This window comes from Salminus brasiliensis, chromosome 6 (genome assembly GCF_030463535.1).
Source record: "Salminus brasiliensis chromosome 6, fSalBra1.hap2, whole genome shotgun sequence".
NCBI classification, from domain to species: Eukaryota; Metazoa; Chordata; class Actinopteri; order Characiformes; family Bryconidae; genus Salminus; species Salminus brasiliensis.
The window spans coordinates 17801728-17915825 of record NC_132883.1 but is presented as its reverse complement, the minus strand read 5'-3'; the positions used below and the strand labels follow the sequence as shown (position 1 = coordinate 17915825).

Sequence of the window (114098 nt, the reverse complement as noted above, 5' to 3'; positions counted from 1 at the left end):
CGACTTCGTTCATGAGAGGCAGAACACTGTAGGCCAAACTGTAGAAGCTGGGCTCAGTTTGGCGTTTCTCCACCCTTTAAGCACAAGCTGGGCCTGCGTGCAGAGGGTCTGCGTCAAGCCATGAATAAGTCAGCGACTCTTCACCATATCGTTGTAATAGACAGTGACAGCTAGAGAGCTGGCCATTCGGAACGTCTTCAGGGAGTGGCGCGAAGTCTTCGTCGCAAATGGCGGAAAAAGACTCCTTGTGTGAGCTGAGGCACTGCATTATGCGAGAGATGTTTGCCGGTTTCTCCTGTTGCCCCTATGGGCTGGTCCGAACGCTTAGGTGTAGGTAAACCAGTGGATTTTAGTACCAACTATACAAAGCCCCTCTGTTGAATAAATAATTCCACCAGCGCCGGCACACGATAGTGCTTATTAATTTTTCAGCTCTTGCATTTCAGTTACTTCTTCCAGGGGTGCAAAAGTAGCCCATGTGCATGTGAAGCATTATCTACCTATTCAAAGCGTCCATTTTTCATGCTTCCAGCAGCACCGTTGAGTCATTCATCCTCTCCCCGCTGGGCCTTCCTTTCAAGAGACATCTTGTTGGCAGCTCGATGACCTCAAATCAGTGCACAGTGAATTCCATAACAAAAGTGAACAGTATGAACTCACTTTGTCTGACCTGCTGTAAGCGGTGACAGTGGCTTTGGGATACAGTGCTTCACAACCTAATGGCTTCATATCTCTTACAAATGGCAGGGCCTCTTAATAAGCTTGTGCTTTCCGGATGGGGCTGTTATGAACATAAGCTCACTCTTTTCTGATGTACCAAAGTACCAAAGGGTTCTTTGTCCCCCCTGCAGCCTTGAAATACATAGAGGAATGACCGCAAGATATAAAAATATCAGTGCGGAAGCATCTCACATTCATAACCATGAGAAAAGCAAGTGATGGTTCTCTACACATTTTCTTTGGATGGGTCTAAATGTTCACAGAGGTGGGCCAAAGAACACCAGAACTGGTTATGCTAAGATCCACCTAAACCTTTTCCGGATGTGTTTAATCCTGATACACCTGACAAAACTACTTGCCTTGCATTTCATTCTCTTGTTGTGATCCCAGCACTCATAAGCATCCAACCTCGTAAGCTGTTCAAACTGCCTTTGGGGCAAAAGGCTGAAAGGAAAGAAAAGCTGTGTTTGCTTCTCGTACCCAATTGAAATTCGACAGTGAACATAAAACATTAGCCTGGAACACTTTTAAATATGAGATAAAGCGCCCCCAATCTTTTACTGTGTAGACATTTCCCAAAGGACCGTTAACCCCTTTGACACTAAGGCCACAGCTTAAGAGGTTGTCTGCACCACCTCTAAAAGACACTGATTAATCAAAAAGCCACATGTTTCACTGTACGAGAAATACTACATGCCCCATAAGACTAAGGAAGCTAGAATTTCTCTCGACACCGATTTCCCAAGGAAACCCCCGCAGGGCTCTGAAAAAAGAGAGTGCTCAGCTAGGCAACTGGCAAAGGTACAAGAGGGAACATGTGTCCTTCCTCTTCCTAGGTAGAAAGTCGAGATAAGCAGATTTATTGTCTTGCCGCTTTTCTCCAAAGTCCTCTGGTCAGAAACTGTATTTCTTCTTGTCATTATAGGCTACTCCATCATTCGTTGGTTTGCGTGTCAGATGAAAGCAATTTGGGCCACTCTGGAAATAGCCTGGCGAGTCAATAAGTAATACAGAAGCCAGCTAATGCTATATCATTTTTGGATTAGAAGATCAATATGTCACCATTTCTTTAATGCATGTTATATAACCGGCTGAAATGTTTAATCAGAATTTAGAAACAGTCTACAAGTAGCCATATGTACATTTTGGTAGAAACGTCATATACATTTGCAGTGCTCATCATAGAACTGTTGCACTCCCTGGTCAGAAAGCAACAGAAATCTCTGCATCTGGAGGTTCTCAAATGTTTTATTCAAGCAGTGAGAGTCTCTTGTGACTGGTTGCTAAACGATTGACTGCAGCTCTGCTTGGTGGGCCAAACTATGCAAAAATATGCACCTTTCCTCATTAAACCTGCTCATCAGACTCAGTATGTGACGCTGTCATGGACAGGAGAACTGGCGCAAGGAAAGGATTTCACTCATTTAAAAGGCAGCACAGGCAGACATTTCAACATTTCAACAAAGAAGAAATAAATAAAACATACTGGCACGAGGTTGTACGCTTCACACTGTTACTGCTAATGTAAAAATATACAATAGGTAACTAATTAATACCTTTTACAATTAATACTTTGCCCTGAGTTAACATGTTGGTGTAATCAGAGGTGGAAAGTAACAAAGTACTTTATTACTGTACTTAATCTACTGTTTTCTCTCTGTACTGTTATATACTTAATGTACTCAAGGGCATCTAAACATAGCGAACAGTGCTTAATATTGATTAATATTTACAGATATTGTCAATCAGTTTTATCGCTTCAGAGTTAAACCAGTTAGTCCTGAGAGGTGGGAATTCTGGGGGTTTCAGTGGCCTGAGAAATGTCTCTTCTGTCTCTACACCACCATTTTAAACCAGTAAATAACTGGAAACCAACACAGTTAAACAGGATTGGGGGGGGGGGGGGGGGGTTGTTAATGGGTGTCAGATGGGTGGTGTCAGTTTTTGTTTTGCTTGTTTAAAACTTTTGATATAATTATGCAGCCAATGAAATACTAAAACAGTCCGTAAATATTTAAAAATCAGTAAATATTTACATCAAATATGAATATTAAGGTATATTAGTGTCAATCAACCATGCATTAACACATTTATCATTTGTGAGCTATATGTGAAACTGGTGAAGTCAGTATTTTACTTATGTTAGTTTTAGTTTTTCTGTACAGAATAGCAGAGATTAAAATGTCTTGTCTATAATGTTGCAGTTGTCGCTGCAATTCTAGCAGAAACCAAATCATTTACATTGCAAGGGTGAGAATGACCCACCATCCAAATAATACCTGCTCTGTGGGGGTCCTGACCATTGAACAGCAGAGTGAAAGGAGTCTAGCAAAGTATGCAGAGAAAGAGATCAACTACAGTCTGGTATTGTAGAACTACAGAGTGCTTCTAATGGGCAGAGTGCATTCCAAGACCGAGATGGTCATAATATTCTGATAGGACTGTGTAGTTTGCCAACTGCTATGTTGAAGATCCAGGATGTGGAAAAATAGCCCAGTATTAGTTCCACTCTAGCACACTCTGACGCTCAGAAACTATTGCACGTACAGGATACTGAATGTTTTCACTGATTTCTCTTTGATTTCTCTATTCCAGAGGCTCCCAACCCATATCCCGTAGCTCCCCTGAGTATTTTGTCATGTTCTCTGCTCTAACACACCTGATCCAACTAATAAGCTAATTAACAAGCCCTTCCTGAGCTGAAGTAGATGTGCTGGAGTATGGAAAACATGAAAAGGTGCAGGACAAGGGGTACTCCAGGACATGGGCCGGTCTACCCCATCGTCAGGCTCTATAGCTTTGCTCATTATAAGAAGCTTCACGGTGGTGAGAGTTTGAGCTTGCCTGAGCTCCTGACCGTCATGTCATGCGCACTTTGGCACAGGTGATGGCAGGATAATTGTCAGAGGGAAAAGGTGGTCTGACCTCCTCACCCTCTTCCTGGATGCTGCTGGAAAGCTCTTCAGGAAGAGGGCGCAGTTAATGTGATGGGATATCCTGATACAGCCACTCCCTTTCCCTCTAAGCCCTATTGTTCCCACAGTCCCAGGATGCTCCACGCTGGCTGAGCGTTTATGCAGATTCAGCCTCCTGACAGCATCGTGGTCATTGCCAGGTACTGATGGGAAGTTCGATTCAGTTTGTACTGAAGCGACTCGTTCAAATTGGTTCAATGAACCAAATGGCTGATTCAATGATTTGTTTATTCAAGAGTTCCATTGATTCTGATTCTCTTCTCTAGTGATGCCATTGAAGAATCACTTCAGCTTCCATAAATGACCATGTTTGTAAGAAGCGAGTGTGAAGTGAAAGCTAAGGCATTGCTCAAACACCATTTGCAACACCTTTATTTCACATGTCTAAAACCCAGACTACAATCTGCTGAGAGCAAGTTCTAAGAGTTTGTTCCTATTTTGTAAAATTGTGATTACATAATCTAATAATGCTAATACACATCTATTACATAATTAGTTTATGAAGGTACATGAAAAGCTGAAAGCTTATTATTTTAATTAAGGGCCAGTAAGAGAGACATAAATGCTGCATATTTGTGAATCACTGTGACAGGTTTAGTAGTGCTTATAGTCTAGCATTATGTGTTCCTCCCTGTACTCCAAGTCCACTTATAACGTTTCTTTGTTTCTATCATTAATAACCAGCCGGAATTCACTTGTATGTTGCTACATTTCAAACTCTCACATATTGTCCCATATGTTGTTTTTACATAAAAACAGCAGATAGCAAACTAGATGAGACATAGGCTAGACTTACATGTCATGAGTTGTGTGCAACATGACTTGGCAGTTATATAAAGCCATTAAAAAAACAAATTAAATCCACATGCAAAGCATTTGATTATTCCACTAGCCAAACCAGCAGCTCCTATTTTTTAAACATTGTATAATTGTTACTATATAAAGTAATATATAATGTTTACTTGCTTATTTGCTTGTTATTTTTTTGTGTATTGTAGAGGTGTAACAATGCACTCATTTTGCTGTTAGCACATTAGCTATTTCTACGTTAGCTCACGGTTAGCACATTAGTCAAGTCAAATTTATTTGTATAGTGCTTTTTGCAACTGTTGTTGTCACAAAGCAGCTTTACATAATTAGTAGTTAGTAAAAGACAGAGACAAAAAGAAGTGATGTAAGACATTAGTTTACAGTTAGTACATGAGTATGTGCTGATATATACATCTTTACCAAATGCTTTCTTTAGGCCTTTGAACATTTATGTTTAAATAGCACAATAGCACCTTTCTGAAATAATCTTTATCTTTTGGATTCCAAAGAATTTTTCAACTCTGTCACTTTGCTTTAAGGGAGAGGAAAATGAAAAACCATGATAACAGCAGGCTGCAGAACAGAATACATAGTGAAACAAGCTGTAATAATAGTAAGTAATAATGGCGCTAACCTTATATTTTCCTTGCCTGTGACAGAATGACATTGACCGCTTCAACCAGTAAAGCAATTGTAACTATGCCATGTCAAATGTTTCAAACAAACAATGCCAGTAGTTTCAAACTAAAATAACAGTATACATACACTAAAGTCTTTTAATCAAGAGAAAGATGGTTTTCTATTATATGGGCGCTTTAAAAAAAGGGTTCAAAATAACGCTTTGTTTGTGAGTGGGACTCAGTTATAGTAAACTGGCCTGGGAGGACACTAGCAGAGAAATTAGTGAAGAGAAAACAAAGGACAAGTATCTTCACAAATCCACAGCTAAGTCAGCAAGAGACAAAGGCAAAGGCAGTACAGTGCAGTGGGAGTCCATTGCGACTTTGGTGAATGGCCAGGATCATGCTGTGAAGCACAGCAACGACATCTCACTCAGTGAAGTAAAAAAAGAGTGCTGCATATTAAAGGATGCAGATGGCGTGTTAGCGCGAGACTTCAACTGAACGACACCGCGTTCTGCCCTGTGATGGTCTTTTTTTTCTGCACACTAGCGTTACCTCCCCTGAATATGATTTCTGTGTCATTATGTATCATTGCGGTTTGGTACAGAGTGCGTCTCTCACAAAGATTGTGTGGCTACAGCCTGTTTTTTTCCCCACCAAACATCACAGAGAGGGCCTCACTCGAGCTTCAATAGCTTTCTGGCACTGCCCTTCTACCTCCAATCCTGTAATTATGGCTTGCCAGAGACATTAACGTAATAAGTCACTGGAGCAGGATACAATAACATTGCAAGCACACTTCAAGGGGAGTCGAATGAATACAGATTTCAAATGTAACTGCATGAAAAATCGTTTTTTTTACTTCCAGTTAGAAATGGGGATTTAGATGATTTACATCTCACAGTGCAGCTCCATGGTCAGACGGCCTCTTTTTTTGGAGTGTATTTGCTTCCATGAGTCTATGACATTCAGCTTTTCCAACAACTCATTCAGCTACACTGGGAATATGTTTTTTTTTTAAGCCACCGGCAAGATGTCATTTGTCAGACTGAACCAGTGGTCTTAAATGTTTCAATACTGCCCCCTTGTGTAGACTCATGCCATTAATTAAGCCTTTCGTTTAAGGCCAACATCAGGTCACATAATCTGAAGATTCATTAACTGGTTTTGAGTTTGTGTCTTCGATACATAAACCTAATCAAAAGCTGGAAGTATTACATTTTGAGAGCAACAGGATAATTTGTAATGGGGATTTACAGCCATTTGTTGAATCAAGCCAGTTGAATCAAGTGTTAGTGTTAAACGCATGAAAATCAGCAATCTGTGCAGGAGTCCAGCTCTCCAGGAATGGAGCATGAAAAAAGCATTTTTCATGAATATGATAACAAAATTAGCCAGCCTATTTTGTTTAAACAAAATTTGTCCAGCCTAAAATACATTCACTGTCTTCTTACCACTTATTACAGGTATGTCACAAAGCTGGATGTTTCATACTTGATATTATTACATCTCTTAATAGCCACACATACCAACACATGAGAAGGCTACCAAGGCTTTATCATACGAGGCAGAGGTACACTGTCTTAGAGGCAGAGGTACACTAGCTTACACTATCTTAGTCTCTTAGAGTTTCAGTAGCCCATAAAAAGAAATAATACTGTGTATGCGTGGGCGCGAAAACAATGCAATATTTATTCTGGATCACAAACTACATCTTTAATAGCTCAGTGACCTACTTCTGACCAGACAACTGTTACACCAACTGCCACAGTGAAAATGTCCTTAAACCATCTTAATGTTGATGGCATGTCAGGCCCTTCATTATTCATAGGAAGGCTGTCTGTCCCACTTATTTCAGCACCTCTTAATTGAGCTTGAAATGCCCTTTCTGCACTTCCCCCTGTGTCAAAGCCTCACAACGGGTATGTGCACAATGTCAGACAGTATACAATATTTAATAAGCAGGATACTGACTGAAGGTTCCTTCAGGGTCATAACCAACACCAGAATTGCTGCAGGCTTATGCTAATTTTATTTAGAATACCCAGTGCAGAGTAATTTGCTATACACTGCTTAGGAAGTGGTGGCTTTAATTTAATGATGTAATGATGAGATGACATAGAGCATAATGAGGATATAGTGACTGAAGCATGTGTGATTACCATTCAATATTTAGTTTAAATCAATTAAATATGGGAAGAATGTTAATTTTACTGTCCACAACAACGGTTAAAGCAACAGTATGCAAGAATTGGTATTTTGCTCCCGGGCTCCTCTACAATAGGGGAGTGTAATTTTCTTTTACGCTGTTGCCATAAATACAAATTGCACTTTGAGCTCCCCCTCGTGGACAGCTGTAAAAATATGCTTTTGTTTACAAGCTGAAAAGGTACAGATCTGGCATGTGAAGTAACAAAACTATGTTTAACTGACAAGGTAGAATATTATTTAAAGGATGTTACACAAATGTGACAAATACGTTATGCAGTTCTTGTGCACTCCCCACCAAAGTTACATAGTGCTGTAGCTGGGGATCCAAGCCTGGAGTGACAATGACAGAGATGCCATTCTCCCTACCACAATGGTCAGTGGACCAATAAAATGCCTTTAAAGTATTTATAGTATGATTGCTACATATTGTTGCTTTAATTCTGCTGGTACAAGGCAGAACCAATTGATTTCTTCAGTCTTCTAGCTAGTTATACCTTCCAAGTACCACACCAAAAAAGTGCCGAAGTGCAAAGCACTGATACTGCTTATTTGTTTCTTTCCCCACAAATTATTTAAATATTATGTAATATTAAATGTATGCGTATTATGTAATACAGGTGTTGAATTGATAGAGCAGAAATGATCATGCAGAAGATCTCCAAGCATTTCTGATGACCAAATTCAAATGGATATTGTAAATCACTTGTCCTGCTTCATGCACAAAACCCCTGTAAGACATGTCACTCTTTCACTCTCTATACCGTAGCACCACACCAATTAACCTTCCAGTTGTGAAATGTCCTGCAGCACAATATACTATTTGGGTTAATTTGTCCTTGACTCCTGACAGTACGTCTCTACGGAAACACTAAAACCTTTAAAGACACCAGGAAAGTGACAAAAGTCTTTTATGGTAATTTAACATGTTTGTTTCCAAGCATTGAAATGTTTAAAATATTGGTCTACATTCCTGTACAAATGGTTGGCCAGTGATGGTCTGCTTGGAGTTTAAAAAATGGATATTTAAGTGGATTTTGAGAGTATTCTCCTCAAGCTATGAGTTAAGTTAAGCTCCTGCATATATCTGCTCTCTACCAAACCAGCGGGGCCTACTGCAGAATTATAGACATGCCTGTAGCCCAGTTCCAATGGGGACTATAATAAAATCAATTATTACAGTGAGGTCAGGTAAGTGTAGCTGAGCAATTTCTGACCTACTTTTTTGCTCTTACTCAAGTTGTTGAATAGAGCATTTATGCAACAGGGTTTGGGCTAGTTCACTGGCATCCTATAATGAATTATTAAGCTTGCAGGCGAAGAGAATGCCTCATGAACAGTGGTGGAGGACAAAAGTATATAGCATTTCATTCCTGTTCCACAAAGCTTGTTATTGTTGTTTTATGTTTAGATACAGTGCCTTTAAGTATCTACCCACTTGTTATCCTCTTTTATTGCTTTTATTAATGGAATCATGGTCAATCAATATAATTTGGCTTTTTTGTTTTACAAGAATTAACTCAAAAAAATGATGTCAACATGCAAACAAATATATATATATATAAACAGATTTCTATGACTGAATGTCAAATAAATTGATGCTGCTACATACATGTGAGGATGGTGTGTTTGTGGTGATGAGCAATGTCTGGTGTCCACCAACCATAAATAATAAAACATAAAACAACCTAAATGAGCATGTTATATTACTGTGGTTGTAATCTATATTAACGGATCCACTGTCGCCCCGGAAGTTCTAAGACAAAGTTGTTGTCATGTTGTCAGCTGATTATCAAAGCTTTCTTGAGCTGAATTAGTTAGAGAGGGGAAAACATAAAGCTACGCAGCGATATGGCAAGCTCCAGGATTGGAACTGGAAAAAGTTACATTGCATTTTAATGAACCTCAAAGATGGAATAAGAAGCAACAAACCATAATTTCATTGGTTTTGTGCATCTGTAAAGCACACTCATAAAAACTAAAGGGCATAGCATTAACTTTAGAAGCAGAAAATGTGTTTTAATAGGGTAGGGTGGTCCTTTCTCTTATGCAACATGGAAAGGGAGAGGAATAAACAGCCTAGGGTACCTCTTTAGTGATGGCTCTCTCATGATCTTCGACCTTCTGAAACAGATGTCATTTGATATTCACAATTTCAAAGCCGACCTCTGCTTTATTACTGAAAAAAAAGTTCACTCAAACCCAAGAAACCCAAGAAGAAAACTCTCTCATATCTATGAACTCTTCTCAAATCATGACAACACCACTTCACTACTAACAGACAAATCAGACTCAAACCAAAAATGACTGGCAAATTTGTCACAACACATTCACTATGCCATCCAATTTTAACATACAGCTAATTCAATCCAAAATATTACAAAGAACACAAATCACTACCTATAAAATGCACCTGATGGGTCTCAACGGCACCAACACCTGTACACACTGTCCAACTTCAACAGATAACCACTATCATGAATTCTGGAACTGGCCCCCTGTCAGACAGTTTTGGTCGGAGGTTATGCGAGAGCTATCCAAGAGCCTCAGCCTCAGCATCCCCCCACCACCATAGCCCTGTTTGGTGACCTTTCCTCCTTATCAACCCCAAAACATCTGCAAAAATTCATCCTCATGATCAAAACAAAATGATCAATAAAGCACTGGTACAACTGGCAACTTAAATATTCAATTGTGGAACGACTTACATTTACCATAAAATATCATATCAATAACTACAGCATCATCTGGTCCCCATTCTTGCAATTTATCCAGAGCTGATCCCTCCACTTAAACTCGATTATTTGTGTGTTTATTTATCTTTATTTACATATAAATATTCCTCCACAATTTTCCTCCTTCAACGTGCCTGCTCAATACTTTACCACAATGATACCCCCTGTCTGTTGTTCTGTCTTGTCGTACATTGTTCATTTTGTTTTATAACTGCATCTTTCCTCACATACTGTTCTGTATTTGTGATCATGTATGTGCGCACAAAAACAATTATTAAAGGGAAAAAGTGTATTTTATAGTTTTGTATAGTATAGTTTTGTGTAATGTGCAAGGTGTGACTTCAGACCTTTTAAATACATACAGGGTTATTATAGTACATAATATAGTATTCAAGAGGATTTTTTGTGACAATAGTGGGAAAACAATTGCCGCTAAATAGAACAATTCTCAAAAGGTTATCAACACCAATGCAAATAACCCTTTAACCAGGCAAGAACCCTTTAACTATACAAGAACCATTGGCTCTACTAAAGAAACCTTGGAGAACCTTTTTAAGAGTGTACATGGCAATGCCATTTTAACAAGGCATTTTCAAAAGCCTATTACAGGACTAGAAATCTTTATTATTACAGGACTAGAAATCTTTATTATTACAGGTCTAGAAATCTTTATTATTACAGGACTCGAAATCTTTACTATGTATTTTATGGTCTTACATTTCTTCCTGTGGTGTGCAAAACTCCAAACTGCATTATCATTGCTCTCCGGAAGTAAAGCTGCCACACCTTTCCTCATTCTAGAAGTGGTAACAGAATGCCTGGACCAAAGGCATCTTCTTACAAAGATGATTCTTAAATTGGATATTAAGCTCTTCAGGGGTTGAATAGGGCTTATTGGGGTAGGGAATAGATTCAACACTTAAGTATCATGCATGTCATAAATATTTCCTAAAAGAACATTGTCAAGTATACATGACATACAAGCAATTTTTAATCAGGTGTTTCATTATAACACAACTATTACAGTAGAGACACACCTTATCTGTGGCTTGTAAATGCTTGCAATGCTTGTAAATAGCAACCAATCTTTGTCCAAAAATGGCCAAAAAACAAAAAATGGTGAAAAACTGGCTGTTTTTTTTTTTTTTTTTTTTTTACATTTTTTTAGTGACATGGATGCATTGAGGGTTATATAGTAGTGTAATTGTCAAGCTAATCTAGTGCTAACATGCTCACTCTGCATAAATTAGCTAGCTAGCTAGATAGGTTAGATTACATCGCACGAGTTTGCTCGCACTAGCTAGCGCTAACTTAGCTAGCTACCTCTTCCATTATCTTGCTTGCTCTAAAACCACCCTTCTTTACACACTTTAAGCATCAGGTTTTATTTGACTACTAATATATGAAAGCTACTTAGAGTTCAATAAGTTAGCTAGCTAGCTGACTGGTTAACGTTAGCTAGCTAGCTAAATCGGCTACTGACTGGTCCCGAGAAATGAAAATAAGACAGACACACTGTTATATTAGCTAATAGATCTACATTTAAGAAAAACAGCACTAACTACACTAACTGACCGTTAGCTGTAGCGGCTGAACTGCCCCTGGATCCACCGCAGTTTGACCGGATGTTGAATTCTAAATGACAGTCGAAGGGGCTCGAGCTGAGCCGTTGAGTTTCCGTTGGATTTTGAATTTGGCGCGTTTTGCTCAGAAAGACACGTGACCTTCTTTCGATCTGCTGCCAAGTGGCTAACACCGAGCCTGTAGACACTGTAGACTGTCAATACAGAGGCAATGTAAGTTTGCCTTCACAATTTTGACTATTGCCTTTATCTACGTTTTTTTTAATGCCTTTTTATTTGAGTAATGGTGGCATTTTATTGTGAGTAAAAATGGCTATTTTATTTTATAACTAAATAAATATAAGTTATGTAGGTAAAGAATCATTTGAAGTAAACTGTCCTTTCTTAAACAGCACGTTTTACATATTACCATCAAATGTTTAAATGGTTGCTAGAATCCAGCTATTTAGTCACTAAAGCTCCATCCCAGTGTAGTGCAGAGTATTGTGGTCTACATACTGACTTCTGTGTTTAGTAGTATCTAAGCTTAGAGGAGATATGTTGGATCCTAGTCGATACAAACTAGCTAAAGATATTTTCTGAGTAAACAGTGAAGCACTATGGTAAATCGCTCTGGTTAAGGATGTCTGCTAAATGCCTTGTTTGTACATTTTAATTATTTAAGTAAAATAAAGTGTTAAACTGTTCAATTTCCTATTAGAAAGTATTTTTATCTTAGTAAATGTGGACAACAACAAAAAATATTAAGCAGTGTGCTATTCTTTGGTCAGTTTATATTAGGCACGATGGGTCTAAGCTGGATTTTAGAATGACGGAAATAAGATAATATAAGATAAGATAGTCCTTTATTAGTCCCACAGTGTGGAAATCAGTGAACATCCAGGGTATGAACATCGAGAGTGTGGACTACCTGGATGTTCATCTGAACAACAAACCAGACTGGTCAGTTAACACTGCTGCACTGCTGCAGGCCAGAGCAGACTCTACCTGCTGAGGAGACTGAGGTCCTTTGGGGTGCAGGGAGCACTCCTGAGGACGTTCTTCGACACAGTGGTGGCATCTGCCATGTTTTATGGAGTGGTCTGCTGGGTAGCAGTAGCATCTCGACGGCAGATAAGAAGAGACTGGACAAACTCATAAAGAGGGCCAGCTCTGTCCTGGGGTGCTTCTTAGACCCAGTGCAGGTGGTGGGAGACAGGAGGATGACAGCCAAGCTGGCATCCATGCTGGAGAACAGCTCCCACCCCATGCATGAGACTCTGGCAGCACTGGGCAGCTCCTTTAGTGACAGGCTGCTTCACCCCAAGTGTGTGAAGGAGCGGTATCGCAGGTCCTTCCTTCCTGCTGCCGTCAGACTGCACAACCAGCACTGCTCCCAGTGGACCACATACACACACATGTTCAGGGAACAGAGATCCCTCAATGTAAAAATACTATGTGCAATACCCCCCCCCCCCCCCCCCCCATTTGCAATTAAGAGTCATTTGCAATAACCTGTAAATAATATTGCTATTGCTTTTTAAATTCTTATTTATATTGTGTACATAGTGCAAATTATTTATCTACATTTTTTTTGTAACTGAGTGTCTTGCTATCCCTTTCTGCTGTGACACTGAGAATTTCCCCACTGTGGGACTAATAAAGGAAATGAATGGGAATTGCTGCTATTGCACACAGTGGTAAACATGGTAAACGTGGCCCTTTTCAATGTATTTGTTGGGATTATGTATTAAACTGGGATGTACTTTGAGCAGCATTTTTATGTGTGAAAGATGCTAAGTAAATAAAATTATAATTATAAATAGGGGTGTGTGGATTACTATAATAACAACAACAACAACAACAATAATAATAATAATAATAATGTCTCCTCTATTATTATGTTTTTTTCATTCATAATTGGTGAACATGTGTTGTTAAACTGATTAACTGTACAGTAATCAGGAAATGTGTGTTTCTGATGTGTGAACCTGCAGAAATGGCGACGTGTAACTCTGGCACGACACCGACTTGCATCATATGGACAAAAGTATTGGGACATTTGCTCATGCATTGTCTCTTCTGACTTCAAGAGTATTAAAACTTAAAAGTTTATTTTTTTGGTGTTGAAACATTGTTGTGAGGATTTGATTGCATTCTGATTTGCAACAAGGGCGTTAGGATGTTGTTAGGAGGTCAGGAGGTGGGACAGTTCCACTGCTCGACAGTTGAGTGTTGGGGGGGCTTTAAACTCCTCAAGCCCACGTCTGGCCTTAGACTTGGTGCCAATAGGCTCCTGGCAGTACTTCTCTACAGGGACGAGACAAGCGATGTGTGTGTGTGCGTGTATGTGTGTGTGTGGGCGCGCGCGCGCGCGCGCATTTATACATCTGGGTCAGCAATGGGTGCAACATTAGAAGAGGTGTCCACAAATGTTTGGACGTACAGTGTATTTACGCTGCTGATTTCCTATGTGTTTGCTAGCGCAGAAAGCTAAAAGTGGGTTATCAAACGAACTTCGCATAGTTAACACCCGAGAACTACAACAACCACAATGCACTGCGCTGGAAACACCTCACCAAACAGAGCCTGTACACATCAGCTCGCAGCGAGATGTTCTCTAAAATGCCAGCGAGCGATATGTGTGGCGCTTGTCTCCCCTAATGAAGAAGGGGGGTACACATTATTGACACACATAACCTGCGAACTTTGAGGTAAGACCCCTGTGGTTTAGCTGCAGTCCTTGCACTCGGTCGTGGTGCTCGCTAACGTTAGCCAAAGCAAGCCCAGAACAGTAGTGCTATCGGTGCAGTCTGCGACCTACCAGTGATGGGATTCAGGCAAGTAGCTCACAGGAGTGCTCCTGCTAGCTTGTCTGCCATCGCCCGCGTTCATAAATATCTGCATAAACTAAAGACAGCGGCGCAACACCAGAGGGTAACGTTATACTGTGCGGAAATTGGAGCGGTTTAGACCTGAAGTAATGCTGAATGTGGCGCTACTGCTAATGCTGATGTTGACAGTCACGGTTAATCCAGCTAGTTACTAACGTATGCAGGTGACTGTCACACCGGTGAACGACACCTAAGCAGCTGTGCTCTCTTGCCTCACTGATTAAAGAGCAGGTCATTTAGCTACAAGCTAGCTAGCTAGTTGTTGACGTACTTTGGCCAGCTAGCTGAGTAAAGTAGGGTCTGAATGAATTGAACACAGTGTTAGCTTAGATAGCTTGTAGCTCTGACAGCTAGCTTTCCTGACTGGGCAGCTCACTAGCCAGTTAGCCGGCTAGCTACTGTTGGCAAGTGAGTTGGACAAATTAGCTAGATCGCTAGCTAATAATTATGCAACGTTTAAATGCGTTGTAGCCTTTATATAACGACCACGAGGCTTGACCAGTACCGCGGGGTTGTGTTTTTATGGACTTGCTAGTTTAGCTAGTTTGTGTGTTAGCCTGCGTGCTAGTCCAGTTAGCTCGGTTACGCCAGCATGTTGCTGACCGTCACGTCATCACGTGAGATAACACACGGTACTGATCTGGAGACTTTCTGTACGGGACAGCTTCTCAGCTTCTCTCGACTGACTTTCACACACAGTGTACATTTTATAGTTTTACCTCCATGTTCACCCTCAATGTAAAGAATGACCTGTTTGTTGTTTATTTATTTATTAGTTGGTGAAGCTCAAAAGTGTTGTTGAGTGCAGATGCTCTGTGGACTACAGAAGTGGAAGTGGAAGTGGACTGTCATAAACTTGGTCTGTTAAAACCGAAGCTTGGTAACTTTGTTCACTGTATGATTGTGAAGGTTTTTTGGACTGTAAAATCAGCTTAGGCGGCCCTTAGGGTACCGAGTCCGATTAGCGTAGTAAAATATGTATTTTAGTATAGGAACGTAATAACCGAGCTCAAGAAATGGGAAGTCATCAAGGTCATCAGTTGTCTTTTTATGCCCTATGTTTGTTCTTATAGATTCTTTCACTTCATCTCTAAGGTGGATATCGTTGACACAGTTGTGGAAGACCATGACATTGCTTGGGTCTCTCTCGAATGTCAGTCGGCCTAAGGATGCCATTTGAAATTTGAAGGAGACAATGAATCTACACCAAGTTCTCACTGGGGCAGTCAACCCCGGGGACAACTGTTTCTCTGTGGGGAGCATAAACAACGTACCGTTCACGGTAAGGAAGCCGGACTAATTGTGTATGGCATCATTCCCACAAGCTGTTGCTCAGAGGGTTTCATTCTGCTGCATGGACGGAAATCAATATCCGTCTATATTCTGTGTCTTCGTCCTCCAGACCGTTGCCTAGGTGACTTTCTGCCAGTTCATGAAATGCTCTGCACAGTCATCCTTTCAAGTGCATTTTCTCATGTATTACTCAAAAGGAAGCTTTATCTGGACCTTACGTTTTCGTAATGGTCACTGCATTCAGGGTTGTCCTGCTGAGAGAGGGTGAACCCTCCACTCTTCTGAACAGCTTTTTTTTTTGTAATGACCTTCTTTTGTAATTTTCCCCATTTAATGAATATTCATGACTGTGAGGGTGGACTTGCATGTTCCAAATAAACATTCATGTGCTCCTACGACAGGCCTATGCCTCTGGCTGTGACATTGTGATCTTGGGGAGTGACTTTGAGAGGCTTCAGATCATCCCAGGTGCCAAACATGGGAACATCCAAGTCGGGTGTGTGGACTGCTCTCAGCAGGGGGGGCAGGTAAGAGTATTTGGCAAATCTTGTTTTATAACTGTGGCTCAATGATGTTCTTGAAAGAAAATGTACCTATAACGTTCAAAATTAGGGGTGTGTTCCAATTACAAACTAATTACTAACACTAACAAGTATCTAAAATAGATAAAAATGTTAAATACTCAAAATATCCATGATACATACTCAGAACTGGTCTGTAAAAATGAGGGGGGGAGGTGGATAACGATGCAAATGCAATGCTGGCAGAGATGTGTGTTGGCAGAGCAACACTTCATCACTTCCTGTTGGTATGAAACTGGTTAGTACATTAATATTTTGTGTACTAACCTGCCAAACCCGTACTACTAAGATTAGTATATTGTAAATACATTAGTCTATTTACGTATTAGTGTCTGGTACGCAATCGGGACACAGCTTAGGGTTAGTGGTCAGGCAGCCTAATTTTTAGCACAGTGAGAATGAATATCTAATATAATAATAAACTGAAATGCTTCTGCTTGTGCTGCCATGCTGCTTTCAATGTAGAATGCATATGTTAAAATAAATGGCCTCTGAATAATTCCAGAGAGTTTGTGAATAAACATTTTATAATAGACACAGCACAGCAGTGTTGGCATGAAATGATTACAGACCTGTAGGGGTATAATGATTCACAACATTCATAATTTGATTGGATATAGTGTTTTCTCAAGGTTATACGTTTTCAATAAAACATCATCAAAACCTAAGGAGTACCTGAAATGGTAAAAGTGCAGCGTTTACAAGCTCATATATGCTAACTAGCACTGTGGTTCTCCTCCATCCTCTTGATTTCAAGGTAAAGAGGAAATTACTCTTGACTGGGGCATGTAATGCCCAAGCAGTGGTCATGTGTAGGCTGATGTTGCCACTTTGAGTTGTGTAGCTCATTAAGAAACGAGCTAAGCTGTTTGTTGAACAGGCGTGGTTTAGATTAGACATAAGCCAAATGTGTCATTTTGTCCTACAGACGAATGGCTCAATATGACTCATTCCTGCATGACAGGATTGTGTCCTTTGTGGACGGAGGAAATGTCTAACGTTTTGTCTGTACTTGTATGTTCTGACTGCCATGTCCAGCAACAACACAGAGAAAGAAATGTAGTATGGAATTACATCATGTAATCAACAGGGGCGTTGGGATTAAAACCGGGAGAGCGAGTGCTATAGGACAGCCATTGTGACTAGCTGCAGAGCCCAAAATAAGCACCCATTTTTCTCTAAATAACATAAGCTGTCCATTATTTCAAGTGCAGGATTGCAATTGCAATGGCTGTACTTGTGTGCTTATGTTTATTATGCCAATTCTTGTGGAAAATGTGAAGATATACCCCCCCAGCCATGCTTTCCAAATTTCAGTCTTGCATATACCATATTGTGCATATTTTTGTGTTTTTGAATTTGTTTTACACCCCTTACCCAGCCCTCAAAGGGGCTTGTTTATTAGTCAGTGTGTTTAATCAAGGTTACTAGATGAGGGAAATCACAACATTGTGCATCCACTGTCTACAGGACTTACTTTGGGAGCCCCTTTTAGAATGTCAAGATGGTATACCGTTAAAGATATGTACTGAAATTTACTCTGGCTAGACTAGGCAAACCACCTTCTGATGGCAAGTGTGAGAATCCCTAGGACCCCCCCCCCCCCCCCCCCTTGCCATTGTCCATCCACTAGAACTAACCTTCTGATGGCTACCAGTGCTAGGAGTGTAAATGCTAACATTTACTTTGTCCAAGACATAGGAAGCTCTACGGAATCTTTTTGAGCTCAGCGTTGTTGAAAAGCTGGAGGAGATCGCTAACTTCTGTAAAGTTCTGTTACATTAGCTAGTGTTTACATTTCTGCCATTTTGCTGACACTATAAATGTAAATGTGCATACAGATACCTGTGTTGGCTAGCAGCGCATGTGTGATGTGGGAGAGAGGGAGGGCTATCGCTCCTAGCTAGAGTGAAGAAGACCAGTGCCCTCTTATGTGCCGTTACTGGAAACCAGTAAAACGGGAAAACCTACAAAAGCTTTTTGGGAGTTGTACAGGAACTGAAGGCTGTGTGCATGCACACCGGCTGCCTTTTGTGTTTGAGCTGTTTTTTTTTTTTTTTCATGTTTGTTTGTTTGCTTTGCTGGCTAGCAAATGCAGAATGAAGCTAGATAACGAATATTCTTGCGTGGAAGCTAGAAAACACCCTTTCAACAGCCTGCACAAAAAATGTCCACCCAAAGCTTTTGTATTTTTTTTTTTGCCTCCAAATATATTACTCCCACCTTCAAGCTAGGTCATCAAAGGGGGTCTTGTCGGAGTTTCCCTTAAAGTGTTTAAACCCCCTGAAAGACATTTGCTTCATCTTGTTTCCAACAGATAGCTGCATCCTACGGAAACATAATTTGCATATTTGAGCCTGTGCAGATCAGCCCAAAGGAAAAGAGACAGGTGAGCTTAATTGACTTATCTTAATAACCAGCTTCTCAATTATGCATCTTTTTGCACTTTTTGTGCCATACTGACACATTCTATATTTTAATCCTTGACAGAAACTGAACTACCACTGGCAAAAAACTGGCCAGTTCATTTTGCAGTCTATAGCACACAACCTTGCCTGGAGCCCCACAGGTACAATAATATCTGTGCATTTTACACTGACAAGTGTTTGCACTCAGTCTTTGAAACATTTGTCTCTCTTCTTTTTTCTTTATTTTTTTTGTCTCTTTCTTCTTTATGGGTTTATAGGCGCTACTCTCCTGACTGGGTCAAATTGCCTACAGTTATGGTCCAATGTGAATTTCTATTGTGGTGCTGAGGGGCAGACCAGTAGTGATCCTCCATGTTCTTGGAGGTGTATATGGCAGTGCAAGTAAGTTGTGCATGGAAGCTCTTGGAATTCTATATCTGCTCTTGATGTTTCACCTCCGGTCATGTTGCTAATAATCCCCCCCACTCCGATCTTCTTTTTAACATTGTAGGACTGCTTCACCTATTCACTTAATGAAGTTTTCTCCAGGTGGAGAATTTTTTGCCACTGCCGGGCAGGTCTGTATACAGCACACTTTTAAAAATAAGTGCTTCACATAAAGTGAAGGTTCTTTAGACCTTTAAAAGGTTTTTCACACTTCTACATCTCTGTGACAGCCAAAAGTGGTTCTTCTATAATTGCAACTTATATGCCGTCTTTCATCCAGGACGACTGTTTGGTCAAAGTGTGGTACAACACAAGCAAGTGGCAGACGGATGTTATGAAGCTTTTCACGCCCCCTGAGCTTGGCTCTCAAGGGGAGATCGACTTCTCCTTCATCTACTTGGCCCATCCTCGTGCCGTCACTGGCTTCTCATGGAGGAAGACCAGCAAGTACATGCCCAGGTGAGATACCGGACCAATAGGGGTGTGAAAATGCACCAGCTCATCGTAATGCGTTAATCTGATGCCATCAACGTAGCACTTATTTATAAAGTGTTGCTGTCATGCCGAAACCTTGTATCTCCAAAACCTTCTTAATTTTCAATGTCTGCGTTAGTGTAAAATGATTTAATTCAAAGTAATTTTAGAAAATGTATTGGTCCGTGAATCATGACATTTTTACACAGTGTAAAGAACAGCTGCCAGCAAAAATAGATACAAGATGACATTAGAAAAAGACTATAATGATGTAAGTTTTTAATATTCATGAACAAAAAATATGACCTCATTTAGGTCAAAATCTATCTATAAAATTAGTCTATTCCAGTGTTTTTATTTATTTAATCATGCGCACATCTGCAGTCATGCCAGCAAGCTAGTTAAGTATCATACCTTCTGTATCCAGGGGTGCCGTGTGTAACGTGTTACTGACGTGCTGCAAGGACAGTGTGTGTCGACTATGGGCAGAGACGCTGCTGCCTAGCGACTGCCTGCTGTCTGGACTAAGACACAATCACAGCGGCGGTAGCAGCAGTAACAACAGTGATGCACTGAAGTCAAATAACACAAAGCAGGCCTATTGTCATAACAAAGGTCAAAGTGGGACACCGCAGGAGGTGAGTCATAACAACTCTGTTTGATCAAAAGACATAAGTAAATATTGGATAATTTATATTGTTACTTATGTAGAGGATTGGGTCCGAACAGACTTGTCCTTTATGGCTGAACTGAGCATGTCAATTTATGCAGCGGACTTTCACAAGCACAGTGTAGTTTCTTTCATGTCCTTTCATGTCGGTAGCCTTCTACAGACAAGCTGGTTCATCACAAAGGCCTTGTGATGTGCTTTGTTTCTACCACTGCAGAGCTCTTACTTTTATGTTGGATGTCAAAAAAAAAAAAAGTCAGAGGGAACGCTTGTTTAAAATTTTCAGGAAAAGTACGAACGTAGACTCCGATGTAGTATCAAGGGTGAACTTGGACTTGGACTAGTTTGGCATTTGGACTTGACTACAACACATACCTGATTAATTTGACCTATCAAATCAACATCTTGATGATCGTGTAGAAACAACAATAATTAGACAAAACTTTTTACAACTACCTTTAAGCAGAGGCAGGCTGTTGTGTTTGTAGCAAAATTAGATCATACTGACCTGTTCTGCTTACATTGCTCAGCTGAACCTGACAGAATCGTGGCGAGGATCGGTCAGGTGCACAGCCCAGCCAGCACACACAGGGCTGCTACCTCATCAGCAGAACAAACATTACACCCACAGGGCCAGCATTCCTCATGCCAATGCTCTGTGTCACTTCCACATCGCTGCTAGCATCAACCCAGCCACAGGTAATTGCAGCATGAGTTACCGTTAACAGCACTGTCAGTTTTAGATCCCTTTACCACACACCTACCTGTACCTGCTTCCACAATTTTCAACAACATTGGCAGCGGCTGTTGTTTTCTGTCGTCTTCTGTCAGTGTGGTGTTAATGTATTGTGATGGTTTGTGAAAGGTAAAGAATAATAAGGCAGTGTTGTGAAATGGATGCCTCCTACAAGCAAGCTTCCTGTGGTACGCAGAGCTGAGGTTCAGCGTCTGAGTGAAATGTTTACTTTTGTGAGTGTGCTTTTAGTTCAAAGCTTGGAAGGTTATGCCAGAGTCTGGGAGGAAGTGACTTAATGGTGTTAAAGATGTGTCTTTGACCACACACAAAGTTTCACTTTCAGCTGATTGTCAGCAGCGATAAGTTGTTTGCTGTTTTCTGGAGAAGTGTTACAATTTATTTTGGTTTTTATATGCAGTAGAAAATTATATGAATTAAGCTTTTATGAATGTATTATAAATTAAATTAATAAATCCAATTATAAAAAAATAAATGTTAAATCATAAATATACTGCCATTATTGTGTTTTTGGTCAAGCTGTCTGCTTTGAGATTTGAACCCCCTTTTGAAATATCCCTCCACATTTATGAGACTTGGAGACACAGCACACCTTTTTTTTTTGTTAAGTTATTGTCTGTGGCCACCACCTTAAAAACCATCCCCTATGTGAAGGTTGTTTTTCTGGTGCCTCTACAGTGCACCTGTTGTCACTTTTTTTTGCACTCATTTGCACCAAAGCAGGTGAAATTAAATCTCAATCACGTATGCTTCCTAAATGGACAGCTTGATGTCCCTGGAGTTTTAATTGTGTTGGTGTTCTACTGTAATGATTAAATGTTTCCTTAATTTTTTGAGCAGTGTAAATATGTACAAACTAATAATCATATTTCTAAAGATACTCCACACTTATATTTAACTGTATCTGTTAGTTGAGTCAAATCCATTTACAAATCTAGTTATCTAGTAACAAATCTGCTGTGTTAATCCAGATATCCCGCTACTGCCCTCCATCTCGTCACTGAGTGGTTCAGATGAGGAGGAGCCTGGTAGCCTCTTTACAGTCCATTGGCTCAACAACAAAGAGCTGCACCTCACTCTCACCATGGAGGTGTTCCTTCAGCAGCTCAGAAGCAGCTTGGAACAGCAGAATCATTCCCAGGCCAGGCAGGCTGACGATGGTTTGTATTATTTCATACAAGCTCAGTGTATTGTATGATGACTGTGGCATTCGTTTGAATTGTGTGGAATTGGCCATGGGTGTGCTGCTAGTAGAGAATTGAGGGTGAAACCCTCCTCTCCCCCCCACACATGCACTATATTGCCAAAAGTAAAGTTCACTCACCCATCCAAATCATTGAATTCAAGTGTTCCAATCAGTTCAGTTGCCACAGGTGTATAAAACCAAGCACCTAGGCATGCAGAGAAGAATAGATCGCTCTGAGCTCAGGGTTGCACAGGTGGCATCCTATCACTTCCACCTGTGCAACAAGTCCAGTTGTGAAATGTCCTTGCCACTAAATATTCCACAGTCAACTGTCAGTGGTATTATAACAGAGTGGAAGCGTTTGGGAACAACTCTGCCATGAAGTGCTCGGCCACGTAAAATGACAGGGCAAGGTCAGTTGATACTGAGGCGCATTGTGCACAGAGGTCGCCAACGTTCTGCAGGGTCAGACCTCCAAACTTCATGTGGCCTGCAGATTAGCACAAGATCGGTGCATAGTGAGCTTAATGGAATGGGTTTCCATGGCCGAGCAGCTGCATCCAAGCCTTACATCGCCAAGCGCAATGCAAAGCATTGGACGCCGTGGTGTAAAGCACGCCGCCACTGGACTTGTGTTCTCATGGAGACGTGTTCTCTGGAGTGACAAATCACACTTCTCCATCTGGCAATCCGATGGACGAGTCTGGGTTTGGGGGTTGCCAGGAAAACGGTACTTGTATGACTGCATTGTGCCAAGTGTAAAGTTTGGTGGAGGGGGGAATATGGTGTGGGGTTGTTTTTCCGGAGTTGGGTTGCCCCCTTAAGGAACTCTTAATGCTTCAGCATACCAAAAGGATTTCATGCTCCCAACTTTGCGGGAACAGTTTGGAGATGGCCCCTTCCTGTTCTAACATGACTGCACACCAGTGCACAAAGCAATAACCTGGATGAGCAAGTTTGGTGTAGAAGAACGTGACTGGCCTTCACAGAGTCCTGACCTTGACCCGATAGAACTCCTTTGGGATGAATTTGAGCGGAGACTGCAAACCAGGCCATCTCGTCCAACATCAGCGTCTGACTCACAAATGTGCTTCTGGAAGAATGGTCAAAAATTCCCATAAAAACACCCCTAAACCTTGTGGAAAGCCTTCCCAGAAGAGCTGAAGCTGTTATAGCTGCAAAGGACGGCCTAAGATCATATTAAATCCTATAGATTAAGAATGGGATATCACTCAAGTTCATATGCGTGCAAAGGCAGGCGAGCGAATACTTTTAGCAATGTAGTATACACTTATTCCATAGGAAATATTGTTTATCTTTATGAGCCAGTCAGAACTAAAATATCATAAAGAATGCCATGTTTTATGTGCACTGATGTTGGTTTGGTTTTCTTCTGTTTGGATTTTTTTTTCTTCAATAATGTGATTTAAAAAAAAAAGTAAATTATTTTACTTGATACTTCTTAGCAAGACGGCCAGCTATCAACAATCAAGACCACTCTAATAACCAACAACCTTTAAATTGCATCTTAAGTGGTTTCTGGATCCTAATGATTGCTACTTTGTCATTATGGAGTCAGTAGAGCACAAAATGATAGGCAATGAATGTTTTTAGCTGGTTTCTTAGCTTATTTATAATAGATGTGGGTCTCATGGAGATTTTGCACATGACCTGAATTTACATAGTGGCTGAACAATGAAATGAATTAATTCCACAGCAATTCCCACATCTAGGCTGATGGCTGAGTTTTTGCTATCATCTTTTTTATTGTCTGATTGTAAGTTCTAGAATAACCTTCTATGTAATGTGGGGCATTCTCTATGGAGCATAACCACATGTAAGCCAACATTTCTGTACTGAACTAAGCAGTATAAATAGGGGGTTCATTATTCATGTTACAGAGTTTGATGAAGAGGACAGTGCTGTGAGCCCTGAAGGCAGAAAAGGCGAGATGAGCATGGATGCAGCCTCCATCCCTCTCCCAACAGCCACAGTGGAGCACAAGGTGGATGTGTTACTGGGTGACTGGAACAAGGGTGCAGACATGCTCTTCAGCATTCACCCTATGGACGGCTCTTTGCTGGTGTGGCACGTAGACTGGCTGGATGAATACCAGCCTGGAATGTTTCGTCAGGCACAGGTAAAGAGAGAAGACACTTATTTTCTTATGTACATTATGCCAGTCACACTCATGTAAAATGAGATTAAGATCATTTGTGGTTAAATTTGCCTGCATTTGTACTTGACTCCTGGCAAGAAACTGCAGGAGTTGTTGAGTTAAACACAGGTGACTGTATATGACCTTTCATACATGTAGCAGCTCAAAGTGCTTTAGAAAAAGACAATATTAGCAATTCACCTACAAACAGTACCTTTAAAAAATATTTACCCACTTGGGTGTTTTCTCCTTTTTTGTTTTTATAAATTGACTCATGGTCAATATAAATTATATGATGCAAATTTTTCAAATTAATGTTAAAGATTTCTACAAAGAAATTTTTAAGTAAATGAAACTATATAATGTAGCAGGTGTAGCAGCATAGGAGGTTCAGGCAGTTGGTGTCTGAGTGCAGTTAATGTGTCATAGGTGTCTTGGTGGCCTCCCTCACTAATCTCCTTCTTGCACTGCATACTACAGTCACTTCAGACCCATTGACTGCACTCAGGTGATCTCAATTTCACTAGTTGTATACATTAAAATTTTAATTGACATTACTTGTAGAACACTTTGAAATAGTTAGTTATTTTAATTTTTTTTTTTTGTAAGTTCTTGAGTAAGTTCAAATTACATTGATATTATGTCCTTTGGCTTAAATACTTTTTATAGACAAGTACACTGAAGGTGCCCTGAACTTTAAGGGGTAACGCATTCCATAGCTTAGAAGAATAATAAATAAAATACATTTCTCTTCTTTTACTAGACTGCAAACAGAGCATCTGTTGAATGTGGTTGTGTGGTCAGATTTTTCTACAAAAAACCTTTTGCAGTGTATATTTAATAGTTGTATGCAATCTTTAGTAAGATGTAACATTTAGATGGGAAAGAGAGACAATATCAGAGTTTAGTATTACACCCAGGTTACGTATTTGACATGCTAAAGTAACTAATTTCTCACAGATCAGATTTGCTGGGTGAATTGCTGGGTCAGTTCTGTGACCTCCACAGAGAGATATCTGACACACAGCTTATCAGTCTTATAGAGACTTGACGTTCAGGTAGAACGAAAATATATAGTTGTGTATCATCAGCATAGCTACGAATGTTAGTTTGTAATTAAAGAAAGAAGAAGTGGTCCTGAAATGGACAACAGGTTTTACTAGATATAGGTTTTCAGATGTGATTATATAAATATTTTTTTTCCCTGAGCAACATTTAAGGTTAAAGGTAGCTTTTGCCACAGTTTGTACATGCAAGTACAATTAGAAAGAGATTTGACAAGCTTTAATTTCATGGGAGGTGTGCAGGGAGGAAACACTTGCTGTAAATAATATAATTTATCATTTGCAGTTTTACTTTTGGCTGGTGATGTTAATAGTAAAACTTGTGTAAGAAAAATAATTGGTGTTGAACCGCTAGATTATTTTTGTAATTGATATTGTAAGCCAGTGCCTGGATTAATATAAATTTATCAAGTTATCAAATTTGGTCCACAAAAGGCTATGGAACAATGCCAATGGCAATGTTTTTTCTCTCTGTTTTCCCATCACAGGTGTCTTTTGTGTCCCGAATACCTGTTGCCTTTCCCACTGGTGATGCCAACTCCCTCAGCCGCAGCGTGGTGATGTACGCCTGCAATAAAAACGTGGACCTGGCCATCCAGCACGGACGACAACGGCCTCCAGGCCTGCCCCGCTCATCTTCCATTTTAATTGGTTTGGGGCAAAGCAAGCCGTGCTCCAACAGCCTGCGCCTGAGCATCTTCACCCCTAATGTGCTGATGATATCCAAGCATGCTGACGGATCTCTTAACCAGTGGGCGGTCAGCTTCGCTGAGGGCTCAGCCTTCTCCACCGTGCTTAGCGTCTCGCACAAGTCCCGCTACTGCGGCCACCGCTTTCATCTCAATGACCTGGCATGCCACTCTCTGTTGCCCCTGCTTCTCACCACCTCGCACCACAATGCCCTGCGCACGCCTGAGGCGGAAAACATACTGTCCCAATCGCTGTCTTGCCCCCCCTCCTCAGGCCGGAAGAGCCGGTCGTCCCTGAGCGCTGTGTCCCAGGATCCAAATGCCATTTACAGTGAGCTGATTCTGTGGCGGGTGGACCCAGTCGGTCCACTCTCATTTTCAGGAGGCGTCTCCGAGCTGGCCAGGATCAACTCACTCCATGCCTCAGCCTTCTCCAATGTGGCCTGGCTGCCGACTCTCATCCCTAGCAACTGCCTTGGTAAGAGCCTGTCCTGTTTTTGGATGCAAAGCATTAACCTGTTTTTTCAGCCATTTCCTGGTTACACGCTACGTCTGTCAGGTCCTAACTTATTCACACACACACATATATACTTACTACAGGTCAAAAGTTTAAAACACCCCCAATTTTTCCAGTTATTTATTGCAATTCAACTCCAGTGAATAGCTTGAAATGGTACAAAGGTAGGTGCTGAACTGCCAAAAACAGTGAGGTTACCCAAAACTGTAAAATGAATTTTACAAGAAGACATCTTTCAGGGAACACGCAGTGGGTTAACAATTTAAAGTTGTTCTGCATCAATGAAGGTTGAGCAACTTTTTTTGATTTCTTACAACCCTCTCTGTCTGCATAAAAGCAGTATTGGAACACTCTGTGGTACCATACCCTCGTGAGCATCAGTTGAACAGTGTTGTACTGCAGAAAATGGTGTGTTACAACAACAGTGATAAAAAAGCAATTAACAATGGAAGAGAGACAGACCATCATAACACTTGAAATGTAAGTCTTTCTTACATGGAAATTGCCTAGACAGTCAGTGAGTACAGAGGTGTTAGTGAGTACAGTTTTCTCACCATCAAAAGGCACTGAGGGAAACTCTGACAGGAAGAGGTCTGGCAGACCCAAAGCCACAACTGAATCGGAGGACAAATTTCTGAGAGTTAACAGCTTGCGTGATGGGTGCTTCACGGGATAACAGCTTCAAGCACACCTTAATAGTAGTCGTATTAAGTCTCAGTTTCAACTGTGAAGAGAAGACTTTGAGTTGCAGTCTTGACGAGTTACAACATGAAAGCCATTGCTAAGATGTGAGAATAAGAAAAAGACTTGCCTGGGCCATAAAACGCTGCCATTGGACTGCCGAAGACTGGAAGAAGGTATTATGGACTGATAAATCAAAATGTGAAATCTTCGGTTCATCACGCAGGATCTTCTTGCACCGACCAGTAGGCGAAAGGATGGTTCCACGGTGTGTAACATCAACTGTCAAACATGGAGGAGTGAGTGAGATGGGCAGGGGCTGTTTTGCTTTTGTATCCAGGGTCGGTGACTTGTACAGAGTGATGGGCACCCTGAACCAAAATTCCTCAGAGCCATGCAGTACCCTCTGGTATGCGCCTAGTTGGTCAGAGGTTCATGCTACAATAAGATAATGACCCCAAACATAAGTCCAAGCTATGTCAGAACAATTTCTTGTTTAACTCCAATTGCTTATTTGTACTACGCTCTTGTGTTTTTGTTTAAGATGTTAAAGTATGAATGTTTTAATGCCTAATTATTCTTTTTGTTTATGTTCCAAAGGAGTCTATGGCAACTCTCCAAGTGCCTGCTTTGTAGCAAGCGATGGCCAGTCCCTGCGATTGTATCAGGCAGTCATTGAGGCCAAGAAACTGCTGAGCGAACTTTCTAATCCAGAAATATCGGTAACAGGCCATTTATTTTGTAAATGTAGATAATGGAAAAAAAACACAAACGAACACTAAAGCATAACCTTTTGTATCCTATTCAGAAGTGTGTTGGAGAAGTGTTCAACATAATAAGCCAGCAATCTACTGCAAGACCAGGTTGCATCATCGAGCTTGATGCCATTACAGACTTTGTACGTATATTCTCTGACACAACAGATGTAAATATTAAAGTGACTTGTTCTTGTTCCAATAAATAATCAGAAAACCATATGCTAAAAATATGTCCTTGAGCCCATTTGCTACAGTGGTGGAGCTTTACATGCTTCTTAATGTCCTCACAGCAGGGAAAGGAGATCCAGCTGCTACATGTGTTTGAGGAGGACCTGATCCTGGGAAACGAGAAAAAAGAGGATTGCTCACAAGAGTCCCCGCCTGCCGAGACTGGTAGGGAGCCTCTCTAAATTTCTGTCTGATCTTTGCCAGCTTTTACTTTGTCCCTGTAAAATGTATCTCGCCCATGTCTTTCAATTAGCCTCCAGCCCGGCACTCTTCACGGCACGCTTCTTTCTGGTGGTGATAGAGTTTACCCAGAGCAGGCGATCACTATTGCATATGTGGCATCTGCAACTGGCAGCAGTTCCTGTTGCTATTGGTGTGTGCCTGTATTTTTTTTTTATTTGTTTTGTTTGGTTTATATATCTACTTTTGTTGACAGTTGACTTAATTTTTCGTGAATTTTATACTATTCTATATATTTATTCTAATTTCATATTTTTATTTATTTATGTTATTTTATTTCCAGAGGAGACTTCAACCCCTGCAGATAAGGACACTGTTGCTCCACCACTGAACAACTTTAACTTTGAGACTTTCAGCCCTCCTTCATCTCAGAGATCTAAGCTGAGCAGGTCCAATCTGCAAAGTGCATGTCGGCTCACTCTGACAAATGAAAGAGTTTTCAGTCAGGAGCTGAGCCTTCCAGAAGGAGTTGAAGTCATACATGTAACTCCTGCCGCAGGTGTGAATTGATGCTTATTGACTCTCAGTTAGCACATCACATATCTGTTAACCACAACTTTAATTAGCTAAACAACATGTTGCATTATTAATTATCCTAAAAATATATATTCAAAATCCCTCTTGCATCTTTTGCAGGCCACTTGAGCTCGTCATCTTTGCAGCCAGCTGGACGAGCGCCGTATCTTCTTGCCACATCCTGTTCAGATGGAACTGTGAGGTTCTTGAGTTGTAGCACAGCCTCTGCCAGTGATACTGCTGATGATACTGCACCTACCTACTTCTGGGAAGAATGGCCTTTGCTCGTGGAAGAAGGTCTGGCCAATAGCAGTGCAGTGAGCATTCCTGGCTGGCCAGTGGACGTCAGCTGCTGCCACACTAGCCGAATAGCTGTAGCCTACAGGGACTTGAAACCTCAGGGACTTAGTAAGGAGCCTCTTATTCGTGTGAGTGTATTTCAGTGCGAGTCCACAGGAGGGTCCCAGTGGATGTTGGAGCAGACTCTTAAATTGGATGGTTTGGGTAGTCTACCAAGCAATGGCTCTGATAAACACTTGACCGTGCCAGTCCTCCAAGAAGATTTGCTGCTTGCTGGGGACTGTTTAGGCACAGATGGTAAAACTCTTGTTCACCTGGACTGGGTTTCTAGAGAGGATGGTTCTCACATATTGACGGTAGGCCTTGGATCAAAACTGTACATGTATGGCCCACTCTTGGGAAAACCTCCAGAAGTGGGCCTGTCAGACAACAGCAGGGAGCGCTGCTCTTCTCGGCTCGTGCTCTTGCGGGCCGTGGACCTTGTCTCCTCGGTAGAGGGCTCATTACCCATCCCAGTCTCTTTGTCCTGGGTTAGAGACGGAATCTTGGTCGTGGGCATGGACTGCGAGATGCACGTTTATTCCCAGTGGCAACCACCAGCCCCACCCAAATCTGCACTGCCCATGTGTGATACGAATGTTGGCAGTGTGAGCTCGCTTATTGCAGCAGTGAAGCAAGAGGGCTTATATCTTCAGCCTCCTAAGAAGACTCTTACCAGGTCTATGACCAGTCTGGCACAGAAGCTAAGCGGTAAGAGGACAATGTATGACCTTCCAGCTGAGATGGAGGACTATGGCTTATTCGAGGCAGCCCACCACCTGTTCCCTACCCTCCCTCAATATCACCCAGTGCAGCTTTTAGAGCTGATGGACCTGGGAAAGGTGCGACGGGCCAAAGCCATCCTGTCCCATCTGGTCAAGTGCATAGCTGGAGAGATAGTGGCTCTGAAAGACACTGCCATCAACCAGGAGCGGCGTTTACGATCTCTCACAATCAGCGCGAGTGGCAGCACTGCCAGGGATCCTAGAATGTTTAACAAGGCCGAAAACCCAGACTACACAGAGATCGACTCCATCCCACCACTGCCTCTGTATGCTCTGCTTGCTGCGGATGAAGACGCAGCCCCCAAAGCCAAAGACAAACCAAGTAGCGTGAGTGGGGATAGTGGCCACGGCTCTAGTCGGACAGACGCCTATGATGAACTTTTCCAGGCCACCACTGTAAGCATGGATGATGTAGATCCTTTAGATGGTGACGAGGAGGATTCTAGCACCAAAGTCATTGATCTTTCCCAGTATAGTCCAACTTTCTTTGGCCTAGAGCATGCACAAGTTCTGTCCAGCCACCTGCTTCACTCCAGCCTGCCAGGCCTGACACGAATGGAGCAGATGTCTCTCATGGCCTTGGCCGACACCATCGCGTCCACCAGCACAGATATCGGCGAAAGTCAAGGAAAAACTCAAGGTCAGTACCTTTGTTTACTACAAGGCTGTCCAACTCCAGTTCAGAAGGGCCTTGGTGCACAGTTTGGGAATTTCTCTGCTCAGATGCACATGAGTCAACTGTGGATGGGTTTTACCTGGGCCTGATTTCTGTTGATTGGAGCTGGACACCCCTGGTTTTCTGCCCCTTTGACCAGCTACATAATGGTAAAGGTGCCTAACCAAATGTTATGTCGTAAATCAGCTGGAGAGACGCTGGATGAATGCGGTTTGAAGTTCTTGCTGGCTGTTCGTTTGCATACCTTCCTGCTGACCTCATTGCCCCCAGCACATCGTGGACAGCTTTTCTGTCAAGGTACACTTGCAAAGCAAACAGGTTACAAATGCGTATTTGTTCTAGTTTTTAAATCTGAGCATTGAAGTGCCAAGATAAACACTTAATAACTTTTTGTTTGTCCTGCTTTGATCACCTCCCTGGAGTCATCTTTGCTGTCACTTCAGATGATGTTTCACTGATGTTGTACTTTGAGCTAATTTGAGAACTCGAGGCTGCACATAGCAGTCAGGAATTCTCATTTTTGTCCTGCAGGTCTGTCTACTTGTCACTATGCCTGGGCGTTTCACTCTGAGGCTGAGGAGGAGCTGCTCAACATGCTTCCTGCCATGCAGAAAGGAGAGCCCACCTGGCCTGAGCTTAGAGCTATGGGTGTGGGCTGGTGGCTAAGGAGCACCAATAAGCTTCGCAGATGCATTGAAAAGGTTGGTATAGGCAAAATGGTTAGTTCGAGTTTGTACAGTATGTATAACGTCCCCTATAATGGACACAATTATTTCTGGTTGAGAAGCTTGTTTAAGGTTCCTTATTATTTGTAAAGCATATTTGTATGGGTAGGAATTTCTTTCCTTATCTTTTTATACCTTCTGTTCATTTAATCATGACTGCCATAACTCTTACCAGGTTGCAAAAGCGTCTTTTCAAAGGAACAATGATCCCTTGGATGCAGCCCTGTTCTATTTAGCTATGAAGAAAAAAGCTGTGGTTTGGGGACTATACAGGTACGCCTTAGCTGAGCTCTTTCATCTTACCTATCGTGAGATATAGAGTAAAAAGCTGCCTACTGTCGACATTATTTAAACTCACTGAGAACCTCTGTCTTGCGAAGGTCCCATAAGAATGTGAAGATGACAGCCTTCTTCAGTAACAACTTTAATGAGGACCGATGGAGGAAGGCTGCCTTGAAGAATGCGTTCTCTCTGCTTGGAAAGCAGCGGTTTCAGCACTCAGCAGCCTTCTTTCTGCTGGCAGGCTCCCTCAAGGATGCTGTAGAGGTAAAATGTCCTTAGGACTGTCATTATTTTATATAAAACCGCCCCCTTTTGAAGTGATGCAGTTACCCTCTTCTGAGTTCATACAAGAAACCAGATATTTCATTATTTACTCAAGTTGTATGGACAGCGTTCGTTTAAAACATTTGTGTTTTTGCCCGACACACTAGCACTTTTCAGGTCCCCTGCTATTGAGATGTTGTCGACAGTAGTTTCATCTCTTTTGAAAAGTGAAGGACTTTTAACATAGTTGTAACTGGAAAAAAAAACAAATGTCAAGTTCACCTTTTCCTCTCCATTTCTTAAGCTGTGCTTTGCCTGTATGGTTTGTCCCTACTACAGGAAAAGCTGCTGAAACATGACTGTGTATGAAGTTTCATTTCTGCTAGACTTATTTGTGTTCTCATATGTGTAAACACCAGCAAGAAAAAGGGTTTTAACTAAATAGCTGTGTCTTTTTTTGTTTTAATAAAAGGTTTGTCTGGAGAGGATGCAGGACCTGCAGTTGGCCTTGGTTATTAGCAGATTATATGAGTCAGAATTTGAGACATCCTCTACGTATAAGAAGATATTCCAAAGGTATGTGCTGGGTCAAGACCACCAGATCCCAATGCACCAGGATCCATTTCTACGCAGTATGGCATACTGGGTTCTAGATGATTACAGTAGAGCCTTGGATACTTTGCTTGAGCAGCCCAACCCAAATGCCAATGCTTCATACCAAGGTAAGAAATAATGCTTTATTGCCAAAAAAAGTTCCATTTCTATATTTATTGGCATTCAGTGGGACACAATATGCTTGTATGAAGAAAGATTTAGGAATAATTTATTACTCTCCAGTGTTTATAGATGTCTGTAGAATGTCTCCAGAAATACAAATGGGCAACCGCTTATTTTACTATTTGTGTCAAGTCAAGTCAAGTGGGTTTATTGTCATTTCAACTACATACAGAGTACACAGTGAAACGAAACAACGTTCCTCCAGGACCATGGTGCAACATAGACAGTACATACAAGACACAAGTGCAACACAAACAAACAAGTGCGGACAGACAACACAACACAGTACAGACAGAGGATAATAAATAATGACGGTAGTGTGCAAGTTGTGCAATGTGCAATAAATAGAGTCCAGTGAGGTAGTAAAGTTATTAGTGCAAATGCTTGTGCAAAAAATGCTTCCCATGTTATCTGAGGTAAATGGTTGGAAAGAGAGAGAGAGGGAGAGTGTACATGTACCAGAAAGATATCAGTTCAGAAGTTGAGTTGTGTTGAGGAGTCTGATGGCTTGGGGGAAGAAGCTGTTGCAGAGTCTGGTCGTGTTGGACCGGATGCTGCGGTACCTTCTTCCTGATGGCAGGAGGGAGAACAGTCTGTGTGAAGGGTGGGTGGAGTCATCCACAATGCTGGTTGCTTTGCGGATGCAGCGGGCAGTGTAAATGTCCATGACTGAGGGGAGAGAGACTCCGATGATCTTCTCAGCTGTCCTCACAATGCGTTGGAGGGACTTGCGGTCAGAGGCTGTGCAGGTCCCAAACCAGGCAGTGATGCAGCTGCTTAGGATGCTCTCTATGGTTCCCCTATAGAAGAGGGTGAGGATGGGTGGAGGGAGACGGGTGTATATATCACACACACACACACACATACATATATATGTTTCCAATTTTAGTCATTTCTGATTCCAACCCACTAACTAGGACTCATACAATGCTATCAGTGCTAGAAGCACAAAAGCATTTCTCCGAATCACATGAAGTCAACATTTATTTATTATTATTATTTATTTATTTATTTTTACTGTCACTAATGCAACATCATTGCATAGCTGAACATGCGTGAGGAGAATGCTAACTGCCAGTTCTGTTAACGTCAACAAACAGACGGCCACACTAGCTAACATCACACTGAGTGATAAAGGGTGATAAAGGATCATCCTACCCACCCAGTGTGAACGAGGTCAGTTATGCTATGTGGCATCAGTGGGTTTAAACCATTGACCTCCCAATAACTGGGCCAAACCCTAAATGGCTGCGTCACTCTGGATACTTTTGCTTAAGCTTGGCCTCACCAATCATAGCTGAAACTGTGCTTGCCTGATGTGTGTCTGTCTCTATAATATATGGATCTCTCTATCTGCATTATTATATATATATTTTTTCCAATTTAAACTGTCCTTTACCATTTGTGTCTAGATATTCTCTTTTGTCCTGGTAGTTACCTTAGTATCATTTGCAGGAACCACGGCCATGTCCCCTTGCAATCCAGAGGTTTTCAATTTCTACACCTACCTCAGAACTCACCCACTGCTGCTTCGTCGCCATTTTGGCTCCTCAGAGAAAGCTAAGGTAGCTCTGACAGCAGAAGGCCGTATGGCTGACTCCATTAGCCTCATAGAGAGAAGACTGTTCTTTACTGCTGCTAATGCTCACTTACAAGCCGGCTGCCCCATGCTAGCTTTAGAAGTTCTCTCCAAAATGCCCCAAGTTGTCAAGCAATCTAAGCTGCTGCTCAACCAAGAGAAGCCCTCACTTTCTTTGAGTGGCTCTGGCAACTCAGCTGGTGAGAAAAGTAAGGACCAGGCTTCTGCACTAGACTGGTCCCAACCTACGATTAATGGCTTTGAGTCGATTTCAGACACACTGTCCTCTCCCAGAGAGGACCACAGCCAATCAGACTCTGTGCTGAGCTTTGACTGGAGCCAGCCATCAGTAACCCTCCAGGACGAACCATTCGAGCTGAAGTGGGACAGTGACAAAGAGGACTCAGAAGATGAAGGTGCTGGGCTATCAATGAAAAACATCAAACCAGAAGACCCCACTGTCGTTCATGACAGTGCTGACTCTACCTCCGTTTCCACGGATGTGGCAGACAGCTCCCTCCTCCTCTCTGAAGACATCCTGGTAGCCCGGCTAAAGTTCAGCTCCTGCCTGAAGATCCTCACAGCCGAGCTGCGAACTCTCTCCACAGGTTACGAGCTGGACGGGGGCAAGCTGCGCCATCAGCTGTGCCACTGGCTGGAGCGGGAGGTGGTGGCCCTGCAGAGGTGTTGCGGCTACAACCCCTACCTCCAGCAGTTGGCTGGGGGCATCTCGGCTGACCTTAGCCAGGTCAGAGTTGGAGATGAGCAGGAGGCCCAAGGGGCAGCCGAGGAAGCAAGAGCAGTGCAGCGCAGACGCAGGCTCTGGTTGCAGAGGAACCAGCCTCTACTGCGCATCTTTCTCAGCTACTGCAGCCTGCACGGTTCCCATGGGGGAGGGCTGGCCTCTGTCAGGATGGAGCTCATTCTGCTGCTGCAGGAATCCCAGCAGGTGAGTTGCCTCAGCGCACCAAGTCAGTAGCACTCCCATCAAAATTAAAGAACAGATGAAAAGAATGGGTGTAAAAATGAGTTAAATCAGGTGTGCTAGCGACAAAATGGATTGAGAACCAGTGTCCTTGAAGGAACTGTTGGTCTGCAGTCCGCTAAAATTGCCAAAGCATTATTTTCAGTTGCTGTACGTTTTATTAATGTGAAAAATCTTTTAACATTTAAATCACGTAAAAAAACATTTAAATAACGTAAAAATAGCCTGTTAGATCAGTAGTCCATGTTAATTTAGTCAATTTAATCAGTATGTATTGTATAACAGGACATAGGGCTAGAAAATAATATTAATGGATTTTGGCTAATGAACATTATTATTATTATTATTATTATTATTATTATATCATAAAGTATAGCTCTGACTTTACAACATTAAATAAAACAATAAAAAAACTAAAATGTAAAAAATAAATAAAATAAAACCCCATTCTCATAAAATAAACAAAATTAACAAAATGTTTTGTTTTTTTTTTACATAATAGATAGATATTGTAAATAAGGCACAGTATATTTAAAATAATTAATTGTAATAAGTAATTGTTGCAAATAAAATGCTGAACAATTCAGTTCCCCTGCTGGCTGACAGATGGAGCTGAAGCACAAGGCTCCGAGGAGCTTGTCCTCCTTCCTGCAAAGCTTCAAACAAACAGCCAGACTTCGCCGTCTGAATACACGCAGCATCAGACCCGGCCGTCACAGAAATCGGCGGCCTCCTTTGACTAATCCTAATTGACTTTCTGTTTCTGTCTCCTGGCGCTGAGAGCAGAGCTTGTGAAAACTGTAGCTGTAGTGAAATTTATGGATGTTGTTGTCATCGGAATATGAATTATCCATGTGTGTTTGTGCATTCCCCAGCATTGTTTTTGTTTTGTTTAGTGTTTTTTTTTGTTTGTTTTTTGTTTGCTTTTTTAACAAATTGTACTTTCATTTATTTATTTTTGTCAGGATGAGAGTTCCCAGATTCCTGTTCAGCAGCAAGCCTCAGTTCCTCTACTGCTGGCATGCACAGCCAGTTCCAAAACAGTGGTGGCCAATCCTATTGTTCACCTGACCAACCTAACTCATGACATACTTCACATCATCAATGCCCTGGACTCTCCTCCCCACCCAGACGTCATTAACAACGAGGTAAGTTGGCGTTCTAGAAAATAAGACCCTGCTACTAATACATGTTTACAAGGCCTGAAGACAAATCCCTGTGCATTTACTAGGATATTCCTGTTTACTTCCTTCTGGCGTATTTAAGCGAACAGTTCTGTTTAAAGTGGGGGGGGGGAGCAGGGAGCACATCTAAAGTATGTTTCTGTTTTACTGAAGTCACCATGATCTTCCAAACGGAGCACAAAATGTTGTTTTGTTACTTTAGATATGTGTTTTTGTTGTTGCCGCTGCTGTTGTGATAGTGTGTTAAAAGCTCACTTCGAGACTACTCCAACTGCTAATCTATTTTGATCTGCTCTGCTCTCAGATCTACGTGATGCACACGCTGGCAGCCTCCCTGTCCGCCTGCATCTATCAGTGCCTCTGCGACGGCCACAATTACAGGTGGGTTGGACTCTGTGGCCCACTCTTATTGTTCGAGCACGGCACCCTGCTCTCAGCCACTAAATGGCCACTTGGAATCGAGCACACGGCGCACTGCAAAGAACTTGGAAAACGTTATCGGCGCTTTGAGTCAAGCCTGTTTTTCTTGACCCACTTTTTAGTCACACTCTTCTCGCTTTGAGTTTTCAGAATACACAGTATCACTCTTGTTGAAGTGCAGTTCGCAAACCTGTCAGTGAGACAGAGTAGAAATGTTTCAGACTTCTAAGTCGGTTTGCTGTGAGGCTTGTAGAGCGCAATTGACCTTAGAATGTTAGTCACACAATGGGCCCTTTGGCTGGCCGGTGACATTTTTCTAGGGAGCAGATTTTCTTTGACGCGTGAATGGAGGCTTTGTGTGGAGATCTACACATGCACATTCAGATGAAATGTTAAATCTGCCTTTGCGACTATAATGACTGTGCCTATTGTGTTCCTTGATAATGTTAAGATTTCTAAATATTGCTCTTTAGTGTATAGTATGAGGATATGACTAATCATGATATCCAAAAATATCCATATCCATATATATATCACTCAATAATTAAAAGTGAATTATGAATGGACCAATAGGACCAATGTGTGTGTGTGTGTGTGTGTGTGTGTGTGTGTGTGTGTATATATATATATATGTATATGTGTATATATGTGTATGTATATATATATATATATATATATGTATATATGTATATATATATATATATATATATATATATATATATATATATATATATATATATATATATGTGTGTATGTGTGTGTGTGTATATATATATATATATATATATATATATATATATATATATACATTTTTTTGTTGTTGTTTTTCTCTCCCAGTCATATCAACCAGTTCACTGGAACAGTGTACCAGAGCATCCTGCTTTCCCATCAGCACCCAGTACGGACCATCAGCATGGACGAGGCTGTCCTTCCCAACACTTCTCCATCACAGTGGCCGGGTAAATGTATTGCCATCTTTTTTTCTTTTTCTTTTTTTTTGTTTTTTGGAACAGTTCTAGTTAATGTTTAAAGTTCAATGTTTGTCCATCATAAAATAAGCTGTTGCTGCAGTTCAACCTGAGCAGCCCAACACACTGTCATGTTTCAGAATCTAATATCCAATAATCTAACCATTTCAGTTGTCCTTGCTGTCCCCTGCAGGTATCAGTGCTTTAGTCCGCCTCCTGAGCGCAGCAGGAGAGGAGAACCAACCTAGTCTGGGGGTGCTGCTTTGCGAGATCCTCTCTGCCGTCTACCTCAGCCTGTTTGTGCACGGCCTGGCCACCCACTCCAGCAACGAGCTCTTCCGCATCGTGGCCCACCCCCTCAACAGCAAGTTGTGGGTGGCTGTGTTCGGTGGGGGAGCTCGCATTCCTGTGGTGGAGAAGACCAGTCCGCCTCCAGGTTGGTCCAGAAAAGAGGATTTCTGTGCTGATATGATGAGTGTTGATACTAGGCTTCTGCTTGGTGCGAGCATTTCTTAAAGTAAATCTTTTAGAGACTTCTATTAGCTACATTAGCTTAATGGCTTCAGTGCAAAGTTAAAAGAAGCAGATTTCAGAGTTCAAAAACGTCCCTGCTGATCAACTACTTTTTGGGAAAGCAGAAATTGTGTAAACGAGTTTTTTCTACTTCCTGCAGCACAAGCAGAACTTTACCATTGAGTGGCTACAGAGGTTTTGGTTTCCCACCACTGGCCTCCTGTTTGTTTGTGTCTCTAACCCCCCTACATTATGAATGCACATTTTCAGAGTCTCAAAGCTCGTCCACCAAGCACACCACTATTGCCAGTGACAGTTTGTTTTCCGTGCGCGTGTGTGTGTGTGTGCTAGTGCCAGCCGTGGCAGAGGACCAAGAGCGGACGCAGAGGCGCTTCAGGCTTCGTTCTTCCAGAAGCAGCTCCAGGGAGGTGCCAGACAGCCCTGCCAGCCCAAGCCCCATAGTAGAGCAGGAAGTGTCAGTCTTTAAAGAACGCTTTGTGCCCCCAGAGCTCAGCATCTGGGACTACTTCATTGCAAAGGTACAGAACGCGTAATGTTTTAATGTTTTACCCCTATTTTTAGCATGACTAACTAAACATGGCGTGAAAAGCTCTGCTCTTTACTCGTCATCTCTCAAAGCCCTTCCTGCAGCCGTCCACAAGTCACGTTGAGTATGATTCAGAGGAAAGCCAGGAGAGTGAGGATGAGGAAGAGGATGATGAAGACAAGTTTGCAGATGCCTTTGACACCAGTTCTCCCCTGCAAGAACATTCCAACAACAATTCGTACAGGTCTGCAGGGCTACTTTCGTAACCTGATGAAGTCATCTAATTCTGACATGATTGATACAGTGCAGAAATTTGAGAGTTTTTATTTTCCTTTCTCCTCAGCTGGTGTTTGATGCGTTTGGCCATGGTGCAGTTGGTACTGGTCAACTTGAAGTCATTCTATCCCATGGCTGGCCATGACCTTATGGGTAAGACCTTTGATCATAATTCAAGATTCAAGAGTTAATAGTCATGTGCAGTTACACTGTACAATGAAATTCTTACTTTGCAGTTCCTCCACTGTTGCATGAGAGTTATGGTTCTCATGGGACCCTTCATTGGACAGGCTTTTCTCTAAAAAACCTGGTAGTCAGTAAATGTTAAGACCTCCAGGAATTTATGTTCTGCTGGATGATTATATATTTGTGTAGAATTTTATCATAGGATTTAAGCTGTTTAAAAAAAAAAAAAGTATAGTGAGGCTCTTTGGCAAAGTATCCTTCAGGTGTGTTCATTTGGTCAGAATTGTGTTTGTGCAAATGTCCATATCAACTGCACTGGCCATTACCTGGACTTTCCCCTGGACTTTGTACTGGAGGGCTGGCAGGATAATGTCCAGTTGTTTTAAGGAACTTTCCCTGTCTTTCAAAGGGTCTGTGTCACCTTGAGCTCTTATGGGTTAATTAACATTATTTTTAATCGAAACAAAACTTGTAAATAAGCAATAAACTTTCAGTACTTTGTGCAACTCCACTTGGGACATTGTTATTCAGTATCTACTCAACTATCTAAGTTGCATTGTTTGTTAATCTTGGGTCGAGGTTCAGTAGACTTACTTCTTAATCACACAGGAGTCTGACTGAGTTTATGTTTGACATTTTTGCTTTGTTACTTTCTGTCTTTTAGATCTGCCTGTGTGCTCTCCACTGTGCCACTCTGTACTGAAGACTCTGCAGCGCTGGGAACAGGTGTTACTAAAGAGACTGGAGATTTTTGGAGGCCCTCCATCAAAGTACATCTCCACACAACCCATGGATGAGACCGCAACATCCGGACCAGCTCTCCTCCGACACAAGGCCTTATTCGAGCCCTCTAACACACCTTTCAGGTCTGCTGTAATAACATGACCTGTCTTCTTTATCAAAGACATACACACACAGTTATGCTTCTGCATACACAAATATGTACTTGAACAAAATTAGACATTGGCATTGGCCCAAAATACCAATATCGGAGCATTTTTTAAAAATGTGTTCTAATGGCCTGTGTGCTTTAGCCAAGTGGTCCTAGAGTACTCCTGCCCTGTATAATTTGGTGTGTTCTCTGCTCTGGTACACTTGATCCAACTGATAATCTAATTACAAAGGCCCTTCCTGTGCTGAAGTGGATAGGAGTATGAAAAGCACTGAAATATGCAGTGTAGGGGGTACTTCAGGACTCCAGGATACACTGCTTAGGAGCTGCTACTTTTGTTGTACTTAAAAGGTTAGCGAAGATATAAAATATAAACTGCTAAAGCAAATTCATAAAATGTTTAAAGGAGGCAGGCAAAGTGTTCTAAAAACAGATTATTCTAGAAGCTTGATCTGAAGGATTTATCTTTGGTAAATTGTCTTTGCTGTGTCAATGTCACAGGTCCCGACATCATTCTGCTCTTCCTGTTAAGAGACTGTGGCAATACCTGGTCAAACAGGAGGAGGTGCAGGAGACTTTCATCCGCAACATTTTCACCAAGAAACGCAATCAAAACGAGGTGCCCAGCCATCTGCATGCTTTCCTTTATGTGTGGTTAAGAGTTATGGCATTATTTGAAGTAAGAAAAAAAAAAGCGTAAGCCGGTGTTACAGAAGTAGTATATAACTATACTATATCTCTTGACTTGTGTCCTAGAATGCAAACTTGTATTTACTTGGCAAATGATGCACCATGATTCTCATGGTTGAACACTGCCTTTTCGTTGAAAAGAAAATTACGCAAAACAGGAATGTAAAACTGTCCAATTACACTTTTTGTCTCTGATATTTACATCTCCAACACTTGCATACACCCTAGCGACGCAGCATCCACTTTGGGGGAAAATGTGGTGTTTTTGATGCGTTTAGTCAGCAGCAGATAACCTCCAGACTCAGCTTGTTTAAGGAAAATGTTTTTCTGTTGTGTTTGAATGTTTAAAGAAATAATTACAATATTCTAATCACGATACTAAAAGCAAAGCTATGCTATGCTATGCAACATTGCTCACGTGAGCTCATTTTCACAAACCCACCATAAGAGGAAAGTCAGCATGTCCTTCTGATTTCTGATGTGGCCAAGTAATAGAGCTGTAAATAAACTTGTGAAAATGGCATTGAATATTTATGATTTTTTTTTTATACATAGTCATACATCCAATAGATGCTTAAAAAAATAAATAATAATAATATGCATTGTGTGGCACCTTTAATACAATACAGGTGTTTTAACGTTTTTATCAATACATATTTGAAAGAAATCCAGGGAACCTTTTTTTTTTTTTTTTCCTTCTTTCTAGTGCCATCACTTTTGACTCTTCACTTGAGACTGTTCAGTTTGACTGTCGTGCAGTATGTGTGTTTGTCCTGAATAATGAACACCCTTGTAAATGGTTGCTACTTGTGTGTAGTTTGTTTAACCTGTTTTTAATAATTAACAGCCTAATACTACATTTTGATGTGTCCTATTCACTTGCATGTTTCACCACGTTTCTTCGTCTGATGTCTTGTGTTTTTTATTTTTTTGTTTGTTTGTTTTTTTTTTTTCTTTTGAACGATTAAGTCGATTGAGGACTGCACTGACAGTATGAAATATTCAGGGAAGGAGGAGCCGGGCCTCAATCAGGTACTGTTAGCCAAAACCTTAAATCATTAGACATTAGGTTTATTATTATTATTATTATTATTATTATTATTCTTTGCTGTGTTTACAAACATCAGAATTGTTTGGTTTTTGTGTTTCATGCAGGTTCATTTTAGGATCGAGTTGGGCTTTCTAAACATTTAATTCAGTGCCTAAATGTGCCCGTATGCATGAACCGTTACTGTGCATGTTATTTCTAGAGTACAGAATCTCTTGTGCATCTCCAGCGGCTGTGGTCATTGACAAGATTTTGATCTTGCATCATTGTGTTTATCTGGCCTCAGTTATTGATTAGCCTTTGCGGTTACATTAGCTAATGAAGCACTTCTTGGACTTGGGTCTTGCCATATCCGTGTCTGAAAGGGCAGCGTCTCTCACAAACCTAAAGCCAGCTAGATTGTTACACTTGCACCGATTGCAAGCCTCTGAAAAAAACAAAAGCTGGATAAACATTTTAAAAGCAAATGATTCTTTGCTGAATTTGAGGTGTTTTAAATTCTGTGTGATGGCGAATTGACCAAAGCACACTGGTACAAAGTTATAAAACCAAGAATCTCTGGATAATTACAATTTTTCTGCTCATCTTAGTCCTGTTGTTTGTCAGATCTTGCATGGCTTTTATATTCTCGGAGCTCTGTAGCGCCGTGCGAAGAGAGCCAACCACACTTCCCAGAAGCAAACAACGCTCCCAAAATAAACATCACTCTTAGCTCCTCTGACTTGCAAATGGTGTAACAGCTCTGATGTTTACTAAATGCTGGCACCATGCCAAAGGCCGATCAGGCTGCGTGTTGAGATGTGTATGTTTTAGTAATAAGAAAACATATTTTTGAATTTTGTTAGTTTGATCTCATCTCATATTTTCTACATAAATGTAGCGGAAAGGCCTTGTGTAGCTTGCTGAGGTAATGCTGTACAGAATTCCCAAAACACAGTAGACAAACCTCCATAAACCTGGCAGGTAAAACTCTGTATTTCCAGTTTAACCAAGTCCAAACACGAAGAATTATCTTAAATCTACTCAAAAGATTTAGCTTCTTTTTAGGTATTTGTTTTGATCGTTTATGTATTTTTATTAGGGATGCACCTTTCCGGCTTTTTCAGTTCCATAAACTTACATAACATGATACATAAACCTTGCCAATCGTTCGATTCCCGATACCAGTTCAGTACTATTGTTGAATTAATAAACCGTATACCTCACCATGTGGGAGAGACTTAAAGCATCAGGATGGACTTAAACATTACTTTACTAAATTAATCAACTTGTAAAACTAAATATAACAATTAACACATAGATAGAAATGTACTAAATTGCTATTTTTTTGTCACTAAAATTAACAATGGTGCAGGAACTGGACACAGCATTCAAATTCAAAATAAAAAGGAGTCAAACTTGTATTAAAATATATTAAAAAACATAAAATGTATCTGCCAAAACCGAAAATAAGTAGCTTCACTTTGTTAAACACACAAACAGTAATCTTATTTTAAAATATTTAGTGTAATTCAAAATAAAATCTAGCAGCTGAACCTAAGAATAAGTAACTTGCTCAAAAATGCAAACATTTAGTGCAGTCTCACACCAACAAATTAAAGTGAAAGTATCGGTTCCATGGATCGGCCTAATTATCCGATACCTGATCCAGCTAATTTTGTTAATATCGGGACAGATATCCGATCCTAATATCGGATTGGTGCATCTCTAGTGAAATATTGTCCTATTCCATTGGCAGACAGTGTTGTCCGTTTTAAGCACTATTTCCTGAAAGCAACGTTGATGTTTAAGCTAAAGATGCTTTCCTTTGCCAAGAGTGAAATGTACTTCAGTGTTCTAACATCACAGCTGTACTAAACTGTGATAACTATCATACTAATTCAGATAACTGTCCTTGTATCCTGCCTCCTTGAGCCACGCGCCGTGACGGTGGCTCTCATAACATCAGTTGTTCACTCTTACACAAATGTGAAGTCAGAAGTTAAACGTTAGTGCCCCAACCAGGCCTGAAGATGATGACTCTCTTTCCCGCAGATTGAGGCAGATCTGGGTTACCCTGGAGGAAAAGCGCGCATCATCCACAAGGAATCTGACATCATCACGGCCTTTGCCATCAACAAGGTGCAGGACAGAGGGGGAAAAGCGGTGGCATTTTCCAGCAAACGACTTCTTTTTTTTTTTCTCTCTCTCTCTGCTTGTTAGCTTGCCAGAGCTTGTGAAATCCTGACGAATCCCCTTTTTCACTTTCGCAGGCTAATCGTAACTGCTTAGTAATCGCTTCCACCCACGACATCCAGGAGCTAGATGTGTCCTCCATCCTCGCCACTCAGATACTGACGTGGATCGATGACGAGGCAGAGACAGAAGTGAAAGGGTAAGCCAGATCGATGTTTCATCAGTGTCTTTTGGTGAGAAAAACACTTCATGTTGCCGCCTGCTTTAAAAAACAGGGGGTGAGGGTGGATCATTTTGCCCAAGCAAATGGAACGTATAATGTGAGTCGGGGGTGGATGTGGTGCAGTAAGGAGTTCCACAACAGGAGCTAAAATGACCATCATCATGTTCTTAAGTAGGGCATGCATTATATGTTTTTTTTCAAATGGAGCTGAAACATAGTACCCATCTCTTTTTGCAGTAATTATTCCACAGCCCCGGTCTAAATGATGAATTTTAAAATGTTCAGAGGTATAAAAGGCAGCCTCTGTGTCGTTCCTGCTTTTCTCTAATCTGCACAGTCAGGAGAATTATGTCGGGATCTCACCACTACCTTGATTAAAAAGTGGTTGTTTTTTCATCATGATCCTGTTCAATGTGTGAGTCCATTTTTTCAGCAAATTCCAGCACTGTCTCACTGTCAGCTGTACTTGAGTGCTTGATGAGTGTATATTAAAAAAATTCTACAGAGCTCGCTATTTGCCTGGATTTATCTCTGTATATATTCTGGTTGAACTATTTTAAATATGGTTCTTCCTCAAAAAAAATATGATTATCTAAAGCAACAGTATGTAGTATTTCTACCTTTGTGATGCTCCACTGAGCTGTCAGGAAGAACAGTGTCTCTGTCATTGGTACTCCAGTGCTCACTGCACTACGTAACTTTGGTGAAGCTGGCAGTACAACACTGGGTAATATTTATGTACAATCCTGTAATATTACTCTACCGAGTCAGTTCACATGCTTCTTTTACTTTCTGGGATGATTCTGTATCTCCTAGCTTCTCCAGAAATGCATACGTAAAGCACATCCTTGAATTACACTTCCCAACTGTAGGGGGAGCCCGGGAGCAAGAAGTACCAATACTCGCATAATGCTGCTTTAAGCTTCTAAATAAGTTTTATACAAAACAAATGAATACACATCAAAATATATTTTCATGATATGAAACTTTTAACTGAGAGGATAGGCCAGTGAATTGCTGTCTATTCTAGTGTGCCTCATTTGGACCTGTTTTGTGTGTTGTGTTGTATTTCAGAAGCGACGAGTTCTTGGTGGTCCATGCCCGGGATGACTTCAGCACTTTGCACGGGACCACACCCTACACTCACAGCAGCCCTGGTACTCCCATTAACATGCCCTGGTTGGGCAGCCTCCAGACAGGCAGAGGAGCTGCCATGGTGAGTCTCCAACAACCTGCCTGTCTTTGAACCTCTCTGTCTCTCCTCTGCCAGCCCCATTCTCTACTGCCTGCAAGTGGGACTTGTTATAATCCTGCAGTTTTGTATTATAATACAGTTTGGCAAGTGACGTGCCTTATGGGTTGTCACCATTCCATTAATGTATTTGCCCTTACAGTCTTCCTTGATATGTCAAATGCAGTCTAATTTCATGAACCGTGTGTCTTCAAGCTATGGTTTCCTTTCGGAACTAACCTAGTCCTTTGGCCTCTCGCGCAGCTAATCAAGCGGAACATTAACAACGTGAGGAGGATGACGTCCCACCCTACCCTTCCGTACTGTAAGTGACACCAGGCCTTTCTTGCCGTAATAGGATGAGAGCGAACCCCGCCAATGAGTTCCCCTCATGTGCCATGTATGGGCTAATCTTTTTCCAGTGTGAAAGACAAATCCGCTTAAATAGTCTCATTATCCTCTATGTGTGCACACTCTGGGTTCTGGGATTTTTGGATGAAATTACATAGGCTGCTCAATAGGCAGTATTCTTCACTGTGATGGCTTGGACAGCGATGGCAGGATCTTCTCTTTGACTACAGACCTAACCGGAGCACAGGACGGCAGTGTGAGGATGTTCGAGTGGGGCCACTCGCAGCAGATCATCTGCTTCAGGAGCCCTGGCAACTCTAGAGTTACGAGGATTAGGTTTAACTATCAAGGAAATAAGGTGAGTATAAATCTTGCAAAGGTAAATATATAGCAGGTAGTGTTCACTACCAAATGGTGTCAGTTAGCCAAGACACTAGTGTCCAAAACTTGACATTTGGGTTTTGCATTGAAAATACATGGCTGATATGGTCAACCAATAGGAGAAGCTTATGACCCTCCAGTTAGCGTAATACCTAAACCCTAATATCAATATTAAGATAACTAGCCCAATATTGTGTGCTTTCTTTAGCATGAAAAGAATGAATTAAAATCTGCAGAAGGTTGTCCCAAAACTTTAGAGAAGAGATCGTTGCCCTGCACAAACAAGAAAGCAAAGGCCCTGAATGGAAGCACAGTTCATGACTTTAAAGTTAAAGGAACACTGGCTGGACGTGCAGAACCTGGATGCCTGTGGAGAGAGTTGGTCAAAAACCCTCAAGTGACTGCAAAAGACTCGCAGCAAGATTTGGTGGCAGCAGGCAATGAGGTTTCAGTCTGCACGTAAATGTGCGTAGTAAACACTGAAGGTCTTCATGCCCAAATTCCGTACAGACGTACACCTCTGCTTACCCAAAAACACAAGGAAAGTCAGATCCAATCTGCTCAAAGCCATAGAAATAAGCCACAGACGTTTTGGGATTCTGTTCTATGGAGCGATGAAACAAACCTGGGCTTTTTTGGGGGGCCTATGGGTCAGGTGTTATGTCTGAAGGTGGAAAAATAAAGCATATGCTGCTTACAGTGGAGCACAGCGTTGGCTCAGTGATGCTCTGTGATGCTCACTGGAAACCTGGAGTGTGTGCAGGGCAAGGTGGATTCAATCAAGTATCAGGAATTCCTAGAAGAAAACATCATACCTTTTGTTAGAAAGCTGAAGTCTGGGTGTCGTAGGACCTTCTAGCAGGACAATTACCCCAAGCATACCTCAAGGCTCGGTTTCAGGAGAAGTCCTGGAAGATTCCGGAGTGGCCAAGTCGTCTGACTTAAATCCTATGAAATCTTTGGCTGGATTTGAAGAAGGCGGTTGCAGCAGCAAACCCAAGAATATCAGTGAATTAGAGGCCATTTGACTAAGCTGGTGTCTGGCCATAACAGTAAAATTATGCCCTGTTAAGTACTAAAGACACTGGTCATGAAGGGGTTGTATAATTCTGAGACTGCGGTAGTTCATTCACCTAATTTTGCTAATAAACCTAATTTGGGGGGAGGGGGGTAATTTAGCCATATCTTCCATATTAAAGAGGTGCTCTTGGATTCATGTATAGATGCTTGTGGGAATCAAAAAATTATACTGTGAAAACAATCTGACACTTAAGCTGTGGAAAATGCTTTGATCTTTTTGACGGTTCATACCTCAGAGACAGTCAGAAATTTACTCTACCCCTTACATCTTATTAATGCCCATAATAATTAACTGTTGCGAGTAATTAGCAGTAAAACATTAACAGTAAAAGAGGGCAAAATGTTACACACACATCTTATTGAATCATATAGCAAGGCTTTATGATTCAGGCTTTTTCGGTTCTGCAATTACTTCTCTTTACCTCTGAAGCAACATCAACTGGTTATGTGTCTAAGCCAATACTACATGCACTACATACTACAAACACTTCCCCTAAATCACAGTTATTTAGTTATTTAGTAAAAACACTTATTTATATGGTTTCAGAGATGTATGACTGCTGTATGATGCTGTAATCTTTACAGTTACCATCAATTAAGTCCATTTAGTTGGATGCTGTCATTGTGTTCATTTAGACAGTTTGCAGACTTTCTAATATCTACATTTTCAGTGTTCTGTACCTCTGTTATCAGTAACATCTCTCCCCCCTAAACCCCCCCCCCCTCTACCCCAGTTTGGTATTGTGGATGCAGATGGAGCACTTAGTCTCTGGCAGACAAATACATCTGGAAACACACCTAAACCATACCTGGTAAACCAAGTGCCATAATTTCCATTACTTTTCAGTGATCGATTGATTGACTTATTTTTGGTTTTGCTGTAATATTGTTTGTATTTTCCTTTACAGACTTTGCAGTGCCATAATAAAACCGCTCACGACTTTGTGTTTGTGGGCTCCTCTTCTCTCATCGCCACTGCTGGCCTCTCCACTGACAACAGGTAGACCATGCATGACAGGCACAGCCACTTTTCACCCACAGGCCAGAAGATCACACCTTTGCACCGCTGTTTTCCTTTACATGCCGACCAGCTGAAAAGATTTCCTTCAACACCTTGTTACTTTTCAGTCCAGCAGAGGAACAAAGAAAAAACTGTCTCTCTCCATCTCTCTCTCTCTATCTCTGTCCACAGAAATGTGTGCTTGTGGGATACTCTTGTGGCTCCAACCAACAGCTTGGTTCACGGTGAGTTAAGAGCTGCAGCTTCTCCGTTATACAAACAACACCCACTTTTATATGCACAAACACACAGAGTCCCATCTGTCTGAATAAATCAAACTCTGAAACCTCACTGACACACGTCTGCATGATTACAGGCTTCAGCTGCCATGAGTCCGGCGCCACCGTGCTGGCTCTGGCCCCCAAGCAGCAGCTCCTGATCAGTGGCGGGAGAAAGGGCTGGATCAGTGTGCTGGATATCACCCAGAAGCTCCAGCGCCAGAGCTTCCAGGCCCACGACTCGCCCGTCAAAGCCCTGGCCGTAGACTCCACCGAAGGCTGCTTTATCAGCGGCTCGTCCGAAGGCAACATTAAGGTAGGAAGGAAAGCTTTTGTGGTCTGTTGAGTTGGGATCGAGGCTGTTATTTTGATTTGTTTTTTTTTTTGTGAGATTGTCTGTGTGCAGGCACAGGCTGTACTTTCTGTTTTTCTGTACTTTTTGTTATTAAATCAAATGATCAGAGATGTACTGTGCTTGTTGTACTTCTGTAGACTATTTGTAGACTATAACTAGATCTGGGTGAGAAAAATGTTTCATGTTAATGCATGCTTGAAGGATCTATTATGCAAGTTTGTCTCTCTTTCTGGTATTAGCAGAAAATGCATGCACTTTGAACAGCTGCAACCTCCATGTACTACACACAATGTATGCCTTTTACCCACTAGATGGGAATCCCAGCCTTTCAGTCTAGCAATTCTACAAGGCTCAAAAAAGTCTTCAGAACGATATTGGCTGATTTAAACCCCATTCTTCCAACCCCCCAATTTATAATAATAATTTAATAATCATTTTAGCATCCGATCCTGATGCAAGTCCTGTAATTTGTGTGGTGGAGCCACAGGAGATCAGACTTCTTGTTTGATTGCATCCCACAGAAAAACAGCTCACAAGATACCCAGCCGTATTCCATTGCTCCAAGGTCTAGTTGAGATGCTCACACATCTTTAGCAGGAGCTTTCAATGGCGGACCAGGGTTAGCATTTCAGAGATTCCCCGACCCAGTCATATGGTCAAAGTCACTGGTCTTCACCCCCACAATTTCTCCCACATCCAACACAAGAGAACTATGAGAACCGACTGTTAAGCGATCATCTAACGCATGTCCCCGACCTTGACCCGTGGAGTTGCTCTGAGATGGTCAGCATTACCCCCCTCATCTGTGAATAGTTACTATGTTTTGGCTCATCGGTGTATACATAATTCCAAATCATCTTTTCAGTTGGAAACACATATTAATTAATATCAGTATCAATCAATAGTTATCAATTTTGGAAATTGTGATCTTGTGATGTTCGGCTCTGTCGCCCAGCTGTAATGTAATCGCTGGCTCTGTGTTTTCTTTGGTTTATGGAAAAGGTATGGAGCATGTCCACCCAATCCCTATTGCACACCTTCCCGAACGAGCACGCCCGGCAGTCTCTCTTCCGGAACCTTGGCACGGGCGTCATGCAGATCGAGACGGCGCCGGGCAATCACGTCTTCTCTTGCGGGGCAGACGGCACCATGAAAATGAGGGTTCTCCCTGACTGCTTCAGCACATACAGCAACAATATGAAGAACGATGTAAAGTTCATCATGTAGCACATTCTCAAGTATGGAGCCACTTTTGCACATGGTAAGATGAGCAATATGAAGCACTGGTGTGAAGGAGTTGGGATTTGAAGACATAGCAAGCTCAACTCTTGCAACACTGAGCAATCATTGTTTTGGAAATCTCAAAGACTGAATTATTGATGATGAACTTCAGAAAAAAAAACAATAATAAAACTTCTGTATCCGTTGAATCCGGATAAAAGCTAGAATTCTTATATTTAAGCACAGTATAGGAAACATTCCCCTCTTCCCCCTTTTTAAGTATATTACATTAACCGCCAAATCTCACAAATCATACAACCGTATATAACAGAAGTAAGCCTTAAATAATCACTATTGCTAAGCAGTGTTGTGATTGTGGTCTAGACTAAATTAGTGATAAGTGTCCTTATATTTATACCTAAAACACATCAGACTTGGACCTCGGTGACACCAGAGACTTATTGGTTCAAGTGAGATTTGTGAACTCCTTTTCATTCTGTGGCTTAAAACTTTGTGACCCTCCTCACATTTAACTGTGCTAGTTTCTAGCTGTATCCCTTATAGTGGTATGAGCAAGGTATTGTGTATTACTAAGATAAACAGTATTTAGTTAGCTGTGGCCTCTGTGTCACTGCACCTTCTGAGCTTTATGGATTTCAGCATAGGCAATCATATGGTTTGAGGTTTTCAAACATTTCCACGAAAAGCAGAGATATGATTAAACACTTTATTTGTAGTCTGCATTAGTCAAGGTGCAGCATTTTCTAATCTTGCTCCTGCGGTGGCCCAATACTGCATATTCTCTGTGTTTTCACACTGCTCCAAAGCGTTTGTTTTAACCTACTGAAGGGTTGCGTTGTGCGCTAGGAGCTGGGAACTCACTGAAGTGTGCAGCACAGAGGTGCTCAAGGGCCAGGATTGCGAAACACTGCTCTGATGAGAAGGTTGAAGTTCAAAGCACTTTGTTTCAGTCGAGTTAAACCACAAATATATCTATATCTGCATCTGCTTTTACAAGCGTGCTAAACTGGAAACATCATTCCATTGTAATAAAAGCTGTTGCCTCCAACAACTATATTTTGCAGATTTTGGTCCATTAGTGTCTTAGCTGACAACTAACTGTCTTTAAACTTGCTTGGAGAAAGGTTCTTCATTGCCAGTCCTAGAGAACCACAGCAGTGCACAGTGATAGTTTTCTCTGTTTCAACACCTCCGCTAATCATCAAGCCCTCAGTAAGCTGAAACAGGAGTGTTTGATCAGGGAGAACGTCAAACTGTGCCGTGTTGCGGCTCTCTTAAACTCTGAATGAGCCCCAGTGGGCTGTGCATTTGCTCTAGGGGTCCGTAACAGGAGTAAGTAATGTCCTGTCTCTGTCGTGCTGCCAAAGTCAGATGCGCATCACTTCTATGCCTTTTAGTTTATCGTTCTGCAACTTTGTTCTCTGAAGTGAAGGTAACGGGGCACCTATTGTTGGCCCATGGTGAAGTAGTTAGACTGATACTATGTCAGCCTTATGGTTTATGAGGACTGATTTGCTGTCAGCCTTCTTGCACAGGAATCAAACTTAATAGTTGTTTAAAAAATGTATATTAGCTTTATTTTGGGGGAGTAAGTGATGGAGAAAGTGGGATAAATTATTTTATTGCCTATGTAATATAGTATCAGAGTATCTTAAGTACCTAATTAACTGCAATCCATACACAAACCTTTACCACAAGGAATATTTATATCATATCATATCCACATTTAGCCCTTTCAAATAATTACAGGTTGGCTTACTCTAAAAATAAGAGTCTTAAACAAAGTTAAATCAGTTCATTTGGTTAGACCTGGTTGTGGTAGGTTTCCCCCCCCCCCCTTTTTTTATTTCTTTTTTTTTTTTAGCCATTGCCATGAGATTGAACCCATGCACAAACTTTGCACACCTGGTGTCATTCATGTTTAGGTACATTTTAAACTCCTACAAATAGTAATATTTACATTGGGGTTTTTTGTTTGTTTAATTGATGGGGAAACCACTTACCAAACTAGGGTATTTGTCATTTCCTTAACAAGGTGGAAATAAGGAATCAACAGTAGTTGTATTGTGTAGCTACTTAAGCATTCTCTCTAATCTCTGAAATGTGAATTATACACAAGCAAATCTAATTTTATAATGAGTATAAAGATTATTGTAAATTGGACAATGTAATATACATCTAATGTAATGGTATAATAAATCAACTTGATGCAACAGTTAGTGTGTGTGTATCTATATTTTTTTATGAACAGTTGAATTCATTAAGTAATTTCTTATAAAAAGTTGTTACACAACTGATTTTATTACAAATTAATAGCACATATTAAACATATGCAGGACTTTAGTAGTATTTGTTTTTATCATAAAGAGTAAGGTCATGGTGAGTAGATGACGAAGAATAACTCAATTATTATTAATAATTATAAAAGGTGTCAAACATTAGGCCTACATCAGAACCTTCAGTTGTCTCCTTATTTACTGCTTCCAATTACAATACGAAAATGCATTAGTGACATTACTGAACCACAAGCGGCCAACAAAGAAACCATTCACATCTTCAACTGATAAAACTGCATGATTATGTGGTTGCGCACAGGTTGAGGTTAAAATCAAATCTCTCAACGGTCCCATATTAAACAATCTTGTTGTACAATGTGACATTGTAACACATGAAATATATAAAGCTTTGAAATGTTTAGTTTGACTGAACAGACTTGACTGCAATGGAAAAAGAATCAAGGCGTAATGAACCAAACCATGAGCCAAAAAAAAAAAAAAAAAAAAAAATCATTGGAACACCTCCCCTCCCCTCCCCTCATTTAATTCATTCTCTTAGCTTGATGAAAAGACTCTTATTGCTGTATTTGATTTTAGTTCTCATTGCACACATATTAGAAGTTATACTATCACTGTTACACCCTCTATAAAAGGGAGAGCGTCAGGAAGTCTGCATTCGCATCGCTCTCAGGCACTGGATGGTTGGAGACTCACAGCTTGGCGTAATCCTTCAGTATTATCTCCAGCTTCTGGCTCATCATGATATTCCCCTTGACCTTCAATTTTCCAGCAAAAAATGCCTATAGGGGAAACAAACAAAAACCCCATTGGTATCTGAACACCAGGATTAATACAGTGGGCAAATGGAGGCGTTTGCACTTTTGGATGAAATCAAACTTCATTCGTCTGTTCTGAAAGGGACAGAAACGAAAGCGGAGATTGGTCAGTACCTTCTGTGGGTTAAGCTTTCCCGTCACCACTTCCATGAAGTCCTCGTCAGATACGGTAAAAGTGACATCAGCTTTGCCAGTGTATGGACCCTCGTGGAGGGCACCGCTTCCAGTCTTCAGATCAATGGCTGTATAAACAGGAGATATTCTCAGGCATGGGGTGAAATATGATATTTATATATTTTTTTGGAAATCTACCTTCCACCAACCAGAACAATCAACCCTCATCTAGCTAATTAATGTGCTTGATTAGTGGACTGTCAGACTCCAACTTACTCCACTGTGCAGCAGTTTTTCCTCCTTTAGTGATTTCCCATCCAAAAATGGCATTAACTTTCTTCACAAGTTCAGCACCCAGGTCTTTGATCCGCCGGCCAATCTCCGCAAACACTAAATCGCTCTGGAGGCCACCAGTCTATCACAAAGCCAAAACCATTCATTCATCTTTACAAAACTATTATGTTTTTTTTTCTTCAATTATTCAAACAATTTTATGAAACAAAAACAAAACAAAGTGCTTATTGTTACAAGGTCTTTACCTGTGCTGGAGCAGTGCTGACAGAAGCATCCGGTGCTGCATGTAAATCTATATATGCCCCAGACAGTACAACAGCTCCGCTCTCCTTGACCTAGACAGCCAGTGCAAATCAGTAAATGATTTTGACAGCAAGAATAACACGTACACTGGAATAAGAGCAGCAGTCTTTGTAGGCAGTTTTACACCCTCAGGGATCACACATTTTCAAAACTAAATGGGTTCTTTGATAAATGGGTTCTTTGCTTAATCTCTGTGCTTATTACACAGTTCCAAAATCCCAGACTTAAGACTTGTAACACCATTTTCAGGGACTTCTAAAGTACACTATATGGACAAAAGTACTGGGACACCTGCTCATTATTTCTTCCAAAATCAAGGGTTTAATAAAAGAAATAAACCAATGCCCTAGCTAGAGCTTTATACCCCTCTAGCCCACACCTGCCATTATGCGTGGTGTCAATGGGTTCATATTTATCTGCTCCAGTAAGTCCTATTCTATTGGCAGTACTTCTCTACAAGGACACAGTGTGTGTGTGGGTGTGCATGCATTTGCACATCTGTGTCAGCAATGGGTGCATCCTAAAGTAACTGAATGCATTCATTAGAAGGGGTGTCCACAAATATTTGGACATATAAAAAGCAAAATTCATAGACACGGTCTATGAAAAAAAAAAAAAAAAGGCCATTACCCACTAACCTTACCATTAAGTTTATACATCATACTGCAGCAGTATTGGACTATTAGATTGTACAGCATATCCTATGGTTTTTAACTCACAATGGAAAATAATATTTTGGTGTCACCAATAAACAAGGAAAAGGCTTGTTCAGCACCTTTGTTAGCCTACAGCCAGGCACACACTGAGATTTCAGCCCACTTTTAAGCCTGAGACTGAATTTGAGGTCAGAATTTTAGCCTAATCGAAGTTGTTGAATTTGGGTCACTTTTCTCACAGTTTGAGCAGTCTTCTTAAAGGCATGACCTGTTTTTCTGAAAGCTGCATGCTGCAGATTGCATTGGTTACACAAAGTTACAGGATCGTTACATACTGATACTGAAGCGGACAATTCATCTGTGACACTCAAAATATACAGAGCGAGTTTTTCGACACATAACAACAAGCAATTGTTCTCACCTTAGACAGTAGATGAATTCTGTTTCCCTCTTTCCACATCTCTGTCTGAAGAGACTGTCCTGGAAACACTGGTTTCACAAACCGCACCTACCCAAAAAACGTGGACAGATATTGGAAAATAATATAGATAAATGACAATTTATTAAGACACTATGAATCAACAAAGACCACCACCATGACAGACAATGTTATGGAAGCCAAATAAGCACTAGGGCCTGATATTTAAAAGTATACCGAAACGTTAAGGAGGGACAACTATAAATATAAAAATTTTATAAGGAGGTGCTGTTAGTTAAAGGACTAATTACAATCTCTGTAATGAAATGTGATGGTCAGTGTTCTTTAAGGACTAATATAGTGTATCATGATAAACACTGGGTATAAAAATATTACCCACCATTTAACTACTATCCAGATACATTCCTATACTAAGTACATATCAACAATATACTCAAAATCAGTGTATCACAATAAAATAGTCATAATGCCCTACTTTAGTATCTATTAATTAGCTTTTACTTCCAGCTTACTTTGTTTTTGTGTTGCATCATATCTTCATTCCTAAGCTTATAAGCATTTTATATGTTTGAAACACACACTGTGTGTATTGGCTAAAGCTTACCAGTTCAGAAGTGAGCAGGTGTTGAATGAAAGCCTAGTAATCTCTATAGAAGACACTCAATAGGACAATAAAACCACTCAAACCTCAGAAATGAGCAGTTTGCCTCCCGTCAGAAGTGTCTGCATAACTGTATAAAACCGCTGACTAATTCCGCACATTGTTATAGGCCAACCAAAACTGCTGCTGAGCCCTAATGAACCTTCAACAGTGTCCATGAATGACTTGGAAGTGAACTGTGGGTCGTTTATGAAGGCGTCATAATGATCTTAAGCAGGAGCTTAAACTAAAGTGTTTTTCAATATACTGTGCTGCTGTCTCACCATCTGTTTACCGTACCTTGATGGACTTGAATCTGGAAACGTCATTGTCGGCATACTGCTTCAGGACATGGCGGGCAGCAAATCCAAAGGAACACAGTCCATGCAGAATGGGGGATTTGAAGCCTAGAATTTTTAGAGAGTTTCGTGACCACTAGGCATTTTAGTACAAATGTTATTATATCACAACACAAACCTGTCAGAAATGTCCTACCTCCCATTGCCGCAAAGCTCGGATCTATGTGAAGTGGGTTCCAATCACCACTTAACCTGTACAAAGCAGCCTGAGGTGCAGAAAAGGAGCAGAAATGTTTATATTGGCCTTGAATTGAACTTTTATGGTCAAAATTACTCAAAAATTTGATTGATTTTGTTTTTTTCGATTCAATCTGAAGTAGTGAATATTACTGAAACTTCAGCTTCAGACAACCAAGGGTGCCTTACATTGCCCTATGCAACACATAAATATGAATACCATCCATTCAGCGGCTACCTTTATGAGCTTGTGTCATGTGCCACCATCTTCCTTCTAATTAAACACTCACCTGATCTCTACCTGTCTCGTCAACCACCACTACATCTGGAGCTCTATTTGGAGCTGCAACTGTGGGCTGAGGAAAAACATGAACAACCGTTTCTAACAACAAACCTACGACAAGGACACACAGTACCACTGCTGCAGAGCACCAAATTCTATACGTACTAATAGCGCTCCCTTGTGGAGCGACAGTCTAATAGTTAGTCAAATTAGTTAGCCACAAGTCAGGTCTATGGGGTGCTTTGCATCAGTGTTAACACTGTTAGACACAATACAAAATGTATATTACCACAGCTTTATCTGATGCCCGCTTTCCTCCGAACCCCCCAGAACCAACTATGAATACCGAGAACTGACTGTAGCACACCAGCTCTTGCTTGCTGTAAGTGTGCACTGCAGGAAAGAACAGAATCTCAGTGTTTGTTTGTGGTATTAATTTAGTGTCATTTTTGCTACTATTCATATCCTTTCTTGAATAAAGGCTGTCTCAACAGAGTAGTTTCTCATGTTCACACAAGATTAAATGCAGTAACGTGCAAAGATTTCCTCTTTGACAACAACAAAGGAAATTCACCATCCAAGAGTATGACTGCGCCAGACCCCTTGTCGAGGATATCTGCTATCGACGCCTTTGAAGTCAGTGTTCCTAGAAAGTAGACATTAGTTATTCTGCCAGTTAAAAGCAACATCAACTGATCATAAATGTCTGGGAAAAACAGATGTACCTGAGGTGGGCAATGGTTTGTACAACTCCAAGTACTGCTCTCCATGCAGAAGCTGTAAAAGAAAACAGAGGGGACGCCGCTTAAGGATGAATATTCTTCTACTGCATTATTTACTCCCTTTAAAAGAATGGTGTCAATTGTGCTTCTGTGGTTGTGCACTAGAGCTATGAGGCTAACACTAGAAGTAGTCACCAAAATATTTTCCATATTAGTCTCCACACAGTTCTCTCAGACTGCTTAAACCACATTCAGGTCTGTCAGAATCAGACCTGTGCTTGCACATCATGCAGGGATATGGACTTTTTTTTGGTTTATTTCATTGCTAATTCAAGATTAACACCTGCTTAGAATTAGTAACAAAAACTGTCTGTCGAAGCCGCATGCCAATGTGACGTGCATGCATATGAAGGTGAAGAAAAGAAAACCCACGGTTTTCACTGGGGTGTCTGAGAAGTTACGTGCATTTTTATAGATAACAGCAAGTTTTGCTACGCTTTACCCCAGTGGCTTCCAACCCTGGTCCTGGAGGACACCCTGCCCTGCACATTTTAGCGCTTACCCTGCTCTACAACACACCTGATCCAGCTGATCAGCTAATTAACAAGCTGGATTGATGGGAGTGTGTTAGAGCAGAGAACTGATCAAATGTGAGGGGCAGAGGGGTTGAGAACTGGCTAGTCTACTGCAGTTACGTGGTAAAACTGTGTTTTGCTGAACCTTACACTTACAGCACATGTAGCTATAATTCATATAAGACTTCCCAATGTAGCTATATGTAAATACTGGGCTTTCATCTCATAATCACTGTTTAATTTCAAATTCAGCATGTTGAGGTACAGAGCCAAAAACTAAAACTGTATCATCAACTGAATAAGGGAGGGGCAAGGCTGTGCAAGAATGATGAAATAACCCCAGTGAGTCCCGGTGCTCATCAGCTCAAGCAAAAGTCTTAATGAGATAGATTGTAGCTGCATGCATATTACAAATCACACAGCTGGGAGGAATGTCAAACAGCCTGCTGTCACTTACCCTGGTGGGGTCGAAACTGAGTCCTGGAACAGTGCTGAGACCTCCTTCCATCATGGAGGCCTGTGCAGCGATGACAGCAAAGGTGGGCAGGCAACTGAAGTCCTCATGGCCTTCGTAGAGGAACTTGAGGTGATCCGGTTCCTTAGTGGACATGCCCACTCCCAAAGCATAGAGGATACATTGCATGTGGGTGTAGTTGAAGGTCGTTTCTGGAAGCACCGTTCCCACAGCCTGTGCCTGCAAAAACAGAAAGATGAAGCTCAACATTTTCAGCATAAAAACAGCATGAATGATCCAATGACCCTGGACCCACAACCTGTACAAACAAAGGCTGGTTAACAGTGTGAGTAGGCAATGTATCCAGACCCAGGTTAACCCTAGACTAAATATATATATATATATATATATATATATATATATATATATATATATATATATATATATATATATATATATATATATATATATGTTTTTTTTTTGTTTTGTTTTTTTTAAGTTATTAAAGCCACTGGCATTGTAAGGACTGGGTTTAATATGTTCACACAACTGGTCCTAAATGCATTTAACCTGGATGTAATAAGGCCTGTAAAATGGACTTACAGGGCTGATGTCAGAAGCTGCAGAGTTTAAAGCACTTGTTGGACTGGCTCTTATTGCACCCCCAGTATCCACTTCTGACAGCACCTCCACCAGCGTTTGCAATGACTCTGAATGGCAGAGCGGAAAAGGACAGGATGTTAATTAACTCCTCCATGCCTCTCATAAAGACAAAGAAAGCTACATGTTTCTTCCAATAAGACGTAAACAGTGAGCACTACAAAGCCATGCTAATGAGCCTTTTCCCAACTCTGCCGCCTCCATGCAACACACCCTGAGGGCAGCTACTGTGAGTAGAAGCGAAGAGCAGGATGTTGCAGCCTTCTTGACTTTGTCCTTTTTCTGACCTTCATAGTTTTGTTTTGTTTGTTTTGTTGTTCACTTGCTTTAAGATCCCTTTCAGCCAGAAAACACTATGAAGTTGTATTTTGTTTCTAGGTGTTTGTAACAACTTTATGTTTCATACCCTGAATTCAGAAACAGCATGCACAGTGTTTACCTTGAATAGTAGCTGGCTTAGTTGCATTGGTAAAGTCACATATCTTGTCCCACTTGTCCCGAACCTCCTCTGGGGTCATGGTCTGGTTCTTATGCCGGATAATACTGCCTATAGTCCTCTCCCACCGCACTTGAAAACATGAAATTAAAAGTCTGTAATTAGAGACTTGCACTTGAAAATATGCATTCCAAATTAGAGCAAAAATATAGATCAAAAACCATTTCACGTACATTTGCCAATCCAGCCAGCACCGACCTAAAGATACCAATGACAAAAAAATTGATAGGAGTTGATAAACCAGTTACAGTGTATAAAAAAAAAATGTAAAAAAACCCCAACAATTTACCAACATACAAACCTCAAAAAGACCCCCATTCTCCTGACACTCCTCATGGCACAGCCAAAGAACAAGAGGGGCCACGTATTCTGCTTTCAAGGACTCCAAGAGATCTGACGAAGGAACAAGCACCATCTACTGTCACTTACAATTAGAAGAGCACAGTAAGACACATCATGCTGCTGGATATCAAGATTCGTAAGCCTATGGTCTTTTCAGCCACAGGCAATAAGAAGGTTATTTGACACTTAGAATAAGCACACAGAGCTTTCCTTTGTTCCAAAGGACAGCACGTGGTAGCTTCCACTTCAAATTTTATACGAAAAGCTGAGCAAAGAAAAGCAAAAAGGATGCTGTATCACTTACAAAGCCTCATCAACCTTTCCACTACAAAAACACACACACTAACTGAACTCTGAAAGAAAGAACAATTTAGCCTCAGCACTTGCTTTAATATTTGATCAAACACCTTTTAGCCATCCTACAGAGTAAGCAAACAGATATAAACCAGATATAAAAAAAATGCACATCACAACCACCTTTTTCTCATTATGACAGTTTAACATGGACGCAGAGAGCAGCTACAGCTTACACTACAACACTGTTTGCACAACAAAGCCTCGACCAGTACCATGGCATTGTTTAGAAAGACCGAATACCTAACGATCTAAGATCTAACCTGGTGGCATGACTGTCTGCGTAAGACGTGAGCCTGCTGTGGGAGCGATGGTATTGCAGTGGATGTTGTACTTTCCGCCTTCGATGGCCAAAGTATTGGCCAGTCCCAGGAGGCCCAGCTTGGCAGCACTGTAGTTTGCCTGACCAAAATTGCCATAGATCCCAGCAGCTGATGAGGTCATGATGATTCTGGATGCATCGATTAGCAGCGCCACGACACAAAGAAAGAGACGTCAGAATTATCACAATCACAACACACAAGCCATTTCTTTCACATAGATAGCAATTCTAACTTTATGCACTGTTTTATGATATTACCTCCCAAACTTTTGGTTCTTCATATGATTCCATGCTGCCCGGGTGACGAGAAAAGAGCCTCTCAAATGCACTCTATGAATGAGGTCTGAGAAGAATACAAAACCATTAGAATAGTGGCACTCAGCCACTCAGAGTCTGCATTTTAACAAAATTGTTTGAGCAGCTGTTAAAGTCAGTACATACCCCAGTCTAGGTCACTGGTTCTAGCAAAAGATCGATCACGCAGGATCCTTTGGAATTAGCACAGAAAAAAAGGTCCAAAGGATGAATTATATAAGTAATCATTAGGGTCATGTTTACAGAAAAGATTAATTATAAGGTAATCTGCCTGGATAAGGAATGACAAAGTTAAAGGGGGGAAAAAGTGAAACAGAAAAGCCTTAAAAAAAATAAATGAATAAATAAATAAAAATAACAATAAAAAAGGAGGGGGGGTTCTAATAACTGTGCAAGACCTGTTAGACCTTAAAAAAGCCCCATCAGGTAAAAAGGAAATAGATTAAAATATCAAACAGATAAAAACTGCTGATTGCCATTTCAATATATCTGCATTTCTGAGTATACTGTGGATATCATCAGTACATAAAACACACTGCATACTTTATTCAAAGATAACATAAGTAATCTTGTGAAACTGGATTTACTGAAAAATAAATAAAATGTTATTACCAACCTTTTAAAATGGTAATTTCTTAAAATATTGTGATACTACATGTATGGACCTCACTGATTGTGCTCAAAACTACTGGAACATCTGACACTGCATTTAAACCGGTAGCAACACATTGCTGGTCGCTCATCGCCTGTAGGCATTTTCAGAACTTACTGACAGATAAACTAGGAAAATGCCATTAAAGTACGCCACCTTTCACTTGCTACAGAGTTTATACAAAATCAAACCACAAATCACAAACCTTCCTGCGAATAAAAACCCTGAAAGGAAATCGCTCGTCTATAAATCCTAGCCCAGCGTAGCGCATTACTGTCTGTGCAGTCGGTATGAGATGAACACCGTGTTTGTTGTTTGTGATTGCTGACGCCTGTTTACGGTAAAAGCACAGCTTAAACTTCTCTTACATCTCTAGGAACACACAACTGGAAACAAAAAAGGCCAGCGTTTCACAGTGGGGGAGATATAGCACATACCATCCTGCTCATCGTTTCACTCTTAATTTGCATAGCGTTAAACTCTACACCACCTTGCATTGCCTTTTTTTTTGGTTATTACACAAGGATATTACCAATTTCTGCCAGAAATAGCCAGCTCTTACTTAAATTAATGAGTTTTGGTCACGTTGCAGTCAGTGTGAAAGCAGGGTAGAAAAACTCAACTCAAGTCAACTGCAATAAATACTAAAACACCTAGTGAGGTTTCTGTGTAGTGTGTAAATGTACATTTTCTACTGTATTCCTTAAGTGTGAAGCAGATATGAAATAAATGAGTCTCGGTTTCACCACAGTGAATAACTTACCCAGCATTATTTACCAAGATATCTGAAAAGCAAAAGCAACATGTAAAGACACAGTGAGTGACAGAAATATACCAAACATGGGTAAATTGTTCAAACTGAATGAGTTCCGTTTACATTCATGACATTCACAACAGGTATGAGTGCAATTCTGACCTTAGTCGTTCTTAAAGGTAATCAATAATAAATCAAATCAGTAAAAATATAAGCAATATGTTTACTTCCGGCAAAGACAACTGCACAACCAAAACACCTAACTGAATTAGCAACTTTAACTGAAATCACTACAATTAAGAATACATGCTTTTTGTTAGGGGTAGCACTAACACACACCAAAATGTGGTAGCCAGTTTATAATCAGATTACAAATCACAAACACGAGAAATTAACAGAAAACACACCTATTCGTCCAAACGTGTCCAAAGCTGTCTGTATTAGCTTCTCACCATCTTCTACTGAATCTGTGAAAAAAGATTACACACAAAACAATTAGACAAATAATGTATATCAGGGCACATACTTGTTTAAACAAACAACCCTACAACACACCATTTTTCACCAAAAACCCATGACATTTTGGGTTACACCAATTATATTTGGGATTTTAGACAAATATTGTTTAAAGGGTGTTTATTTAAATAAATTTGACCAACATACATTTAAATAAAAATTGCCAGTTGCACTCTGGCCGCCACCTTATTTCCCAGCTACATATCAGCACTGCTGGATATTACACAAGGTATTCAGATTACCAGGTAAATGTGTATGAGAGTGAAGGAAGTGATAACCATCATTAGCCTTAACAGTAAAAATCACCTGTGACCTGCAGAGCTAAGGGTACCCACCATAATTTGCCACAGCTTTGCCACCTTTAGCTTTTATCTCCTCGACCACTTTATCAGCAGCTGCTGAACTCTTCCCACCTCCTTTTATATCTCCCCCAAGGTCATTCACTGCGTGTGAAACAGATGAAATTGTCAGGCAAATGTCTATGAATAAATGATCTGGCTGTAATAAAACTAAGCAAACGGACTTGAAATGCAACCTACCGACCACAGAAGCTCCTCTCTCACCGAATGCCAATGCATACTCTCTCCCAAGACCTAAAAAGAAACACATTTTATTACATGTGTAATACACATTTAATATAATAGATTAGGCACCTTATATAATTACACATAATTACTCAAAACTGTGCTACACTTCATATGAACTCCATATGATCAATAGCTGTTGCTAAACATTAATAACAACTATAGCCCAAATCAACAGCCAGTGTAATATCATCGATGTCTTACAGAAATGACTTATTCCCTAAATGCAAAAGTCATTACATTAAAACAGGGTAAAGAACAAAACTCAAATTATGGACATTTCTGTGATGGTCATGTTATTTTATTTGTCTTTAAATGTGTATTTCTCCATTGTGTATCACTAAAAAACAGACATGGATACAGCTTTGCTCATTGTAGCACACTAACCCATCACCTACTTCAGTTCTGCACTTTGTTCTGGACACCTCATTTACAGCCGCCTCTGATGCAACTTTGAGAATACAACCTGCAGGGAAATGTCCTAATGTGTAATAAAGGCTGACCGCACTAATTGAGGGTTACTTGTGAGATAAAATAATTACGACGGCCCAAAATAGTTGTCTTAAGGCCCATCGTAATTATGTTATCATCTGGATTTCAAACACAAGTGTAGCACATAAATGATATCATCAAACACACAGGAGTTCAGCCTTTATTCCACAGTTGATCTAGGATTCTGTGGGAATACCAGTCCACTGTATGCCCCATCTTTCAGCAGCAATGCCAGTACAGTAGAAGGAAACCTGTTTAAATGCTCTAAGGCAGTGAAGTGAACCCGACCTCAGAATAGTTGGAGTTGGAATGATTAAACTGATCAAATGTTAATAAAGCTGTACAAAGATGAATACCTTTCTGTGTTCAAACCAATAAACTTTGAGACTGATGAGACAGACCCTCTTAAAAGGTGATACACCTTTTACAGTGTGTAGTGTTTAATGATCAAGCATTGGGAAACTCGGCATTGGTATAAATATAAAGAAATCTAATATTGACACAACCCTGAACCTGTTTAGGACTTTGTGATGAATCTATTGTATGTGAAGCCATGATTGCATGAGCCATGATTGGGCTCAGGTCAGCACACAGCTTAATGAGGCAGAATATCTCATAAGGCTGCATCAGTTATGGCAAATATGAACATACACAACAGACACGTGCCTCATACGTCCTCATCTGACAGGCTTGACTTTGAACGTGCTGTTATCTGGCTACGTTTATGAAACAGCCCCAGTGTGTGTGTGTATATGTGTGTGTGTGTGTGAGAGAGAGAGAGAGAGAGAGAGAGAGAGAGAGAGAGAGAAAGAGAGAGACCTCTATCTAACTAACCTTAATTCGTTTTTTTTGCAGATTTCTTTTGTAGATTTAGTGCTAGCTGCTGCAGTTTTGCAGATTTCTGCGTTTGTTTTGAAGATGAGCTCGCAGGTGTAAACATTTCCTCCAGTGCTGAAGCAAATGCTAGCCAGCTCCCTTGTCAGCTTAGCCCGCTAGCTAACGTTAGCAGCTGGGAGCTCGTAGCGAACTTCCACGACATAAAAAGTCTCTAGGGGTTCAAATGCAGCCACCGACTCACCTCCACCAGCTCCCGTGACGAGAACCACTTTTCCAGCGTACGACAGAGGCGCGGACATGGCGAGCAGCTGAGGGTGAGCGGACGGACGGGTAGTTTACTGTGACTCTTCACCTACTGCTCGAGGTGGACGTCACCGCGTCACGTTACGGCCTCAGCCAATCAGATGCTGTCTGTGCTGCTTCGGCCTCAGCTGACCGAGTTGTAGAGAATATATGGCAGGTTGTGTCAAGCAGCTGTAGCAACAGCTGGATGCCATGGAGCAAAACAGTGTAACCTGACCTAAATTCATTCATTACACACATACTGATATATTTGTCATTAGTTAGTCAGTTATAACCATCAAAATTAAAAGAAATAAACACTTGAAATATATCAGACTGTGTGTAATGAATGAATATAATATACAAGTTTCAGAGTGGAATTACTAAAATAAATCAACTTTTTCATGATATTCTAATTTTATAAACAGCACCTGTATACCTGATATACTACACCACAAATACAACACCTTCAATACGACGCCAAAAATGCCGCACCTCATATACTACACCACAAATACTATACCTGAAATAATACGCCACAAAAACTGCACTTCAAATACAACACTTTAAATACCATACCTGAAATACTACATCTCAAATACTTCACCACATATACTATAACTAAAATAATACGCCTCAAATAGTATACCTGATATACTACACCACAAATATAACACCTTCAATACGATGCCACAAATGGTGCACCTCAAATACTATACTTAAAATAATATGCCACAAATATTGCGCCTCATATACTACACTGCAAATACTATACCTGAAATACTATGCCACAAATAGTACACCTTAAACACTATACATGAAATACTACACCACACATACTATACCTGAAATAATATGCTACAAAAATTACACCTCAAATACAACACTTTAAATACCATACCTGAAATACTACACCTCAAATACTACACCGCATATACAATAACTGAAATAATATGCCACAAATACTGCACCTCATATACTACACTGCAAATACTGCACCTCATATACTACACTGCAAATACTATACCTAAAATACTACACCACAAAAACTACACCTCGAATTCAACACCTTAAATACTATACCCGAAATACTATGCCACAAATACTACACCTCAAATACTATACCTGAAATACTATGGCACAATTACTGCACCTCAAAGACTACTTGAAATACTACACCACAAATACTACACCTAAAATTCAACACCTTAAATACTATAGCAAAAATACTACACCTTGAATACTATACCTAAAATACTACACCTCAAATGCAAAGCCTCAAATACTATACCTCAAATACTGTTCCTCAAATCATACACCTCAAATACTAAATCTTAAATGCTGTTTCTCAAATACTACACCTTAAATATTGTTCCTTAAATACTGTTCTTTCAAATACCATATCTTAAATACTAAACATCAAATACTACACCTCAAATATGGTTCCTCAAACACTACACCTCAAACTCTGCTCCTCAAACACTACACATGACATACTTGTTATAAATACAACTTTCTAATAGAACTGCAGTGGAACCTATAACCTACAGCATATCAGCAGAGAGACTTACAAAATTATTTTAATTTATTAAATTAGAGAGGGAGAGGTATGAGTAAAGCCAAAGCAACAGAATACAGAAGACAAAAAAATTAAACACCAAAAAGAACTTTAAAACTGAGAAAATCTGATTTATTTTTTCATAAATATATTCTGGTATAAGAGTTGTCATGTGAAAAAATCTTCAGAAATGTCTTCACTACACAGTTGTTCAAATAAATATGCAAATAAAGACAAGTGACAAGTTTCAAATGATCAGCACATAACATCCCTCAGCAGGAGTGTGTGCTGTTTCAGGATAGATTTGTTAGAGGACTGGATTGGATCTAATCTTTTTTTTTTTTTTTTTTTTTTGCTTTGCAGTGAAAGACTCTCTGCTCTGCCAACTGCAGGCCGAGAGTAGAATACCAAACCGTCACTCTGAGTGACACTGCATGTTACATCACTGAGGCTATATCTTTTCATGCTACACCACAAGGGTTCCTTCTTCTCTTCTCACTTTCAGACCGATAAAGTCAGCCCATGACCTCACAGCTTTGCTTATTCCATCCTTATGGGTTCTTTTCCCCATCGTTTTACGACTGGCTTCAACTGCAACCCTGCATATTCAACGCCTGGTAGCACTGCCTGCTAACTGGCTGCCCTCACCTCATCTGGATTTACATCTACTGCAACCTGGGCGTTTTCCCACCCTCTGTGTTTGCTTTTTGGTAACCGGTTGCCCTCATCCCTTCTTTCCAGAAACTTCTAGCTGTGACTTTTTTCTGGATCTAACGGCTGTTTCTCCTGGAACCTGAGTGCTCTACAACTTGTCATATGCCCATTAGCACATGGTAGCAGAGCTTGCTAACTCGCAGCTTTTGTATAGGTCTCACCGAGTTTTTCACTGCAACCCAATCACTTTCTGGCTCAGCATTAGTGCTTGGTGGCACTGCCAGCTAATTGGTCGCCCCCGCAAGGATTATTCAAAGGGCTTAATTGTGCCTCCCATTATAGTTGCACTCAATGCCCCAATGCCCTCAAGCAATACAATGGCCATGACTTATGTATGTTATGCTTCAGCTTGGACCATCTTCACAAAGTTTGGCTGGCACAGTTTAATGCTCTGCCCCTGGAACCTAGACATGTATCTGTGCTGGCGACCAAGGAAGCTTTGGACCACTGTTTGTCCCTGGCAGAATTATGCAGTTACCCCCTACTGGAGTCCCCACCGGGGCCTGCCATTGCCCCATGCAACCCGAGAATAGCAGAATTGCCTTGGCAGCACGATCCGCAGCAAAAAGACCAAGACCAAGAGTGCCCACTGCCGATTGGGCTCCTCTCAGCTCTACAGCTGCCCTACTGGTGAAACACTATTGCAGATCAGTGGGTCATTCGTACCTTGTAGCAAGGATACAAACTGTAGTTTTTGGTACAGCCTCTCCTCAGATTTTGGCTGAGAGTTCAAGCATTTAGCCTCTCTTGGAAAGTCAGTGGAGCTATAGAGGAGATAAAACTCAATGTACATATCCAAGGAAGCCAGAAGTCTTCGATTTTAGACTTTCAGCATATTAGGCTTTTCCACATGTTGCACTCCACTGTATTTGCAGTGAGTAGTGATTCCCGTCAGCGGATCTAAAGGATGTGTATTTCCCATTGGCATCAAGGTTTTTTACAAGATGCATGGAAACTGCCCTGCCCTGGACATTCCATCATATCTGGACAATTGACGGCTCTGTCCTCACTCTAGAAAACAGGCACTTAGAGACTTAGAGACCAGGTTGTTGGACTCTTCATTGGCTTCAGATATGCGAGTGAATTGGTACAAAAGCCATAGGCATAGGCATATCCTTGGACTCCCAGTCCATGGTGCCCTTGTTGCCCCTGAAGTGCACTCAGACCACACTGTTCCTCATTTGCTGGCTCAAGCTAGGCATTAAAGTGTTGTATGAGCTAGCAGGGTAATGTGCTGGGATCCCTTTCAAATGTGGCTAAAGGACCTATGTCTGCATGCATCAGAGGCGTTCAGCAGTGCCCATCATCCTCAATGTCTGTCCACTTTCTATGGTGATCGATCACTTTTCTGCAGATGGATTCAGGGCAGATAGCCTCCGGAGAATGCCCAGGAGCATATAAAAATCTCCTCGAGTTCCGAGCAAGGACATTCAGACAATGTGTCTACAGTCATCAGGTCCTGAATCTCACCCACCTTGCTGGCTTTGTCAACAGCATGGCGGACCCCCTTCCCACAGCCCCAGTCAGCTGGGCCATTGGACACTCCACTTATACGTGATCAGCAACAGCTTGATGGGCCAGGAGGAGACCAGGTGTTGCACCTATGCCTTTGATCTAGCATCATGTCCATCTGAGGCCTGAAATACTATCCTGAATGCCACGTGTGTTGTACAAGGGCAGATATCCGACTACACACAGGCTTGTTGTAGCAGTGTTACTAAGCCCGATGAAAACAATGAAAAGTCCATATCCCCTCTATATCAATTTCAAACCAGTTCATTTATTAACCTTTTATCCATAGACTAGTCAGAAACCTACACCACTGCCTACTAGAGGTGGGCGATATGGTACAAATATTATATCACGATATTTATATCAGATTATTTTCATAATACACCATATTTATCGCGATACACATGACTGCAGACAAAATACCTCAGTAGCGACAGATTCTGAAAAGCTACTATTCAAATCTTCTTGTAATTAATACAGTGATTTTTATTAAAGCTTAATTAGCAGACTAATACCACAGTTTTTCAGTGTTCTTTAAGCACTGACGATATCCTCGATACGCTTAGATAAGCATATAGTGTATCCCAATACCCAAATTTATCACATGATAAAGTATCGTCCTACTGCCCACCCTTAATTGATACGATAGAAATTCTAGTTAGCTCTTCCACATTACGTTCAAGGTACATTTGCTACACCTTTCCACTAATAATTAGTATTTTGACACATAAAATCGCATGTATTTGGATAGGAAAGTTTGTATTTTGCTTTAAATACATAAAACTGTGATGAAATAAAATGTAAGTTTGGCCTCAGACTTTTTAAGCCCCTGTAATACACCTTTGTTACAATATCCTCCCACTTTCTGAACACAACATTGTTCAGAAATGACCAGAGCTGGAAAAAGTGCCAGTGTCCTCCTTTGCCCTATGTGCCCTGTCTAGCGGTTGATCCAGAGGCTGGATCTGGTGTCCCTTACTGCCCCCAACCACACACGCACGCATACATACACACACACACACACACACACAACACTGGAGTGCAGTAGTACAGCATAAATGCATGCATTACTACTCAGTCTACCGTTCATGCCTCATGTGCATCCCGATTATGTGACAACTGTGCTCGTTCGCCCAGAACGCAGGAGAGGACGGTGCAGCGACCACAGCATGTGATCCAGTCCTTTACACCAAGACGTCCTCACTGCCTTGCAAAAGAGCATCATTATTTTAGTCGATCAACTGTTCCTCTCGTGTCGTCTAGTCCTCTAGGAAGCAGAGTGCAGCCTAGCAGGACCAGCACCAGCACCAGCCTAGGAAGATACTGTCCTAGTGCTAGTTAGGGTCCTTTGATACGTTTTGGCTCGTGAACGCCACTCATTCACAGTGTCGGCCGACGTAAATCCCCGAATCGAGGGCGACAAGGACTCGTTTGGAGGACCACGGTTCCGGTGAATCATCTGTGAATACATTACCCCCCCCCCTCACACACACACACACACACACACACGAACGAACGACACACTTATTCACAAGACTTTAAAACGAGCCGCTTGTTCGAACCGGGCGACGGGGCCTCGCAAAATGAATCGAAATGGGCTCGTTTCGGAGAAAGTAACGTAGAAAGGCGAGCTCTTAGTTGCCGTAAGTCGACATATATATATTTATTTATTTTTTTATGATTTTTTTTTCTTTTTTTTCGGTGAACAAAATTCAACATCACTGCTCCTTCAAAAAATGCATCGCCGCGACTGCGCATGCGCGAGTGTCGGGACGCTTTCCTCCCCCCTCTTCAGATTCTCCTGCAATGTGTGTGAAGGAGGGAAGCGGAGAGGAAAACACGGCGTTAAAATGCACGGAGAAAGTGCGCCGAGGGCGATGAGAGGATAACGTCCGCGCTCCTCCTCGATTCCGGGGGGCTCTTGTCGAAGCATGTCAGGGACGGCACAGGGGGAGTCGGAGGGAGTCTCCAAAGTTCAGGTGAAACGGCAGATCAAGACCATCGTGGAGGATTTGGAATGCATCTTGGGCGACTTGAAGGATGTGGCCAAAGAACTCAAAGAGGTCGGTGTCTCAGACCTGAGAGTGCTGAGGAGGAGGAGGAGGAGGAGGAGCGGGGGAGTGGGGGAATGGGGGAATGGGGGGGGGGTATCTGTGTTAAGATTTCTCTCTGATACCTGTGTGTTAGATCTTCGACCAGCAGGGCTCGTAATGAGGTTTATCAGATCGAAGGCACGTTTGGAGATCTTGCACTTCTGTCCGCTAACGGAGGCCTTCAGTCAACCCGTTATAACAAACAAACCCTGCTTGTTGAAGATGTTGTGCCTGAACTCCCTTCACGGCTGCTGAGTGAAACACGCCGTGGCTTTGCTTTGGGCTGAACTGTCATTACACGGGCTGTGTGTTAATGAAACTCTACGAAGCCCCCCCCCCCCCCCCCCTCCCCTCCCCTCATTCAGTTCTATGGGGGTCTGTCAGACGCGATAAGGAAGTGCTCTCCATGTTGACAGCTGTCCGTCTGGAGAGCCATCGTCCGTGGCGTTACGCAGGGTTTTGGGATGCGCTGCTATTTCCCCTTCAGCTGGACGTGTTTTTGTGTTCATTCAATGCATGGCGAGTGTATATTGCTGTTGACGTGTCGTCATCATTTGTTGTGGGTTTAGTTATATCATAACCTTGTTATGAGGCCAGTGACTCAAAACGAGCTGCAACACTGGGCCTGCTGTGCTCCTGCCACTCTGAGTTAGGATGTGACACTCACTGTATCCTGTATAATATAGCATAGATCAAATTTACTGTAGGTAGTGAGAGAGGGAGACACCTCGTTGGTTGACGAATCTATATTAAGCTCTACGCATTCGTAAGCTTACCTATCTTGTGACAGGGATGGGTCAAATGGACTGTACGGACTGTCATGGCCAGCAACGTGGACAGTGTTCCAGGATGTGCAGCCTTCCTATTGCTTTGCTGGCAAAGCTTATGTTTAATCGCACTGTAGAGCCACATTTGCAATGCAAATGCCGCTTGCCCACTTCATTCTCAGTGAGTGTAGGAAGACGTTGTGTGCAGGACGTTGTAGAAGGAGGGCCGAAGAGACTGGACGTGAGGAGGTGCAAATCCTACATGCTGCTCAAACCCCAGCCTTATTGTTATACGCACGCAGGTCGTATGTATTTGGAACGAATCGAAGGGACCTTTTGTGACTGTGCTTTGGCTCTTGCTAAACTTGGAGGTATTCATAATAAATGTCTCGTTCTGAGCTAATGTCTTGCTTGCAGATGCCCCAGTGTGGGGTGTTTAATATTTAGCTGTATGCGAGATAAGACGAGAACAGCCAAAAACCCAACACCCCAAAACTGTGTTTGACTTCATTCAGACAAATCAAAAGTGCCAAGAAAAGTAGGGAGCAGGGCTGGGCGATATGGTGAAAAGACTTTTTTCGATACACAATATTTATCATGAAGGCATCTAAAAACATCAGCAGCGGCAGATTCTTATAAACTACTATTCAGATACTCTCCTGTACTGAGTACAGTTTTTTTTTCTAATTAAACCAGTATATTTACAGTGTTGGTAACAAAACCTGCAGCTGATCAGTGTTTATTAAGCACTAACAGTATCCTCAATATGCTTAGAATGTATCACGATATGATAAAATATCGCTGTATTGCCCAGCTGTACTTTGGAGTGATGACACAGAAGAACCACCATCAGCATCGATCATCAGTTTGGATGTCAGCACGAAACGAACTCCAAAAAACGAATCCGATCCAGTCCTGTAACAAATCTTGCCTGGAATATCCCGCTGTCACTGTGTGATGTGATGTTAGCTCTGCATTAAAGCTTAAAGAAATGGGTATTAATATTGGTATTAGTATAGAAAAACTAATTCCCATGCAATGTCAAGTTTATGAACCTGTTCAAAGGCTTTCCAAGAACTGTACATCCAAGCCAATAAGCATTCATGAACCTTTACTTATAAGATTTAAGCTCCTGTCTTTCCTGTGTCGTTTTTTTCTTAAGGTTGTCCATGAGATAGACTCCCTGACGTCAGACTTACAGCTGGAGGAGGAGATGGCTGACAGCTCCAAGACAGACACGCTGAACAGCAGCTCCAGCAGTACCACCACCACCACCACAGCCTCCAGCATAGAGAAAATCAAGATCTACCCCGAAGACACCTTGCTCCGACCTCCGTCCGTTAACCCTGGTGTGCTCACGGTCCTGAGGAGGCCGCACCCTCCCCTTCCGCCTCCGCGCCTCACACCACTTAGGGCCGAGGACCATGGCAAGAGCCTGTCCTCAGGGAACTTAGCCAAGGCTAACGGGGCGCTCATGCGGAATGGCGTCTTCCCCACCAAGCCCATAAACATACCCAGCAGAGACTTGGCTTGCGGGCCCAAAGGTGTGACGGAGAAAGGGCTGACGCCGATGCCCCTTCTGAGGCACGAGAAAAGCCGGTGTCCCCAGGTGACACGGGAGCGCGTGCGATTCAGCGAAAAGGTCCAGTACCACGGCTACTGCCCGGACTGCGACCTGCAGTACGACATGAACAACACGGATATGCACTTACACACGGAATTGATCGACATCAAGCTCAGCCCTGTCCATCAGTGCTCCTCCTTGGCGCCGGCCCACGTCCTGATGGAAAATGGCGGCTTGAGCCTCAGTCATAGCTTTCCCCCTTCAACGCCACCTTTTGTGCCTCATCACCCTACTCAGAAACCACAGAAGACCATTCTACGCAAGTCCACCACGACAACAGTTTGATATATGAATCACCCCAAAAGTGACATTTTTATAATCTTTCTATTTTTTATTTGATGTCATGAGCACTTTCAACTCCAGCGAAAATGGATTACCTGAGGATTGATAAAAGATGAAGAGGACGAGGGAAGAGGATGAAAGCGGCGTCTGGCTTCCTTCACCGGAACCCCAAACAGAGTAAGTGAACGGTGAGTGCTTTTGAATAGACTCATGTGAGCCTCGAAGAGAGTCCATTCTATTAAGTCCCTGAAACATCCATTAATGCCCACTCCAACTGTGGAAGTAATAGGGAGAGAGCGAAAGGGGAAAAAGTGGGAGAAGATGCACGTGGTCCGTACGCGAGAGCGAGAGAGGGAGAGCGAGGAATATTAAGGGATTGAAACACGCTGCCAAACCAGTGAAGCCGAATGCATGAAACATAAACACGTACAGCGGTCCATTCTGCTGCGCTGCCACTGTAGTTTTGCTTTGTTTACTCCTCCTGTAGTATGGGACAAATATTGGCCAGCGGGTAGCGCGGCAGGGCAGAGTAATGTGGCGAATTGGTCTGAAGGGGAAATCGTCTCCGAATCAAATCATAGCTTAATCAAATCACGCCTTAATCTTTCCTCCTGCCTCTCTTTTCACAAACGCAGCCATTTTGTGCCTCGTGTTTGGAATTATGTCAGTAGTTGTGAATTATATATAAAGTTTCGGATGATGTCATAGATGATGCATACACATGCAGGATACTGAATACTCAGGATGATACTGACCTCGAGCCAGACGCTACAGTCATAAAATATTTATGTCATCTCATAACAATCCAGCTTGCCTATGAAAACGGGACATTTTCTGAGGGTGGTATTCTCCAGGACAAATCTACCCTAGGTGTCCCGTTGAAGCTTTGACATCTTAGGCAGGTGTCCAAGGGACTTCATTAAAAGGATGTGTAGCGTTGTCCAAGTCTCTGGACTGTGGCCATTTTTGTCAGCCCTCTGTTTCAGTTAGACAAGACACTCACATTTGGGAAAGGGGGTATTCAGCTTTGACACCAGTGCTTATACTTACCAGACATATGACTGCTTCATACATTTTGCATATCGCCGCTGTCTTCACTACAAAAATTATTATATATATATATATATATATATATATATATATATAAAACCCACCTGTTCATAGCTCCCCCTAGTACTACTAATGCCTGCAACACTAGGTGGCTAGGACTTCACACGCATCTCCTCCATACATGCAAAGCCAGCCACTGCCTCTTTTCAAACTGTCACCAGTGCTGCATTGCTGGACTGCCTGCCCCTTCGGAGTAAGGCACCAGGTCCCCAGATCCACTCCACCAGCTAACAAGACGACTGTGCCAGCCAACATCGCTTTAAATGATGAGTGATGAGGCGAGGGAGCGCCACCTACCCACTCAAAGAAAGAACGGCCAATTGTGCTCTTTTGGACTCTGGCTGCTGATGGCAAATTGGCACGACTTGGGATTCGAACTTGCAGCCCCCGGGCAGCGCATTAGCCCTCGATACTGTGTTTTTTGGAATCGATACAGTATTCCAAAACACAATATTGTCATACTTCACTTTCACTTCCCTAATTGAACGTTAAGCAGGTTTTTTTTCGTCTCTGTTTTCATTTTTTGCATGACCGCGACTATATGTAAATACATAGTTTTTGACACAGTGCAGTCAAAACAGGCTTTATTTTGTATTTTAATGGGGGCTGGGGGTCATTTGCAAATTTTATAATTTTTTTTATTTCAAGTTTTCTAAATTATCATTGAGTAATTACAGGGAAAGTGATTCAAACTGGCTTTAGTTATTCTTAAGCTAAAGGCTAAAGTAATGCAAGTCTGGAACAAACAATGGATCTTATTTTAAGAGATTAACTAAATTAAATGTAGCTAGTTGATTTTGAACTGATATAAGAAATCTGCAAAGAAAAAAAAATATGGAGTTACAGCGTATTCATACTACAGGGACAATATATGTCTCTGCTTTGTTTTTAGAATGATCACTGAAGCTGTTTGTCATATCATTTTGTTTTCATATGTATTTTTTCAGCCATTCTGACCTTATGTGGGTTTTTTAAGCGTGTCTAGTATAGTAATGTTTACATAGAGAAGCTGCGCATGGCCAGCTGTATGTAAATGTATGTGATACTAACACTACATTCTAATGATGCAGGATGTTTATCAAGTCAAGTAACGCGAAGACACCCCGCCCCCCCGCTTTAACGCTGAGGAAAAACGAAGGAGGGGAGAGGAGAGGAGAGAGTGTTCTAGTGCTGGGGGTTCAGGAAAGCAGGCATGCCCTGGAGGGAGATGAAAATAGCAGCCTTCACTAATTAGAGAAATTAAGCAAATACTGATTACAGAATTTCAGTCTGGCTTTGCATCAACCCAAATATCAACTCAAGTATTAGTTCATTCAATTCAGCATAGTGCGTAAAAAGGCCTTTAACACGTTGTGAATTGTCAGTGCCACTTTACATTCCTCAAGATTTGCCATTTTGGCCCAGTGCTTTATGTCTCTTTCTCTCCTTTCTTTCCTGTGATAGGGATGGGTGTTGTCCATCTCTCTCACTACTAACACATTCCTCCCCTCCCTTCTTCTCCGTATAAGCTCTAGTGTTATTTGACTGACGGAACGATTGAGAGCAGGTCTGACGTCTAGTAATAACTGAATCGGCCTCACAAGGCAGACTCTGCTACAAGAAACTGTGCTGTGTAAAACTTTAAAAGCTCTACTGGCTCACTTGAGAAACAGCTCTCAGAATGCTTGTTCTGATCTTCACCATAAAAACTAATAGGCTCAAATTGGTCTGTGTAGGCTACTGTTTTAGACTTTTAACCACACATTGGCCTTTATTGAGTTTATTTCTCTTACTGAAATGCCTGTACATGTACTGATCCAAAATTTCTCCTTTAAAACCTACTGGGCTTCAACCCCTTAAAAAAGTCTAAGGCCCGCCAATGGGCTACAATGTGTTATTACAAGCTTCTATTACCAAAAAATAGTCCCATCAGTTTGTACAGAAGTCCCTGTAGTTACTGAGTAATACACCTTAGTGTGTAATAAGGGGTTAAAACAAGCTTTTTTTTAAATTGGCGGTCTTCACTGAAGATGATCTTCGAATAGTAGGCTATTATGCTCACACCACTCAAACACTCGATAGAAAGAAATACATAGCTAAGCTCATCACACAGTGTGAGTGTGTGTTATGCCAGACTAGATTTGTGTTAGGATCAGATTCATTCGACTTCATTCTCTGAGATCCTAATATAGGCCTAATACTGACACCCTTTATAAAGCTATGTCGTGTCAAAATAACATGCTGTATGAAGTGTATTTTATCCTAATATAAGAGCATTTCACCCCATTTTTAACAAATTTCAGAGAGTATTTAACCTCTCAACACTCTACGGCTTATTAAACACTAAGACACTTTACTCAGTAACTACAGGGACTTCTGTACAAATTGGTGTGGCTCTTTTGCCCCAGTTCGGTCTGATCTGAGTACCTTAATGCTGAGTATAAGTCAATACCAATCTGTGACTGTGTTCCTATAACTAATACAGCCACGCCGTTTGGGTAAGATACTGCAGTAGAATTACTTTGGTAGAAATGCATTATGCAAAGGGACATTTTGGACTAATTCGTTACCGTTTTTTAATCTCCAAGACAGGACAAGACTTCACCATTTGTGTTGGACACATATGGAATCTGGCCTCTGTCTTTAACCCATCCTTGCAGTGAACACACGCATATACACTAGCAAGCAAACACACACAGTGACAGTGAGCACACGTGCCTGGAGCGGTGGGTAGCCATCGCTGCACCACCCGGGAAGCAGGGATGGATACAGGCCTGGCTCAAGGGCCCAACAGTGGCAGCCCACAACCCTGTCATCAACAAGAGCCCAGTGCTCTTACTGCTGAGATACCACTGTTCCATCCCTACACTACCACTGCACCATTTTATAGTGTGTTTAATAGCTGACAATACAGTCTGACAAACCTCCCTGATCATTCAGCTCTGCACTGTTCAGTACTGTACAGCCATAATCCAAGAATAAAGCCATGGTGGGAGTGCATTTCCCCGTATTATAACTTATGTATATAATAGAATGAACTAGGACAGTGCAGAATAGCGCTGTCGTTGCGTAAGTATACATTGAAACGGGTTGGTTTGGTGGCTTGTGCCAAAACGGCAGAAAATAGACAAACATCTGGATGAAGAACAACTTGAGCGCAGTCAAAGCTCCTGAACCTCAGATATTCCATTAAGTTTTCATGTTTTGTTACCCTCATTGCTGCGGGCTGTGAATAATGTCTGTTAATGGCATCTAGAGGACGCCAGAGTTAATTCTGCTAGAACGGTAAAGACAAGAAATAGAGTTCAATTTCCATATGACCAAAATAACCTTCCCCACCCCCCCATAGTACACTCAACAGGTGTGACTGAGACATGTAGAAAACACTATATTATTATTATTATTATCATTATTATTATTAATTATATATATATAATAATAATGCAGACTAAGGCATCACTATAATCTGGGGATTCTAATTCCAGGTCAGACCTGTCATGATGGCTGCTATCAGACCTGGGTACCCAGCACTTTCCTCCAAGTGCATTAATTGCTATTGCAGACAGTTCGTAAAAAGGCGGTGGCTGGTTGTGTAGGTGTCAGTCCTCACCCTCCCAGTGTCAGTTGCATTACACGTGATGGGGGAGAGCACAGACAAATCTGGGGGAGGTAAATTGGGTAAAATAAAATAAATTAAAATTAAAAAAATGATAGTTATGATGATTATGATGATGACAAACACATGCTAGGTTTTCCGCTGGCTGAATGACACAGCATCTCTAAAAAATGGAGATGGAACATTAAGAGCACAGATAATGTCAATACATAAAGGGCTTACAAAGCAGAATGTCAGGGTTGGTTTGTATTTGTTCTTGCGCCCTGCCATCTGGAACAGTGATGAAAACTAAACACAGGAGTCTTTGCTGAGTTCACTGCTGACATTTACAGCCTTCTGACATTTGGGCAAATAGCCCCATGTTTCACTATTGTTTGACATGTTATAAATACATTAAGACCCTTTAGGGGTCCCCGGTTATTTAAACCGTAATGGACGCCAAGAACAACCGAAGTGCATAGAGACGTGGGAAATAATCTCTGTGGAAACGCATATATCCATCAGTGTGCAGTCTGGTATTCACATCATGCAGTCTATCCTTTTTTTCTCCTCTGTTTTTCTTTTTGTTTAACTGCCTGCCTTTATGCCTTGCGTGCAGATAAGCAGATCAGTTTTGGCAGTTCGTGGTTAATGGCGAGATAAAGATTTGTGTGAGGGAGCTGGTCTTACATGAGCGATAAGGAGCTATAGAAGCTTGTGCTGCAATTGTCAGAACAACTTATTGTCATTTTAGAGAATACTCTGAAGTTATTCCATAAAAGCCCTGGCTGTATGCACAACATAATGGTCCCCTTCTTATTGTATGCTTCTTTTGTGAATGTGTAAAAGCGTTTCCTACTTTTCAACTGGGGGAGAGAAAAAAAACTAAACAAGCAGAAGTTTCTAATAGTGATGCACTTAAAAGCAACACCTGCAGGGAGCATAGGGTTGTTCGCTCCCATGAAGGTAAAGAAGTGCGGGTACGGCCTTGCACCAAGCATCAGAAAACCCATGATAGGGAAACTGCTAGGATATTCTGAAAACAGCAGTGATTCTGAAACTGTATTCAACAGTTGGGCAACAGAAGGTAAGCTGAGGGGTGTATGTAGAACCACTATGTAGAACCACTTTGTTAATGCAGGAGAAGAGAGGCAAAAATGTTTTAAACTTTGAATGGAAGTCAAATCTGTTTATTCCAAGTAATTTGAAGCATTTCTATTGATCTACTAATCCAGAATTACTTATATATGTATGTATGTATTATATATGTATATATATATATATATATATATATATATATATATGCTATAAATATATATATATATATATATATATATATATATTAAAGGCTTTGGTTCTTTTAGGATGCACTGTGTTTTCCCCCCGTCGTGCACACATACTTATTCTAAGAGCGCAGATTTATTTATTTATTTATTTATTTATGTATTTATATTTATAGTATAAATAAAATATAAATATATAATTAAATCACAGCCTCGGGCATCCCACTATTCGTTTTGAGGTCAAAGCACAACAACGTCCCCGTGTGAAAGACTTCACATTTTTAGCAAAACCTCTGGTTTTGACCCCCTCTGACCCCCTCCTTCCTATACTGCTGTTTTACAGACAGTCCTCTTTAGTAAAAGTGTTGCATATCTCCCCTCAGTAGTGTCCACGGCATTGTGTGGCAAGCAGGGAAAACATGAGATTATCTTTTCAAATTGCACAGTTGTCTGACATTCAATAGGCAGCCTTAGTTAAATCAGTGCAGTGTGTGCTGGTGGGAGGGCTAATGTCAGCATATCAAGAATGAATCAGAGCAGTTTTATTCAACAGTACAGAAAGGTCGCAGCCAATGACTTTCTCTGCAGACGTGACAGCACGCCGTACTTTGTCCTTGGAGCAGGCGACCCTGGTGCCAAAGCAGACAGTGATGGAAAATGGGATGACACTTGCGAGGACACAGTCACATGCAGAAGTTTGGGCATCCTCGGTCAGAATTTCCGCTGGTGGGATAAGTACAGTGAGTAGAGGATGAACCGAACTTGGGAAGGCATAAAGTCTAAGATTCTTTCGAGCATTTCAAGCTTGTTTTGAGCACTGTATAACATGTAGGTTTGCATGCATGGAAATGGAAATTCATGGAATTTCCAGGCCAATAACAGTACTGTGGGAAAGGCATCAGAAAAATTATGTAAAGCTACTTATTTATCTAAACTGTTAGAAGTTATTCATTCAAAATATGAATAATGAAATCAGAGTCAATAAATACAAATGTATTTACAGCTACCATCCAGTACCTTGATTATCTGATCAATCCTTCCCGTTGAGCTGCTGGTGGAGCTACTTAAGAATGAGGGTTGGGAGATACGAAGGTAAGGAATAAGGTATTGGTGGGAAGGTAGGCATATTACTGTATTTAAATTAATATAGCTGTGTGAAATGTCTGTCTGGTAAATCACCAAATGAATATCTCATTATATTTTATGGGCGGAGGGATTGTGCTCACTGATTGTGCTGTGGCAGCTCATTGATTGGAAGGGGGCGGCTCATAGACTTTCAGCTATTTTCTCGGATGTCTTTTTCGCAGTGCTGTATCTGTCAGTGCCAGCATACACACATTTGTAATAATGTAGAAAGCAATCGTCCCAGATTAACATCACACAATGTTTCTTTGTATTGGTAGGTACATACAAAAGCACTGAAATGAATAACTCGGTAACTCTGCTTTCCCAGAATACAATAAATGGAAGTAAGGGTCAAAAGATTTCAAATATGTGCTGTTATCAACAGAAACAGTCACGACATACTCTTCATACCAAGGAGGACCAGTTATAGTTATAATACCAATATAGTTATAATAGAGGTCATTCTTACTTCATTCAAATGTGACAACAAGAAAGGTATACATTTTGAAACGGCATCTAAAGATTAAAAGGCCGCCCTCGGTTTCTGGCAGTTTGTTGAGCAGTTGCTGGAATATGATGACATTGAACACTGTGTCAAAGAATGATTGGCTACGTTTACAAATTGGTAAGTTGGCGACAGTAAGAAGCTGTTAGTACATACCCTCTTCTCATGCCTTCATTTCTCAGGTGAAGCAATAGTGACACACACTGTAATAGAAAGTATTTGTTACGTTTCTGTGGAAGGAAAAGCACGGCGGACAAATGATGTTGTGAGGACGCAGAGCCGTGTTTCTCTCCAGTGTTGACAGCTCCATTCATATCCCTTTCTCGGGCTTCAGATAGCTGGAACTCTTTTCGGAGCTGACGTCAGGTCAGGGCCTCGCAAGTTCCCAAAAACAAAACTGCTAAGAGTTTAGAGGTGTTAAATAGCACTCAGGAGTGCTACATGGAGCCTCACTACATTAGCATAGCATAGTTTAACAAGGTATCTTGTTTGATGCTCCTATTAAAAGGGCAGGATTTGACAAGAGTCTGGTGAATGTAGTGAGTGTAGTGCGGCAGTATTGCTGTAGCTGTCATCGTTGTCATCGTTGGCCCGACACTTAATGGTAACATTGGCCTTTACAGGCACTCCATGAACACTGCCTGGCAGTGCTGCGTTGCTTATGAAGACAGCTTCAGGACAGCATCCGAAAGCTGTATGACATTATCATGTAGCAGTCGTGAATAAGGTCATGTGGAGAAGAGGCCTCAGCTGTTCCTCCAGAGGTAAATGGAAGAAGAACAGGAGCTCTTTGCTAGCACAGCTGTAAAAGCTCTATTTAGGGAAAGATTTGGTCAGATAGAAGAAATTGCTCAGGACGTTATGATAGGCATAAGTGACGCAGCACTGTAAGCAATGGCTTGCATCTGGAAACATCAAATGAAGACAACCCGTTCAAGTGGTCCAGAAGCGTGATGTGCAGATGAGCATCTTGGTGCCTATTGCATATGCATGTCAAGCTTGCAGAATATTCCATTTGTTTTTTCTTATGTTGTACTTGAATGGCCTGTTGTTGTGCCTTTAAGACGATGCGATGTAATTGCAAACAAGCCCTGTTCAGACTGGCTGCAGTGTGTCATGCCGTATTCAAAAAAAGCTGTCCAGGCTAAAACACTATCTTCAACTTTGGTGTGAATGGGCAAACCTAAACCACTGTTGGCAATGTGTAAATTCTTTCATTTTTGTGACCTCACAAAAACAAAAGAAATCAAAACAGCTATGTAGGTTACATATGTGGGCTGAATGGATTGGGAAGTGACTGGTGTGTCGCATTTATCAAAATCTTAATTTATATAATATATATATATTAAAAATTCCATGATACAGTGCCTTTAAATTACAGTGTCTTTAAGAACTTAGCATGTCTACAAAACTGTCACATTGAGTTAGTGTAGTCTTTTAGCCTTAATCGATAGCGCTAATAGATGGTGGCAGATAAAAGCAGCATGTCATTTGGGCCGACCACAGTTTTATTTTGCACCATAACTTGTTTTGTCAGATAAACGTCAATACATCAGTACAGGCTTATGAACATCAGCAATCCAAGCTATTTTTGTGTAATGACGCAAGTAAGTGGACACAAGATAAAATCTTAGTTACAAAGCATATCAAAAGGTCAAAAATACAAGAGATATTAAAAAAGGAACCGGCCAGAAGTTTGAGGCACACAAGAGACTTTGAGGTGAAGCCCAGGGCTTTCACTTCATTAATAGTTCACTACGTAATCTCCAATGGCTGTGTCCAAGGTGTTGGGCCAGCACAGTCCAGACGGGTCAGTGAAGGCTAAATTAAACTCCCTTTACATAAGAAAAAGAACATGTCCATTTCAAAAGTTCCACGCCAGACGTTTCGGACTATAACAAACACAGCAGCGTTTGAGGAGGTTGTGATGATGTACATGCCCCCACAATTTCCAGTGGTACCTCACCATTCCGTCCATAAGCTTATACAAAGCCGTTAGTAGTACCGTTAGACTGGCGGCGGAGCCTGATAGAGGCGTTGACGTAGGCCTTACACTTCAGCCTTCCACCTGGATAAGACCACTACAAATATTTAATGTAAATATATTTATTAATCTAGGATTTTGACAGCTATTAAAAGACGACTAACCGCTAATTCAATAAAGAGCCGTTTGTGCTTGTCAGATATGGACACGGTTGAGGTTGTACCCATGGTAAAAACATCATAGTGGAGTGTTGAGGCTCAGGCTATGTGAACAATAGATGTAGGATTTGAGTGTTCTTTCCTGGCTAAACATCTCTAGTATGATTTGGCGCAAGCTTCAGAGGATAAGTAAACGGACACGATTTCACAGTTTCATCATGATAGCTTGAAATAAATGTCACACTGCTGGAGTGGCATGACTCTCATCTCGTTGCGATAACAGATTTAATCTTTCTTTGCTTCGACATGCCTCCTTAGAGACAGCTTGCTTCTCTCGATGCACTTTTCCCCAGTGTGGGTGGGAAAAAAAAATCAATGTCCTTCACCACTCTCATCCCACACACGACCGTCTTATTTTTACCCAGAAAGCCCACTGTACTCACAGACAAAGACAGATGCATCTAGATCTGATTATTTACAAATGGCAAGCTAGCGTTATACGATCACTGACTTGAACAAAGGATAAAAACGTGCAAATGCTCGTTTGTTTCTGAGTCCTTGGGCGGACCCAAGAGAGTAGGACATAATGGGAGAGTATGACAGAGAGTAGGACATAATGAGAGAGTAGGACATAATGGGAGAGTAGGACAGAGAGTAGGACAATAATGGGAGAGTATGACAGAGAGTATGACAATAATGAGAGAGTATGACAGAAAGTAGGACAATAATGGGAGAGTATGACAGAGAGTAGGACATAATGAGAGAGTAGGACATAATGGGAGAGTATGACAGAGAGTAGGACATAATGGGAGAGTATGACAATAATGGGAGAGTATGACAGAAAGTAGGACAATAATGGGAGAGTATGACAGAGAGTAGGACATAATGAGAGAGTAGGACATAATGGGAGAGTATGACAGAGAGTAGGACATAATGGGAGAGTATGACAGAGAGTAAGACAATGGGAGAGTAGGACAGAGAGTAGGACATAATGGGAGAGTAGGACAGAGAGTAGGACATAATGGGAGAGTATGACAGAGAGTAGGACATAATGGGAGAGTAGGACAGAGAGTAGGACATAATGGGAGAGTAGGACAGAGAGTAGGACGTAATGGGAGAGTATGACAGAGAGTAGGACATAATGAGAGAGTACGACAGAGAGTAGGACATCATGAGAGAGTATGACAGAGAGTAGGACATAATGGGAGAGTATGACAGAGAGTAGGACATAATGAGAGAGTAGGACATAATGGGGAGTATGACAGATAGTAGGACATAATCAGAGAGTAGGACATAATGGGAGAGTAGGACATAATGAGAGAGTATGACAGAGAGTAGGACAACAATGGGAGAGTATGACAGAGAGTAGGACATAATGAGAGAGTAGGACATAATGGGAGAGTATGAGAGAGAGTAGGACATAATGGGAGAGTAGGACAGAGAGTAGGACATAATGGGAGAGTATGACAGAGAGTAGGACGTAATGGGAGAGTATGACAGAGAGTAGGACATAATGAGAGAGTACGACAGAGAGTAGGACATAATGAGAGAGTAGGGAATAATGGGAGAGTATGACAGAGAGTAGGACATAATGGGAGAGTATGACAGAGAGTAAGACATAATGGGAGAGTAGGACATAATGGGAGAGTATGACAGAGAGTAGGACATAATTGGACAGTATGACAGAGAGTAGGACATAATGGGAGAGTATGACAGAGAGTAGGACGTAATGGGAGAGTATGACAGAGAGTAGGACATAATGAGAGAGTACGACAGAGAGTAGGACATCATGAGAGAGTATGACAGGGAGTAGGACATAATGGGAGAGTATGACAGAGAGTAGGACAATAATGGGAGAGTATGACAGAGAGTAGGACAATAATGGGAGAGTATGACAGAGAGTAGGACATAATGGGAAAGTAGGACAGAGAGTAGGACATAATGGAGAGTATGACAGAGAGTAGGACGTAATGGGAGAGTATGACAGAGAGTAGGACATAATGAGAGAGTACGACAGAAAGTAGGACATCATGAGAGAGTATGACAGGGAGTAGGACATAATGGGAGAGTATGACAGAGAGTAGGACAATAATGGGAGAGTATGACAGAGAGTAGGACAATAATGGGAGAGTATGACAGAGAGTAGGACATAATGGGAAAGTAGGACAGAGAGTAGGACATAATGGAGAGTATGACAGAGAGTAGGACATAATGGGAGAGTATGACAGATAGTAGGACATAATGGGAGAGTATGACAGAGAGTAGGACAATGAGAGAGTAGGACAGAGAGTAGGACATAATGAGAGAGTAGGACATAATGAGAGAGTATGACAGAGAGTAGGACAATAATGGGAGAGTAGGACAGAGAGTAGGACATAATGAGAGAGTAGGACATAATGAGAGAGTATGACAGAGAGTAGGACATACTGGGAGAGTATGACAGAGAGTATGACATAATGAGAGAGTATGACAGAGTAGGACAATAATGGGAGAGTATGACAGAGAGTAGGACATAATAGGAAAGTAGGACAGAGAGTAGGACATAATGGGAGAGTATGACAGAGAGTAGGACAATAATGGGAGAGTATGACAGAGAGTAGGACATAATGAGAGAGTATGACATAATGAGAAAGTAGGACATAATGGGAGAGTATGACAGAGAGTAGGACAATAATGGGAGAGTATGACAGAGAGTAGGACATAATGGGAGAGTAGGACAGAGAGTATGACAATAATGGGAGAGTATGACAGAGAGTAGGACATAATGAGAGAGTAGGACATAATGGGAGAGTATGACAGAGAGTAGGACATAATGAGAGAGTATGACAGAGAGTATGACATAATGGGAGAGTAGGACAGAGAGTAGGACATAATGGGAGAGTAGGACAGAGAGTAGGACATAATGAGAGAGTATGACAGAGAGTAGGACAATAATGGGAGAGTATGACAGAGAGTAGGACTTAATGAGAGAGTATGACATAATGAGAAAGTAGGACATAATGGGAGAGTAGGACATAATGGAAGAGTAGGACAGAGAGTAGGACAATAATGGGAGAGTATGACAGAGAGTAGGACATAATGAGAGAGTAGGACATAATGAGAAAGTAGGACATAATGGGAGAGTAGGACATAATGGAAGAGTATGACAGAGAGTATGACAATAATGGGAGAGTATGACAGAGAGTAGGACATAATGAGAGAGTAGGACATAATGGGAGAGTATGACAGAGAGTAGGACATAATGAGAGAGTATGACAGAGAGTAGGACATAATGAGAGAGTATTACAGAGAGTAGGACATAATGAGAGAGTATGACAGAGAGTAGGACAATAATGGGAGAGTATGACAGAGAGTAGGACATAATGGGAGAGTAGGACAGAGAGTAGGACATAATGGGAGAGTATGACAGAGAGTAGGACAATAATGGGAGAGTATGACAGAGAGTAGGACAATAATGGGAGAGTATGACAGAGAGTAGGACATAATGAGAAAATAGGACATAATGGAAGAGTATGACAGAGTATGACAATAATGAGAGAGTATGACAGAGAGTAGGACATAATGAGAGAGTAGGACATAATGGGAGAGTATGACAGAGAGTAGCACATAATGAGAGAGTATGACAGAGAGTAGGACAATAATGGGAGAGTATGACAGAGAGTAGGACATAATGGGAGAGTAGGACAGAGAGTAGGACATAATGGGAGAGTAGGACATAATGGGAGAGTAGGACAGAGAGTAGGACATAATGAGAGAGTAGGACATAATGGGAGAGTAGGACAGAGAGTAGGACATAATGAGAGAGTAGGACATAATGGGAGAGTATGACAGAGAGTAGGACATAATGAGAGAGTAGGACATAATGGGGGAGTATGACAGAGAGTAGGACATAATGGGAGAGTATGACAGAGAGTAGGACATAATGGGAGAGTAGGACAGAGAGTAGGACATAATGGGAGAGTATGACAGAGAGTAGGACATAATGGGAGAGTAGGACAGAGAGTAGGACATAATGGGAGAGTAGGACAGAGAGTAGGACATAATGAGAGAGTATGACAGAGAGTAGGACAATAATGGGAGAGTATGAGAGAGAGTAGGACTTAATGAGAGTATGACATAATGAGAAAGTAGGACATAATGGGAGAGTAGGACATAATGGAAGAGTATGACAGAGAGTAGGACAATAATGGGAGAGTATGACAGAGAGTATGACATAATGAGAGAGTATGACAGAGAGTAGGACATAATGGGAGAGTAGGACAGAGAGTAGGACATAATGGGAGAGTATGACAGAGAGTAGGACAATAATGGGAGAGTATGACAGAGAGTAGGACAATAATGGGAGAGTATGACAGAGAGTAGGACATAATGAGAGAGTAGGACATAATGAGAAAGTAGGACATAATGGAAGAGTATGACAGAGTATGACAATAATGAGAGAGTATGACAGAGAGTAGGACATAATGAGAGAGTATGACAGAGAGTAGGACATAATGAGAGAGTATGACAGAGAGTAGGACAATAATGGGAGAGTATGACAGAGAGTAGGACATAATGGGAGAGTAGGACAGAGAGTAGGACATAATGGGAGAGTAGGACATAATGGGAGAGTAGGACATAATGAGAGAGTAGGACATAATGGGAGAGTAGGACAGAGAGTAGGACATAATGAGAGAGTAGGACATAATGGGAGAGTATGACAGAGAGTAGGACATAATGAGAGAGTAGGACATAATGGGGGAGTATGACAGAGAGTAGGACATAATGGGAGAGTATGACAGAGAGTAGGACATAATGGGAGAGTAGGACAGAGAGTAGGACATAATGGGAGAGTATGACAGAGAGTAGGACATAATGGGAGAGTAGGACAGAGAGTAGGACATAATGGGAGAGTATGACAGAGAGTAGGACAATAATGGGAGAGTATGACAGAGAGTAGGACATAATGAGAAAGTAGGACATAATGGGAGAGTAGGACATAATGGAAGAGTATGACAGAGAGTAGGACAATAATGGGAGAGTATGACAGAGAGTAGGAAATAATGAGAGAGTAGGACATAATGAGAAAGTAGGACATAATGGGAGAGTATGACATAATGGAAGAGTATGACAGAGAGTATGACAATAATGGGAGAGTATGACAGAGAGTAGGACATAATGAGAGAGTAGGACATAATGGGAGAGTATGACAGAGAGTAGGACAATAATGGGAGAGTATGACAGAGAGTAGGACATAATGAGAGAGTAGGACATAATGGGAGAGTATGACAGAGAGTAGGACATAATGAGAGAGTAGGACAGAGAGTAGGACATAATGAGAGAGTAGGACATAATGGGAGAGTATTACAGAGAGTAGGACATAATGAGAGAGTATGACAGAGAGTAGGACAATAATGGGAGAGTATGACAGAGAGTAGGACATAATGGGAGAGTAGGACAGAGAGTAGGACATAATGGGAGAGTATGACAGAGAGTAGGACATAATGGGAGAGTATGACAGAGAGTAGGACATAATGGGAGAGTAGGACAGAGAGTAGGACATAATGGGAGAGTATGACAGAGAGTAGGACATAATGGGAGAGTAGGACATAATGGGACGTCTTTAAATGTTTTTTTTTTGAGCGTTGGCATTGAAAACCCGCATTTGGTTCCATGAAGAACAAGGTTCTTTACCAGTTTAAAGGTTCTTCAGATTCACTAATATTCATTATAAAAATAGTTCTTTTATGCCGTCACTCAAAGAACCTCCATTTTTTACGAGTGTAGAGCTTTTTTAATTGAAAATATAGGCCACAACCAGGCTTAATCCATGTTCAGGAAACAGGCCTTATATGTTTTACTGTATTCAGTGAGCGTCCTGACCAATCACAGATGTTTATTTTTTGGGGGAGGGGGCTGAATGTAAAAAACAATCCAGGCTTATCTTTAAGTACATCACACGAAGGGTTCACCAGTGTGTGTTTTTTTATATACTGCAAGGAGTATCAGTCACTGTGCACAGCGAAATAATCGCAATATGGTATTTTGTCCATACCAGGCAGTGCTGAATGCTAAGCCTGCTCCGTATAGCCCAGTTTTTATAGTCAGTGTTAATCTCATATTCACTTCTATTTTGCCAGTTCAGTCTTATTTTCCCTCGGTCGTGATGCTCATGCTAATGTGCTTCTCGTGTTTCCCCTGCAGGTCCCTTTATACGGCGGAAGAGACACCATTCGCGGACAACCTACTGATCACCTCAATTTCGTCATGTGATGCTCAGCGAGGGCTCACCGCATCTGACAGAAAGCCCTCAGAACCACTACCGAATAATTTACAGCCATCGGCCCCAAAGGCACTGTCTTAGGCGTAGGGGAAAAAGTATGACAAAAGTACAGATCTTGCCGAAAGAGCCGGCAACTCACGGCTACACAGCTGAATCATCTACAATTAGAGGCTGTGTTTAATCACACTGTACGCAAGGACGCCGAAAATGGTTTTCTTTGCGTCCTTGTGATTCTACCAGAAGGCGAGGGATGCCCTTAGAATCGCAAATACGAAGTCGCTTTCGAATGACAAAAAAAATTAAAAACCAAGCCTACAACTGTCCTTCAGAATATTATATTTTTTCACTCCATATCTGTGTCCGTGAAGGCATTCCACTTCATTTCGGCAGCAGAAATGATCGTTCTACAGCGACCCTAAGACTTCCATCGTTTGATGTAGCTTAAGTCACTTGTATTTGAGAAAGAGTCATATGTTCTTGCTGCTAAAAAAGGTCAAACATGTCTGAAGGATCCACTTTAGCATGACGCCTACACAGTCTGATCTAGCTGTTGGAATTAGTATCAGTAACCAAGAATAGCAAGTTCCTATCAGATATTAGCTTTGTACAGTATGGTTCACCTCTGAAAGATATGGATGAGACTGGGAACGGGAATTTAAGTGTCCAAACACAGTATATGTTTTATAAAGAGGATTTTGAGAAATATATATATATATCTATATATAAAAGAGCATATTTTTGATATTTCTTGAGATGATTTTAATAACGATTGCTTTCCTTTTTCGCTGGACTGTAATCTCTGCAGGGCATATATTTACATAATTTATTTATGTACCATTCAAAGATATAGAAGATGTCTGGAGATTTTCTTACATTATGGAGGTGTGCTTGTGTGTGGTCGTGTTTCTAAAACCAAAAATGTTATTTTATGTACATTCCCTGACAAAAAAAGCACTAGGAAGGCCTGCCAGGCATTATGGGAACATGCACTTGCACTGTGCACTTGGAAATTGGAAACACCTACCTTGGGTCTCCACTCGCTGCCCACTTCATGAACTCCACCTATCTTATAGATCCACTATATAAGTGTACAATTACAGACTGTATGCCAGGGGAGCTCAGTCCTGGTCCTAAAGGTTTATCAGTCTGTAGATTTTAGCTCTAAACGCACAAGATCCAGGTAATTAAAGCTTTACACAAAAAAAATGTTAGGCTGTGTTCAGACTGCAGGCAAATCAGATTCATTTGAGATGTCTGTCCGCACTGTAATTTGCAAAGTGATCAGATCAGATTTGTCTGTCTGGACATCACTAACCTAGCTGCATAGGTTGCTGCGTTAACTATGTAGTTCTCAGTAACTAGTAACCAGTAACCTGTGGCGCTGTTCTTGGATCCCTGCCCTTCCGTCACTCTGGATTTGACGTAGTCGCGTCCAGACTGAGGCCCCGTTCACACAAGTGATTGCCAAAACGCATAGCCGTTCACACCTGCCATTTTTAAATGCGTCTCCTGGGAGCGCTTGTGATTGGTTGATGGGGCATGATGGACACTAATAATTTATTAATCTATGGCGGCACCTAGTTTCGCTTGCACAGCAGTCGCGAGTATCGCCTTTATCCATTAGTTAGTGTGTTATTGTAGCGTGCCCAGCTAACTCCTGCGGACAAAGGAGAGTGTAGTCTTGCGGTTATTATGTATTTTCTGACTGGGCCAGTGGCCTGATTGGTGCAGGTGGTGTTTTGCTGTCAGGGATGCATCAAGACCTTTTGGCATGATTTTGATTATTATGATTGGACCCAGCATGCATGTTAATGCCAGGTGTGAACAGGGCCTGAGACACAATGTGGCTTGGATCCGATTGAATCTGATCCGATTTCAGCCCAGACTATCACAAATCAGCCTGGATGCAGTCTAATTATGCCTGAAATCGGATTTGGGCTGGCAGTCTGAAGGGCTAGGTCTTTGGTTGAGATTTGATAGAAGGAGTTGAGGAGCAGTCTCAGAGACATTATAGAAGTGCATCCCACTAAATGCCCTGCCACCCACTGAGGAGAGCCTAGTGTGAGGTACTGTGAGCTGATTTCTGTCAGAGGATCTGAGAGCGCGTGAGAGGATGTAAAGATGGAGAGGTTTTGAAAGATAAGAAGATCATGAAGGACTTTGAACATAAGAAAGAGAATTTTGTATTTGATTCTGGAAGAGACAAGCATCCAGTGCAGCTGATGAAGAATGGGAGTGATGTGTGCCGACTGCTTAGTGTGTGTTAGAACCCTTGCAGTGGAGTTTTGAACGTGCTGAAATCTTCAGATATTGAGCAGGAAGACAGATAAACGGGGCACTGCAATAATTGATACAGGAGCTGATGAAGGCATGGACTGGAGTTTCAGCATCATTAATATTCAGAAAAGGGCGATGGCGGGCGATGTTGTGGAAGAGAAAGAAAGCAGATTTAGTGAGAGATTCGAGTGGAGGTATATACCTAGGATTCTATCAGCTTGAGTGGATTTAGCAGACACACCATCAATGACGAGACAATCTTGAACAGTCTGAGATTTGGGATTTGGGGCCTACAAGCAATTCTTATTCATCCAGATCTTGAGATCAGAGATACATGTTGTCAGCACTTAGAAAGTATTATTAGAAAAGGCCTCTGCAACTAGCACTTGGGTATAACCCGATGTGACCGCATAGGGTTGCAAAATTCCCGGGAATTTTTAAAGTTGTGAAATGTAACATGGGAATTAACAGGTAATTATGGGAATTAATGGGAATATTTGAAGCTAAAGGTGAGAAACTTACAGGTTTCTAGAAATCATCTAGACATATGCTGTATATGTGATGGAGGAATGAACAGTGAATGCAGGGGGTGCAGGGGAGCAGCTTTGCTGATCTAATTATTTTAGCCAGGATTATGCTTCAGTATATATTTTTTACCAACTATATGTAGGTTTTTCACCTTTAGCTTCCCATTTTATTCCCATTAATTTCCATGATTACCACGTTTATTCCCATGGTAAATTCATTTGTATTGTTAGGCCTTCATGTCTGCTGTTGACATAAAAAAACAGTACATTGGTGATAGTGTATGATAAAGTTTTTCCTACTAATTATAATAAAATCCTATACATTCCCTATACGTTCCCAAAAGTTCCATGGAAAGTCTACATTTACTGGACATTGTTAGTCCAACACGTAGCAAGTAAATCATAAACGGAAGGGGGGCGAATACTGAGCTTTCGGGAGCGCCTGGATATTAGATGTAGTTGTGTTGTATTCAAACTCCCCAGGGTGATAGCTCTTTAGGACTAGGATTGAACAACCCTGCTGCAGACCATTTATAGTTTCTCAGCCACCCTCTACTCCAGTCATCACTGGTCAGTTTCTGGTGGGCGGTTTTCAAAACAGCAGGGACACTGACAAGGTAGTGTGCATCATGCTAGCACGAGTGTATCAAGCACAGCAGTGTTCCTGGGCTTTTAAACATGTTAGTGTCTCTGCTACCTTCAGAGTGTTCCACCACCCAAAACCACTCAGCCAGGAGCAGCTCTGTGGTGGAAAACTGACATACAGCAGACAGGCTAAAATCCATAACTGTGCACCGGCAAGGCGGTCTTTGGTAGGTGTTTCTAATGAAGTGGCTAGTGAGTGCAGAAGTGTGCTACGTTTGAAAATACATGCAAATGCATCTAATGCCTGATACCACTGTTCTGTTCTGGTTCTAAAAAAGCTGTTATGCTGATGGTGTGCAATAGTGGCAAGTCATTTACCCCAATTACAACGATACTTGGTAACTCCTCTGAGAACCTGACTGCAAAGCTCAAGTATGTAAAAACGTGATTATCACGCTGTGTTTTTTTCTTCAATGTTCTCTGGAGCTGGTGAAAGTATTGGTTGGCGGTCATCCTCTTGGCTTCTTTCCTTTACATCTGTATTCATTCTCTTCTGAGCCAAGTGCCAGGTGTAAAGATGAACATGATCAACTCCAATTAGACAACCATCCAAAAAAAAATACCGAACCATTAGTGGGTTTTTAAAGACGTCATCAATCTTTGCACTTTGCACTGTAAAAGTCTTTATACAGTGGGAGATGAGTCCACTTTACTATGTGAAATACAGAGTGATTTCAAACATATTTGGCCTTGTTTTTGTGTGTTTGTATGCGTATGTGTGTATGTGCTCCTTTGCCAATGTGGGCATATATAAAGCTGATAGAGGTGTAATGATACACACAATTGTGAATTCAGCATAATACAATATGGAGGTGCTTTTAATATAACAAAAAAAAAGTAGTGCCTCAAAATCTGCCTATATCCTTTCTGCCATTTCTTTTGTCCCTTGACGTCCACTTAATATACACAATGTTCACATGGCTGTTTTCTAGTCTTGTTACTGTGCCTTTAAGAGTGATTTATGTATATTATCTTTGTTCTGACTGGCTGCCCTGTGTTTCCCCCTATTCAAAAAGCAGGCCGGGCTAAACCCCTTCTCTTTAAATGGCAACATAATTGGGCGAAGATCTAGGCTGAATAGATGGATGCACAGTAAAGTATGCTGGGGTTTTTTGTTGTTGTCGTTTTTTTACAAAACACCACAAAAATTATGAATTCAGAACATCCTGTCCTTGCAGTTTCATTTTCATGGGAGGACTGAGGATTGGAACGTGAACAGTATGTTTTGAACCTTTTGAAAAAGTTCACATTCTACTTCAAGCCGTTTTATTCCAGAAGGCAAATTCAGTTTTCTATGAGATGCCCTTTAAGGAATCTGATACTGTGGAGGTACAAAAGACAGCTGTCTTGTCTGCAGTAGGTCAAGCAAGAGAACACACTACGTTAACCTGTGCAATTAGAGAACATGGCACAAGATGGCAACCTACACAGCTGCACCCGGCTTCTAAAGCATTACATAAGCCATGTCTGCCAATGCAAATCAGAGACAAGGGAAGTCCGAGCTCTTGCAGGTATTCTGACTCAAGCCAGGAAGGTGTCCAGGAGTTACCTTGCCTGAACCCAAACCTGACCTGACCTGCATCAATCAAACCTAGAGGACTGGCCATGTCCCTGAATAAGATTATAATGAGGTACAATGAACTGACAATTTCCCAGGAATTGGTGCAACAGCTCAGTCAGCAATTCTGCCCGTATACAGCAGGGAAACAAGTGAAGGCCACTAAGACAGCTATGACAGACTTAAGAGTCCCAGTTTCAGTTGCCTTGGACACCATTATTAACAACCGAACAGTTGTTAGCTACAGAATGGCACAACAGAAATGCTCACACAGGCTGTTTCCACTTACAGGGGCTTGGCATAAAGGCCAGAGTGAAATGTAAGCAAAAGAGTGCCCTAGTCTCGGCCTTTCAGGTTGCGGCCACATAGACTACAGCTGCAAAGTTCGAGGCCTCTTGCGGATCTTCTCGAAGGCCCACAGCAGTATTTGATTCTTTTGAGGAAGGTGATAACCAGCACATACAGAACATACACTACTCAATTGAATAAGAATCATTGGGCACAAGTCCATTGCAGGGTACCACAAACACATTCAATCACACATATGGGGCAATTAAGCATAGTGTAATTCACCTACTATGTGCACAGCAGCACACTGTTGTTTGTCTTTTAGCCTTTTTAGACATTCTTCAACGTGATCCCCCAGTGTCCACATGCAGTGGTGCTCCCCTGGCTACCCTGCAATGCATTGCGCTCTGTGGATACCCATAGCAGTGCAGGCACAGGTCAGTCATTCTGCCTGCTCTGGTGACTTTAGCCTTTTTTAGCATTTTAGCCTCCTGAAGTAGATGTTGCATTCAGTCACAGAAGGCTTTGGCTAGTGGACTGGATGTATGGCAGTTTTAGGGGTGTAAATAAAATCAGCCAGGACTATTAGGTAACAGTTTGGGGATTTTGGAATTGACCTGTTTTCAAGCTCTCTTTAGGTTTTGTCAGACGGCCTGTGAAAGTCATGAGATCCATCTGGATTACAAATACTTTGACATTTGGTGCTATCATATTTTATTTGTTAATTAATATACAAATAAAATGTAAATATACAAGAAATGTAACTAAATATTAAGACAAAAAAAGGAATATCTGAAAAATGCTGTTTGCATATGTACATGCTGTGAAAGCCCAAGATTTACATCTTATGAGAGCACAGTTGGCGTCTACCTGTAAATCGTTTCTGGATAAAGGATCCTCTGATTTAAATACCACTGGTCCGACCATGGACCTGTAGGAAAGCTGTGGAAATGACTAAAGAGTGTTCTACAGATGAAGCTACAAAATAATATCTGGACACTGGACATTCCAAACACTACTGGGTGAATTGTGAGAAAATGGAAGTTGCATCTTACCTCCAAGGCACTACCTGGACAGTCCCATCCTTCAAAAGCCAATGCTTTGCAAGAAAGCATCACAATGACCCAGCTAAAATATGGAATATGTTCAGATATTTAAAAAAAAAAAAAAAGCTTTATGTGTGGTGCAAACCTTACACTACCCTTTCAGTGAAGTATAGAGGTGGCAGCATCATGCTGTTTGGGGGCTTTTCCTGAGCAAGAACAATTGAAGGATGATGCACAAATAGATACTGCAGGATAACCTGCTTTAGTTTCATAAATTCTGGAATTTTGGGGATAGTTGGGAAATGTAACATGGGAATTAACAGGTAATTATGGGAATTAATGGGAATATTTGAAGCTAAAGGTGAGAAACTTACAGGTTTCTAGAAATCATCTAGACATATGCTGTATATGTGATGGAGGAATGAACAGTGAATGCAGGGGTGTAGGGGGTCTCAATAGCCCTTCAGTGTGTAATTAAGGAGCATCTTTGCTGATCTAATTATTTTAGCCAGGATTATGCTTCAGTATATATTTTTTACCAACTGTATGTAGGTTTTTCACCTTTAGCTTCCCATTTTATTCCCATTAATTCCCATTAATTCCCATGATTACCTGTTTATTCCCATGGTAATTTTGTATTCCCATGGTAAATTTTGTATTGTCTGCTGTTAAAATAAAAAAAAACAGTACATTGGTGAGAAGTGTATAATAAAGTTCATTTAAATTATCCAATTTTTGATAAAAGCTGGGAAAAAAGTTCACCTGTCAGCCAACCTGTGGTCCCAAGTACACGGCCAAATCAATGTAAACAAAAATGTAAATGTTCTACAATGGCCAAGTCAAAGTAAAAAAATCTCGATCAGATCAAACTGCTCTTTGTCCTCCAACCACTCTGAACAACCTAGAGTTTGTTTCCACAGAAATTCTGCTGGAACAATATTTTTATACATTTTTAGATGATTACTTTTCATTTCCAATTATTACAGATTCAAAATAACAACAAAGGAAAATGGCCAAAGCCCAAATTCAGGCACTCTTTGTGGTCAGTACTTAGTAACAGTCAGGGTTTTTTCATTCTTGTTTCTTGTTTTCAGTTTCTTCCTTGCTTCTAGTTCTGTAAAATTCCTAGGTTGTCTTGCATGCACTGTTCTGTTGAGGTCTATCCACAGATTTTTGATGATGTTTTGGTCAGGTGTCTGTGTAGGCAAGGTCAAAACCATTAGCTTGCTCCTCCTGACGTAGTTCCATTGTGGATTTGTGTTTAGGATCGTTATTATACTCTTGCAGATTCTGCACCTTTTTTTACCCAATTATACCTTTTCTCGTGGGGGCCTAAACGTTCTCTTTCAACTTCTTCAGTCCACAAGACCTGAGTTTTTTTATTAAGATCATATCTGGGGAGCCCAAAGCAAACCTGTACAAAGCAAAACATCAACACTAATCTTGCAGTTGAAAAATGTTGAAAAGAACATCTTTACCTTGTTTTTACTCACTTTTACTCTCTTAACTATGCACACTAACACAGCTTTGGCTGCGTTTGCTTGATGATGTCATAAGATTGGGCATATTTCTCTCTTCTTTCCATTTTCTCGAATAAAACCACACCTTTTAAGTGGTTAATTGCTGCAGCAAGGAATGACTGGTCTTATAGGCTTACATTTGGTGACTCGACCCGAGTCAATACTACCAAGTGCTCGACTATGATTGTACTCTTGCACAAGACATGGAGTTTCTTGTCAGACAGAGGCCTACATAGCATTCACTGTGTGTTTGATTGCAGCTGTCTAGAGTAAATGGAACAGCCCTATGTGAGCATGTTTTTCCTCATCTGTCTACAAGTCCCCTCGTAAATAAGGCAGGCTATTGAGTTGTCACAGTGTCTGGTCTGATTTTGCTTTGTTAAACGTGATTAAAGTCTGCCTGTCACTCAGATTAAGTTGGATAGGAGAGGTAAGCTCTTTTCATGCGCTCCTCCCATTCTGTTGTGTCAACAATGCTCTTTTCAGTAGCGCTGGAAACTAGGTCTGTGCATGCTGAGTGCCACGTTGCTTTACACACACTGTAAGCGGAACCAGCTGAGAAGCTGCTGTCAAACTGTCAGTGTGAAGTGGTTGCCACATACAGCGAGATTGCGTTCAACAAGTGAAATCTCTTTCATTAGGGTTTTTGGTCTGTGTTGGTTGCCCCTGCTGCAAAAGTGCCGTTCAAAGAGAACAATGCTAAGCTGTCTTCGATTTGAAAAAGATATGAAGGGATAGCAGCATACTGAAATCCAACTCCTCAAAACGCAGAAAACTCCTCAAAACTGGTTTCCCAACAACCTCCTCACGGAAAGCAAGACGCGTAGGCCACGTTTCCCGTGTGTTTTTATAGTCAGTAATAATAGATGGAACGATCTTATGGTGTCTTAGTTTCCATGTATTTTATATGTCCTGTGGGAGTTCCGAGTACTCCGTGTCCCTGTGGAGAGCCACCTCATTATTATGGAGATTAAAGTGCTGGGGTCAACGTCACACACCTGCAACTAATTGTAACGCAACGTGCCCACCTTTATATTCAGTAGGAAATTCCTTCAGTGTGGTAAACTGCTTCAGCTTTGATCTTTACGTGGCATATAAAACGTGTCTTGTTCAGTAGATTCCCTCCTCCTTCCCTATGTGGAGAGCCATTAAAGCAGTTGAACGTGTTGGCCTTGTGCACGTGAGCTAGTGGCTAATTCCAATGGAGCAGAAGGGATCAGGCCGACTGCAGCATATATGGCCAATACTGCCCAAAGCCAGTCACATAACGAAGTTCCCTAAGCCAACTGCTGTTGTCTTGTCAGATGATGGGAGAAAGAGCATAATGATAGACCTACTTTGCAAAAAGCAGCATGGAGGGGGTGGGGGGGGGGGGGGGGTGGAGAGAAGGTACACATTTGAGAAGAATAGGAAAGCAGAAAGAGAAAACGGCCCCAAAGAAGTACTCCATGGACCAATGCACATGAAATCAGGAGCGAGGCAATATTCTCATATTCTCATTTACATGAACACAGTCACTTCATTAGGAAACAATGTCCTCTGGTGTGACAGCAACAAAATTAAAACTACCTGAAGCAATGTACCCCATTAGCGTTGCTTATAATTAACACTCGTCACCATTTATCTGAGTTCCTAATTATCATAATTGAAACATTATCTGTTGTAAACACGGCGCACAGGTTGTCGAAGCTTTCGCCCTTCCTTCCAAAACACAGACGTCCAAAAATGAAGGAGGGTTCCTTCCTTTTGCACGTCGTGTGCAATGTCACTGGAAATTAAGGTCCACTTACGTTAAACAGTAAACACTGAATGGGAATTCCTCCCTGTGTACCGTTAAAAGCAATTCCTTGTGATGCACACACACACACATTTAGCCCCTTAGCTAATATGAAACACACCACAGCTTCAAATAAGTGTAAATTATTACTAATCATCTACAGATATTTTGTAAGATGCAATTTCTCCGCAGTGTGATGGTCGGCATTCACTGCAGCACAGTCAAACAGAAGTCTGCAGTAGTGCCTGGTACGCTTGGGCCTTTTATTTGGTTTTAATGGGGGAAGGCCGTCCTGCGAGGGTCTTAATTTTGCATATGACACCACTTAAAAACCCTTAAACTTTCCTAAGCGGGCAGCTGGGCAGCAGATTTAGAGTTTTAAACAAAGACAAAGTGTCGACATTGCTTAACACACCCAAGGTTACAAAACGATTTGAAACCTAGCTGGCTCCATGATGTGTTTCTAACCAAGATGTGCTTTTCTGACGGGAGTTCAGGAGTCCTGAGGTTACAATGAGCCTCTCACCACAATAATAGGGCGGCCATCCAGAAGGGTTTGAGAAAAATACATGCAGCAAAACCAACACAGGCTTAAGAATTCCAGATTGCTCTAGAGTGTGTATCAGCAAGCGAGGGTAGCTTGCAGTCTAAAACAGGTGGGCATAACAAATGCGACATTACTGTCAATGATTTGCAGTTAGAGATGGAGTGTTGGGATCAGGCTCACATCAGATGGGGGGTGGGGGGTGTAAAGGTGCTCTGAATGGTTCTTTGTGTTCTTTGCTTGTGTATAAGGAACCTTGTAACCCTTTAAACCCTCAATTCCTCATCCTCAAATGGCATTAGTTGCATATTGTTTCATAGCAGTTACTAAACTAGCAGCTGCAATTATTTATAATACAGAATAATTATCCTAAAATTAAAACTATATAAAAAAGTCCAGGGTTCAACAGGTCAACAGAATCTTCACTTGATCTACAGGCTCTCCCTCAATGTAAAGGTTCTTCATACATCTCTATTAAAACTCATGATGGCAATTATTCTAGATGTTCACCTTAAGTATTATTTGTATTAACTTGGGTATTTAATTTTTTTATTTTTGATCAATTTCTTTAATTATTCTTGGTATTAATGTTATTATTACTAATTTAATTTAAAGCGAGGCTAGATTTTAAAGCTTAATAGTTTTACACGCTTAAAATATAGCTTACGATTAGCAGCTTAATAGCTTGTCAGATTGGAATCGGAGGATAGAATGTTTTGATATTGGTATCGAACTCCTGTCAGATCTCTTGAAATGCAATATACAGAAATGTCATATGGGTGTTATGTCGATTCTAAGGGCCTTTGACCGACAGGGGCCCAAAAAGATGTATTCATTCAATATTTTGTCAGAATTGTTAGAGTTGTGGGTCCCAGTGTAACTTTTAATGGGGCCCAAAATCCCTGGTAGCACCACTGGTGATATATATGTATATATGTTACACACTGCAGAAGCTCAACAGACCCCAGAATGCTGTTTAATGACATTCGAGCAGATACTGCAAGCCTGTAGATGGTCTTGTCAAGGCTGGAAATTGCAATTATACAGATTGCCGTCATGTGGATGGCACATATAGTGATAGATCTTGAAGGTCTGGATGACTGTGGGGAAATCAAGAACACAAGGCAAACTACCACGGACAACACCAGAGGGTCAAATGCCACACAACAATTCCAGACTAAAAGACCTATACGTCATGATGACACCGAGACAGGTAAAAAGAGATCAGCAACTGACATGCTTATCCTGGAACAGTTTCTCTGCTTTTAAACCTGAACTCAACCCCACACCAACCAGAAAGTAACAACCAACAGGCAATGTCCCAAAAGAGCCCCAAGGCTAAACCTACGTGCTTTAGAAAAGCAGGAGACTTGAGAAGATAAAAGCCATCACATGGCAGAAGAGCTTCAACACGCCACCTTTAAAGAATTCAGCTCCATCCCTAACAACATAGCGGAGGTGCAAAGAGGCAGCGAACGTTCTAGTCATTATTTGACACAGTCAACTCTAAATAAAGGGAGCCACCGGCTCCCAGGTGACACTGTCTACGGTTTTGCCCTATTGTTGCGAGATCCCAAGCTTGAATCTCGGAAATGCTAGCCATCTGTGGTTAAGAGTCCAAGAGAGCATAATTGGGATTGGAAGGATGACATTGTTTCCCTCTCTCTTTATCGATTAGCCCGTGTGAACATCTGTAATGAAGTAGGCCAGTTAAGAGTTCTCCTTCAAGAGCCTTGAGTGGCCTGTGATACTGTGTGAGTGGCAGCTTGAAGTAATGGGATGGCTGGCTTTATATTTGTCTCAGAGGAAGCATGTGCTAGGCTTCGGCTTGGTAGCATAAAGAGTACTTTCTCCTGAATGATGTAAAGTTCCTATAAGCTGTAGGCCTGTGTTATTGAAGCTTGGGAATTTGGCCGCCAGGCAGGTCAGCTTGGAGGGGTTGCAGGAGACAGGAGCTAGCTACTGCTCAAGGCTATACCACAATATAGTGAAGTATTGCAAGTCAAGCCCAGAGTGTCAGCTCGCCTCACCAGCTAAGAATGGAGTCAGAGCCCCATTGAGGAACCTGTCAATCATAGACTTTCTATTTACTAGAGTAACCATGGATGTGGCAGGCCCACTGGAAAGAAGCAAGACAGGTAATCACTATACCAGTTGTGATTACACCACTAAATATCCTAAGGTTTTTTCCCCCCTTGAAAAAATGAAAACTTGACAGACTGTTACAATAACCCTCACTGACAGTTATTCTGAGAGGTAACCATTCTCACAAAGCTATTAACTTCACATCTAGACAGCCTGAACGAAGGGCCCTCAGTGCTGTATATAAGAGGCACATTACCACACAAGGTTTGGCTGAATGTTGTAACCAGGCCCTCAAGGCAATGCACTGCAATCCAACATTTAATACACCTTTGAATTCAAAGTTCCCTCATTGATGACATAGAGGAAGCTTATATACTACTAAACACAAAAGTCAGTATGTAGACCACAATACTTGGCACTACACTTCACCTAAGTACTCTTGGAAGAGATGGGTCTGCGTTTGAAGACAGAGAGGGACTCTGCGGTTTGGACATTCAGGGAAAGTTTGTTTCACCACTTCAGTGCCAGGACAGAAAAAGGTCTGGATATTAGTCTTTTCCGGGAATCTTAAAGGATGGTGGGACAAGCCGAGCTGTACTTGAAGCTCGAAGGGCTCTTGGTGCAGATCGGCTGATGACCATTGCCTGAAGGCATCCATGCAAAGCAGCCCCAAATCCATGATGCTCCCTTCACCATGCTTCACTTTTCCCAATAAGGCATTGGTGGGCGCATTTCTCTGTTACTCTTGGGTTCATTTTCGCATCTTTCAGGATTACCGGCTACGCTCATGGAGTGGTCTGTACAAGACCTAGGGAGAGTAGCCACAGTTCTGAATTGTCTGCATTTGTGGACAATTTGTCTAACCATGGATTAATATACTGATGATTGATGATTGAGTTCTGCATTGTGTGTTTTTTATAACACGTCTTTTGAAATGTGTTTGCATCCAGGCACTGTTTACACTAACCAATCTTAAGAAAATCCTGAGCCAGTAACCAGTATCGCCTGCCTTTATTTAATGGGCGAAGCACCTGCGAAATCTACACTTCCAATTTCATCTCCTTAATTGAAAGAGCTTTTGTTAGTTAACTCTTGAAGAAATCATTAGCACCAAGGTTCACTTACTTTTTCTAGCCTGCATTTTGGATGTTTACTCAGTGTGCCCTATTCAAAAAAACATATGCAGTGTGACTGTTTGTGTGTTGTTAGTTCAGTTAGAGTGGGTTTGTCTATAATTGTGACTTGACAATCAGGGCTTGTTTAATTAATATTAAGTGCAGAAATCCAAGTAATTCCAAGGGGTTCACGTCTTTACACTAACCAATCTTGGGAAGATAGCAAGTAACCATAGCACTTGTGGTTTCATCTCACACTTCTAATTCCCTCTTCTTATTTGAAAGACCGTGTGCCACTTAACTCTTGAAGAAATCATTGGCACTGAGGTTCACTTACTTTTTCTAGCCTGCACTGTGGATGTGTGCTCAATGAAATACACTTTTTTCTTGCAGCAGTATAAAACCATTGTTGCTGCACTGCATGAATAACGCAAGATTAACACGATGGCTGCAGTGTGGATGAACTGAACTGCTAGACTCACTGATTCCAAAACCAGGAATGTTTGTGCCATGTCGCCTCTGAAAGCTGTGGAGTGCGCATCCTCACGTCTTCAGGCTGTTACGACAGAGCTGAGGCGCGTGCCAAGCACACTCTTCCTCCTTTGAACCTACTCCAGAAACTTTATAAAGCCCCCTCCCTTCTCTCCCTGCACCTCAAAGCACACGCACCTCTCAGCGCACACGCACGCACGCACGCTGCGCTGACCGATACAGGACTCTCCTTAAATGCACGTCTCGAAATCTTCCCAATGCAACTTTTACACGCATCCAGCGTTTTTGGAGACCGGCGCATCCTTTCCTATTATTTAAGCATCCTTTTGTAAGGCGTGTCAGTGAAGTGCGTGCATTACCAAAAAAAAAAAAAAAATGAAGGATCTTCTCGTGAAGGGTGCGCTGCTTCTGTTCCTTTCCTCGCTGGGGTGCGTTCTGAGAAGTGCGCGCGCCGAGCCTGCAGCTCTGCGCCCCGGTTTGCGCTGGAGGAACCACGGGCGTGTGTATAACCTGTTCAGTCCCGGGGCGCAGTACGTTCCAGCGGGGCGCCGGGGGGATGGAGGGTCTCGTGGGCCCACGGTAGTAATCAGGGGCCGCAACGAGACCGCGCAGCAGGTGGACTCTCCAACGACGGACGAGGGCGCAACGGCTCCCGTCTCGAGGCAGCCAGAGCCAAATCCAGCATCTGGTAATACTGCAACAGACGCGGCGAGCAGCCGAGCTCCGGGGGACGCGATGGTGGCGGATGATCCGTACGACCCTTACAAACCCTACCGCAACAGTCTGTACTACAACCCTTACCACAGCTACAACGGCTACGACTCGTACTACTCGCCGAGGTACAGGTCTAGAAACAGACCTAACGGCCACGGGTCGCGCAGCTTGCAGCACGGTAAGGGGCCTGAGGCCATGTGCGTAAAAGGGGATGGAGGGGGTTATATGAGTGATGTATTCCTGTCAGTCTGACTATAGTAGAGAGATGGAAGATGGGGAAATCCCCAAAGTCATTGTGAACCCACGATGACCAGTGAGACAGAGTGTCAAGTAGCAAATAAATACATATCAAGGCTCAGGCAACATCTACTATAAGGACAAAAGTATTGGGACACCTGCTCATTCATTGTTTCTCCAGAAATCGAGGGTATTAAAAAAACAGCATGTCCTGCTTTAGTTGGAGTAACTGCCTCTACTGTCCAGGAAAGCCTTTTACTAGATTATGGAGGAGCCTTGCTGTGAGGATTTGAATGCATTCAGGTCAGAAAGTTGGATGATCACCACCCCACCCCAAATCACCCCAAAAGAATTGGATGCAGCACCAGCTATCATTGCAGAGAGCACAGTTCCACTGCTCCACAGCTCAAAAAGCTGGGGGCTGTATACCCCTCTATAACCCAGGCCTGGCATTAGACATGGTGCCAAAAGGGTCATAATTCACAATCTGCTCCAGAGTGTCCTGTTCTATTGGCAGTACTTGCACATCTGTGTCAGCAATGGGTGCAACTTAAAGTAAAGCTGAATGCATTTATCAGGAAGGGTGTCCACAAACATTTGGACATGCGGTGAGGCCACATTTAAGGTGGCACTTTCTCCTGTTTAGTGTTGAGGGTGGTTCATTTCGGCCTAATATCTTTCTGTGGTGTAGTTTTAAGAGGCATTAAACCCTCCGGACATCTGGTTTCCACCATCACCGCTTTGAACCTCAGTATACTGTTTTCTAGAGCAGAGCATTTCACACCCCTTCTAAATACACCGTTTTGGTAAAGTCACGAAAACCAGACCAAGGTGTGTTACTCAACTGGTGCGGCTCTTCTTTGGTAATAGACCTTTCTAATAGCACTTTAGGCCTAATAGGCTTTTTAAGGAGGTAAAGGGAGGTGGCGGGGTGGTGGAGAGGCTTTTTCGTAAAGTGTACCAGCTGGAATGTATAGGATGTTCGATTGGGAGGAGGGGCTTCAGAGTTATTTCATAACCCCTCTTATTAACCCCACTCTGCTCATGCTGAAGTTCTAAAGCAGTGGTTCAGTCTGGACTGCGTTTTGAATGAGGCACCATACATCAGAAGAGAGGTTGAACAGAAACAGCCTCTTTAATTCGAAGCGATAAAGACGTGGATCTCAGGAGCATCAATAAAAAGCCTCTTGAATAATAAAAATAATGTGACTGCTTTGGAGACGTGCAGCAATCATACAGCTATCATGCAACCCAACAGGTCTTCCCGATCTGGTGGCAGACCCTCATTACGTGCAGACGTCCACATATGTACAGAGAGTGCCAATGTACAACCTGAGGTGTGCGGCTGAAGAGAACTGCTTAGCAAGGTTGGTGTTTGATCGAAGCTTTAAAGGGCTGTATGTTCATGGGCACTGATTCTCAGATTGGGTAGGTGTTGCCCAACTGATTACATGGCCTGAATAAAGTGGGCATGGTATCCATACCATTTCTGTGTCCAACTGTAGCCTGTTAAAAGTGTGGGTGAGGTGGGTAGTTGCTAGTCATTTTTACTCTGTCCCAGAATGGCTTTGCATGATAATACCTCACCATATACTCAAGTACATTAGACCAGGTTATCCCAAAAAGAGAAGAATATGTAATATGTAGATCGACGATTGACTTCTCCATGATTTCACTGAAGTAACAATGGCTAATCTACAGTCATTACTTCACGTCTGATCAACCTCTCTTCATGTCAGATTTGCCATTTTTTTCAAACGAATCTCGTCAGATGTCTTCAAAAGATCACTTTGCCTGTCAACAGCTCAGCTGCTTACGCGAGAGACTATGACACGCGGGTGCTGCTGAGGTTTCCGCAGCGCGTGAAGAATCAGGGAACTTCTGACTTTCTCCCCAGCAGACCACGGCACGCCTGGGAATGGCACCAGTGTCACCAGTGAGTAATTATGGCTTCTCGATTACAGCTTTGCCGTGCTGCGGAGACTTCACTTTCCTACCATGAGTGTCAGTTTGAACAACACACACCGACCAGATTCCCACACTACAACCTGCCGCAAAAAGCATACAGCATAGTGGGACACAACCTTTTTACAAATATTATATATAAAATATACTATTTTTAAAGGTATATGTTTAAGTATTTGTGATTAATCATATATATTTTTATTTATATTTTTTATTATTAGATTCGTTTTTCTATATTTAGAACCTGTATAGTTCTGCTACGAATGAAAATGTACACTTGAACAATAAACAGTTAACCCCTTAATGCAGAAAGGCACTCAGTAACTACAGGGACTACAGGTGGGGCTATTCCTCAGGCTATATACTTTTTAAGGTTAAATAAAAAGCCTGGAGAAAAAGACTGTATAGTTTGACTGTAAGTCAATTCAGCTTCAAAACAGACCTGCAGCAAAATGCAGAAGTACAGTTTCTGAAGACGTAGCTTTGATGGTTCCATCCCAGTGACAGTGTTGGTACCCTAATATATAGAATATTCTTTCTGAAAGTGTTCAGTATGTACTTCACTCAATTTTAACTACAGGGTTTTCTGTATAAACTGATGGAGCTATTCTTTGAGAATATAAGTTTGTAATAACACTGATGGGGGGCCTTAGGCCTTTTAAGGGGTTAAGATCTTTTAAAATGACAAATATATAAACTGCAACATTCCTAGCTGCATTATTTCCATGCTAATTCTATAGTTTTCATGTGTTCCTATCTGTTCTATCGTTGAATTGCTATAGAGATGTAACAAATGCTTATATTAGTCCAAAAAGCAGGTTTTGTTTCAACTTCAAGGGAAACAAAGGGGATTACATGAAAGGAAAGTGGTTTAAGGCTTTTTGAAAAGCGTAGATTTACAACAGCACTTTCTGTAGCCTTCTTTTGCCCTTCATCATTGCCCTTCATCACTTTTGTTTAAAAACCTGGCCAACAGAGAACTGGCCAATATTCAGAAGGCAGGCTGAAATGGCTATAATGCAAAAATCTGCCTTTATACATTTATACAGTGCAAAGAAATTCTCTTCACACATCCCTGCTTAGAAAGCCGAGGTTAGTCCGCAGGGTCAGCTGTGCTGTGCAGGGAGGAACAGGGACGTTTAAGGGCCTTGCTCGAGGGCCTACAATGGCAGCTTAGTGGCCCTGGATATCGAACCTCACTGCCCTGTGATCAATCACACAACACTCTAACCACTGAGCCACCACTGCACTGTAATTATTAGGAGTGTAATGATTTACAAAATTCATCAATTCATCAAAGTTTCTATTTTCAGGTTATTAGAGCATTTTAACTAGTGGTGTCAATCTATTAAAAAGTTGAATCGCATTAATCACAACAATATTCTGTGGTTAATTATGATTAATTACACTTACAAATGTTAGCTAGCACCTCCTTACATTTTTGGGCAAGATAACAATAATAATTGTGTAGTTTTGAGAACTTGACGAACATGACGAAGCTCGGACACAGAAGCTTTAATAGCGAAGTCATCGGGCTGGACTAAGCTAAGAGCTAAGAGCTGTGTTGAGGAGAAGGAGAGAGAGAGATTAGGGAGGAATAAGAGAATGAGAGTTAGTTATGAGATATAATCCATATTTCAGCATAAATAAAGTATAATCAACCCTCTGAGCTCAACAGTAACTACGCTGTGTTCACATCGCTACATAAAACTGCTAATACGTCACTAGGCCCTGTAAAGAGAGTGCCCTATGGGGGAAGTTGGGGCCAAACCTGGTAAGATGATTCATGCTCTCTCATTGTGGGCTGGCTTGTGTAGCTATTACACTTCACGCAGCCTCTAAGCATCATTAAAATGAGTGTACGCTAACCAAAATGGCTTCTATTCAGTTCTGAAAAATGGTTCTTTGATTTGTAACAACAGTGGAACCTTTTTGCTGCTATACAGAACCATTTTAAAGCAGCCTGATATGGAATCATCTACAAAAGTTTCCCACCAATGCAAAGAACCCCTTTATCCAGTGCTTTTATATAAAATGACTGCCTTTTCATAAAGAACCCTGGAAGAACCTATTTGTTGTGTTGTCCATTTGCTGCAGTTTGATGAATGCATTGTTTGATACCCATATGTATTGTTTACAGAGGCTCATATTGAATAATGCCAGTAATTATGTTCATCATAATCATTAGAGGAGCTTTCTCAGCCCTTACATCTTCATTCAGGCCTCCCAACTGCATCATATAATTACATAAATTTTTATGGAATCATAGCAATTCCTGTAATTATCCTATAACTGTAATTACATTCACTTTTTTCAAGGAGACACTGCCTATAGTATTTCCAGCTTAACATGGGTGTAAATATCAACTGTGCCTATGAAAAAAAAAACAACTGTCCGGACTTGTGTAGCTCTGTAGTGCTTTTCTTTGCACTACGGTGAAAGTCAGCAGGTTTCTTCTTTTGTTCCTAGACATTACCACAGCATGAATGAGTTCTGCCACTACGATCTGCTGGACGCGACCACCCAGAGCAGAGTAGCTGAGGGCCACAAAGCTAGCTTCTGCCTGGAGGACACCTCTTGTGACCCAGGCTACTATAGGCGCTATGCCTGCACTTCCCACACTCAGGTATGCAATTTTCCCTGTCTCCCCTTTGATCTCACAGGGCGCTGTAATGGCAGCTCTACGGCGATATGAGTCTTTGCAAACGACGCCTCAACTTGCCGGTGTTCTACAGAAGCTAGCATTTAATGCAGAACCACCCTCAACACAAAACAGGAGAAAGTACCACCTTAAATGTTGTGGACACCCCTTCTAATGAATGCATGCATCTGCTTGAAGTCACACCCATTGCTGAAACAGATGTGCAAATGCTGGCAATAGAATGGGGCTCTCTGGAGCAGATGAATTTGAACCTATTGGCACCATGCCTAACGCTAGGCGTGGGCTAGAGGGGTAAAAAGCCCCCAGTATTGAGCGGAGAAGCAGTGTAGAACTGTGTTTTCTGGAATGATGATGGTGCTCCATCTAATACTGCTCCTTACAGCAGTGCTCTAGTAAATCTAGTAGAAGGTCTTCCCTGGACAGTTGAGACAGTTAATCCAACAAATCCAGGATAACTCTCTTTAAAAATACCCCTAACTTTAGAAAAAACAATGAATGAGCAGATGTCCAAATACTTTTGTCTATATAGTGTATGCAGCCATCAGTACCTTTCAAATTTTCAGAAAACTCTGACAACTCGATTTTCCCAACTTCATAGGGACTGAGCCCAGGATGCTATGACACGTACAGTGCAGACATTGACTGCCAGTGGATTGACATTACTGACGTCAAACCTGGGAAGTACATCCTCAAGGTTAGCACTTACATACTACCTTGAACATGGACTAATGTGTGGAACTCTGTTCATCTGAGTCTGATGTTTTCTCCTATGTGCTTGTGTTCCAGATAACTGTGAATCCAGGCTTCCAGGTTCCAGAGTCAGACTTTAACAACAACATTGTTCGCTGTGACATTGATTATACAGGCAATTACGCCTATACATCGGGGTGCTCTATGTCTTCGTAAGTGGACACTGTTTTATCTTTCAGAAAAGTCGAGCAACATCTGATTTGTCAGTTATCACAGACAATAACTGAAGAGCGATTTAATACCCTACTAAAATGTGCAACTGTATTACATTACCAGGGTCCGGATTCACAAAAGAAATATCTTAAGAAAGAAATTCTTCTAAGATGTGTTTTTTTCTTAACTTCATACTTCAGAAAAAAAGTTTCTGAATTTGATAATATATAATTTGATAGTATTAAAAAAATGTTTTATACTATTTTAAAGATGTTTCTTTTGAACATTTCACTTCAGAAAATTTCTAACAACAATTTTCCAAGAAATATATTTTCTTAAATATTTTCTTAACCTTACGATAGCCTTACACTTAGAGTCTTAGAGTCCAATAGGTACGCCTCTAAAATGACCAGTTTAAATAGTCAATTTACTAGAATTACTGTCTAATTCAACAGGATCAAAATATTTTTTTTTTCCACTACAGTTTGAAAATCTTTTAACACATAATTTGAGATTTCTCCACTGCACGGATATTGGAAAATTCAAAATGTTATTTCACATGATAAGCTGTGAAATACAGCATTACACATGTTACAATTGGCCTACATGAGAAAACAACCACATGTGTCTTAGGAAAATTAGATTTAAAGAAAATCAAAAGAAAATAATAAAGACTTTCTTAAAAGAATATTTCTATAAGAATAATAAGATTTTAAAAGAATTGCATTTAGGAACATTCTTAAGAACTTTCTTCGTCAGTTATTAGAAAAGCTTTTCTGAATCTGGCCCCAGGGACATGAAATAACATTTTTCCAATATTTAAAATTTCCCAATATTGTGTTAAATCCATGCCGTGGAGGCAAAATTGAGGAAAAACTGAATCAAACTAAGCATTACAACATTTTCAGCAAACAAGAGCTAGAATTTTCGTTATGTGGACACTAATAGCACTTTAAGAAAAGTCTTTACATTTATATCCTGTTAAATTAGTCAATTATTTCAGTAAGTTTACTATTCAAGATGATGATTTTAGAGGCTGACCTTCTGACCTCTTCGTAAGGTTAAGACAATATAAGATTTTATATCATAACTTTTTTTTATGAGAATACCAATTGTTGGAATAATTTTTTTTAAGTGAAAAGTTCAGAAGAAAAATCTGAAAATATGCAAGAAGATTTTTGAAGAATAACAACTTATTCATTTAGAACAATCTGAACGTGTTCTTCCTAAACACAAAGTTAAGGGAAAAGAGCACATCTCTCACATTTCTTTCTTAAGACACTTTTGCAAATCTGGCCCCAGAATTCTCACAAACAGAATACAACGTCACTCGGGTCGGTCCTAAACCTTTTAGAACTCTTTTTTTTTGGACTCAGTATTTCTGTTTGTAGTAAATAGGGCAGAGAATATGGAATTTTGCTTGAATAGGTCTCTGAAGTTCTGTACGTTGTTCAGTAGTCTGCATCATTCACTCATATGAGGCCAGATTAGGTTGGAAAGCAGTAAAATTGAGATCTTACATTCATAAATATCCTGCCATAGTTTCCTTGTGGAAACAGCAAGGTGCTGTAGCGCCCTCTGGTGCGCTCTACTGGAAATGGAGAGGTTTGAAATGTTCAGTTCATTTGAATGTGCAGTAAATTGTTCAATTGTTCCCTCTTCAGATACTGATTCCATACTGATGCCCATCACTAGCATCACTGGACACAGGAGAGGATTCCTCAAGGGAAAGGCAGTGGGAGAAAAGCGTCCGACCTGCGATCGCCTCAACTGTTTCTAACCAGTCCAATCCTACCAGCATTCCTACGTCCAAAATTGTGTTTGACCCAGTGAAAACTGATACGTTAAAGTAGGAGCAGAACTTTTAACTACGCTTACAACTATACACAACAACTACGACAGTTCTGAGAGCACTTTCACTGCCTCCGCTGCATGAAAATAGCTGAAACTAATATTCGGTTCTGAGAGGTGGTTTTTAATGCCCTCTTGTTGCTGTAGGTTAACAGAAGTAAAAGAAAACGGTGGCAAGTTACTTGAGGCCTACTGTATAACACTGACATGACCATGTCAGGACATGACCCATTATGTCCAGAAAGGCAGCATATCGTATCGGTAATGGTACCAGGACACTGTTATACTACTGAACATAATCTGTCATGTCTGTCCTGATTTATTTATGGTTATGGTTATGTCAGTATTAAGTAGCAGACCTCTAGTGAAGTGTTGCCAATAAAACATAAGCTTATTAGGGTTAGTGTGCTATTTGTCGCCATCAGTTTCTTCTGCACTCAGAAATATATCCTTTAGACCTTCTTTCTTGTTTGTAGTAAAATACATTTTTGTAAGCTCATCTGTAATTATGGCTCTGCGTAATCCATGGACAGTTCATGTGAACTGTTTCAATGAAACAGTGAAAGTACCTTCAGACCCATGTTCTAATGCAGCGCTGTTGATTTGTTCTTAATGTACATTAACTGTCGTATTTGCTTCGATTTTATATTTCTAATAAGAAATGGTGCTACTTCCATTATCAATCACTGTAGTTTTGGGAGCCAAATAGTACTTGAATAAAGGCCATCAATTATGAACTCCCTGTTTCCCTCCCAACTGCATTACCAGCTCGTCAGTGATCACTTGCTCACAGTCAACTGAACTGTCCACTTACTTTTGGTCCAATAAAGCAGTGAGATGTAAAAATCCCTGCACGGTATGTGATTCCTGCATATGGACTGTTCCAGAAGCAAAGATAAAAAAAATAATAATTTACTCAACTTTCCCCTCACCCTAAATGTACTTGATTGGCCAAGAGAGTTTGGGTGTTCTTAAACCCTTTGGCTTGTTATACACTGAGGCATATTGTTCAGGAACTACAGGGGCTTCTGTACAAACTGGTGGGGCTATTCTTTGGTAATAGAAGTTCATAATTACCATAGGCTGTTTAGGGCCATAGGCTGTTTAGGGGGTTAAGCAAATGATGAGGCTAATGGCAAAGATCTCCAACAAGTGACTTCTGTGATTTTTCTTTTTTTGCTAACCATTTAAACATTTCTTCCGATCGAAAACTATGCTGGACTGTGGAGTGTTCACTGACTTATGCACTGCACTGAACCTCAATATGAGAAATATATGGGAACATATCAAAACTGGAGGGCACATTGCAAAACATCCACTAGAGTGCAGCACTGGAAAACAAGAACACAGCTTTTACTGAAGCAGGAATATTGCATCTCTCCTTTATACGATATGATTTTATTACACGCTAAGACATATTATTCAGTAACTACAGGGACTACTGTACAAACTGGTGGGACTATTCTTTGGTAATAGAAGTTTTTATAATTACACTTTCAGCCCACTGGCAGGACACATACTGTTTAAGGGGTCAACTGATGTACCTGTATCATGTTTAGATATTTTATTACTAAACATGTATCAGCCATATCATCTATCTGATAATATAAAAGAAGGGGGTAACTCTCAGCCTAATAAAGCTACAGTCATTTAATGAATTTAAATTTAATGAATGCAGTTTTATAGCGGTATTATATTATTGTAGTTATTATAGATTTTTAAAATACAATGTTAAAAAATATATAGTTTAAAATGATACTGGTTAAAATTCAACATCATATTTTGATATGTTTATAACATGTCATGTGATCATGGTACTGCATAATACTCTAATGAACGGACACTTTCTGCACAGCAATGCTAGTGTTAACCAAACAGGGACAACCATTGATCCTTTAAGTGCAAAAATAGTCTAAAAACAAACCAGGACATTTTATGGGAATTAGTTTATATTTTATTAAAGG

General features: G+C 41.3%; 4 protein-coding genes across 9 annotated transcripts; 3 read left to right on the top strand and 1 right to left on the bottom strand.

Moving 5' to 3' along the window:
* The first annotated feature begins 14206 nt into the window (after nucleotides 1-14206).
* Nucleotides 14207-52853, top strand: LOC140557451 (dmX-like protein 1). Of its 4 annotated transcripts, none has more exons than XM_072681885.1 (45): nucleotides 14207-14347; nucleotides 15623-15809; nucleotides 16222-16347; nucleotides 18719-18790; nucleotides 18892-18970; nucleotides 19088-19211; nucleotides 19321-19387; nucleotides 19537-19715; nucleotides 20158-20368; nucleotides 20931-21099; nucleotides 22126-22314; nucleotides 24242-24480; nucleotides 26051-26729; nucleotides 28050-28171; nucleotides 28258-28347; nucleotides 28498-28600; nucleotides 28689-28808; nucleotides 28959-29174; nucleotides 29312-30955; nucleotides 31178-31288; nucleotides 31523-31692; nucleotides 31892-31989; nucleotides 32097-32262; nucleotides 32735-32984; nucleotides 34495-35567; nucleotides 36569-36751; nucleotides 37092-37168; nucleotides 38045-38166; nucleotides 38369-38611; nucleotides 39040-39227; nucleotides 39328-39479; nucleotides 39579-39664; nucleotides 40362-40563; nucleotides 41091-41208; nucleotides 42249-42311; nucleotides 44362-44448; nucleotides 44580-44701; nucleotides 45800-45941; nucleotides 46221-46281; nucleotides 46538-46665; nucleotides 48503-48580; nucleotides 48677-48768; nucleotides 48961-49013; nucleotides 49145-49362; nucleotides 50404-52853. In XM_072681885.1, the coding sequence occupies exons 2-45, from the start codon at nucleotides 15723-15725 to the stop codon at nucleotides 50626-50628; spliced, it is 9024 nt and encodes a 3007-aa protein (XP_072537986.1). In that variant the 5' UTR covers nucleotides 14207-14347; nucleotides 15623-15722; the 3' UTR covers nucleotides 50629-52853. The 4 variants fall into 4 exon arrangements, with proteins under 4 accessions (XP_072537986.1, XP_072537988.1, XP_072537989.1 ...); XM_072681887.1 differs by having other exon boundaries at nucleotides 15601-15809; XM_072681888.1 differs by lacking the exon at nucleotides 42249-42311.
* Nucleotides 52854-52925: 72 nt separating this feature from the next.
* hsd17b4 (hydroxysteroid (17-beta) dehydrogenase 4) lies at nucleotides 52926-65480 on the bottom strand. Its single transcript, XM_072681890.1, has 24 exons — nucleotides 65337-65480; nucleotides 63722-63775; nucleotides 63518-63625; nucleotides 63074-63133; nucleotides 62676-62697; nucleotides 61387-61433; nucleotides 61204-61288; nucleotides 60887-61074; nucleotides 60229-60320; nucleotides 60101-60125; nucleotides 59871-59999; nucleotides 59375-59481; nucleotides 58775-59011; nucleotides 57746-57797; nucleotides 57595-57666; nucleotides 57310-57413; nucleotides 57028-57093; nucleotides 56697-56766; nucleotides 56502-56608; nucleotides 55544-55630; nucleotides 54409-54498; nucleotides 54146-54284; nucleotides 53870-53997; nucleotides 52926-53719 (listed from the first exon to the last, which is right to left on the bottom strand). The coding sequence occupies exons 1-24, from the start codon at nucleotides 65392-65394 to the stop codon at nucleotides 53630-53632; spliced, it is 2217 nt and encodes a 738-aa protein (XP_072537991.1). The 5' UTR covers nucleotides 65395-65480; the 3' UTR covers nucleotides 52926-53629.
* A 5448-nt stretch (nucleotides 65481-70928) lies between these two features.
* Nucleotides 70929-94035, top strand: prr16 (proline rich 16). Of its 3 annotated transcripts, none has more exons than XM_072680961.1 (3): nucleotides 70929-71224; nucleotides 73184-74104; nucleotides 89850-94035. In XM_072680961.1, the coding sequence occupies exons 1-2, from the start codon at nucleotides 71093-71095 to the stop codon at nucleotides 73928-73930; spliced, it is 879 nt and encodes a 292-aa protein (XP_072537062.1). In that variant the 5' UTR covers nucleotides 70929-71092; the 3' UTR covers nucleotides 73931-74104; nucleotides 89850-94035. The 3 variants fall into 3 exon arrangements, with proteins under 3 accessions (XP_072537062.1, XP_072537063.1, XP_072537064.1); XM_072680962.1 differs by having other exon boundaries at nucleotides 73184-74115; XM_072680963.1 differs by lacking the exon at nucleotides 89850-94035 and adding an exon at nucleotides 77605-77638 and having other exon boundaries at nucleotides 73184-74115.
* A 10142-nt stretch (nucleotides 94036-104177) lies between these two features.
* On the top strand, nucleotides 104178-110286 carry LOC140556859 (protein-lysine 6-oxidase). Its single transcript, XM_072680960.1, has 6 exons — nucleotides 104178-104694; nucleotides 106012-106120; nucleotides 106558-106689; nucleotides 109188-109344; nucleotides 109979-110074; nucleotides 110167-110286. Exons 1-6 carry the CDS (start codon nucleotides 104178-104180, stop codon nucleotides 110284-110286), a joined length of 1131 nt encoding a protein of 376 aa, XP_072537061.1.
* The last annotated feature ends 3812 nt before the right edge of the window (nucleotides 110287-114098 follow it).

Bases quoted from the DNA above. Each gene is read 5' to 3' on its own strand.
- prr16 (XM_072680961.1), top strand. From the start codon at position 71,093: ATGTCAGGGACGGCACAGGGGGAGTCGGAGGGAGTCTCCAAAGTTCAG. The intron at 71,225-73,183 runs GTCGGTGTCTCA...TTTTTTCTTAAG, and splicing joins TGGCCAAAGAACTCAAAGAG to GTTGTCCATGAGATAGACTC.
- hsd17b4 (XM_072681890.1), bottom strand. From the start codon at position 65,394: ATGTCCGCGCCTCTGTCGTACGCTGGAAAAGTGGTTCTCGTCACGGGA. The intron at 57,414-57,594 runs GTGAATTTCCTT...TCTTTCCTGCAG, and splicing joins CGCAGTCATACTCTTGGATG to TGCACACTTACAGCAAGCAA. The intron at 53,998-54,145 runs GTAAGTTGGAGT...CTGTTTATACAG, and splicing joins AAAAACTGCTGCACAGTGGA to CCATTGATCTGAAGACTGGA.
- LOC140557451 (XM_072681885.1), top strand. From the start codon at position 15,723: ATGAATCTACACCAAGTTCTCACTGGGGCAGTCAACCCCGGGGACAAC. The intron at 45,942-46,220 runs GTGAGTCTCCAA...CCTCTCGCGCAG, and splicing joins CAGGCAGAGGAGCTGCCATG to CTAATCAAGCGGAACATTAA. The intron at 48,581-48,676 runs GTAAACCAAGTG...TTTCCTTTACAG, and splicing joins ACACACCTAAACCATACCTG to ACTTTGCAGTGCCATAATAA.
- LOC140556859 (XM_072680960.1), top strand. From the start codon at position 104,178: ATGAAGGATCTTCTCGTGAAGGGTGCGCTGCTTCTGTTCCTTTCCTCG. The intron at 106,690-109,187 runs GTGAGTAATTAT...TTTTGTTCCTAG, and splicing joins GAATGGCACCAGTGTCACCA to ACATTACCACAGCATGAATG. The intron at 109,345-109,978 runs GTATGCAATTTT...CCAACTTCATAG, and splicing joins CCTGCACTTCCCACACTCAG to GGACTGAGCCCAGGATGCTA.